At 56.4% G+C, this 137,359-nt stretch overlaps 5 protein-coding genes across 7 annotated transcripts; 2 read left to right on the forward strand and 3 right to left on the reverse strand.

Moving 5' to 3' along the window:
- Positions 1-5,916: 5,916 nt before the first annotated feature.
- SLC35A4 (solute carrier family 35 member A4) lies at positions 5,917-7,707 on the reverse strand. The gene has a single exon (XM_032197216.1). It carries the CDS (start codon positions 7,689-7,691, stop codon positions 6,723-6,725), a length of 969 nt encoding a protein of 322 aa, XP_032053107.1. The 5' UTR covers positions 7,692-7,707; the 3' UTR covers positions 5,917-6,722.
- Positions 7,708-8,212: 505 nt separating this feature from the next.
- Positions 8,213-8,718, reverse strand: LOC116495034 (SLC35A4 upstream open reading frame protein). The gene is made up of 3 exons (XM_032197217.1): positions 8,674-8,718; positions 8,504-8,602; positions 8,213-8,429 (listed from the first exon to the last, which is right to left on the reverse strand). Exons 1-3 carry the CDS (start codon positions 8,686-8,688, stop codon positions 8,232-8,234), a joined length of 312 nt encoding a protein of 103 aa, XP_032053108.1. The 5' UTR covers positions 8,689-8,718; the 3' UTR covers positions 8,213-8,231.
- Positions 8,719-17,798: 9,080 nt separating this feature from the next.
- Positions 17,799-21,777, reverse strand: STING1 (stimulator of interferon response cGAMP interactor 1). The gene is made up of 6 exons (XM_032197245.1): positions 21,533-21,777; positions 20,895-21,069; positions 20,247-20,355; positions 19,894-20,132; positions 18,739-18,925; positions 17,799-17,992 (listed from the first exon to the last, which is right to left on the reverse strand). Exons 1-6 carry the CDS (start codon positions 21,775-21,777, stop codon positions 17,799-17,801), a joined length of 1,149 nt encoding a protein of 382 aa, XP_032053136.1.
- A 9,791-nt stretch (positions 21,778-31,568) lies between these two features.
- Positions 31,569-61,828, forward strand: UBE2D2 (ubiquitin conjugating enzyme E2 D2). Its single transcript, XM_032196705.1, has 7 exons — positions 31,569-31,645; positions 41,149-41,212; positions 45,562-45,593; positions 45,684-45,761; positions 45,850-45,955; positions 57,421-57,514; positions 59,335-61,828. Exons 1-7 carry the CDS (start codon positions 31,622-31,624, stop codon positions 59,378-59,380), a joined length of 444 nt encoding a protein of 147 aa, XP_032052596.1. The 5' UTR covers positions 31,569-31,621; the 3' UTR covers positions 59,381-61,828.
- A 34,084-nt stretch (positions 61,829-95,912) lies between these two features.
- CXXC5 (CXXC finger protein 5) lies at positions 95,913-130,511 on the forward strand. Of its 3 annotated transcripts, none has more exons than XM_032197054.1 (3): positions 95,913-95,941; positions 124,604-125,615; positions 129,496-130,511. In XM_032197054.1, the coding sequence occupies exons 2-3, from the start codon at positions 124,830-124,832 to the stop codon at positions 129,538-129,540; spliced, it is 831 nt and encodes a 276-aa protein (XP_032052945.1). In that variant the 5' UTR covers positions 95,913-95,941; positions 124,604-124,829; the 3' UTR covers positions 129,541-130,511. The 3 variants fall into 3 exon arrangements, with proteins under 3 accessions (XP_032052945.1, XP_032052946.1, XP_032052947.1); XM_032197055.1 differs by lacking the exon at positions 95,913-95,941 and adding an exon at positions 96,215-96,288; XM_032197056.1 differs by lacking the exon at positions 95,913-95,941 and adding an exon at positions 124,462-124,480.
- The last annotated feature ends 6,848 nt before the right edge of the window (positions 130,512-137,359 follow it).

Raw genomic sequence — 137,359 nt, forward strand, 5'->3', positions numbered from 1 at the left:
GCTATTCAGCACCAGAGGAAAAAAAAGCCCAAGGGACAGGGAAAAAAACAAGCAAAAAAACAAACAAACAAACAAAAAAACAAACAAACAACAACAACAACAACAACAAAACAACACCAAATTAAACATCTCTACATGCAAACCCTAATGAGCAGGAGATGACAAAGACAGCAACAAAGACCTCTCAAAGTGCTCTTAGGGCACTGCTGGATGAACTCCTCAAGTGTGGCCTCAAAGAGGTTCAGCCAGAACCTTTGTAACCGATCAGGAAATTGGTTTATTCTGGGTTATCAGAAAACACCTCACAGGAAAGAGCAAACTGGCTATGGGATGCCGAGGGAAACTGGGGGACTGCAGAAAAAAATAAAAATAAAAAAAAAATAAAAGAGTGCACGGGAGGGGGTCGTGGTGGGCAGCTGTGGAAAGAACGAGTGTGGGGGAATGGGGAGGATGGGGAAGGAAGGGACTGGCTGTGGGTAAGCAGTGCTTGTACCCCAGATCTGCCCTGCCTTCTCATTAAAATCTGTTCCTGGGTATTTCTGGTGTCGCTTTCACTGTGTTGTGTGTATGATCTGCCAGCAAACGCAGACTGGGCGAGGCAGTGAGCAGGAAATGAGTGTGGTGATGCTGGAGGCCGGCATGGAGCAGGGCGCAGGGTGCTGGAGCAAGTGGCAGGCTCCCCAGCCTCAGCATTTCCTTTTTTGCTTTCTTGGTATGACCGATCTCCAGCAAGAGTGAGCCTGTGGTTTGTGGTTGCTTCTTGTGCCTAGATAACCTTCCTAACTGAAGTTCCCTCATCTCCTGTCCCTGGTTTGCAAAGACTGGAGAGAGCCAGGAGCACGCTGAGGCTGAGTGGGTCCAGTGCTGGCCTCCCACGGCCCCAATGGGCTCGTGGAGCTGGGAGCAATTTCTGGGTAGCTGACCCGCAGGGTGTGTGGGGAGCTGGCACCCCAGGGCAGATTGCCAGCCTGGTGCCAAAAACTCACAGTGCTGGGGCACTGCTGCCCCACAGCATGGCACCGGAGGGCTGGCAGCATCCTGGGGGCACCCCTTGGTGAACAGCCCCACGGCAAACGATCTCCAAGGCTGAAAGAGCTCAGCCCCCAGAACATGGTGCCTCCAGGCCGGGCTCAGCCCCTGCCTGGCTCTGCCCACACAGCTGTGCCTGATACCCATCAATAATGCACGGGAACGTGATCGCCCTGCATAACCCCATCCCCTGCCCTGGCAGCTCGGTGCTGAGCTAGCCATGGATGCCGGGGAGGTGAGTGGGGCACATCACCGGGGGGCTGGGGGGTGGCCGCCTCCTGTTTTCTGCGTGGTGTGGCCCCAGGGGCACATCCAGGTCCTGGTGGGTGCTCGGGGCAGGACCCTGCTTATTGCCCCTCTGCTGTGTGTCCCCGCAGGCCGAGCAGGAGGTGTGTGTGCGAGCAGCCGTGGGACTCCACCAGGCTGCAGGTAGGGCTGGGGCCGGGACTGCCAGCCGTGCTGGTGGGGAGAGGGCACCCACAGCACCCTGGTGGCTCTGAGCACCGTGGTCACAGTGGAAGGGCTTGGGGACAACGTGAAGCCCAGGCCCTGGCCCTCAGCTGTTGGAGTTTTGGGGAAGGGGGGGGCAGAACCAGGGCAGGCAGGATGACCACACTCCACACTCCGTTTCAGGGCCAGGAGGGAGCTGGGGGGCTGGCAGCAAAGACCCCCGGCAGCTACTTCTTGCAGAGAAGGAGATCCAGGTGAGAGTGGCAGGGACGGGGGCATCAAGGGGCGAGGGACCCTGGTGGCTCAGATGGGAGCAGGGAGCCTCATCCCAGCCACTTGCCCAGCAGATGCCTGCCCAGGCATCATCCAGGGGGAAGGATGAAGGCGGGCTCCTGGGGATCACCAGGAGAAGGGACGGGGGGCTCCCCCCACCCTCTGTGCCGCCCTCACCATCTCCAGCCCCGTGTGCTCAGTGCTTCCTTTACCCCGTGCTGGTCATACTGGGATGGCAGGGAGGCTGAACGTTATCGCCCTCACTCCATGCCAGGAGAGCTGCTTGACCGTCGATGGCATCTTTCACTTGGATGCAGGACAGGTACCGTGTGCCCCATGTCCTTCTGCACCCCTGTTCCCAGCCAGGGGAACCAGGGGCACACCTGCAGCCCACCGGGAGGTGCTGAGCACCTCAGGCATGCTTGGGCCCTGGGTCTTTTCCTACACGTGGCTCTGCTGGTGTTTCTCACCCCTTCCCTGTTTCCTCCTGGGTGCTGGAATGTGGCTGCTGTGCTGTGATACGTTACCTGTGCCGTGCCCTCCGTGCTGTGCTGTGCTATCTCATCTGTGATCCGTGCTATCTGGTCTGATGCCCCCCGTACTGGGCCATCCACGCTGCCCCAGTTTGCCACGCCACCCATGCTCTGCTGTCCACATCTCTCCTGCCAGGAGAAGGTCTTGGAGCTGGCAAGACCCCAGCTGGCCCTGGTGCCCCTTGGCTACAGTGTGTCCCTGCTGCTGTGGGACCCCCATGGTCCCAGGACCCAGCTGCCGCTCCAAGGCATCGTCTGGCAGGTGAGGGTACGGGGCTGGTTGTGGAGAGGTGACAGAACATCCAGTGGGCGACTGGGTCGCAGGATCAGCCAACTGACCCCAATCCTGCTGGTACGTGTGAGAACCAGCCACGGGTGCCAAGAGCCAACGGGTCCCAGCTTGACCAGCTTGTTCCCAGGTGATCGAAGCTGTTTTCCAAGAGCTGGAGGCCTCAGGGAGTGACACACAGGGCCTGCAAACAGTCAGCCTGGTCCAGGTACGGTGGAAGCAGGGCTGGGCAGGACGGGGTGCTCTGAGCTGGGGGCCCTGTACCTCTGCCACTGGCCGGACCCCGTATTGCTGCAGTCCTGGTGCCCGGTCCTGCATGCAGGACCAGAGAGCTTTACACCTCAGGCTTTTCCCAGGCGTGGGAAGCCTCGGTGTGAGCCCTACACAGGTCTTGGGGGGGTTCCCAAGGCTTTGGCCTTCCAGCCCCTTGTCCCATGCACGGACACGGGGCCCTGGTGGGTGCCAGCAGCCCCCTTTTTCTGCCCCATGTCTAACACAGCCCTGTTCCAGGTCAGTGCCGAGGGCAAAGCCAGGGACCTGCTCCGTCCTGATGGCCGAGCCCTGCAAGCGATGGACATCGCACCCCTGGGCCTGTAGGTACCTGGTGCCCCGTGGTGCCAGCTGGGGGCTGGTACCCCAACACCCAGCGTGGGGCTGCCCAGTGCTGTCCCCCGAGCGACCTGGGCACGCAGAGGCCGGAGGCTCCCTCCTTGTTTGCTCACATCTCTGCTTCCAGGATGGTGGAGGAGGCAATGGAGGTCGCTGTGCCCGATGCCCAAGCTGCCATCAGTGTCTACACGTGGGGGCTGGGGGCTGCCCCGGCACCAGTCCCACAGTCCCCAGCAGACGGGCACTCGGCTGCACCGGGGTGAGGGCCCGGCCGATGCAGGGCCTGAGGCAGGGGCTGGTCCAGGCACCGCTCACCGCGGCCTCTCCCCAGGGCCTGCAGCCTCTTCACCCTCACCGTGGAGCGGCAGCTGGAGGGCGGCAGGCACCAGCGCTCAGCTCTCCGCATCCTGGCCTTCCCAGGACCCCGTCCCGAGCCGTACGTATGGAGCTGGGGCTCTACCTGGTCCTGCTACCGCGTGCCCGGCTCCATGCCCCATCCCTCTCCCATGGGGGGGTCTCTCAGCAGGGCTCCCCATCCCACGATCCTGACACCGGGCACCCCCGGGGCTCTGCCATGGGTGGTGGAGCAGCTGCTGGAGGGGAACAGCCTCACCTTCCTGCTGCTGGGCGTGACGCTGCCAGGTAGCACCGGGACTGCACCGCGGTGCCCTCCTCCTCCTCCTCCTCCTCCTCCTCTGCCAGCCACCAGCTCACCCCCGCCAGCCCGGGGACATCCCCGTGCCCATGAACACGTCCCCAGTCTGGGCACCCAGGACTTGCCGCTCCCGCAGACACCCCCGGGGAGGAGATCCTGGCAGCCCTGGCGCTGGCCGAGCGGGTGAAGGGGGCGGCCAAGGCGGTGTCACCCACCCTCTGGGACCCCCAGCGAGAGGTGGCGGCGCGGCGGGAGGAGATCCGAGGGCTGCGGACGGAGCTGCTGGCTGCAGCTGGTGGCCCCGAGCAGGAGAGAGCCGTGGCCCAGCTGCACAGAGCCCTGCGTGAGCTGCAGGTGGGGGAGCCCCCCTGGATACCCTACGGCCTGGCCAGGACCAGGATTGTGCTGATCCTCTGGTGTCCCAGGGCTTCGTCTAGCACTGAGGGCAACCTGATGGGGTGAAAGATGGTTTGGGTGGGGTGTGTCTGGAAGTCTCCAGCACCCCCAGCTCCTTTTTTCCAGGTACTGAAAAGCCAAAGGTGGGAGAAGAAGCAGGCAGCAACCAAGGTGTTTGGGACAAACCAGGCGCATCAGCCCAGTGCCAAGGTGGGCGCAGCCCAGGCCATGACCACCTCCCCCTGGGACAACCTGGGCACAGGAGAAGTTTTGAGGTCTGCTGGTGTACCCATAATATCTCCTCTTGTTTCCACAGGACCTGATCTCTGCAGGGACCGCAGCACCAGCCCAACAGCCTGGGACCCAGACATCCCCAGACGGTGCCAGCCTGGAGGCAGCAGGAGGTCGGGAGCAGGGGATGGGCACGTGCCCCATGCCTGGGGGGCTGCCGTGGCAGGAGTCAGTGCTCACATTACCTCGTTCTCCCCAAAAAGCACCAGGGGTCAGTGAGAGCTGCCAGGGAAGGCCCAGCCGAGCCCCAGGGAGCGCTGGACAAGGCCTGCTGGAGGAGCAGCAGGCACCGACCGGGGGCCACGTGGTGAGCGAGACCCCACCAGGTGCCCCCACATTCGGCACCTCACAGCGTGCCCCATGGCCCTGCTTTTGCCAGGCAGGGAGCCGCTGCTGGCCGTGCCCGTCCCTGGAGGTTGGATACTCCACGGCCAAGGCCCAGAGGCAGCGGCTGCAGGCTCAGCACCAGCTGCTCCTCCAGCGGGAGCTCGGGGATGGGGCAGCACCGGGCCAGGAGGTGAGCACAGGAGAGCCCCAGGCAGAATGAGGTGTAAGAGGTGGACTCAGAGGGCTCCAGGCTCTCCCAGAGATCCATCCCTGTCCTTGTCCCCGTCCTCGCAGTGGGACACAGCTCGCTGGCAGCAGGAGGTGGCCATGCTGCGCCTGAGCCTGGAGGCAGCGCGAAGGGAGCGTGAGGCGGCTGAACAAGACCTGGAGGCCCTGCTGCAGAGCCACCGGCAGGAGATGCAGGCCTGGAGACAGCTCCTGCAGCAGGTGGGCAGGGAGGGCTGGGCACCAAGCCCAGGCTGCTGGCACCACCCAGCTCGTGGGGGCCAGGAGGGTGCCATGGGGCTCTGGGTGTCCCCGCAGGTGCTTCAGGAGCAGCGGCGCCAGGCGGAGGAGCGGGCGGAGGCACTGGAGCACCGGCACCGGGCGCTGCTGCAGGAGGTGCTGCGGGATGTCGTGGAGCTTTCTGCACACAACCAGCGGCTGCGGGAAGCCAAAAGGCACGGCTCAGCTGATGCCACCACGCAGGCACCCTGAGACAGCGCCCCTGAACTGGGGGCACAGCCACTGTGACAGCAAGGACAGCATGGCCACACCTCAACCCCTGCTGCCAGGGGACACAGTGACAACTGCCACCTAGGACAAAGCCTTTGGTCCAGCCTCTGCTGGCTTCTCGACAGCACAGGCAGGGCCCCAGGCAGACACGGACATGAGACTGAAGGACACACCGTGGGAGGGCTCATGGCTGCGGGCGTGCAGCCACACACAATAAAGCAGGTGCCCCCTCACCAAGGAGTGTCCAGATCAGATGTGTCCCCAAACGGGGCAGAGCAAGGCTCTGAAGTGACAGAGATGCCTTCCTGCAGGGAGGACAAACACGCACACACTGTTGAAACACAGCTTTAATAACCGTGCCGGAGCCAGCAGTGACTTCTGCCCACCAGGAATTCACTAGCCACAGCATTTGTACAAATTCAGGTGCTGTCTCCCCATTGAAAAGCAGGCAAAACAGTTCCCTCATACTGTCCAGAGAGGTGGGTAGTAACGCCGTGCCCAGGACTGGCAAATGAAGCCCAGTGCCCACCAGATCTTCAGCTAGGGGCTGGGTCAAGGGTTAGGCTGGAAAACTGCAGAGAAGGTGGGAGCAATGCCCCCAGCCACAGTGCGGGGGCTCTCCAGGCAGCAGCGCGCTGCTCCACGCAGAAGGCTGGTGCCTCTGGCAGGGATCATGCAGCAGGGCTGGCCGCATGCACGTGAGAAGCACACCAGAGCTAACCCTGCAACAGCATTTACTGGCACAGGGGATGGGTGTGTGCTTCAGTGTGTGCTTTGGTGTGCAGAAGACGGGGGAAGCAGCTTGACTGTGATGTCCTGCACACCAAGGGGCTCAGGATTTGCTCTAGAGCCTGGGCCCACCTGAGCAAGTGGGAGCCTCATGGCATGGAGCCCTGGCCAGGCTGGAGCAGAGCACAGGCAGGGCACTATCCCTGCTTCCTGGGCATGTACACACTGAGCAGTGCCCTCACGTGCACTTGCTTTAGGCCAACAGTAACACATTCAGGCACCTCTCGCCCATGAGAAGGTGAAGAGGCACCACCATGCTTCTAACGCCAGCCCCAGCGCAAGCAATGAACACCCCTGAGTAACAAATAAAAGCTGCCCTGGCGCATGCAGGGCAGGAAGGCAACAGCTATGTGACCCCATAGTACAAGTGAACAGCAAGGCCGATGCACAGGACAGCAACGAAGAAGAGGAGGGTGAGCTGCAGGTTGAAGAGCATGACAGACAGTACGGCATTGACCAGGATAGAGCAGGAGATCACAAAGAGCCTGGTGATGTTACTGCTGTGCTTCATGACCACAGACATGATCAAGCCATTCAAGGCCTGGCTGACCACAATCACCAACACCCAGGAGGAAAAGCCCTCCAAGAAACCTCTCTCTGTGCTGCTCCAGAAATGGCCGATCAAGTTGAGCAGGACCCCAAAGAAGTAAAGGAAGAGGTTCTGAAGGCTGAGAGGCAGAGCCTGGGTTTTCAGGATAGCTTCTGTGTAGACAGCTGACAAACCTGATATCAGGCAGTACACTGAAATCAGCAACAAGCCCACGAGCGTGATGTGCAGCTGCATCCTGGAGGGGCTGCTAGAGTCCTGTGGGTCCTGCAAGCCTCCAAGGCTGTAGCTCACCCCAGCAGCCATCAGGAGGAAGAGTGCCAGCCACTTGCGCATGCAGAGTCTTTGACGCAGGAAGAGGCTGTAGAGGAGCGCAGTGCTGACAATCTTTAAGTTACTCAGGACCTGGTAGGTGCTGGGATCCATGAAGAGCTGCATGTGAACCACCAGATTGTTGTTTGCAGCATAGAGCAGGGCAGAAAGGGCAAAGGGAACGACGTGGTGCCAGGACACAGCAACTCCCAGCAGCTGCCGGTCCCAGGTCAGCAGGAAGAAGAGGGAGAGCACCAGCTTTGTCAGCTCGACGAGAACCACGACGGATGAAGAGCTGAATGGGATTGTGCCATCCACCTTGCACAGGGTCAGGAGGGGAGCGTGGGAGCCATACACAGCCACAGACAAGAGCAGCATCAGTCCCCACAGCCCCCGCTGTGGCACCCTGGGCGCAGGGCTAAGCAGAGCGCCAGTGGCTTTACCAAACGTACCCATTTCCAGGTAGCAGCCAGCAAGGATGAGCTGCTACCAGCGGGGAGAGGCCAGATAGACTCACACCCCGGCACATTCAAGAAGAAAGCGAATACCATGAATTTAATGAGCCTGATTAAAACAGGATGTTACCTGTTACATTACTGATACAGAGAAAGGGAATGGCTTTGTTTCTCATTAAGGGGAGAAACAGAAGTCTCCCCAGGAAACCGCACAAAGCACACTCCTAGGGCAGGGCGCCCGCTCAGTGGAAGGGCACGGGGGCAGTGACAGCGGTTTGGGGGCTGCAGGGAGAGGGGCCAAGGGAGCAGGCAGCCGGCACCCAGCTGGCTGCCGACACGTCCAAGCTGCTGGGGGTGACGGCACGGTTGCCCCTCACCGTCACCGGTTACCGACACCCCATAACCAAACCGGGGGGCATCTCACAATGATCGGTGGGTGCGAAGCCCTCGTCCAAAGGGGCAGGAGCAAAACGCGGGGACGCAGGAGCCTCCTGCCCCAGCAGTGCCACTGACACAGCCGCTGCCGGCCGGGTTCCCCTGGCTAGTCCCCACCTTTCCTCAGGGAGCTCAGGTAGTCCCGGACCGTCTTCTCCACGTTGGGCACGGCGTAGTTCTGCGCTGCGTAGACGCCCGTGCAGGTCCCCACCACAAAACCCAGGACCGCCGAGAAGCGGAGTTTCGCTACGAGGTAGCCGGCCAGGAAGCCCTTGAGGAAAGGAGAAGCCAGCAGGGAGCCATTCTGCGGGGACAGAGAGGAGTGAGGCTGCGGGACGGGACGGGGCGGCAGAGCCGGCCGGCCCCAGCCCTCCTTACCTGCCCCACACCGGCGTGCACCTCGTCCTCCACCCGCCGCTGCAGGCTCTCCAGCTGCCCCTTCAGGAAGGCGAGGTCCTTCAGCTTGGGCAGCGGGTCCTAGGGAAACACACAGGCTGCAGCTCCATGCCCGCGGCGCCGTGCCGGGCCTGCCCGGCCTCCCCACTCACCTTATCGTCCGCCATGCTGCCGCAGGCGCCGCCCCGCCTGAGGGCGGTGGGAGAGCCCGGCCCCGACCGCCGCCATTTTGAGGCGGGGCGGCGCGGAGCCGGCCGGGCGCCATCTTGAGGCGGGGCGGCCCCGCTGTGCTGTGATGGCGGCGGGAAGGGAAGGGAAGGGAAGGGAAGGGAAGGGAAGGGAAGGGAAGGGAAGGGAAGGGAAGGGAAGGGAAGGGAAGGGAAGGGAAGGGAAGCACTGGGCTGTGAGAGTGGCTTGGCAGACCCCAGCACCAGAGTCCTGAACAACACTGATGAGGAAACGAGAATGACTCCCCAAAATTAAAGCCTTGAACTTCCTAACTGCCTAGCTGCCATGGCTCTGGAGCAGTCACGGTGGTTCCTCTGCGGGGCTCTGCTCCCACCACAGCAGGTTGCTCAGGGTGAAGCAATTAGACAAAACCCCCCAGCTCCCTTCACATGTCTCAGCACATTTCCTTGCCCGCTTTCTGGCTGCTGAAGCAAGGTTACTCGTGTTGCTTTGCCTTCTCAGCAGCTGAGTAGATGTGTTTTGCTGGCAGAAACCAGTAACCCTGGAAGCCCTGTGGCAAGGCAGAGCAGGGCCCCAGCAACACAGCACCTGCAGCCCAAGCACACTGCTGCTAATGCTGTCTCCTTCCAAAGCAAGATGGCCCCAAGAAAACGTCTCCGCTTGGTGCCCCAGGGCCACGGTGATATGCTCTGGCTTTGGTCTGATGTATTTACTGTAGCACATCCAGGAGTAAAAATGGCCTCAGTTCCTCCTTTGCCCTGGAGCAAGCACAGGGACAGGGTGTGTATCTTCCTCTCACCTGCTGTGGGATGGAAAAAGCGCCTCTTGCTCTGCCTGGCTGCCTTTCCAGCTCTCATGTTTTGTTTTCCTGAAGAGGGGGATGAATCATCAGCTGCTACCATCCTGTGAGAAGACTTCAGGAATGGGGAAGCTCTTTAACAGCAAAGGAGAGACTGCATCCAAGTGACCTAGTTGACAGCTGCATCTCTGCCAAGTTACCAAGTGTACCTGCAGTTTCCAAACAATAAAAGCACAGCAGGGTTCAGCATGGCCTCCAGGGACTCAGCTCTCCTTCAGCAGCCACTACACCAGTGACTGGGGCATTTGGCTCCACTTGATTGGTTTGGGAGTCAAAATGCGAGGTTTGGTGTCAGTCTTTGGGGAAACCACAGGCAGGATGCTTGCTTGGGTGCTACAGAAAGCGGAATCTCTCTTCAGATGCTAATAGCTACGAACAGGCAATACAGGAAGCTGATTCATGTGCTGATAGAGTTTCCAGGGTAAAGGCTACTTTTTTTCCCACCCAGGGAACAGGAGTAGACAGGGTCTTCTACTTCCAATATATATGTATTCGTATTTAAACCATGATATTAGTATTGATTTATGAGTGTTTTATAGCCCCGTGAATGGAACATATCAATGCAAGTAGCCGAGATTGTGCTTTCGATACAGTTTGTAAGAGGAAGGGAAAGAGCAAGGTGGGACAAAGGAAGTGTGTGTAAAGAGGCAGCGAAAGAAAAGAACCCGAGGAGAATGCTGCCTTCCCCACTGAGGCTCACTGCAGGGAGAAAAGTGGGCAGAGAGCAGCAGAGATGTGGACATGGCTTTTGGCTGACCTCTCCCAGCTGCAGCAGCATTGCCCAAGAGCTCAGCACAAAGAGGAGCTGGAGTTGTGTACTCCTTCTGCAAATTAGGTCTGTTGCCATGGATTAAATGCACGAAGAACTGCTTTGTCTCAGTTGTGGCCATCCAGATTTTGTTCCCAGGAGTGGAAATGATGTGGCATGTTGCTCTTGTGTGGTTCCTGCTCAGCTTTTCCTGTGGTAGCTCCACAGCAAAGGATGCCCAAGCTGCTGGGAGCAGTGCAAACTGATGGGCTCAAATGCACTTGCAGGCCTGCCAGCTTCCCTTTTTCTACCTTATTTTGTCCGTGGATTAATGAAAGCAAAACCTAGTTACTGCTCCATCTGTGGAGTTGTCTGGAAAACAAACAAACAAACAAACAAAAAGTGGCCAAAGCCTTGAGGAATAAAGCTTCTTTTTCAGTGAGGGGCAGTCAAGGGGACACCTCATCCCCTGCACATACAAACAGTGATCTGTCAGTGCTTGACTCAGCATCCTGCTGCCACACTTTGTTCCTTGGTATTTGGGCTGGTTCACCACAAATGTGATGTTGTCTTCCAACCTGTGCTGTGCTGGTTTGTGGCTTCCTCCAGGAGGCTTCATACCTGGCATCTGCTCCCAGTTTCTTTTCAGTGTGAGCACGTTCGTTCTGAGAAGAGGCTGGTGTCACAGGGATGCACCTCTGGAGGGAGGATGGCTGGGATGTGGCTCTGTTCCTGCACCCAGTGCAAAAAACACTCCGGTGAGCTGTCTGGGAGGAGACCACCGACCAGGCCAGGCTCTCAGCCTGCTGCTCAGAGGGACCTGGGCTGGAAGCTCTGTAGAGGGGTCCTTGGGACCTCTGCACTCTGCCCAGCCTGGCAGTGCCCCTCACCCAATGCTGTGAGCCGTGGGTGGCACTGCAGCCCCCATGGGGGTGCCTGTGGTGGCCCTGAAGCCCCCTGTGGCAAATCCATGTGGTGGCTCTGCAGACCCCATGACAATTCCATGGGTGATCCCATAGTTTGTTGGGAACAGAGAGCTGGTGAGCTGCCCTTTGGGACGTGAAGATTGAACTTACCAATGAATTCAGGGACTCACCTCCTCACTGGGCTGCAAGGATTAGATGAGCCCAGGTGTTTGGTAAGGCAGATCCTTTTATATAGATCCTTTTATATTGCTTTGAGGGGAAAAAAGTCAACAGCTTCCACTGCATCTCACTGGAGGGAAAAAAGCACTCTTCAGGTAAGGTGCTATGTGCCCCCTGCCCATCACGCAGAAATAACCCTTTTCCCCTACGTGAGCTTTGCACTTATTTTTGCCTTTCTTTGTGTACTTTTCTGTGAGAACCAAGTCATGCTGGGGACCTTACTCAGTCTAACCCAGCCACTAATGCTACCTGCTAAACATAAGTGACAGCACTAACAGCTTGGGAAATAGGAACTACAGAAGTAAACCTGACTAATTGAAAGAAATTAATATTTTGGATGCTTGGCTAACAATTTAATTGAAAACAGATACATTTAATTAATGTATCTGTTAACCCCATGCACAGTACACCAGGATTAAAGGCTCAGGTGTGAGCTTGCAGTTACAGCATGCAAGAGCATCGAGTCAGCCCCACGAAGGTTTCTGGGCTGTCTTACTGGTGGCTCTCAAATTTAGTTTATACCCATTCACCACATGTATTACACTTCTCCCCCTGAATTGCTGGGAAGAATAAATGAAAGGGACTACAAAGTCACCACGACACCGGGGCAGGTAAGGAACAGCCAGTTTAAGCCCCAGAGATGTGTGAGTGTCTGAGAGCTGAAGCGCTGAGCTGCTGTTTTCCTTGCTTTGCAGGATGCCAAACTTTAACCACAGAGAGGAGTGAACTTGGTCAACACGCTGTTTAACTCAGTCACTTCAGATAAGCCCACTTTTCAAGCAGGAAGTTTCCTACGTAAAAGGTAAAATAATCAGCGTGATTGCAAGGGCCTTTCTTGAAGCACAACCACCAAACTTTAAAAGCACGAACTGCAGGCTTTGCAGATTTGACTATCGCTAAAAAAAAAACACTTGAGGGCAGCAGAGCACCGCTGCACAGCCGCTGCTGCTCACCTCCTCTGGCTGGTTCCTCGTGGGACGTTCACCAAGTGCCAGCCTTGCGAGCACCTTTCTGCAGAAGAATGTTTTTCTCCAGCAGCACATGGAGCTCCCTGACTGCACGCACACGAATTTGCCAATAATTTGTTTTATTCCAGCCTCACAAAGTGAACACCATTGCAAAGCTGACTGTAAAACATCATCATTCACAAAGCCTTCTTTGCTTGGGAATTGCACAGTTATCCACCAAATTGACCTGCTCGTTAGAAATTATATGGGTGTAAGACCTATGGACACAAATAAAAGCAGGTCCTGCTGAATATTTTTAGCTATTCTCAGGCTTCAGGAATAACCTTTGACATTTTCTCCCCTCCTGCCTCAGATACAGGAGCATCCTGCATTTGCAAGGATCCAGAATTTGGCCTTTAAAAAAACCGAGCAAGTTTCTGCCCAAATGCTCCAGGGCCCAAGCGGCAGGATGTGTTTGTTAGGTGGGTGGGAGCACAAATGAAGCTGAGAACCCTTCTTGCCTCAGCACCAGAGGTCAGGTTTGGGGGTCTTATAGAAGACCTGTGTTGTTAATGCCAACATGTATATTCAAACCACGTAAAACTTTCAAAGCTTCAAAATTCACCGTGGCTCCTAGAGAAACATTACAGCCAAGGTACATACTTGGCACATGATCTCAAGACACAGCAGACAGTAGTTCCCAGGAATGTAAACAAAAATGGGAAACCTCAATACATTTTCCATGATCCAGTCACTCACCAGTGAGAGCAAGGGGGAGAAAACCGACATGCGGATCAGGTGCTCAGCTTCACAAATGTTAGTGATAGAATAGCCAAGAGCAAGGAACCCTGCATCTGTTTTTTTTTTTCTTCCTTTAAGCCACGTGTCTTTCCTTACTCTGCTGCTAATGGTATGTGAGTACATAAGCATTTTGTACAGCACTTTATCAATTCCAGTTCCCACCACAAACTGAATGAACTTAAATGACTCAACGAGTTCTTCTGATTTCGAGCCAAGCAGTGATTTATGCACTGTCTGGGGGCCAGAGAAATTGCACAGAGGCTTAAATCTACAAACAAAAAGGGTCATTTCCCAATGGCTAGTAGCAGTGGTCCCCAAATCCCTTTTTGGATGCCAAGGGATTGATACCTAGACATGTTTGAGAGGATTTAAAAAAAGTCATTGCTGAAGACAGCCAAAAAGAGTTGCCAGATTGAAGGAACCAGTTCACAATAAGGGCCACATTTTGGTGTTGATGAGCAACACAAGTTATCTTTTTAAAAGTTTTCTTGCTGCTCATCACTGCAGCAGGAGCAACCACAACCTGTCCGAGGTGCCACCATCCGTTACAGGCCAAAAAAAAAGTGGACAAGGTTTCCCAGAAGAGCTGGATGATGTTTCCAGCTCCCAAACCTCAGTCCTTTACAGGAACAGACTCTAGAGGGCCATATCGGTGCTGACCTCTTAACCCCCAACCCAGAAGTAAAACAGAAGAGGAACTCTCCTCTCTAGCCTTAAACCCAGAGTCACAGCGATATCAATGTCAGCTGAGAATTGTATGCAAAACCAGTAGGAGTTACAAAATCTCAAAGGACACCTGGGGAAGGCAGCTCTGGGCAATGTGCTGTCCCTCCCAAAGGCTCCTGTTTGCCTGATGCAGGGCTGGGGAGGAGTGCCCAGAGCTCCTGCTGTCTTCTGGCACCCACCGGTGCCATGTGGGTTGGAGCTGGCTCCTGAGGCAAAAACGCTTCTTGTCCTAAACCTAAGTCAGCTCTCAGATGCTTTAAACGTTGATCCATATAGAGAGAGTCAGCCTTAAAGTTCCTGGGACTTTCAGTGTAGTGATCTTTAATACACGTCCCTCCAGAGAAAAAAAAATAGAGTCCAGAGATGTTTTAGGCAGTAAAAAGCAACCTCTAAAAATAAATCCTGAATTCACCATATCTAAACAAAAAGGCAAGATTTAGGGAGCACTCTGCCTCCATTCTCCCCATCCCTCTGTCCCAGGCATCCCAGGCTGTGCTGGTGGTTTCTCATCCATCGCAAGGAAGACACACAAAGCAGGAGAAAAGACACTTGTAATCGGCACGTGCATCTCCAGCAGAAAAACAGAAGGCCGGATTTCATAAATTCATTATAAAATTCATCTGCTTTGCAGTGAGTCTTTGAGACAATTCATGCATCAGACCCCCTAAGGTCAGAAAAGGAGCCTCTGCTCCATGGCACAGGACTGGCTCCTTCCAGGCAGCTAACAGTCGAATTTCTGGTCACCCACAAGGAGAGAAGACCAAAGCGTGCCTCAGAAAGAACTGCCAACCTGGCAAACTCCACGGTTCTGAACAAACAGGAGCTGGGTTTGTTTATATCCAAATGGCACTAACAAAACCAGATGGGATGCGAGGAAGAGCTGTTCGAAGCCTTGCCTTTGCCTTGAGCGTCCAAGCTCAACCCCTGGCCCCAGTCCTGGCTGAGCCAGACTGTGCCTGGCCGAGCCTTCCTCCCCTGCACCCTGACTGTGACCGTACCTCCCTGCTCACCCCCAGGCCCGTCCCATCACCCCTGTAAGCAGGAGACCCCAAAGAGGGGCTTCCTGGCTTGCCTGCCTGTGGTTGTTCTACAACCTGCTGGGCAGCCAAGCTCCCCCACAACCCCTCTCTCTCTCCCCCTCCTCGGAGGAAGAGAGGGGAGGAAGCAAGGATGCTGGAAAAAAAAACAAAAAACAAAAAACAAAAAACAAAAAACAAGGCTTATGGATTGAGATAAGGGTAATTTAATTAAAGGGAAAAGGAAAGAAAAAAAAAAAAAAAAGGAAAAAGAAAAGCACAGAGAGAAGGAAAGAAATATTCTCTACTTCCCATCAACAAGCAATGTCTGGCCATCTCCTGGGATGCAGGGCCTCGATACTGCTCAGGGCAGGTGTCTTCATAAGGAGAGCCCTCCCTCTCCTTCCCCTCTCCCAGATTTGTTGCTGAGTGTGACCCCATACGGCACGGGGTGTCCCTTTGGTTGGTTTAGGTCAGCTGCCCTGGCCACGTCCCCTCCCCACCTCTTGCCCACCCCAGCCTGCTGGCCCCGGGGGGCTTGGAGAGAGTCCTGGTGCTGTGCCAGCACTGCTCAGCAGTAGACAAAGCATCGGTGTGACACGATGCTGTATGGGCCACTGCAGGAAAACTTAACTCCATCCCAGCTGGGGCTCGCAGCACAGTGCCAGGCACCTCTCCCGGCCGTGCTTCTGGCCCCCAGGGCTTGTGCTCAGGTTTAGGATTTTGTGCCCCATACACAGACCTAACTCCTGCTGGCAGTCAGGGTGCTGTGGCATGGGTATTGCTGAAGCATGGCTGTGCCCAGGCCCCAGGGGATGCCCAGGGATATTGGGGGCTTTTGTCCCCTCCTGCCAGCAGGCACACTGGTGACAACAGCTGCTGGGGGTGCCACCACTTTGCCAGTGCCAGCCAGCAGCAGGCCAGGCTGTGCTGCTGACACCCTGCAGCACCTTTACCCACCCACAAGCTGGGCAACCCTGGGTCAGGGCTGACAGAGAAAGCTGCAATTAGTGCAAAAACTTGGGCAATTAGTGCTGTTAGGGAGGCTGAGGGAAAACCATCCCTAACGGCTGTCCCTAATGGCTATCTTCTGCTTGCCAGCTTGGGCAGCGAGCTTCCCCTTCCTTCTGGGGCTTGCTGTTCCTGCCTCTGTCAGCCCTGCCTGCCATGCTCTGCCAGCGAAGGCTGTCACCTTGCCATTTATTTGCTTGGCCCTGGTTTGCTCTTGAGCAGTGTCAGGAGCACTGGGACCAGACCCCTCGGTCCAGGACTCTCTGCACGAGGAGTGTGTGCTCCCGCTGCCCTTGAGGGGTCCCTCACCTTTCATCTGTCACTTCTGGTTTTTCTGCAGATGCAATACCCAGAGATTAGGCTTCGGATTAAGGTTTACCAAATCCTGCAGTGGGTTCCAATTCGAAATCCCAGCGGGACCGATGTGCAGACAGATCTCTTCTGTAAGCTTGCTGGAGCTGGGGAGAAGCATTTCCCATCTTGTCCTTCCTGGTGCATGACAGATGGAGCTCTCTCGTTTGCCTGGGCTGCTTTGCTGAGAGGCAGCTGCTAGCCACGAGCAGCTTTGTCCTGGGAAGGAAAGCTGAGGTGAGGCAGAATGAGCAGGAGCTATTTCTTAACTGGCTTTAGGTGGGAAAGGAGCAAGCTGCACCTGATCCCTTAAAGAGGGGGTCACCCTTGGGGTGCGGAAGGTGTCACCACATTGTGCTCATCAGGTCGGGAGAGTGGTCCCAGAGGCTTCACAGGGTGGTTAGGTGCTAGGTTATGGGCTTTCTGTGCCTCGGTTTGCACCCAGGCTTTTCTCCCTGCGCTCAGAGGGGGGCACGGGGTGGCACGGAGGCGAGTCCAATGCTGCCTCTGCGGAGCAGACAAGGCTGAAGCAGCGCCGTCGTGCTGGAGCCCTTCACGCTGCAGCGCTGGAACAGTGCAGCAAGGCTGCTCCTCAGCCCCTCTGCTGTGCCACGTTGCCCTCTGGAGCTGCCTTCGTGCCCGCTGGGAGCCCCAGCCATCACCAAAGCTGTTCCCCCATGTGCCTGAGGAAGCAGAGACATCCACGTCCAGCCACGTAGTTTTTCTGTCAGGACCACTGAAGCACGGGGCCTGGGGCCTGGCAGGGCACCTGTATTCCTGCTGAAATGCTGCCACGGCCATTCCCAGCCCCGTGAGCTGCGAGCTATCCCGGGCTGTCTGCACGTCTTCCTTTGGGAGCCGTGGGCTGAGTGAGGTGCATCCAGCATCTCTGGGATGGGAGCTGCAAAAAGGAGCCGGGCAGGTGAGGGCCAGGAACAGGGCACAGGCTGAGCCCCTGCCTGGGGCCAGCAGGAAAACCCAAAGCCAGCCCCTTAAAAAGCCAGGATTGCTTGGGCCCAGCGCACAGCACACCTACATGTGCGGGGCTGGGATGTCAGCCCTGCAGGGTGCCCGAGGGCAGGCTGTGTGCCATTCCCAGGGTTTGTGATCACCAACTTGTCCCAGAGAAAAGGGCTTAATATGATAAAAATTGAAGCAGATTAAAAAATAAAAACAATAAAATAATAATGTGTATTCAGGGAAGTGGTGGAGTCACCATCCCTGGAGGTCTTTAAAAGATGTTTAGATGTAGAGCTCGGTGATATGCTTTAGTGGAGGACTGGTTAGTGTTAGGTGAGAGGTTGGACTGGGCGATCTTGGAGGTCTCTTCCAACCTAGATGATTCTGTGATTCCGATTCTCTATATAATATACCAGAAATATACAACGAAACAAAGGAAATGGAACAGGGCTGTGGTTTGGGTCAGCTGTAAATGTGAAGCATGGGAGCTCCGGGTGCAGGGCTCCTGCTGCAGGACGGGGGCCTCAGGGGTGGTCACTCCGCAGGGGCTGGGGCAGGTCGGAGGCACTGATCTGGAGGCTGAGATCTGTTGAGCCCAGGGCCGTGGCCAGGGTGCGCGGGGGGCTCCCCTCGTACACCGTGAACTCCTCCTGCTGCTGCTGCCGCAGGTGCCAGAGGATCTCTCTGGACAAGAAGTGGGGCTTGGCTTCTATCAGCTCTGGAAGAGAAGAAAGATGAAAGCATCCTTCATGGTCTGGCCTGAGGCAGGGGTCTGGGCAGGGAGCCATCTGTGAGAGATGCCCCAAAAGATGCAGAATTTCCTGAAAAGTCAGATTATGGCTCCCACTTCCCTTTTCCTCACACCAGAACAAATAAAATAAAACACAAAGCGCAGGAAGGAGAGTAAAGCACAGGCACCATGTGCTGGATTCCCAGTAGTGCCTACTGTGGTAGAAACTACCTTGCTGGATGGAAACGCTGCTCCCAGACAGGGAGAGCACTGAATTTCTCTGAAAAAAAAAAATAATGACGAGAATTTTCTTGTTTCGGCAAGAAGCAGCAAGCTGTTGTCAAGCCCCGCTGTCCTGGCAGAGGTGGAGAAATGGGAAATGAAAGGGTGAAGGGGAAGGCTCACGCCCTGGGGAGTGCCGTGGAGCTTCACACTTGCTGCTGGGGGGCTGGATGGCCCCAGACACTTCTCCCAGCAAAATCAGCAGTGACAGCGCCTGCTCCTTCCCCTGGAAGGCTGATGTAATATCTAATGTTTGCGGGAGCATCTTGCTGCCACAGCCAAAGACTGCTCAACTCAGGGGCCTGGGGGGACTTGAGCAGGGACCAGTATCCTACCAGATCTGCAGAGATCCTGCAGATTTCCCCTTGCCTGCCCCGATCCAACAACACACAAGGCTGGAGAGCACGGCCACCGTGCTGGGCACCCCCTGCCCTCATCCCCCGCTCGCTCACCCTCGTACGCAATGAGCCGGTAGGTTCCTGCGCACTCCCTGGAGCCTCTCAGGATCTCCTCCAAGGTCCTGTAGAAAAGCTTGGCCTGCTCCAGGCGGTCGTCCCGGCTGAAGGCAGCGCACTCGTCCTGAGACATGGCATAGAGCGTCTGCAGCGGCGTGGCGAACTCCACCGCACAGTGCCTGGCCTGTGGGGCGGGAGGCGAGGGCTGCGGCCGCTGGCGTCCCCCAGTCCTGCTGCATGGGGAGGGAGCGAGCGGCCAGGCAGGGACCTGGCAGTGCCATGTCCCAAGTTTTAGGGCTCGTAGAGCTGCTGGGGGGCTGCAGACAGTTTGGTGAGGCACAGCCTGGGGGCAGTTTCCCCCTGGAGGTTGGGTCCCCACGGAGATGCCCCTTGTTTGCGTGCCATGGTGCCCTCTTGGGGGCTCCTCTGCTAGAGATGTCTGAGCACCCTGATGGAGAGCAGGGACACGGGAGGAGGATAGATATTGGCAAGGTGAGTGTACAGCTAGGAGGAGGGTGGTCAACAACACAGCTTAGGAGAGATTCAAGGCGCTGCCACCATCAGAAGGCAAAGGAGAAACACCCCCGTGGGAAGCACGGCTGTGCCCGTGCCTCCATCCCCAGATGTGTCGGCAGGACCGAGGTGCAGCCTGTGCCGAGGGTGCCTGGGGAAGTGGAAGGAGATGAAGGCACTGCAGGGGGCTGAGGGATCACCAGCCTGGAAAAGGGGTTCCCAGGGGAAATCACATGGGCATTTTCAGGCACCTTTTCTTAACAGAAGGAAATATTCCTCCATCCCATGGGAAGAGGGGAAGTGATGCTGCAGACCTGACATCCACTCCTTGTTTTATTTGTTTTGTTTCTTTCTGTTCAGCTCTCTGCAGTTTTCTGGACTCCAATCAACTCCAGGAGGGGGTAAGCCAGCCCCAGATGCCTGCAGGGCTGAGATGGGGAGCGTGCAGCCAGGAGGAAGGGGCCAGGAGGGAGGGGCATGGGCAGGACATCCCCATCTGATGGGAGACTGCTGGAAGCTGGGTGTTTCTAACAGAGCAGGGTCTCTGTCCTGCCCTTACAGCTCCTTTTGGTCTGGGATCTGAGGCCACAAAGACCTTTGGGCGTGCTGAGTGCTGCAGTGGGGCTGCCCCTGGCATACCTGGTTGTCCCCATCCCTGATTGCATAGAGGCTGTGCTTGTAGACCCTTTTTTTGATGCCACCTCGGGTCAGGGTGGTTTCTGTGAGGTCTGTCAGGTACTGGATATTGCTGTCAGCTTTCTCCAGGTCATCCCAGACGTTACAGCTCAACGGGATCAAGATGTGGAGCTTCCAGGTCTCCCTGCATGCCCACACGTTGAGGTTGGCTCTGCTGATTTCCTCCATAGACTCCTTTATGCCTGGGGGGAGAGAGCATGGGACAAGGGTGCCTGCGTGAGGAAAGCTGCTTTGGAGCCTGCTCCCTGCTGCTCTTCTCTAGGCTTATCTGATAACGCCGGGGAACAGCCACGTACGTGGCAGAACTATTTTCAGGTACCCCACATAGTAAGACCAGGCAAGCCCGTGAGCGACGTTCTGCTGGGACCTCTCGGTCATCTCAGAGATCTCCACCGCCGAGGGCTTCTGCAGAGGCAAGGAGAGAAAGATGTGAGAAGAAGGCGGAGGAGAGGAAGTGGCAGCAGAGTGCCCGGCTCTCCGGCAGCACCCGGCTCTCAGCGGGGACCCCTGGGTGGCCTGTGGGGTCCCCTATCTGCACCACCACCGCAGAGGGACCTGGAGCTCAGCACTCACTGTGTTCTGGTGATGAGTCAAGCCTTTGCAGACCTCATGGGCTGCCCTTTCCACCAAGAACTGCATTAATTAACAGACGTAAGCCCCGTTTGTCATCCCTGCAGGGCCCTGGCTGTGCGGGGCCGGTGCCCGTGCCACGGGGCGGCTGCTTTCACTGACCGCAGGGGCACGGGGCCCTCCGGATGGACGCCTGGCAGGGTGCTGCCCAGGGCATCATCTCTGCAGGGCTGAGCCAAAACAGGCAGAATTTGTCCCTCCCGCAGCAGGGCAGCGTGCGGGCGGCTGTACTGCAGGTACAGAGCCAGGCACCCCGCACCGTGTGCTGAGCATCCCCGGGGAGCGCGGGCAGGCGCAGGGTGCCGGTGCCTTACCTGGAGCCCCAGGGCGAGGGCGAGGAGGTGGCACAAGCAGGTCAGGGCAAGGTGGGGGCTGAGCCTCTCTCCCTGCTGCAGGTCCAGGTAGGCTGAGCCACCGACGAGCAGCAGGGCCAGGTGCCAGCGTGGTGGGAAGCAGGCGCTCAGGGCCCTCCAGAAGCTGCCGCGGTATCTGGGTGGGAGAGGGAGGGCGCGAGGAGGGTGGACACCTTGTGGGGTGTCCAGCAAGGGCTGCTCCCACCTCCCCGCCAGGCCTCCTGGAGCAGCACAGAGCCCTGCAGCCCCTGGTCAGGAAGGACGTTGAGTCTCCAGCAGCGCTCGTGGGCCTGGAGGGGAGCAGTGTGGGGCTGGACGCCAAGGGGGGATGATCCCCCAAATTCCCATGCACCCCAGAAGCTGATGGTGGGGGAAAGCTGGGGCTGTGATTTCTGCCCCAGGGAAAAGGGACAGCAGCGAGTGTCCATGGATAGGTCCACAGAGGCACGGGGAAGGGCAGGAGGAGAAGAGGTGGACGGGAGAGTCGGGAGCAGCGAGGATGACAGCGAGCAGCTGTGGGGGCACCCGTGGGGACGGAAACAAGCAGCAAATTTCCCCGCAGTGCTCCGCGGCCTTGTGGTGTCCCCGAGGTGCCTCACCTGGACTGGAGGTGGAAGATCTCCTCTGCCAGGCAGCAGCAGCCCTTGAGCAGGGCCCCGATCTGCAGGGCGGCCAGGTGAGCGGACAGGCGGTGGGCAGCGGGGGACAGGGGCTCCCCAGCCAGGCACAGCGCCGCGGTGCAGGTGGCCAGGAGGACGTACACCGCACGCTGCGCCCGCCCTTCCCGGGGCTTGGGGATGAGCAGGGCAGCGGGGCTGCTCCGGCACTGCGGTTCCTGAGACATCTACAGCACATGGGGGGGGGGGTCAGCAGCAGCTGCGGCCCCCAGGACCCACGTCGGCACGGTGGTGAGGAGCGAACGCGCACATGCAGAGCTCAGCCGGCACCCCGAGGCTTGCAACAAAGCTTCCAGGTCCTTCGTGTGCATCTGGGGAGGTTCCTCCACGCCCCGAGTGCCCAAATGGGCTGGCAAGACAGAGCCTTGCCGGCCACCCCGCTCCCCTCACCAAAGCCAAGCCCCAGCTCTGCGCCCAGGGGCTCCCGTTGTGCACTCACCGGAGCGAGCAGGGCCAGGACACCAGGAGCTGCCCGGGCTTCGTGCGCTGTGTGTGGTGCCCAGCCTGGAAAAACACCTCCTCTGGCTCCCTTCTGAGGCTGCTGCTGCTGCAGGCAGTGCCTGGGCTCGCTGCCGGGGCTGAGGGCAGAGCTGCATAGTTCCCCAAAACCTGGTGAGGAGCGAAGTGAAAATGAAAGGAGCTATGGCAGCCGCAGGCAGTGGGTGAAGATGTGGGTGGCCTCCCTCACTGAGCATCCAGGAGGTTCCCTGGACCCAAGAATCTGGCCCTGGGCGGCACAGGGGGATGCCGCAGGTTGCGACATCTGGGAATTTACACCTCTGGAAAGCCCCAGCATCTCCACCAGCTCATGGAGTGGCTGAGCCAGGCTGGAATGAGGAAGGAAACCAAAACAAGGTTAATTTTGTTAAGTGCAGTATGTCAGGGGTGAGCTGAACTGGGTCCAGTGAACAGGACCCAGTGGGATGCACTCGAGGGTGCTGAGGGAGCTGGCCCATGCCATGTCTCTCTGGACAACAGTAGCGATCGGGGAGGTTCCTGAAGAGTGGGACAGGGTGAGCATCACACCCAACGTGGGGCAGGGTGAGAAGGAGAGCTTGGGGAGCTACAGCCTGCCCAGCCACCCCTCTGTCCCTGGGGAGCTGAGGGAACAAATCCTCCTGGAAGCCACTTTGCAGAGCCACAGGCCCCTTGCCAGGGGTCTCTGGGGGCTGCACGCCCAAGGTCCTTGATTGAGGCATGCCCACAGCCACATCCAGTTCAAACATTTGCAAAAGTAAGAGGGTGGGAAGAAGGAACAGCTGCACAGAGAGCTGGTGAGCTACCTGTGCTTGTCTCCAGGTTGGTGGTTTGTTGTCTGTAGAAACCCCAGCAAACCTGCTTTGCAGGATGTTTGACCTGCTTTCCAGCCTGGGGAGGGCTTGTGGGTATAGACAAAGTGCTGTTTGCCTCTCCTACATGAAGGCTGGCTAAAACATCGAGCAAATGGCTTCCTCCTGTGCCGGGCCAGCTCTGCCTGCTTCCCCGGCCACCTCAGGAGGCTCCAGCTGGACCAGCTGCCCCCTTCCCCACCTCCCTCCTTCCCCAGCAGCCGGCTGGCTGTCCTGCCCGTGGTGGAGCCCAGCCGCTCTCCTTCCATCCCCCCAGCACCCAGGCACCCTATTTCTGTCCCTTTCACTTCTGCTTCTAGCCAACCTCTGCCCCACAGCCTTAGCCCGTAGCTGTTGCTAATTGGAATAACGAAGCAGCGTGGAAGAACCATGTCATCTGCACAGGAGGTGAGGACCGGAGCAAAGAGACATCACGGCTGGCTGCAGACGCTTTGTCCTCCACGGCCTCTTGCTGTGAGCGACAATTCGTGTTCCCAGCTTGTGCCTTGGCTGGTGGCAAGCTGCAGGCAGGCTGCTCTCTGCTTGGATTGCCTTTCCTGAGGGCGGTGGTTGTGGTTCCCCTCACTGCGTGCTGTTACGCACCCAAGGCAAGGGCCCAGGGCGGTGTGCATTGCGCCAGAAGGTTTGGGGTGCTAAAAAAAACACCAAAAGGACCTCCCCAAACCACTGTCGTGGCACTGCCAAGTGGGCTGGTGGTGATAACGTCTGGTTGAGATTTAGCTGGGCAAGGGAATCAGCTCCGTGTAAAGCACCCAGGCTGTGGCCCCCGGCGAGGACGGTGGTGTCTCACCCTGGAGGCTTCCAAAATACTGAGGTGCAGGCGGTGTGCCCCCGGGCAGCACGTGCCATGGCCTTTGACTAACCACGGTGCCAGAGCTCACGGAAAGCCCCACGCATGGCACTGGTGGGCGAGGGGCATCCAGAAGAGCTGACCTGGTGCAGCACAAACTAATTTAGGGAGGGCCTTGGTGCAGTGGTTGGAGCAGTGGAAGGGCTCAGCCTTCCCTGAGGTCTCAGCACCCATGGGCTGAGCAGATGGCTGCAGCCAGGGCTTGGCTTAACCAGTGAAGGGTCTTGGTTAAACGTTCAAGAAGTTGTAATAACCTGGACAAGGCTAAGGAAGTCCCACAGCGATAGGAGGTGAAGGTAGAGGAATGCTGTGAACATGCCTGGAGCCTCTCCTGATCTCTGCCAGGTTCTTGGTGTGAGAAACTAAGTTGTATTTTTGCAGTAGAAAATTACTTTTCTGTATGCCAAGGTAGTTGTGCAGTCATAATAAGGAGAAACGCTAAATAGGTAAGTGGGCAGTAGAAGGCATCGCTGTTCCAAAATAAGGTGAAAGCTTGAGAAAAGCAGGATGAGCAGTGTGAGAACAGTAAAACAAAGATCACAGGTTCTCAAAATGTAAGAAAGGGGGGAAAAAAAAAAAGAGGAAAAGAAAGAAATTAAAGGGTTAAAAAAATAAAAAATGTACATATATGGTATAGAGGAGCAAGGAGTAGCTTGTGAAGCTGCAGTACTCGGCCAGTGAGGAAACAGGGAGGTGGTCAGGCATCGGGTACACAGGTGTCCCAGCCAAAGGATTTGGCAGTTGCCTCCTCTGTCCCCATACTACGCAGTGCCACATGGAGATGGGCTTTCTAGGGATGCGTCCAGCTCAGGAGGTGCTTTGCCTCGCCCTGACCCCAGGCTGAGCTCACCCAGCAGCAATGAGTTTTAAACAGTGGTGGCCCATCCCTTCATCTTGGGATCATGGAGCCACCCTGCCTGTCCCATGTCAATTAAGGTTCTTACACCCTTTGGGGCAGTAAATCCTCCTCCCTAAGGGCTTTTTATCCATGTAATAACCATCAGTGGATAAACCTGTGATTTATCAATCTTCTTTTGATCCGCTGTAAACCATCAGCACCTGCAGTGTCCCGTAGCAATCAGTCCCCTGCCACAGGTGAGGTGGAGAAGCCCTTTTTGCTTTTTCTGAAGCTGTCTCAGGCTGGCGTTGTTTGGGCTGCCCCTCTTCTTGTGCTGGGGGTGACAGGAGCCCCTGGTCCTCTGCCCATCCCCAGGTCACCAATGGCTTCAGACCTCAGCCCTCCCTTGCCTCCCTCCGGTCTGAAGCACCCCAGCTTCTCCATTACTCAAAAAGCAGCTGCTTTGTGCTTGGTTGTGCTCCTCAACAGGCTCTGAATGGTTCTCCCAGCTCTCTTCCAGCTCACAGGTGTTAAACCACCAGGATCACAGCATGGGCCTCCTGCTGGGACCCCCACCCACCTGCCCTCCATCTAGCAGCCCCCTGCTCTCCTGCCCTTAGCCATCACTCAGCCCTGTGCTGGCACCTAGAAAAGGGAAACACCTAGAAAAGGGTGTCTGGGAGCCTTCTCTGGCCTCCCACCATGTGTCCTGTGGGTACCCGGCCAGACCAAGCTGAGATTGAGTGAAATTACATCAGAACACAGTAGCTGTGCGTTTCTATGCCTTCCAGTCACTTCTGCTGTTGATGTTTTGGGAGGTTTCATCCAGCCTGCAAGTCAGGCAGAGCTGGCCTTGGGGATGGAGCCGCCAGAAGCTTGGTGTTGGCCAGTCAGTTCGGCAGCCCCAGGGACCCCTGGAAAGCTGCCCCTGCCATTGCTCCTCTCTGCAGCAAGGAGGACACGGTGTCTGCAAGGACAGGATCCCTCGTTGGACCTACAGGAGCCAGCAGGGCATTGTCAGACCTGGAAGTGAGACCTCAATGAAGCAGCAGTCCTTGCCTGAAGCTGTTTTTCATGCCTACGCAGCCACCCTTCTCCTCCACAGCTGGATTGTCCTGTGCGAGAGGGCAGCACAGAAGCCCCAGCTGAGGCCAGATCCTACCGGGGCAGTGCTATAAAGGCACAGTAGAGGATCTAGAAGCTGATCCTGGAAGACTGCGATTCATACAGCTGAGGTGGATGAAATGGGGATAAAATGGGATGAACAAGCAGGTAGGCATGTGGTGAGGCAGGAGACTGTAGCTCCGAAAAAAAGACTTTAGGGAAATGAAAGCGCAGCACAGGAGGATCCCAAATGTGACTGCCTGGGGTTGCTAGGCTTTAAAATAAAGCCATGCCAACAGCTGTAATCACACCTGTGGATATCGTCTTTCTTTCCTTGTTCCTCCTCTCTCACCCACTTGCAGGAAAATTGTTATTGCCTTCTGGGTCAGGACTTGCATACGAAGGAGGTTCGTTGGCTCTCATGGCAAGAGAGGAGAGATTCACAGAAGCCCATCCCTGTGGCACAGGGCCCAGGCCTCCAACGTGCTGTGCTGATGCCAGGTGCTGGTTCCACCACCCATGGACCCACTGCCCCTGAGGTTTCTGGCAGGGAACGAACAACTCAGGGTCTTCCTGCAACTGGCAGCACCACCTGGGTTTCTGCCCCAAAGCCTCCCGCTCTGTCCCCATTTAACCGTTCAGTCACTGCCCTGTGGGGTCCTCAATGTCCTGTGGGGACCTCGTAAATGCAGCCTCCCAGCCCGGGCTGAGCTCTGGGTCTTCCCCTGCTTCTTCATTTGCCTTCCCCTGACACCAGTCCCAGCCTCCTGCTGAGATCAACACGGCCACAAGCTCCAAGGGCAGCGTGACCCTGTCACCTTCTGTTCCGGGAAAAATGAGTGCTCCAGGAGCTGGGCTGGAGAGGGTGAGTCTGACCCTGCGTGACAGGGAAGCTCTCAGTGGTCTTGTGTGAGTGACATTTTTGGGCTCAGATCTGTCTCCTGCATCTCACGTGGTGGCAGCGGTTGGCCAGGGTCCCCGCCGTGTGCCTCCTTGCCCACCATGGCTGCCCGTGGGGCAGTGCTGTGAGCTTCCTTCTGGTTTGTGCCAAAACCAGAAAAAGCTTGCAAAGCAGACAAACAAACAGAATGATTTGGGGAGAAGAGAGGGGTAGTAAGTATCAGAAATGAAAACCACAGCAGCAAAATAGCGAGATAAGCTTTTGGAATCTGTAAGACTTCACAATACTTTTTTTTTTTTTTTTTTTCTTCAGGTTTGGTTCATTGTGCACTGCAATTTCCATTAACACTTTTTTCTCTTCTCTTGTAGAAAAACCCATTGTTTGAAAACAAACAAACAAAATTCCAACCCATGCTTTACTGAATGAAGAAAAATCTCAGATTCTTGTACTAATTTGGTTTTAAACACATTTAACCGAGGACAAGAGCAAGTAGCTTTGGAAGTTACTTCTATTAGGCTTTAAAAATATGACAATTCTGGATTTGAGTCATTCAGCTCAGGACGAAAGACTCTGGAAATGGAAAATCGCTGTGGAGCAGGGGCACGTAGCACTGCGGGGTTGTCTGAAGACCTTTCAGCTCACTGGTCTGTGCTGGGCTTCTGCTGCAGGTCCCATGCGCCCACCTCCCCTCCGCATGCATCCATGACAGAGCGCACTGCTGGGGCACAGGGAGATGCTGAGGTGGGACCAGGACCATTTACCCTTTTCCTTCTTTCCCTTCTCTTTGTCACCATGAAGTGCCCAGACATGAGGATACAGACACAGGTGTGTGCTCTTTTTCCTGATTCTGTTGGTCTTGAGTGAAATGCCATCACTGCTGCCAGTGAGAGAGCTGGGTTTGCCCTCTCCTGGGCTGCTTCCTCCAGGCAGCTTCCTTGTCCTGGCACAAGCAGTCTTGGAGAGAACCAGCCCAGCTCACAGCCCTAGGTGCTCAGTGATCCTGGAGGAAGCTAGAAGTTCCTTCTGGGTGAGATGATCCACATTAAGTACAACTGCGTGCCAGAGAACAGCCAGATATTTGCTGGGACTTGCAGAGACACAGTTCCCACAGCCTGAATGCTGTCCTGTGGAGGGAAAAAATAATAAAAAAATAACTAAATCTCTGAACCTTGCTTGCTTTCACTGTCTTTTGTGCATCATGGAAAGATGACAAATGCTGTGCTGTCCCTTTGGCATCAATGAAAGTGCCGCTGAGGTTTATCGGTAAGATAACTTTAGCCCAAATCAATGCTGGAAGTTTTCCTGTGGACGAGGTAAGCAGGTGGTGGTGGTGACTTGTGGATTCTGCTTTGGGTCGTCTCAGTTTGTTTTTTGCCTTTCTCTGGAGTTTAACATTCCAGGTTGCTCTGCAGCAGGATGCTAGGCTGGATTACGTGCCACAAGATACCTGATGCTCTATGTTCCTACAGGCTGCAATCCTCTGGTCATGTTCTGAGGGTCAAACTGACACCCGTGTTCATGCCTAGGGCAGCTTGTGCCTGGGGACAGAGCAGCAGAGCCCTCGCTGCCCTGTTAGGAGGTGATGGGGGGCACACCTGCTGGGCTCAGGTGGCCAGCTTCACCTCCTCGCCATGAACCAGGCCAAACCCGGGGCTCCTTGCCCTTTCCTTAGCTTCTAGTTTCAGCTTTGACTTGGAGAACTACCCTGAAAGGGGTCCAATCGCTGTAGGGCAAGGATTGTCTCTGGATTTCAAACCTCCTGGCTGGGATCCCCCCTGCTCCGCTGACAAACACCCGGACACATGTTCCACAGGATGGTTATATGACTAAAACAAGCATCTCTAGAGCTCCTCATCTGGGAGAAAAAGGGGAAAAAAAACACCAACAATCAACAAAAAAAACACAGAATCAGCTCCTTGATAACTGTTGCTGTGGATACTGATCCACCTCGTCTCTTGACAGGGAGGACAATGGGGGAACAACGCTGCAGCTGCACTGCAGGTTTCCCTGGCACCTACAGACAGCCCAGCCTAGGATCTGCAGCAGGAGAGGGAAGAAAGGGTGTTTCATGAGGCGAGCGTCCCCATGTGATGTGTACATATACACGGAAGTTCACTCTGGAAGTTTTTTAAAAACGCTTGGACCTGGGATGCTGCAGAATTCCCCCAGACTGCGGGGCTCTCCACCACCCAGGCCAGCAGACGGGACTTTGGAGGCTTCTGGAGGAAACGCTGATGAGCAGCAGGGAAAAAAAGTGGCCTCTGCCTATGTTTTCAAAGGCACAAATGTTTTAGAAGCTGCAGAGGCACGTAATTCCCCTCAGTTGGTGGTTATGAAGGAATGCAGGTCCTTGCTGCTCGCCCAAGGGCCAGAAGTGGAGCTTCCTCCTCCCTCACCCTTCGCTCTCCCCACTGCCTCAGGTCCATTTTCTGGGATTTTTCTTTGCAGCTTGCCCACTGTTCACGTGCCCAACCTTGGTGAAATGTGGGGGGTTTCCTTTTCTGATCATCTCATGTCCTTTAGTTATCTTTTCTCACCTCCTAACTTTTGCTAGGCTGTGATTTTTGTTCTTCAACTTTTTGTGCCTCTGCCTAAGCATGTTGATTTTTCTTCCTAATACAGTGCTGCAACCTGACCACGCTGAGCAGAGCAGGAGGTGGCAAGGGGCCTGCTTGGTGCCAGACCCTGTGCAGGCAATGTTGGGAGGCGCTGGCAGATGCCCCAGCGCAGTGAGACCACCAACCCTGCCTGCAGGTCTGCAGGGACAGCTCCCCTGCAGCAGAGAGAAGGCAGAAAGCTGCAGGTGAAACATCTGAAACGCAGCAGGAGGATGCTGCATGGCCAGCAGCAACCTGCCAGCCCGGTGGGTGATGTCTGCAGCAGGGGCTGATGTGGGTACGGAGCATTCGAGGGTTTTCAGAGCAGATGCAGCACCTGATACAGGGAAATGCAGGTGTGTGTGAGCTGATCCCACTGTCCTTATGTTTGAGCAGGGGTGGAAAGAGACCAAAACCTGCGGGACTCCTGTGAAAGCAGCACTTGAGGTGGAAAAACAAGGTGGGAGCAGGTGGTGGAGGAGAAGTGAGGGTGACAGGCTGCAGGTAGGGTAAGGGAGCTGTAAGGGAAAGCAGACCTCGGGAGAAAGCAGGGAGACAGGCAGCAAGAACGTCTGTTGTCACATCAGGCAAATATCTAACTGTAAATCCCGAGGAAAATGTCTTTCTGGATAAAACATGGCCCGGTCTACAGCGAGTTAACATCTATCTGTGTAAAGGTTTAGGCCAACTCTCAGAAACTGAAACCGAGATCTGCTTTTCAGCACATCGAAGTGGAGTGACCTGGGGAGTAACAACTCTGAAAATGACTCTGCTACTTTCATTTTTATCTCTTGGAGAAATTCGGATCCGTCTGGTAAGAAATCATAGCTACTGCTGGTACTAAAGTGACAACAACAAAAGTATTTTACAGTTTTTTATTATTATTATTTTCAAAACTGTTGATTTTTCTGGATTGTGCTTTACAGTGCTGTACCACTCAGAGAAGACTTCTTTTTTTCAAAGCTTGGCAAGGGAAAAATAGCAACCTTTCTGTTGCATTGCAAGCCCAAATTAATTTTCTACTTTGGGGACAAAATCCAGTACTTTTTATGAGAATACTGGGAAGAGCCAGCTTCAACCCAGAGCTCTGAAAAGTGAAGGCCTCAGAGGATGTGAGATGAAGGCGTTTTGAAAATTTAGGGCAGGGAGAGCTTGGGGTTAGCATCCCAGCAGCTGCAGCTCCCCGTGCTGGCGGAGGCTGGTTCCCAGCCTGGGGCTGGGGGTGGCAGAGCTGCCGATTGCTTTTCCACAGCCGAGGGGTGTCTGGCGACCCTACAGGCGACAGGAAGGAGGGGAGAGAGCAAAAAGCTGCAAACTGAACAAAAACAGTTGAAAAACAAAATAATAATAATAATACAAAAATAAATAAAAATAAAAACCACCACCCAAACCAACAGATTTCTGACCAAATCGGGGTCTCAGGGGAAACCAAATGCGGGTCTCAGGGGGAAACGGTAACTGAGGGGAGGGGAGGGGGGGGGGGGGGGGGGGGTGTCTGAGGGCCTCTCCCAGAGCCTGCAGGTCCCCCCTGCCGCCCCCCGGGGCGCCGTGCCCCGGACTGCCGGGCGCGCTGCCTGCCGGGCGGGCTGACGGCCCCGAGGCCCCGCCCCCTTCCCCACGCCCCGCCCCTCCCGGTGCCCGGCCGGGGCCGCGCCTCCGCCTCGCGCTTTCTCGCGAGACCTCAGCGTCACTCACCCCCCCCCCCCTTTCCACTCCGCCGTATCCTTCCGCGCTCTCCCCCTCCCCCTTCTGGAGAGTTCTGCGCGCCCGGCGCGCGGCAAATAGTCCCCGCGCCGCCCTCCCTTCCCCCCTCTATCCAAACCATTCCCTTCCCCACACCCCCGCAACCCCCCTTAAATCCCCCCTCGCTCCCCGCCCTGCGCCTGCATCCCGCTAGCGGGGAGCAGAGAGCAGGGTGCGGGGGGGGGGGGGGGGGAAACAAGGCGAGCGCGGCGGAGTGATACGCGGCGGAGGGCGCTGTGAGGGCGTGAGGCCGGCGGGCGCCAGCGCATAAAGCGCGCGCGGAGGGATGCGGTAGCGCTGCGGCTCCAGGCTCCGCCGGGCAGCGCGCGCCAGGCCCGCGGCCCCCTGCCCGCCTCCGCCGCCGCCTCCCCCCGCAACGGGGGCCGCCTCCCCCCTTCCCTCATCCCCCCCCTTTTCCCTTTTTTTTTTTTTTTTTTTTTTTTTTTTCCTTTCCACTCCCGTCCCTCCTCCCCTTCCCGGTCCGGCCCCGCGCTGCTGCCGCCGCCTCCGCTCCGCTCCTCCTCCTCCTCCTCCTCCTCCTCCCCTCCCCTCCCCCTCGGAAAATAGTCCCCGCGGGCCGCCCCCTCCCCGCCCGCCCGCGCGCCCCTCCTCGCCGCCTCGCGCACACAATGGCGCTGAAGAGAATCCACAAGGTAAGGCCCGGCCGCCGCCGTCCTCGCCGCCGCCTCCTTTTACGTAACCCGGCCGCCCCGCCGGGGCTGCGGGGGGCAGCGGGGCGGGGGCGGCTCCGTGCGGGGCCGGGGGAGGCCCAGCGGGGCCTGCGCCCCCCCCCACACCCCCCCCTTCCTCACCGCCTCCCCCCCCACCCCCGGGGCTGGGCCCTCTGAGGAGCCGCCGCTTCCCACCCCCCCCCCCCCTTCACTCCCGGCCTCCTCCTCCTCGGCCCGGCCCCACCGCGGCAACGTGGCCCCGGGGAGCCCGGGCCGGGCCTGGAGGGGCCGCTAGGGGGCGTGGGGCCGGCCCCGGGCCTCCCCCCACAACCCCCCCCCCCCCCCCCAAAGGGGCCGCGACCGAGGCCGGGCACCGGCAGCGCCCCGCTGGGGGAGGCCGGAGGGGCCCTGCGGGGCCTGGAAGCAAAGGGGGGGGCTCCCGGGGCCGGGCAGAGCTCGGTGTGGGGCTGTGGGGTTGTGCCCGGGCTGATCTCCGCGGTGAGGCACCGGGGCCGCTGTCAGGAAGCGCCCCGAGGAGCCTTCCCCTGCCTGGGCTCGCCTCACGAAGGCTGCACCATCACTGCCTTGTAAAGCTGGGCCTCTGCATGCTTCATCCTCAAAAATATCAGAGCTGGGAGTTCGGGACCCGCACGCAGGGTTCGGATCTGGAAGCCGGTCCTCCCACAGGGCTGCTGGTCTGAATTACGGACTGGATCTAATGCGTGTTTAGAGCCAGATGTGAAGCTGCTACCTGCTATTGGAGCTCGGCTTGCCTGTTCTGATAAGTGGCATCAGGCCTGGACTGCGTTTTAATGTCTTTGTTCTGATCGTAGGTTGTCTTGAAGTTCTTGGGAAGCTTCATGGGTCGTACTGGTCAATTTAAACCTAGGATGAAGAGGAAAGCTGAAGAGTTTGAAGGATTGCATGTGCTTGTGGAATGGGCAGGCCTTGAAGGAGAAGGCCTCGGAGTGTAATTTTAGTTACTGAAACTTCCAGATCAGCACACAGTACCGTGTTACATAAGCAGGCTGTTTTCTCCTTTAGGATCAATTGTACACAAGATTTAGTCACTGATTTTGTTGGTGCTTAATTCGGATCAGTTTTCACGCTGTGTTATTTCGGTAGCACATCTGTGGACATGCAGGTACCCCGGAAGACCGCCCCTCTTTGGGAGCGGGTTATTTGCCTGCCAGCAGCGTGTGCCTGGGGGACACCGGTGAATGCTAGGACAATAAAGGTGATGGCTGGGGTTGGAGGGGACACCCACAATGCAGGGCTCCTGTGGGGACGCTGCATCTTCTGCAGGATAATTTGTAAAGCAGGCAAAGCTACTTTCTCTTTCACGTTTGCTTTGGTTCAGGTTTCTCAGAGTTCTGTTTCTAGCAGAAGAGAAACTGCACGTGTTGGGCCTTGGGTAACTCATGGCTTGACTGTTACTCACTGGTTACTCATGGGCTGATTGTTCGTGCTGCTTCTCAGAGGTGAAGAATCCTGAGGCATGATGGGGACTGCGTTAGGGCACAGGATGCTGCAAAGCCTTGGGAAGTGGCGTGGTGTGGAGGGATTGCTGGAGCAGCAGCATGTATGGAGCTCAACAAAGTACTGAGCGCTCCAGCAGAGGAAGGACGGTGGCTGTGGAGCAGAGTGGGGCTGATAGGGCTGTAGGCAAGAATCTCCAGCAAAGCGTGCGAAGGGATATAAAGCCCCTCATTCCATCCGTCCAGGTGCTTTGAAAGTTATATGGGAATTCAGGTGCAGATGGGAAAGCAATCCTTTAATTGGAGTTACTGGGGCTGTCTCCCGCAGTTCTGTCAGTGATAAGCACTGGTGGTTTGCACCTCAGCTGTTTTAAACCCTGTGGAGGGTGTTTGTATCACCTGGCTTTTGTTCTGGGCTCTGGGAAAAGTGGAGGTGTTCCCTGTGGGCTGACCATCCCTGTCAGGACGACCAGGGGAGCAGCAAACTGCTGACCTTTGCTGTACCTTGTGGCAGGACCAAAAGGCTGCAGAGTGTGGGTTGAGTAGAAATAATCCCAGTGGGCTTGAGTACAAAGGAGCAATGGAAGGGGAAGCTGCTGCTTAGGCATTTTGGGGAGGGTATTATCAGCCTTGGTGTATCAGTGTTCAGCTCTTATCCTGCTGCTGGCTTTTGTGCTTGGCGACTTGGCTTCATTGGGTTTATTGTCCACCATGGGCTGTGAGGTTTTCTCCAAAGTTCTTGTGTCCCTGGATAACGTCAGCTTCAAAAACGAGCAGGAAACCCCAGGACTAAACCTCTGGCACGGTGTGAACGATGTTACCTGAAGCGGTGTCCTGCGCCTTGAGCTCCTCTGGGCTGGAGGAGGCAGCACCAAAAGCTGCCTCCAGGCTTGTTCCCCCTTGGGAAGTGGTGCAAGAACCCCCACGGCCAGTGCCAGCTGGGGCTCTGGGGCTGTTCTTGGGGTTGTTTGGGGACTCGAGCTGGCGTAGCGCCTCTGCATGAGGAAGCAGGTGCTGTTTTTGGAGCAGATGCTCCTGAGGAACTCACACTTGGACAGCCCCCTGTCAAATTGTGGTGTTCGCTGCGGTCTCGCAGGCAGCAGCGCTCTGAATTTTCACTTAGGTGCATGCTGGCCTGTGGATCTGAAACTTGAACTCCTGCCTTGGGAGAACCCTTCAGCTTTGGACGGGTCGGGCTGCTTGCAGCCACGCTGCCCAGAGTGGCCCTGAAGCCTGGGGATAACAATTGCCTGCAACAACTTCATCGCTATTTTTAGATCTATAACAATGATGAATTTTATCATTGTTATCTCTTAGAAGAAATACAGTGTGAAGACATGCAGAGGCAGGGTAGGAGTGATACTGGGTGGCTGCATGAATGGCTTTGATTTTAAGGCTTGAACCAAAGCACTTTGGGTTCAGCCATAGCAGCATCTGCGGTGCTTATCTGGGAAATACTGATCTATCCCTGAGGAAGTGGGGTGCTGTTTGGAATTGCTTGGAAGGGGAAGGCAAGTAAAAGGTTATTTTTTTTGTAGTTTATGGATTCCCTCATATGAACTGCTCGATAGACCTCACGGTGAGGGAGAAGAGGGAACCAGAAGCTGTGCTTGAGCTCCGCTGAGGTATTTTCTTGTAAGGAGCGGTGGCTTCCTGCCTGTTCTGTGGGGCTCTCCATGTAAACCGTGCTGCTCTGTGGGGCACAGCCCTGCTCCGCAGTGATGCCCCTGAGACAGCGGGCTTCCCACGGCCCGGAGCTGCTGGAACTCTTAAAACGTTGCAGTGTAACTTCTGCCAAAATGAGTGTCGCTGGTGGAGGAGTTGCTGTAGGTTTACTGGATAACCAAACAATGTTAGCGTGCGTACAGCTGGGTTAGCGCTACCTGTGTTGAGCAGAGCTCCTTATTTCTGTGCTACAGAAACAGTGAAAGCAGCTCGTGGTGAACGCCTTGCTCCTTCTCTTGGAGCTTCTTGCTGTGTGCATGGATCTGCCAGTGCAGCCCATCTGTCCGGCACACGCTGGTTGAGCTGCTAGCTGGGCTTTTTTGGTGTTTGGTTTCCACAGCAGGAGGAAGCCGTACGTTGCTTCGGTTTCCTTGCTGCCCAGGCTTTAGAAAACAAAGATGAAAGGTGGCTGATGGTTATACCAGAACTTGTTCGTAACATCTATCGTGGCTAACTCTGTGTATTCCATTAAATTTGGCTGTTCTTATGCCACTCAGTTAACTGCTTGTCTTCCAATGCTTGAGTCCTGTAAGAAGTCAAAAAGGTCAACGGATCTAGGCTGTGTCAAGCACTGGAGAAGCAGATTCTGTCCAATGGAAAGGATGAGAATCCTTCTGAAGGTTAAAATGTTTCTGTTACTGGGGGGGAGTAGCCTTAGACTGGCAGAGATTCTGGAATCACAACGGTCTCACAGAAGAGAACACCTGTGGAATCCGTGACGTGACCTTGGTGCGTGCACGTGAGCGCCGCCTCGTACAGCGGCCCCGCTTGGCGAGCACCGACTGGAGTTGTGTGAAGTGCCGTGGTGTGGGCTTTTAGACCTTTGTGTTAGGCAAACGGGGGGCCTGCTGGCCTGAGGAGCGTGCAGCAGGCTTGGGGGAGACTTGCAGACATCAGGAGCTGTGCAGGTAGCTGGCGGCTGGGCTCCTGCTGCTCCTGCTCTTGAGGTAAGGCAGAGTGCTATCGATTTGTCACTGGCCCTGCTGATGTGTTCCTTGGCAGTGCTCTATTGAAAGCTGCTAACAACTCATGGCAAAGTGGTTCAAAGTTAGTTTTTGGTTAGATAAATCCCCATTTCACAGCGCAGTCCTGGGCTGCCTGTCACAGAAGGATTCAGGGGCTTCCGGTGAAGAATCTCGCTGAAGTCAGATTAAAAGCTTATTTTACTGTCAGCTTGCTGCTGTAAGTGAAAGCAAGGCTTATAATCAAACTAATGATGTGGTCTCTGAGTAAATGAGAGTTTTTGAAAACAGCTCAAACTGGAGTAAAGGGGAAGGACCGGGGAGCACAAGCCATAAGGGCTTTGGTTAATCTTTGACTGCTTGTGGTCATTTCTAACGCGTTGGAGTGTATCTGGGGAATTGTACCCCGTGTTAAGGCTTATTACAATTTCTGGAACTAACTGCCACGGGACAGTGGTTTTCTTCTCCCTTGGATGGCTTCTTGGTGTCGCTGGTTCTGTTGGTTATTCTTCTTGGAGACTCTTATCAGCAGTAGCTTCAAATCCTTTAAACCAGTCTCGTCTTCGGGCCGGAGCCTCTTTGGCCAAGCACCCAGCGGATGAGGGTCCAGGGAGTGTGGGGCTCGCTGTCTGGAGCAGTGAATCGGAATGCCTGTAGCAAATGTCTCTGGAGTTTAAAATGAAAACTTAAAACCAGTGTGGGGTTAAACTCGAAGACCAAAACTGAAAAGTTTTCTGTTTTGATAGCTTGTTGAAAAACTTGGTGTGCTGTTTGTGGAGTCCTTGGTCAAGCTGCAGCTGAAATGCAGTGCACCAGCTGCTGGGAGATGGACTAACAGCAGGAGGGGGGCAGCAGCGACTCTGGGGATCTGAGGGGGACTTGTGGCACTGCTTTCCAGTGTGTCCTGAGTCCTTGTTGGCAGCTGCTGCTCTTCAGCAGCACAGCAAGGGAGTGCAGCTAAAACGTGCTGCATCTTCTCTAAAATACATTCCTGGAACCCCGACGTGGGGTTACGCTTTTGGGGAACTTAAAATGAGCTGCGTGAATGTCAGTGAGTTTTGTAGCTTGATTGGGATTCCTGGTTCGCAGATGTAGTTTATACGACTTGGCCTTTGGGAAAGTTACCTCGAGCCTTGCTTTGCATTGCACCATGCCTCCAATTCCTCCCCCTTGCCAAGGAAGCAATTAATACTTTTAAGATGGATCACGGTAATGGCAGGATCCTCAGCAATGGGCCTGGCTCCCGGGGCCCTCTCCTGAAGGGAGATGCGAGCTCTGTGAGCTCGCTTTGCTCTTAGTGAGGCAGCCTCCTGGGAGCTGGAAACCTCCACTGAAACTTCATCTAAAGGCTGCCTCATTCCTTGCTTTTAAGTTCCCAAAGCAAAACCTTCTGCGTGAGCTTAAGGACAAGGCAATGTGTTGGCTGGTAAACAGCTCCAGCTTTCTTCAGATGCAGGTTTAAAATCAGTGCTGTCAAGGTCAGGCTTGATCCCTGCCTAAAAGCCTTCCTGGGTTACTGGGAAGCAGACCAGGCCTTGCAGCTTGGAGTCTGCTATATGATAATGTTTGGCCTGGAGATGATACCAGGCCAACTGGATCCTACGTGTGTTAAGAGTTGGTTTTACGTGGGCTCCAGGGTTGTTTGTGCTGAGTTAAGCCAGCCGTTCCTCAGTCTCCTCTGGTAACACCTAGAAACAAAGCCTTCAGTGGGCCTGGTGCTAGCAGCAGCTCAGGAACAGCCCAAAAAACTTGGAAAGGCAGAGGAACCTCAGGGCTGGGTGCAGAAGCGTGGCGGTGCGGCAGTGCACGCCTGCCACTTGTATGTGTGTGAGTGCAGCTGGGTGCAGCTCCTGTTCTTACACCTGGCTCTGAATGTTGGGTTAGTGATCAGTGGAAGCCGGCTGGTGAGCAGGCAGCTGGGGAGAACGGCGTGTTAAAGGGGGCAGGGACAGGCCCACACGGACATCAGGAGGCTCAGCAAGGCCAAGGGTGAGGTGCTGCTCCTGGACTGGGGCAGCCCAAGCCGCAGGTGGAGGGATGCTGGCCGGAGAGGGGCCCTGCAGGGACGGGTGTGGGGATCCCACTGGGTGGAAAGCTGGGTGTGGGTCAGGAGTGGGTGCTCGAGGCCTGAAAGCTGCCCGTGTGCTGGGCTGCATCAACAGCAGGGAGAGGACGGGGACTGTTCTGCTCTGCACCTCTCCTCAGCTCCCACAGCATGAGGGGTGGTTTTAAACTACAGGAGGGTGGGTTTAGGTTAGATCCAAGGAGGAAATTCTTTGCTCTGAGGATGATGAGGCACTGGCACAGGCTGCCCAGAGAAGCTGTGGATGCCCCATCCCTGGAGGTGCTCAAGGCCAGGCTGGATGGGGTTTGAGCAGCCTGGGCTGGGGGAGGTGTCCCTGCTCATGGCAAGGGGTTTAGAGCTGGATTTTCTTTAAGGTCCCTTCCAACCCAAACCGTTCTAACCTCCTCGGTGTTGAGAGGCATCTGGCTATATGATCTGTGAAGCTTGTCTGAGTTTGTAGGGTGGAATATGAAGTGCTGCTTTAGGTGAAAGCTGCATCACTGATGCAAACGGTAGGAGTAGTCACCGTGAGCTTCCTGTTCCCAGCGTGGTGCTGTACACAGCTTCAAAACCCAAAGTATTCCTTCTACCTGGAACTGCAGGTCGAGGTGAAAGAGGTGGCATTTTGGTGAGAAAGAAGGCTACTGCTAACTGAACTTTGTGTTCTGCATCACTTGTGAGACTTTCCTTCAGTGATGGCACGTGAGGTGTGCTGTTACACCGCTGTGTTGGGGTGGTGCTGCTGGTGTAGGGTGTGGGGTGGGCATCAGAGCACTGCTGCCTGGTGAATTCCACCAGCCAGCAGGTGGACGCTCAAGCTCCAGCTTCTGCAGCTTTTTCCCCTGCCCCAGAGGGGAAAGTGTGTGCTAGGCTCTGAAACATAATCACTGGTGGACTGATCCTGCATGACAGACGTGCACTCCTGCAGTGGTATTTCTTCTAAACGTGGTATTGTTGCGTTGTATTTATGCATGAAATGGGAGTGAAGAGGATGAAGACCAGTGTGGAGAGGATCAGGAGTTTTCTGATGGACGTGTTTGGAGTTCTGAGTAGTAGAGCACTGAGTTGTCTTCTATGGGAGATGAGAGTTGAGAGCATTGGGAAGAGGGCTGTACTCTGCAGGCAGTGCAGTGTAGGTGTATTCCTGTCTTCTGAGTTCCTCTGCCCGTACTGCTGAACTTGTGCATGCAGAGAGCCACTTCCCTCTGGTAGCAGTGATGAGACTGATGAGTGTGTGTGCCCTGTATGTGCCCAGGGAGGTGTCAAGCTGTAACTGGCTGCCCAGAGTGACTGCTTAATAATGTTGAAGCAGAGCACAGCACAGCTCACTGTTCTGAGGGGCACTGCATTTTTAAGACCACTTCTACCTGCAATAGTTCGTTGTCCTGCACGCAGTTCTGTAGGAGGAATGGGGTTCTGTGGCTTGTGGTGGTGCTCAGCATCTGCAGTGCCCCGGACTTCAGGCAGGTGCCCAGTGGGTGGTGTGAAGCGTGGTGATGGGGAACGAGTGCCTTGCTGATGCTCACAGGAAGCAAGGAGGGAACCCTCACCGGACTAAAACTGGTTGCTCCAAGCTGACTTGTGTGACTGGCAGCTTGGAAGAGGAAAGCCCTTCAGCAGCTGGTGTTTGGAGATGCTCTGCACCTTCAGGAGTGGAGCAGCTCAGTGTCTTTTCCTGTGCAAGTCCACGTGGAGCCATGAGGTGAGAGAGCAACCTTTGCTTAGGTCAGTTGTCTGTGGTGTCAGGTCAGGAGGCTTTCAGCTGGGCTTTGTGTAACCTGGGAGACACAGAAAACCAAACTCATGTTCTTTACAGCAGCTGTAATGCGTGAAGCTTTGCATCTCGGCTCTGAGGCCTCTGGGGGCTCGCACACTGAGGGGAAGATCCCAGAGGTTCACTTGTTTGGTGAAAGGCAACTTTCTCCTCCTGTAGCAAAAGATTTGATTAGTGGTGGACTCCAAGTTCAGGGGCAACAGGAGCTGGAACTCCAGGACATCATCAGTTTGATACTCAGAGCCAGTCTAAGTCCTTTTTCTGCAATTGGTTTGCCTTGATCAGTGTCCTTAAGAGTTTTGTCTGTCCAGAGATTCAGGTAAATAGCTACCTGAGTGCACGGTGGAGAAGTGATGCAGACTGCTGGTCTGCAGGCTGTGAGGTGAAAAGCTGAGCGCACAGCAGGCCAGGGATAGCACGGGAGTGTTTCCTGAATGCTGGGTTTAGTTCCCATAATAGTTGTCTGGTGCTTATTTTTAGCTTTTTACACTGAAGTTTGTTTCTGTGCTGGCTAGCAGGCTCAGGACCATCATGCTGCCCTTTCACAGTCCCAGGGATCAAGTTAGTGACTGAGGTGGAAACAGGCAAGTTTGATTTCAGGGTTTTACTCTACTTCTACTTGCTGCTACATGTCTACTTCCTGAGCAGCTTGCTCGTGTGAGTTACTGGTGGCAGCATGGACTCTCTGATCTCAGCTGAAATTCGGCTTTAAGCTGAAGTTTGGTATAGTTCAGAACAGAGGCGTTTTACTTGTTCACACAGCCAGAGATTGAGACTCAGGATAGTCAAATCTTCCTCTGAAGAAATCCTGACACGGGCACATTAAAAAAAAAAAAAAAAAGTTCATTTCCATTCATAGGCTAAAACTGTTTACCAGAGGTCGTGTTTTATTGTTTAACCACCCCTATCCGCTGGTGTGTGGACTTTGAGGTGAAACAACCAGGTTGTTCAAGTTTTGTATGCTGCAAAAGCTACTTTAGGCTTGAAAAGGTAAACTAGATCACTAGAGCTGGATCAGCTTGGGAGCTGTTACAGTATAAGCCCTAAAATAGGGCTGGTACTGAGAGTTACTGGGTTGGAGCCACCTCGTCTCTGACCTAGACACAGTGGAAAACATTATTCCTTGGTAATGTTTAGGGTTTCTTATGCTTTCTTCTCAATGAAGACAAAGCCAACCTGATAAGCCACGTGATTTAATAAGCATTGCTGTGACTGTGAGTGTGTGGAAACCTAGGAGAGGTGATGGGTGCATGTGCCAGGTATTTTATTTTAAATAAAATTGGCTATCTGGGCCACTGGCTCTGAGTTCAGTGAGGTTACCACTCCTGTTGTCTCAGAAAACTCAGTGATGTGAGCATCATGTTCATGAGCAGGACTCTGTGAAGAGCATGACTGATAGCCAAAGTGCTACTAGCAGCTTGTTTTAGCCATAACATGATTGCTTTTGAAATTAAATGAAACAAACTGTTCCTGTTTTTTAGGAGTTGAATGATCTGGCACGTGATCCTCCAGCACAGTGTTCAGCAGGGCCGGTTGGTGATGACAGTAAGTATGCTGCTGTTTGGCAAACACTCGCAGTCTCTACCTTTTTTTTGCTTTTTCTTCTAAAGCAGGTTGTCTAAAGCAAGGAGAACTTGTCTGTGTTCTTGGTTTGAGTACCGAAGGCTACTCCGTGTACTGATCTCCCATTTGTTGCTGTTTTGTAATGCCTTGTGAATCGCTGGAGGTCTGTGGCTTCTGTTGGATTGGGCAGCTCTGTGTACTTAAGACATGAAGCTGTTTGCCTTCCAAAGTAACTGTGCTGGCATCCTCACCCTGCATGCTGTCTGCAAAAGGTGGGGAACTTCAGTTGCCGTCTGGCCAACCCAGCAAGCAGCCTCATACAGCTATCTGGACTTGTTTGGTACCTAAATTTTATCTGGTGTAGTCACGTGGGCCTGTGGAAGTGCAGAATCTGCTCCTAATGGTGGGACATCAGGTTCGGAGTTAACAGTATCTTACACGGGAGTTAAAGTAACCACTGCCTTTCTAGAGAGGGTAACACACAGTCCTTGAAGGTAACAAGGTAAAATGTGAATGGAAGGAAAACTGGTGAATTACAGCTTGGATCATGAGGTATTGTTAGATGGGAAAAGCTGCTTGTTCTGTAATTGTTTTGTGCTGTTACAGAGTGCAACAAAGTGTAAGAAATGAAAAACAAGTTTGGCTCCTCATTTTTAGGCAGGACTTTGCTCAGTCTGGTGTGCTACTTCAGGACTTCTGGATAAGCAGAACCAGAATGTACAAACCCTGCTGCAGTGACAGTTTTTGCCACTGGATTTGGATGTAGGTGTTTAGGCTTAAGATGAGAGGTAGAGTCTCATCAGGTACAGGTAGAGCATTCTTAAATCACACAGTACTGCTGTGTTTAAAACCTTCACTGGAATCAGTTGGCTCTGCCAGGTTCCCTATAGGGGATAGCATACCGGAGGGGACAGTCTAGGACTTCTTTGGCCCATGTGTCAGCCGGTCATCTTCCCTGTGCTAGGTTGGTCTCTTGGCGTGTCATCTGGACATCTTTTTTATGTCCTCTTTGAAGCCCAGAGAGCTGTGTGAAAGCAGAAGACAGTCAGTGTTTGAAATCCGACTCTGTGTTTTTGTTCGTAGTGAGAAGGTCTCCTCTTATCTTGCTTGTGGGATTTTACTAGAGGAAGGCAAGCTCTGTCATGTGACTTGGGGTAAGGTTATGTATAAAAACTCCTCTTGTAGTTCCCAGTGATATTCCCCAGTCTGCTTCGGATAGCTGTGAATGAGGTAGCGTAAGTGTTGGCCCCTACTGCACAGTGTTTTTTTTTTGTAAGAGGCCTTTGCTTCTAAACTGAAGTGGTTTCACAAGTTGCTCAGGCTCCTCTATGTTAACTAGGGCTTCTGTACTTTATGGTAAGCTCCTTTTTTATAGCAGCATTAAGCTCTTGGTCATAACTTGGGTAGACAAGATTAATAGGCTGTCTGATTACAGGAACACTTCCATAAATTCACTTTTTGCTTTATAACTTTACCGTAGGCGCTGGGGTGAATTCAGGTACTTACTTGCATTATGAATTAGATGCCTGATTGTTTAATGCATGGAATGCCTGAGATGAGGAAAGGTGCTCCTGCTTTCCTGTAGCAGTTCTGCCATGTCCAAAAGGCTACATAGGAACACTTCAGTGGGCATCCCAGTGGAAACTGTGTTCAAGTGGCATTCCACTGCAACACAGTATCTCTGCATGGCTGCTGTTCAGCATAGCATCCAAGCTCAGGGAGTATTTAGGTAGGGAACCCCAGTCTGTGTTCTGGGAACTCTAAGCTTAGGTGTTCTTTCTAAAGAAACATTAGCTGCTAGAAACTTTTATTCATATAGAAGTCTAAGACTAGGTTAAAAAAAAAAAAAAAAAAAAAGGAATGCTAAACAGTAACATCTCCACTGATTTTAGTGTTTTCATTCTTGAATGAATACTGCATTTTGTTTTGAGGGTTTTTAGCAATACTATCGAACTTTGAGTTACTCCATAGCTTTCCTGTTGTTGAAGTGGTATTTCAAAGAAACTTGGAGTTGCCTGGAAGGGCAGTTACGGAGATGTAGGGCCAGTTTGAGGGTTTTTTTCCCATAAACCTCCAAGCTTGATTTGTGCCATCATAATCATTTTGTTGTTTCCAAAGTTTATCAAAAGCTCTTCAGACTGTCTGGAGGAGGTGGTAACATAATGTTTATGATCGAAAGCTTCTTTAAACCTTTCTGTATTTGGCAGTAATGCTCAGTTCTCTTCATGGTGCCTTTCTGATAGACCTCTGAAGGCCTCTCACTGTTGAGAGCTAACCCTTTGGATGTGCATAACTGAAAAGCAGTGACAGCAACGGACATGTGCCTTCTCTGATAGTGATCCCCATGTTCTAGGTCTGCCTTGGGTTGCCCTGTTAGAGTGATGTTTCTCAGGGTTCAGACTTGTGCTGTGCTTTCAAAGCAGTGTTTATGGCTAGGCCAGCTGATACAAACTGTCCCCATGTGTCAGTGGCTCATCATAAACTCTGGAAGAGAAAAAGCTGCTTCTACCTCCTTAACTATAGGGACAGTCTTCTTTGTCTTGGTGAGGTAGCTTTTGTCCTCTTACCTCACATCCAGCTTCTGTTCTAGGAATCTGGTTGGCATTATATTACCAAATATTAGTATACTTCCAGAGTACTCTGCAGTGGTTTAGTTTACTTCCATCCAAACACGTACCTGTGCTTAGCTACTGAAAGTCAGCAATGCTAGGAGTCAGTGTAAAAGCATTTTTTCTGTATTCTCTTGGGTTCAAGATGACTGGTTATATCAGCTTATGTTTTCAGTGTGCAGAGGCATTCAGGTTAACATCCAGTGTTACATGTACATGTGTATTGCAGTACGGTTGTAGTGAATCTTAACCATTGCTTACAGATGCATGTGAAATTCTTGATTTCTTTCATAAGCTGTACTGCTCCTCACTGGCTTTTTGCCACCCCTCTGTCCTCTTGTTACATGTTTCTCCCAGTCCAGGTACAGGTGATATGGGCTTGCTGTGAGCCTTTTAAAATGGGTGAACATCACATTTGGACTCATGAGGCATTATCTTGAGCTTCTGACTCTACACTGAATCTCTTTCCATGCTAGTTGGTGTTACCAGTGGTAATACCCTTTGTTACAAAACCTGCTGCTTGAATCAACTGCATTTGTACTTCAGGCTTGGCAGGGCTGTTTCTGCTCTGCTTCCTTCTGTTCTTCCTATGAGATCATAGCCAGTGGTATTGTCTGTACAGCGTGTAATTAAAAACTGCTCATGCTAGAGGAGAACATGAAGTGTCACTGTGGGTCAAAGCTACGTTTTGGCCTAGGTAGTCATGAAAGCTGTTGACACCAGTTGAAAGTTCAGTTCACAGCCACAGATGGCTTCAGCTTCTGCACCTAAAAGACTTGCCTTGTAACAGCTGGAGTTTCATGTACAGCTCCTGACTTTTAAAGATCTGATGTAGTGATCTCCGTGCAGAGGGAAGTTTCCCATAGTACAAATCTGTTAAGCTGGTGTGTTGCAAACAGGCTAGCGTTAGAGCCTTAGGAGAAAGCAGGACCCATGAGGCACATATTAGGAAATTGTTGTACAGATTAACAGCATTGATTGTTTCCTTATGTTCTGCAGCATAAAGACGTTCTTCACAAGTCTTCTGTATTACCAGATTAAGATGTTCTCTTGGACAGATGCATATGAGTGAGACTCAATTTTTTTTCCGTTTAACCTAAAGTATACTAGCATATTACAGCCTCAAGTATTTAGCAGACTACTTCTTGTAAGACTGTTACTGCTTTCTGCTGTTGCAATGAAACTTTCAGGTTTCTGTGGAAGATGAATATTCATCAAGATACTGCTGCCCGTAGGTTACTTCTTTACATGTGGTATATACAAAGCTTAGGCTTACCCTTTGTTCAACTAACAAGCAGTGCAGGAAAGATCCTGTTGAAGAAACGGATGGGCTTATTCTGCACGTTTGCTGTAGCTCAGTCTGAAAAAGGGTATTGCAGTTGTTGGAGACTAGGCTTTGAGTCAGATGATGGTAGAACCTCCTGGGAAACTATGAAATTGAATGCACAAATTTGGGTCTGAAGCATTGAATATAACTGGATTTTTATTGTAACAGGATTTATTGTAACTGTGTGCCTCCACAACAATCTCAAAGTGCGGACAAAGTGTATATGAAGTGCTGAGTACTTCACTCTGTCTCTGTTCAGCTCTTTGGCTTGTTTCCCTGCAGCTTTTTGGAAGGTTTTGTTTTTAAAATAGGCTTTTCTGTACTGCTTTGTCTTGACGTAAGTAGCTCATTATCTGAGCTTCTCCAAACTGAAGTAAATCTCTCTCTTTTTTCAGTGTTCCATTGGCAAGCTACAATAATGGGACCAGTAAGTATGAGTGCATTGATGTTTGTAGTTTTTATGACCAATCGTCTTACAAAAACTTCTCAAACTGCAATGATTCTTTTTCATTAACAGAATGACAGTCCCTATCAAGGTGGAGTATTTTTCTTGACAATTCACTTCCCAACAGATTATCCCTTCAAACCACCTAAGGTGAGTGGCTTGTATCATACATCTGTTCATTACCATGTGGTGTAATGTACATTTGTGAGCCTACACTGAAATTTTCCTTCTTCTGCAGGTTGCATTTACAACAAGAATCTATCATCCAAATATTAACAGTAATGGCAGCATTTGTCTTGATATTCTACGATCACAGTGGTCCCCAGCACTAACTATTTCAAAAGGTACCTACAATGCTCACTTAATATTTCTCTGCTCAAGTGAATGACTTATTTAGATTTAGAATGTGAAAGTGCTGTGTTCTTACTATTAACTGCTTCTGTGGTCACAACTTCAGTCGTGTGGTCCCGTGTCCAGCTTGTAACAGCTTCTTCACAAGTGGATGCTCTGTCCATCCAATTTCTCTGACCACAGGGAGACTGTTTAGTTTTGCTAGTAGATCAGATAAATCTTTCTGCTTTAAGTGCTTAGTCTTGCAGCTCTCCTCAGGAGATTGTACTTTAGGCTAAACACTTGAACTATTTAAAAAAAAAAAAAAAAAAAAAAAAAGTAGTACATGACAAAGGAAGGCTTTGAAAATGCAAACCAAGTTAGATATATAAGAAAACAGCTGTGGCCTTTAAAGGCTAACAAAAACATGTAGTTCTTATCTCCAACTACATGTGATGTTCCCAGGCGTTTTCTAGTTCAAACAGATGACTCTTGTTGCCTCTCTTGCATATCATAACTGTCTGCCTTTTACTGAACTCACGAAAATTCCTACCTTCTCTGTGCAGCTAAAGACATCTGCATTTGTAGAAAGAGATGAAAAGGCAAAACAGTATTTTGTCTCTTGCCAGAAGTGAATCTGCTAGTGCATGAAGCTGAAAGTCCTCACTGTGAGTTGAAAACTGAAGGAATGGTGTCAGTAAAGGGCAAATGACTGCCAGGTTGCCACAGCTTTCCTTATGAATGCTTTTAGTCAAGTACTAGCTACTGTTAGAAGTACTAAGTTAGCATTAAGTACTAACATTCAGGGACTTAATCAAAACATAACAGCTGGTTATGCTAGAATTCTACAGTTGCAGAGCATGTAATGTGGCCTGGTCTGTTATCTGCCTTTGTCATAGGGATTCTGAAGTGAGCATATGCAATGGGGATGATAAATAGCATGTGTGGAGATACTGGGGAAAAATACTAGAATTATGACAGAAAGATGGGGCAATGTTCTAGAGGCTAGTTGAGGGCATCTGTGGACTTCGTGTTAGTGGCTGTCAGAGCTTTAATCACTCATGAAATAGTTTATAACATGGAATTAATTTTGAAACCTAAATACACTTGCAGTATGCTTCTAATTTCTCCCCAGCTCCATTTGTTCTGCTCTGCCTTGAACTGCTTTCCCTTACCCTCTTAAAACTGCATCCTCGTGGCTTAACTAAAATAAGCCATGGGATCAGTGTGGCCATCCTGTGTTACCTAGTCCCTTCTATCACCATCTCCTCTCCTAGAGTATGCTTCCTGAGATTAGGTGCGTTTACTACGCTTGTCACTCACTGCAAAAGAGTTCATATGAACACACAAACTCCTTCATATAGCACAAAATGCATACAGATATAACTGGTGAGAAAAGACCTATCAGAGTTCCCTTGGTGGTCATTTTATGGAGGAGTTGAAGGCCAAAAATAATCCTGATGTATGGACTTCAAAGAAATTAAGAATCCTTCTGTCAGAAATAGCAGAGATGTCTTGTCAGAAGGCAGAATAACTTAAGGGGCAAGAGTTGACACGATGAAGCATTCTTGCCTTGAACAAGTACAAATAAATTCCATACAGGCAACTTCTGCTTTCTGGGGTGGATAATCTTGTTTATGGTCAGGCTAGAAGAGTGCCTTTTACAGACTTTGGGGCTATTGTAGCTCTCTGGTAACTTCTTGGGTAGCAGAGTAAATTCTTTTGCTGGTAGGAAAAGCTGTTGGGTTAGGTAACTTAAGTGGATAACAGGACTTAAGACATCAGTTATTCAGCATGAAGCTTCTGTCCCTTCAAAAGCAACAATGGTGGGCATGAGGGAAGGTGTGCTTTCTCTACTGATACAGAACTCAGGAAAGATTAGAAGCAGTTCTAGGAAATAGCTTGTCAGGTGCAGCTTCTTCCTTCTGGGGCATCCGGTAGATCATCAGCAGTTTGTGAACTAGATGCTGCAATTAGTATGTAGTAGCCCAGATTTTGTGCTGCTGCTCGTGTTCCCTGCAAGGGGAAAATGCAGTGACTTCATTTTAACCTATAACGTCACTTTCTGGTGGAAATGCTGACAATCGTGTCAGTCCTGCCTGAATAGGATATTGTAATTGGTAAAGGTATGGGTCTTGGCTCCTCACACTCTGGAGGATGGCAGGCTGTTACAGAGGGCAGTCCGAGCATCTGGTTTAGGAGCCTACATCTGCAAAGTAAAACAGTGCCAAAGCTCAGGCATTAGCTATCAGCACACCTCTACTTCAGACTGCAAAATGAGCAAGGAAGTTTCTCTACAGGTAGTAGAAGTAACTAGCATCTTGGATTTGCATTCAGCCTTTGAGTGGTTACCGTTCTGCCTTTGAGCATTTTCTACTCCTAGACTGTGAAAATGGATCCTGAAGGACAGGGAGGACAACACTGAACATCTCATGAAATAGAGTAACTTTCTTGTGTTAGTCATGTTGGAGTAAATGCTCATTGAAGAGTACATATTGTAGGACATGAGGCATCTCAAAATGTAATCTTAAATACACCTTGGTGGCTACCTTAATGCCAAAGCTTAAGCAGAATGCATAGGCTTAAATTAAAAATGTTCTTCGTGATAATTGTGATAAGAATCCCTGCTGTCTGGAGCAGTGGAATCAAGTGTCTTCACTTGCTTTTAACTGTTATCAGCCATTTTTGGAGAAAAACACTACTTTCTCTTGAAAATGGCAAATAGTGTGCGAGAGTTGAGTGTTTAACTGAAGTACTTCAATAAAGGTCAGGCTAACTTAGGTCTCATTCTACTTTTCTCCACTGTGTGTTAAGGGTTTTATAATTAATGCACCATGGAGCTTGTACTCAGTGCATTGGAAGATTGTCTAGTGAGTAACTTGTCTCACTCACTTGAGAATTTATCTTGTGCTGTTCAGACTCTTCCATGCCCAGTGCAGTGAGTTTTCTGTGGTGCTGCTCTTACAGATGTTTTAAAACTGATTTACTAAGACTTTGGGAATTCCCAACTACCCTGCAAACTAAATTAACTTTATCTTCAGAGTGCAGGTTTCAAAATGGGGAAGTTTCTGATCATCTTTTTTGGCTTTTGTCTATTACAATGCTTACCCAAATGACTGGCAGGGGAGCAGGACTTTGTCACGTAATGCTGATCTGTAACAATGTGCTGAGCTAGGGTTGTGTGGGAAACTTTTCTTAGCATTTCCAGCTCTCTTGCAATTCTACTGTATTTACTTTGGCAACTTCCCAGATGTTGCCCTTGCAGCAAAGAAGACTAATGGTGTCCTGGGATGCATTAGTCCACGCATTGCCTGCGGGTTGAGGGAGGTGATCCTTCTCCTCTGCTCAGCACTGCTGAGGCCATTCCCGGAGTGCTGGGTCCAGTTCTGGGCTCCCCAGTACAAGAGGGACATGGAGCTACTGGAGAGAGGCCAACAAGGGGCCAGGAAGGTGATGAAGGGACTGGAACATCTCTTCCATGAGGAATGGCTGAGAGAGCAGGACCCTTCAGCCTGGAGAAGAGGAGGCTCGGGGGATCTTGCCCAGTGTATGTGAAGGGAGGGTGTGAAGAAAAGAGCTAGGCCTTCCTCTGTGGTGTCCAGTGACAGGACAGGAGGCAACGGGCGCAAACTGAAACACAAGAGGCTCACTCTGAACATCAGGAAGCTGTTTTTTATTGATGGGGTGACCAAGCATTGGCATGGGTTGCCCGGAGATGTGGAGATGATCAGGAGTCATCTGGACATGGTCAGACCCCCTTAGCTTTGAGTGGCCCTCCCTGAGCAAGGGGTTAGACAGATGACCTCCAGAGGGGGGAGGCTGCTTGAGGGTCTCTGCAACCTCAGGCAATACACCAGGCAAAATTTATTTTTTCTTCTCAATAACCCATAAATTGCTGAACTGACTTACCAGGGATTTAAATTGCTTTGAAGCAAGAAGTTTAAACTGCTTGTATTTAAAGGTGTATTTCCTGTGAGGCTGGGTAAGATTGCTGAAAGTTTAAAATGGGATTGTGTAGTTAAGAAATAGGGTTTAACTTGAGCAGGGTTGCTTTTGTTTTTCCAGGTGCATCTTGTCTTTTCCAGATGCATCTTGTCCATTCACAAGTAGAAGCCATTCATTCGGAAGCTACAACTTGAAGCTGTTTGACACTGTTCTCACTGGTAGAAGCTTACTGTTTGTCAGAGCTGATGTTAGCTTCAGAAAACTCTTAACTCAAAAGTTTTGAAGGGTCTGAAACTCAAATGTAGCAATTCTATAGGCAAAATCTTCCTGCAGGAGTTGGCTTTCTGACCACTTGGACTATTTTTGATTCAGTATTAACAGGATTTTCTAACCTCAGCAGACTTCATGTTCAGTTTCTGTCTATGAGAAAACATGAAGTGACATGTTCTAGGGCACTTGGCAATTTGATAAATTCTCAGCTATAATGAGACTAAAGTAATAAAAGAAAAATAAGAATATAAAGCTGAATTCTGTAATCTGCTTGATAGCACAGAGAAAGCTGGATGTTAGAAACACTGTCAGCAGTCAAATACTTCAATATCTTCCAAAATACACTCTCTGAGCTTTTTTTTCGCTTGTTCACTCACATTATAGTATGCTATTTGGCTGTCTGTGCTGTACGCAAGGATGGACATCAAGCTTCTGCTTTGATACCTGCAGTAGCCCTGTGAGCTCTGTCCACTCGAAGCGTAGAGCATAAAGCTAAAAGCTGGATGTTCCTTAAAACCATCGCACGCGTGCCCTGTGCGTGTTCTTGGAAGAAAGCCCCTCAGTCTTCAGTGTCTTGATTCCCCAGACGTATCCCTTAGCAGCAGCAGAAAGCTTCCAACAGACCGAAGTAGCACGAACCTAGACACGGAGGTTTTTAGCTGTCAGGTTGGTGGTTAGGAAGGGAGGAACCTTAGCTAGTACGAGAAGTAGGATAGCTGGATTAAAGCCTCTGAAGTGGAGTTACAAATTCCTGAGCTGTGGTAGGTGTCCAAAGCTCAAACTTATGCTGGCAGAGGTTTCGTAATCCCCAGAGAAACAGGCTGAACTAAACCTGAGCTGATGAACTTTCTTAGTTGCATATTCAAAAACGTGCATTTGCCTACATGAGCCAGATTAAAAAGCAAAACAGTCTGGCAGAGCCTGCGAGCTGTCCTCTAGAAGGATGGCAAATGGCAAATCGCTTTCTGTAGCAAGAACTTACTGGCAGAGTGTCTGTTACTCACCTGGAGCAGAGCAGGCAAGGATGGGCTCGTGATACTGGCATGGTGTACAACAGTTGCTACCTTCCTATTTTTATCTTACTGCTCCATGTCACTATGCAAGCTTTTTGATTATACAGCAAGCTTAGGACAACTGTGTGACTTCAGTCAGGACTGGGAAATGGCTGTGTATCATCCTGCTGTCCTGGCAACCTGATGTACAAAGTAATTGTCATCACTTTCCCCGTACTTTAACAAACTTTGGTGCAGATTTGCTTACTTAGTTCCTTAGAAATGGACCTTACTTTAGTGGGAGAAGGCTGGCTTGGTCTGTTGAGGCCTTGTGCCCTGTGCAGGAGGTGACTACAGGAATAACTTCCCTTTTGAAAAGGCAGCCGGTCTGTTCTCAATCCAGTGATTTAACTGTGTGCTCTTTGCTTTTAACATAGGAGTGAATCTTAACGGGTGTTGGTGGAGAGAGCTAAGGCTGTCACTGTTCAGTTTCTGATCTAAGCAGTGTTGGTGCCCAAGAAACATCTTACTCCTAGATAACTTCAGATTGACTTGGCTTTGTAGAGCAGTAATAGCACCAAACAGCTGTTGAATCAGAACACCAGTTAAGAAGCTTCTTTCAGGTAGCTCATTACCTTGGAGTCGGTACTTGCTTTTTAATCTCCTTTCTGTGATTCAGCTGGAGATTCCATTGCTCCTCACTTGCTGCTTCTCCATAAATGGTCTATGGATATGTGCTTTCTGTAGCAAGTTTTATTTGTAATTTCAGCTAGATCTTAGCCTCAGTAGTAGTAGTATAGAGGCTAGTACCCTATATTAAGGGAACAGCTGGAAGTAATGGTTATGAGACCTATTCTGGCTTGTTCACAATGTGAATGCTTTGAATTCTGACTTTGGAAGATGACTTCTGTGCTGATACAGCGAAGACAATCATCGGCTGTTCTCAGTGATCTTTGGGAAGCCTGTGTCTTACAGGTCAGGTTTCGGGCTTCTGCATCAAAAGCATCTACACTTCCTGATTAACCAGGATCACTGTCTCAGTACAGAACGATAGGACAGAGCTGGTACTAGCCTTTTTCTAGTGCTGTGTCTAGAGAAACCAGAAGGTGTGGCTCTAGAGTCTCATGTTGTGCTCTAACAAGGCTTAAATAGAGGCTTTCGGTGGTGGCTTTACTGTTTTAGACCTGGCCATTGTCTCGAACGTTAACACGATGTGTGTAAAGGGTTGTACAGCTGCTTCTGATTCCTGACAACCACTGTCAGCAGCTGCTGCGTGCCCATGCAGAGGTGTGTCATAACTGCATGATGCTCTTGATTATAAAAGTCATCCATGCCATCAACAGAAGTCAGTTTTGTATAAACTAATGGGTACCTCTGCCTTCCCTCTCCTCCTGAGGCTCTGGGAAAGACATCTTTCTGGCTGTGTAGCTACTCCCTCCAGCTGGAGCTGAGGGCCCATGGCTTGTAAAGGAGTCTGTCTACCTCTGTATTGTAGGAGCTCAATGTGTCTCTCAGAGTTGTGTGGGCCAGCAGCGTGTTCCAGTGGGCAGATGGTGGTTTTGTTTTCCATATTGCTCATTTGGCGAGTGCTGGAAGGATCTGTGGAGAGCCTGCGTGATGAATTCTGTCCTGACTAATGACTGAGCTGCTTCATGGCAGAAGAACCGTAACCATGGAGTTTACATATGGGATTTGCATCTACCTGCAATTTCCATCTGAGGTTTGGCAGAGCAGGAAAGATAAAGTACTTAATGCAGACTGTTGTCGGTGATGCAAGAGCCCACTGCAGAAGCCTCCTGAGAAGATGAGGTGAATCTCCCAGCAGTAACCTGTAGCTAGGCTTGCTGACAAGCTGCAAATGACAGGATTCTCTGCACATTGAAGCTGCCTTGAGAGACTACCCCTGAATTTTGGAGCATTTTATACACTTTAGGGGAAGTCTTGCAGTGGAAACTTGGAATAGCATTGTGCAACATGATGTTGGTAGACCTCAGTTGGCCTCAAAGAGTGTTGAGTAAACAGTTGGCTTGAGATAATAAATTTTTATCAATGCTCTAGGTATAAGGAAGCTAAGACCATTAACATTTTATGTTAACAGTCTTTCTCCTTGATTAGTTCTGTTCTTCCCCTTCCTTATTTAGTTGTTGTGAAGTACTTGCTCCATGCTAGTTCATAGCAGTAAGAATCCCTCTGAAGGATAAGCTGTTTTCTGTTGTCTGCAGTACATAGGTGGGAGATGATAAATCCTGTATTATTCAGGGGGTCCAAACCCCTTAACTATCTTGTGTAGTTCTTCAACTTAATTCTGTTGTCACAAGACTTGTTTTTGTGAACATGTACTGTCTTGTGCTAATCTTGATGTTTACCAGTCAAATGACTACATAAACATCAAGGCTTTACTACAAAATTAATTGCAATAATACTCAGCTGCACTACAGAGAAGGTCTGCTGATTCTGTTGTGGTGTTATCTTAATTACTGTAATGCATCAAAGAACTTGTATATATACATAGCTGAAGCTCTAAGGGCTAAGGATTATTTTCCTCTTCCCACTTGCACTTGGGTCCTTAAATTTTGTGCAAAGGTATTTTTTTAGGGGTATTAGTGGTGGTCTAGAGGCCACTTAACATTGATTGGTCTAAAGCATGTGCATTTGTGCCATGTTCTGATGGAAAACCTCAGAAAACTCTGAATGATTTTGTACAAATAGCTGGGTTCAGCAGGCTATTAAAATTAAACCACTTCAATTCCAGTTAAAAAAAAAACTTCTGCTTGCTGAAGCTATACAGATCAAAGACTTGAAGCTGCAAGAAGCCAGGGCAAGCATAATGGACAATAGTTTTTAAGTCTTCATTAATCAAAAGACAGCTGAATATGGCAGTGCAACTTGAAACTAAACGATCTAGACTATTTATTAAAGTTCTGGATTGAAACTTCGTATAATACAAATGAACTACTGCAGAATGAAATCCAGGAATTATTTTTGAAGTTAGTAAATTGCCAGAACTCACTGAAAGCACTTAGGTAGTGATTGAGTCCTAATAAAGGGCAACCTCCTCTAGTAAAGGGTATTAATGTTGTTTTTAATGGCCAGCAAGTAACTCATGCCAACAGTTCATAAGCAGAGAACTAAAGCTCCTAGACTTGGGACACTGATGAACTCTCCCTTTGCTTTCAGGAAAGGAAATGCCATTGAAGGCAGACTTGAGTCTTACCAAACAAAACTGCCTTAATGTGCAGCCCTGGGGGGATTGCTGTAGGTCTGAAGGTCACAAAGCAACACCCTGGTTTTCCCATGCTGACCAACAGCTGAACACCACCTTTGTGGCCTGGTGTGAGAGCAAGGTTGATGTGAGGTGTGGGTGAGGAGCTCCCACTCAGTACCATGGGTGTCGAGTGGGGGAGCATTAGGGTGGCTGGGGAAGGCAGGCAGAGTGGGCTGACCTGGCTTGTAGCTGGGCTCTGCTGGTGAGGGGTGAGCCATCGTGTTCGAAAAAAGTGCTTGGCAATTAAAGGACTGGTAAAAGAAGACCTCCTAGAAAATCCTAAGTTAGAAGGGACATGTAAGGAATGGAGTCCAACTACTGGCTCTACACAAGACTACCTGAAAATGAAACCGTATTTCTGAGAGTGTCGTCCAGGTGCTTCTTGTGCTGTGACCAGTGCCATGGGGAGCCTGTTCCAGTGAGCCCTGCCTAGGGGAGGAGCAGGTAGAGTACTTGACCAGGAAACTGTGACTGGTTTTCCTCCCGCTTCTGTTAAAGGGAGGGGACAGGTGTTAGCTTTTTTTACTCATCCTACCACCTGAAGAAGCTTCAGTGACCAGTGGATTATCAGTGGAGTCTGACAAGTACAAAGAAATGGGCCACAGAAAAAGCTGGAGATACTGCCATGTTCAAGCGACACTGACCAGCAGCAGGTGGGTGTAAGGTGGTAGAGATCGCTGTTTCTTAACACTAATGTGAGTCTTGCTCAGTATTCTTGGGGGAAAAACAAAGCTGAAACTGGTGGAAAACACTACAGGTAATAAACCTGCTGTGTATATTACAGCATTGTCTGCCTTATGCTTCAGCCTTTGTTAAAGGAGAGCAAGCAGTTCAGGACTAGTGGTTTCTACACGCCTCCACCATGCAACTAAAATCTTTATGCTATGATGCTGTGTTCAGTGAGGTATTTGAATTAATGGTCTGAGTGGCAATTGATTGTAGGGAATAAATCCTCTCCACAATGTTTTATTACAAGAGGACAGTAGAAAATCACAAGTGCAGAAAGAAACTGGAAAGAGTTAATTTAAAACTTAAATTCCAGTTGTTCCATGAGCAGTTGGTTTATGGAACTTGCTGCTGAAAGAGGTGGCTTGCATCAAAGTATTTGAGACCTGAAAGGAGTGGATCCTTTAAAGAAAGCCATTTGTAGATGCAGGTTTGTGTCTGTAGATGGCACTTCTGATGGTGAGCTGTTGAGCTGTTTTCAGAAATATTCAGAAATACTAAGTGTAAAGCTGCCCTTTGTTATAAGGTTACTTCCAGTAGAGGCTGCATGGTCCAAATGCTGTCAGGGTACTAAGACAACCAGTTGAGAGGATTGAGTACTTCCATATTGAGTTAAATATCTAAGACTGACTAATTAGTGTGTCAAAGCCGTTCTTGTAATTTGACAGTCGTATTGGTTCTTAATATCACATGTAATGTACAATATCACCTATAAGAATAAGTTGCTTGTCTAGTTGGAGATGGTCAACTGTTTCCAGTTTATGGTGCTATTCTGACTCAAAGTGGAGCAAGATGCTGGAGGAAGACGTAGTTTTTTACTCTAGACCAGGAAATATGTTTACTTAAATTGAGAACAGAGCTTATTAATGTCTTCTGGAAGCTTTTAACTTGAAATTCATGATTTTCTAGTGAAGGGTTAGAGAAACATGCAGAAAAACTGACCTGGGTGTTCTTAGCACTGAGTAGCTGGACCAGCTAAGACCTGGCTTTCACTCTTGTCGCAGTTCGAGAATCTTCCCCAGTTTACACAAATCAGACCTGTTCTCCCCTTTCTCTGGCTACATCTAGCCAATCTTTGTTTTGTGGCCTCTCTTCTAAGCTATCTCTATTTTAAAAAGTGAGTTGTAGAATGCATGCTGTTCTTTCTTTCACTTCTCATCTGGTATTTCAGCACCCTGGTTCTGTCTCCTCTGTTCCATGTCACAGTAGCAACTGACGGAAGCTCTAACAGATTGGTGTTCAGTGCCTTCAAACCTAAAGCTGCTGTCATTTCCAACTTGCTTGGAGGATGTCTTGTGACGACTCTGCTGTTATTGATGAAGGGACATACGGAGTGGCATTGTTTGTAGCACTTTCAGCCAGTTCTAATCAAGGGAATGTTTGGCGTTTCTTAGAGGGCAAGAAGTCCTTGACGTTCTTCATGTAGCATTGTCCCAAAATGTTTTGCTTATAACTTACTGCTTTCTCATCTCTTCAGCTTTGTTGTGAATGTGGGAACGTGCACATGCTATCTGTAGGTTTGCAGACAGTCTCCTGACTCCTTATATGGATGAAGGTTGATGCTACTCTAAGCAGCATCGTATGGGCGGGATGTGGCTGCTGGAGTATATACAATAGATATTTATAGTGAAACTTGAAAGTTCAGGGCTTTGTGGTTGGCCTGAATGCAGTAAGCAGTGCTTTCTTGATTCGTGTTGAATACTACTCTCGAATAAATTTTATTTCAACTTACATTATGCTGAGGAAATAATTGGATAAAGTCTTCTAATTCTCAGCAAAGCCAGCATTATTTTAAACATCGAGTAAGGCTTTGTGAGCAGCTCGTACTTCCTTCATCTCAGCTGGATCTCTGCCTTTTGACTTCTGGTTAGTGCTTCTGTAAGTCATCCACAATAAAGTCACTTTTTTAAGGCAAAAACTGAGTTTCAAGTGTAGTAAGAGGTTTATGTTCTGAGGGGCATTCAGGTTCTGTTTCAAATAGAATACTTGTGCCTTGTGATTGTAAGGCTGTAACCAGGTACTCTTCCCTAGAAAGTTCCTGGGTGTGGTGGTAATATCAAAAAAAAAAAAAAAAAAAAAAAAAAGCTTGTGGTCATGCACAGTTCATTAGTTAAACCAGTTTTCTTCAGATTGTTTTGACTGAAGTATGTGGGATTACTGCTGCTTAGCATTTTTAAAAATGATGCTAATTCTAATGTCTTGAGGGGTAGCAAGTAGGCTGGCTGAATTCTACAGGTGTCTTCAGTACTCTAATGCAGTATTTCTTTTTTTTTCTCCCTAGTACTTTTGTCCATCTGTTCTCTGTTGTGTGATCCCAATCCAGATGATCCTTTAGTGCCTGAGATTGCACGGATCTACAAAACAGATAGAGAAAAGTAAGTATGGAAGCCAAAAATGTAACATAAGCGGAATCCATGCTTAATTAGTAAAGGGGAACTGAAAAGACCTGTTTCTTGGAAAAGTGTGAAGTGTTCTGCTGTTCTCACTCAGTATCTGTGGTAGTCTGAGACTTTCCTGGGTTGTGTAATACAGCCATCTTCACAGCTTTTCTTTGCTGTAGGAAAAAGACACACTTGCCAGTGGAAGTGAAGTAAGCAGAGGCCTTGTGCTTCTATTGGTTTGTTGTTCCATTTTCATTCTAGACAATAGCTTTTCATTAGTGTTGTAGCTGTTAATTACAGGTTTGCTTAATTTAATGAAAATGTGAACAAAGCAAATGTTTCATATGAAACCAAGCTGAATGTGAACAGATTTTAATAGCCTTCACTGTGTGCTTTAATCTTAAATAGCCAGCAGAGGGAGAACAAGTTACTTTAGCGCAGGAATGTTTCAATGCTATCACTTGGTGATGGAGTCATGCGAGCAAGGCAATAACAAAAAAATGTTCATCTTCATTTGACTCAAGGAAAGAACAAGTGGTATAGAGGTGGGGTGAGAGGACTCGGGCTCTTTCTGAAGAAAAGTTAAGATACTGAGAGAACTTTATTAATGAGAAGACCTGAATTGATTTGTTTAAAAGCAATAGCTTAATTGTGTAAAGTTTCTTATACGTCGCTGTTCCATCTTATCAGTGGTGTTAACTTGTGAAGCTATATTGTCATCTAATGAGAACAAGATAGGAAGGGAAAGTGATCCATCAACTTGCATGTTTGAGGAAGTGTTAGGAAGTCCATGGATCATTTCTAATCAGAGTTGCAAGATTAACAGTACATACTTCCAGCCACAGCTAAGTGACTGACTACACTTGCATACTTACTGTATGTAGGGCACTTTTGCAAGATTAAGAAACTTTTGTGCTTAAACATAACTGGCCTTGCCCTTGAATAGTCCCAGAAAAGTAAAATAATAGTTGCTTTCCCATGTTCATGAGTGCTTTATCTAATTTCTTAAGCTAAAGAACCTTGTCTACAGACTAAATTCCATTACAAAATCTTAGTCAATATAAATAACTAGAAAACTTCTTGATGTGTGCTTTCTGCAAACTGTAGAACAAGAACAGCTTGAATTCTGTTGTGAGAAACGCAGCTGTTATCAGTATTGTAAATGACAATGACTGCTTTGTGACATAACTAACCTGAGCTTCCTCTAGATAGGTCACTGGCTATAAAGGGTAGTTTAGTTCAAAAGCTACAGGTGGCTGGGAAGAAGGAGCATATTGTACCTTAAGAATAAAAAACTTCTGGTGGACAAGTCTTTGTGTCCTGATAGTCATCAGAATATCTAAATTCAGTGCGTAGCATGGAACAAGCCTGTCAGGGTTTGGGAGCCTAGTAAATACTGAGTACTAGGCTTAATTTCGTAAGGGAAGAATGATGTGGGAGGGAAACATCCTTTTTTATGGAATGCAGATTTTTAATTTTGGCAATAGTAATTTCCCTGGGGATATAATGCTTGGGGGCTGTGAGAGGAGTAGGTAAAAACTTACAGAAAGTACTTCTCAAACGTGCTCTAGTTCTGTTTTGTGGCTTGAATCAGAAAAGCCTTGTATACCTCTTGTAAATGTGGCAAGCTTCTTATCCATGAAGTACTGTGTTTTTTTTCCCCATTTGCCTAATACTTTGGTTTGCTTTGTAATTTTACAAATTAATGATACTACTGCAGAGAGTGCAATTTCATGTCATGTGTAGACTAGACTGCTGGAGTTGAAGTACTGTTCAGATGTTATGTTAAGTAAATCCTCTTTTTATACATACAGGTACAACAGAATAGCTCGGGAATGGACTCAGAAGTATGCGATGTAATTAAAGAAATTATTGGATAACCTCTACAAATAAAGATAGGGGAACTCTGAAAGAGAAAGTCCTTTTGATTTCCATTTGACTGCTTTCTATGAGCCCACGCCTCATCTTCCCCTGTGCACATGTTTACCTGATACAGCAGTGCTGCGTGTTGTACATACTTGGAACAACAAAATAGAAATACTGTATTTCCCCGTACCAACATTGACTCCTAGCAGAGAAGTGTGTGTGTGAAAAGCTAGTTCTTCAGTCATAACTTTGTGAGCCTAAAAGCATTCCTTGTTGGTTTAAATTGGGTAATAAAATGTGAATGGGAGACTTATGGTGGATTTCATATTTCTAGGGACAGTGTTGCTGATCCATGAAGGATTTTAAGTGGAATCCTTTTAAACTCATAACAGTTATGAAAGGCCAGGTGAAGAACTTGAAGCTGTTTCTGTATTCATTTTATTCTGAAGGACCGACACCTTAGGTAAATGTTATGACCAATGAGAGAAACTGTACCCACATCCTGTGTTCAAGGTCTAAGTTTAACCGGTCAACATTTAAATGGATTGGAGCTATTAGTGCATCAAGTGATGTTGATTTGTTTCAACTCTCTCCCCTCCTTCATACTCTTTTTGGTTTTTATGTGGTTTCTCAGTTAATACATAGCTAATAGCTCTTATTTTTCTTAAGTTTTTTAACTGCTTAGGTCTTTCTGGATGTAAGGGTAAAAAATCCATTTGACAGAAAACTTGTGTATATTTAAAGACCCAACTGCTCCCCTGGAGCTTGTACGTTCAAGAATGATTAATCTGTGTAATAAACTGATTACTACAGTCATTACATATAACTTTGTGTGAATAGGCTTTTAATTATTAAGAGCAGTTTGTTACAGGCTAAAACTAATGGTGGATTTCTCTAGAACTTTTGCATTCACAAATGGTTGCATTTGAAAATCATGAAGTGGTTTGGTTTGCATCACACAAGGCTATGCACCTGAACAAGACAACCATAAGCTTAAGCACTTACATGAAATCAGGATGTGTAGTGTGCCAGGAACTTGACTGTTAAAACCAAATAAGCAGTTTACTAAATGAATGACATTTTACAAAGCCTAATGGTATTATTCCCACTTGCATGGGACCTAACACAATGCATATGTACTGTAGGTAAGTGAAACCTTATGTAACTAAAATAATGGATGTAAAAGGGTATTAAAAACAAACTACCAAACACATCAGCACAAACTTTCATAAAATGTAGCTTTTACATAATTACTTTGCACTAAACATTTGCAAATGTTCATACACTTTTAAATTGTACTTGTATGTGTCTTTTTTGAACAAAGTCTTCACTTGAATCTAGTGAAAAATGTAGTTTGAAATTTTTCTTTGTATACAAAGTGTATTTGCCAGCATCATTCGTGTGAAATAGGTGAGTCTGCAAGTTTCTCCTCTTAGTACAATTGTAAACAAAGCCATCAACTATAAAGGAGAGGCTGTGGCCTCCAGCTTTCCAGCCACAGGGGTGTGTCCCATCCATTTTCAAATGCATCTTTACACTCTTGCACAAATGAGGAATAAATGTCCACTGCCTTTGGTCTAAATCTGTTCTACTTGTCTCATCTCTCAATGTCCTTGTGTGCAACTCTAGCTGTAAATGTGAGCAGTGTTATCGGAGTCCTCTGTACAGCAAGCTGTAGGTGAAACTTAAATACATGTGTGTCTCCAGCTGGCTTGAAGACTACTGCGTTAGCCATGTGATGAAATTACTGCCTTTGAACTGTTGTTGGGGGGACAGGGCAGTGCCTTCTGATGGAGGCAGCTACAAAGCAATAGAGCAGAGCTTTGCTCAGAAGAATGAGGAGCACAGAGCTGTGGTTCCCGGCCAGGTGACAGAGCTACAGGCAAGGGGGAGAGAAATGGTGCGCAAGGATAAGTAAGAACTGGCTGCTCTCGATGCCCCTATGTTAATGCCACAAGGCCTCCTCTGCTTTAAAAAGCAGTGAGTGGCCTATTGCTCAAATGTGGCCCTGGGTAAAAACGTGTTGCATTGTCAAAACTAGAATGCGAGCCAGTGGCTGCACACCTGCCTGAAGTATCTTGGTTTTGTTTGTCTTCAACTGTCTGGCCTTACCTTTTACTAAACTTCTAACATGCAAGCTAATGCTCCTGTTAGACCCTTTGTGACAGAGGGAGAGAGCGTGCTCCACCTTTGGTGGAACCATCCTCATGTTCTTGTAGTAAGTACATGGCAAACCCTCCCCCCTGCTTGGAGAAGATGAGGAGAGCGGTGTAGAGTTATTGCAAACCTAGCAATGGGCAAGACTTGGGATTTCCTTTAGCTGCTTTGCCAGTGAGCTGCCCAAGAATGACTTCTTGTGACAGATTTGTCTGGTTTTTGACTCCAGCAATTACTGGAAGAGGCCAACAGGCATGTACAGAAGAGCTGTAAGTAGGAGAGAAAGAAGTAACAAGTGTAGAAATCACAAACGATGGTTTTGCTTCCTGTGATGGGGCGGATGTCACATATGCTAGGTGGCAAGGAATTAACACAGCCATGTAGGAATTGAAACAGTTGAGTCCTGGATGTTGAAACAGCCTTAGCTTAGATGCAACACCTCTGCCTGTGTTAAGGTGGTGGCCTCATTTGAAATGAATTCTTCAGGTGGTTCAGAACTCCGCACCGATAGCATGATGGAAGTCATGGTTTAGTAAAGGCCAGCTGAAGTAAGCAATGCTTCTTACGGATGGAGTTCCCCATGGGCTGGCCGTTTGTACTGTGAAGTGGAGGAGGAAGCCTTTCTTCCAGGATTTAGTTAAAAACCTGCTCTAGTTTATAGCCTTGTGGGACTAGAAACTTGCTCTTTTGAAATTCTGTGTGGTCTAATGTAGTGAAGCAGGACAAGAAGCCATGGGCCCTGGTTGTTGCCTTTCTAGAAACTCTGATCTTGTCGCATGATTAATTTCAGTCCCTGTCCAATTTTTTACTTGATTTAGTATTTTAAGTTAACTGCTTTGTTTTGCATGGCTTTTTTTTTTTAATTATTATTTTTTGCACTGGAACTTCCATGGTGTAGATTGTACATACATGCTTGTTCAGCTTCCTTATTTTTTTCTTGTCATGTGCTAAGCAAATCTGTTTTATTTATTAAAAAAAAATGGTGTTGGATTGCTTAGTTTCCTCTAACTCTGGCAGTGCTGTAAAGCTGAACCTCTGTGACTGGACATTGCTTATGTTCATCAGTACCCATCCCCTGCAAGAGTACACCAGAGGCCAGATGACTCCAAGTGCAGCGAGCGGTGCTGCATTATAACACACACAACCTCTATCTTCTAGCACCGTTGCTTCCTTGAAGCAGCTGGCATTATTTGGCAGTACACACACCTCCTTGTAACGTGTGCTGTCTGTAACTTTGCAGGGGCTGTTTGTGTCCATGTATGGTACTTACCTACAAAATAACGTAATCCCATGTATTTCAGAAACTTCTCTAGCTCAGTGCTAAGTGCCCGCTATTCAATATGCAGGAATCGCCAGTTAGCTTAAACAGGTAATGTGTGCTGGACTCTAAGCCAAGGCAACACTGACCTACTGACCAAGGTGGCACTCGCTGTAGGCACTGCTTGAGGCCTGAGGACTTGATATCTGCAAATTGTCCGTGGGTAGGATGTGCTGTTGAATTTCTTGAGCAGCCTTTTGTCAGTGCAAGCACAAAGTTTTGCAGTGAGGTTGCTTTCCTATACAAGTGCTTACTGAAGTTTTTTTCTGTTCCACCTGGACACATCAAATGCTATCAGGAAGTGGAATGAGGATGCAGTCCTGTGTCCCTAGCAGGCTCAGTAAAGTGGCCTGTCCCCTGCCACTGGAGGCTGTGGCTTTCCTAGCTCTTGGTAGCTGCAGCTCCTGATGGAAACGTCTGGCTTCATTTTCTAACAATCCTCATCATCCTCTTGCTGCTTGCAGCAGTAAAAGGGCTCTAGAGCTGTTCTCCATGTTCCCTGTGCTGAAGTACAGTAGAATATCAGAAGCCTAAAGGAAAGGCAATGGGAATTGCTTTGCTCAGCTGAAGTCGGCATTCCTCGTGGGCCCTGAGCAGCTCTTGCTGGGAGAGAGAACCTGGCAGCCACGTGGGAGGTGCAGAGGACAACTGGCCTGCTCCAAGTGGTTCAAATCTGTTGATGTGTCACCTTGCTCTAAAGGACCAGAGTAATGTAACATAACGCATCTCTTGAACAGACCCAGTGCTTCGCTCCAGGATGAGGAGTGCTTTGGCTTAGGTTCCAGGCATGCTCGCTTGCCCAGGCGGATTTTGGAAGCCTTCTGCAAGAAGAAACCCCCCTAGGGATATCAGAGGAGAAGGAAGGCCATCCTTTCCCTCACAACCAATCCTTAAAGAACCTTGGAGCAATTTTGCTCTCGTCCCTTCAGCATTAGGGAAGCCTACCTCTGTCTCCTACAACTACCTAGAAAAGTTTCCTTTTCCTTCCTCACCCATTAACTGTTGTTCCCTTCCATTCCTTGGCTCCCGTGTGTAGGCTTGTAACAAGCCTGTGATCAGAGTGGCAATCTGTAGCTGTTTTGGGGTTTGGCAGAAGCTGTTTCCTACAGGGAATACACAGGGACGAGAAGTGCTTTGAGGGTGCCTGATGGAAGATTAAAAACAGGAGGAAAGCTTGCTGTCCAGCTTTCTGGATGTGCGGAGACCAGCCCCTGCATGCGTGACAGCCATCAGAGGCGTTAGGAGTTCCTACAGCGTCACCTCGCTGCCCCTCCCCTGCCCTCCCCTGGAACGTGTGTGTGACTAGAGCTATTCTAACACTACCTGTACTGTTGTAATGTGTTGCAATTTGATCGCCATTAAATGATTCCGTTAAACTCACTGTGGCTTGATTGCTTTTTTGCTTTAACTGTGCCTTTTGCCTGTTTTTCAGCTTGCCTTCGCTCATTTTTTTTTTTCTTTCCTCTTGTGATGAGTTTTTCGTTCTCCCTGACGATCCAGTTCTGCGCTGTCTCTGCTCAGCCATCTCCAGCCGCCTTCCTCTTGGCCTTCTGGCTCCTGTTGGGTCTGGTGTGCTCTCTGAAAACAGCCTGGGCAGCACTGAGGGGCCTTGGTGGTCTTCTGCCTGCTCCTTGGCCTAGAACCGCATCACTCTCAGCAAGCCCTTTGCTGTCTCCTTCCTATAGAAGGAACAAGTCTGAGAAGTTGGCTCTGATTTAAAAGCAAGCCAGTGCTAAAGCCTGTGCCCTCGATTTGGTGGGCTCTGTTCTGTAAGGCTGGAATCAACTCTGCTACAACAGCACGAGGCAGCTGGGGCATCAGAGGGAACCAGAGCCTTCTGGCTGTTCAGGGGCTCGCACAACTGAAGTGGCTTATCCCAGTGGCTTACTGTTCTTCCTTCTATTCCAGTTGTTTTATTCTCATGTTTCCCCTTTCCTTCTGTGTGTGAGAATTTAGCCCTTACAGCTGTATAGTCAGGGCACAGCTTCCTGAGGTGAGTGGGGATCCGATTTATTTGCAATTCTTGCCCTTCCACGGCCAAATGTATTTCTGCTCAATATTGTTATATGGATAAATGTCTCGCCAAGTTGCTCATGTGGCTGTAAACATTTCTTCACCTCCAGCTATGGGGAAAAGTCAGTCCACTCCCATGAACAGAGCTGATCTCTTGCTGATCTGGCTCCTTACAGAGAGCAGGTGTATAGGCAGTGGGTGTACTGAGCCTGCAGAGCGGGTTCAGGATGGAATTGCGAATGGTGGGGTTGAAAGATGAAGTCACGGAGCATAAGTGTGCAGCTCGGCACTTCAAATTATCTGGGGTCTTGTGTTCATTTGGTCGCTAACCACTAGTGGCAGTTCTCAGCCTCTGCACTGCTCACTGTAAAGGAAGTCGCGTTTATCAGCACTGGGAGTCCAGCTAGACCGTATTTTTCTGAGAGTGGCCTGTGTAAGAAGGCAAGAACAGGACGAGCAGCTGTGGTGCTTTTCTACACTTGCTTCAAGAGCTTCCTGAAGAGAAGTGCAGGTTCTATCACCTCTTGCTATCTCGAACTGATTTCTATGTGTGTTTCCTCTCTGTCCTTAAGTTTGTGTAATCTTGAATTGTTTATCCATGTTTGTTCTTGTCAATCAAAAGTAGTTTAGTGGCACTGATGGCGATCTCAGGGCTCGGGGCAAGCAGGGCTCCTCACAGCCAGGAACAGTCAGAGACACTTCGCTTTGACTTAAAATGGCATCACCACTTACAGCTGGTATTAAAACATCTTTTTTTTTAATTGCTCTTAGACTTCAGCCCCAGAAAGCTCTTTGCTCATGTATGATGCCCACAATAGAAATGTTTTTCATTAAATATCTCTATATATTAACAGGAGATAAGAGATCGGCTTCCAAAGCCTGACTGAGGGCAGCCTGTACCCATGGTGCCTATGGACATACTGATCTCCACCTCCTTTTTGGTTTTTGGTCTTGACAGGAGTGGATTTATGCAGTCTGCAAACACTGGAGATTTTTCAGGGCTTTTTCCTTGCCTTCCTTTCAGAAGACAACCTATTATTAGTATTTTAATATTGAGGCATGCAACATCCTTCATAAGCTGGTGCTGGTAGGAGGACCCAAGTGAGCAAGGGAAGCTGTCATTTGGACACGTGGACCTGTGCAGACTCAGGTTGTTGTGACAAGCTCAACGCGTTAAGCATCACACTGGTGAGAGGAATTAGGGAACAGCTACCTCCAAAAGCAAAGGTTGGAAGGCAGCGTGGGGCGGGGTAACTCGGACTGCATTGTGGGACTGGCACCCACCGCTGAGCGTCCCAAATTCCTAAACCTGGACCAGCTCACGCAGGAAGGGAAAGAGGTGAGTGCTGAGCTGGTTAGGGGTCGCTCAGCATGGGCTGCTGGGCAGTGTAAGCTCTCCTCCAAGTTCCTCTGTCAGGACTGGTGTCCTGTGCCATGAGCTCTCGTTTCCCTCTTACCACACGTGGTCTCAGTGCAGCTGAACCAGCACAGTCCTTCCCTGCAGAGCTGGCAGTGGGGTCAGGAGATGACGCCAGCTACGGCCACAGGCAGCTCCTCGTGTGTGCACCACGGAGCTGGTGGGGCTGAGCACACTGCAGCAGAGGGAGAAGCCAACGCTGGGCTGGTCCGGGGGGCTGCAAGGTGTGGAAAAGTGCCAGTAAGGCTGTGCTAGGTGCTGGGGGGATAAATCCTGAATTACGTGGTCTGAAGGAGCAAAGGTGAGGCTGGATTTACTGTTGGAAAGGATTCCGCCTCCCTTTCCTTACATATGCACACAAAAAGCTGGTGTTTTGTGTAAATCCTCTCCTCGTTCACCTCTTGAGGCACTGTCGGTAGCTCTGATGGGGTGGTTTGATTTTGATTCCTCGTGTCTGCTATTGAGCCAGTTTTTAGCACGTTATATTAAAACTCATACAGCTTGGGAGTATGGTTTTCTTAATCTTGACCTAGAGCCTTGTGAGTGGATGCAGTGCTGCCGGTGCAGTGACTGCTGGTGGGGTCTGTTCAGCACGGTTCGGTGATTCTGCATTTGTGCAGAGGGTCACGCGCACCCCTGCCTCTGCTCTCTGGTCCTGCTGTGACTCACGCGGAGCATACGAATGACCCGGTGTCACCAGAGCTTCAAGGAAAAATGACTGCTGCTTGTGCCTTTGCCTTGATGCCAGCTTCAGCTGTGGCATGGCTTCCTTGCGTTGACCTGGCTCCTGCACAGCTGTCTGGATGAAGAGGTGCCCTGAGGTGTCTGATCTGCCGTCCTCCTGTTAATTCTGCGCTTGGCTTCCCTGACTTTCCTTTTATTATTTTCCCTTGGCCAGCACCTTACAGGGTAGCAGCTCCGGTTTTCAGGAAAACAAAAGGAATTAAGCAGAGCAGTTGGCGAAGATGTGCCAGCACGGTGATGCAGGATTGTGTTGTGACAGCCTGCCCGTGGATGTGCTCGGACTGTTTGCTGTAACTAAGCAGGTGCAAGAGACAACTTGGCTACAGAGATAAAGCTGTGTGCATAGCCCATACGTGGCACCGTGGTCCGTGGTGAGCTGTCAGCACCATGTGCTTGCCGAGTTAGTGACTGGGATTGACCCCGCTGATTTATCACTGCTGTATAAAGCTGCAACGTGTAAGTTTTTTTCTGTTGTAACCCTAAATACCAACATGAAGTACTCAGAGTTTCAACTTGTGATCCCTTCTTGGAAAATGCTGGTGGCAGAGCTGTAGGAACTTCCCCTGGTCCGTGCTGGATGCCTCACAGGACGGGCTTTTGCCAAGCAGCCGTTCCTGGGTTCGTTGAGGGGTAATGAACCACAAAGCACTGTAGTTGGAGATGGCATATGAAAGGTAAGCATGGACACTCCGCTGGCTCTTCCATATTAACTGCTCAAGTCAAATCTTGCCCCGGTTGGGTAACTCAAGCCACCCATGAGGTGCTGGCTGCTGCAAGTCACCAGGCGGGACATCACTGCGGCTCGTCTCGGCATATCAGAGACCCCTACCCTCACCAGCACCTGCCCTGGTGGTTGCGAGAGGCTGGGACCTGGGTCCTGTCCTGCCAGCAGTACCCAGAGAGGGGACCTGGGGCCTGCTGGGGGCCCTGGCCCAGAGCTGAGGGGACTTGGCCCTGACAAACACAGGATTTGGGTTTCGCCTGCTTAGCCCTGTTCCTGCTGTGAGGTGGCCACGCGGTGCTGCCCTTCAGCAGCGAGCAGCGGGCACAGAACCCTCCAGGCTGCTCCTTATTTCCCCCTATTTCCCCCTATTTCCCCTTATTTCCCCCTATTTCCCCCTATTTCCCCCTATTTCCCCTTATTTCCCCTTATTTCCCCTTATTTCTCCCTATTTCTCCCTATTTCTCCTTATTTCTCCAGCTTTCCTCCTCCTCCAAGCAAGCCCTGAGCCTTCGCCACCGGGGGGGGCCTGGTCCCGGCCCTCTCCCAGGGGCACTGGGGGGGGTCCTGGCCCCCTCCCCGGACCCCCCCGGGCACTTGCAGCGGGGTCGCAGAGCCCGGGCTGCCCGCGGCCAGGCCCCCCCCGGCCCCGCCGCCGCCGCCTCTCGGCGGCCAGGGGGGGGCAGCAGAGGCCCAGGGAAGCGGCGCTGCCCGCGGCCCCCCCCGGGCCTGAGCGGGGCTCTGCGCGGAGAGGGGGCTCGGGGAAGGCTTTCGGTGGGAGCAAACCTGCTTTGTTTTGGCTTGTTTGGCGTTGTTTTGATTTGTTTCACTTAGTTTCACTTCATTTCATTTCATTTCATTGCTTTTCTTTCTTCTTCTTCTTTTTTTTTTTTTTTTAAATATTTTCCTTTCCTTTCCTTTCCTTTCCTTTCCTTTCCTTTCCTTTCCTTTCCTTTCCTTTCCTTTCCTTTCCTTTCCTTTCCTTTCCTTTCCTTTCCTTTCCTTTCCTTTCCTTTCCTTTCCTTTCCTTTCCTTTCCTTTCCTTTCCTTTCCTTTCCTTTCCTTTCCTTTCCTTTCCTTTCCTTTCCTTTCCTTTCCTTTCCTTTCCCCTTTTTGTTGTTCCATTTTCCCTCTTTTCTTTTTTCTTTTTAACGCATGGGTGGACGCACTCTGCAATGCTCCAGCGCCCCGAATGACCCCTGGGGTGTCTCCTTGACACGCAGAAGGCTGGACGTGCTGGGAGGAATGCAGCCACTCCTGGGGGAAAGAGCAGGAAACCCTCAGGGACAGCAGGAGGGGTGCTGTGGGGTGTCCCCAGGGACAGGGGACATAGGGACATTGCCACACTCCCCCCGCAGAGCCAGCACCACTATGGGGGTCCCTGCCCCCCCCAGCTCCCCAGGGCAGCCAGCGGTGCCGGCTGTCCCGCGGCCCCACGCCGCCCATCTGCCGGGCCCGCTGCTGGCAGGAGGCCCCAAGGCCCCGCAGCCGGGGCCTGCCACGGCCCTCGTGCCTCCGCCGAGCAGCTGCCGGCCCCGTGGGGCTGGCAGGGACAAACCCGGCCCTGCCCGTGCTGCGGGGCCAGCATCCTCCCCACGGGGCCAGGCAGTGCCCCACTCCTGCCCCTCAGCACCCGTTCCCCCCCCCCCGGGGCCTGGCTTGCGCCGTGTCCTGCCATCTTGCGCCCGTGAATAATTCACCGCCTCCGTCCCCCGTTGTTTCCTCGCAGGTATTTATAGCCCGCGCTCCTGTCTCCTTGGAGGCGGCGTGCTTCAAGGCGGTGTAAATTTAGCTCCCGCCGTCTCTCACGTGTCGCGCCCTCCAGCCCTTGCGGGCGCCCTTCCGCGCTTCTCCTGCCCGGCGGGCACCTCCACAGCCACACGGGCACCCCTGGCCCGCGGCATCGCCGCCTGCCCTCGCCCCCCCTGGGTGCAGCCCCCACGTCCTGGGGGCACGAACGGGCAGCGAGGTCGCAGCGGACCCCTTGGCCATGGGGGCTGGTGCCTGCCCCTTGCTGCTGTTGTGCTCCTGGCCTGCCCCTCGCGGCCCTCGTGCCGCGCCGTGCCAGCCACGTCCTCCTCCTGCCGCCCGGCCCCAGACACCAGGGCAGCGCCGTCGCCTCCGGCAGCTGCACGGGGCCGCCGAGCCGCTCAGCTGCTGCGGCACGGGGGCTGCTTTGAAATTCCTGGGCTGCCATCTGTGCTATGCAAATCCCCCAATCTGACGGCTGCGTGTGGACCCGCTTCCGGACTCGGCGGCAGGAGCTGTTATTATCTCGCTCCTCCTCCCTTCCAGCACCCAGCGGCGGATTCAGAGCAGCGGGGACATCGCCAGTTCTCATGCAAAGAAGCCAAAAATCCTCTGCAAAAAAAAGCTCTTTGCTCTGCCCCAGCTGGGCCGTGGAGTTGAGAGCACAATGGGTGGGACGTGGGGCCAGCGGTCACCTCGAGTCGCCGGTGGGTCTGTCGGGAGGACGGGGCTGGTGGCACCCCGTGGGTGTCCGTGCCCCACTGGGAGGGAGCTGGGGTCAAGGCTGGGGCCGGCAGCAGCGGGTTCGCCCATCACATCCCCAGCCAGGCAGGGGGTGGCTGTGGGGCTGTGCCCGTGCAGCACCCACGCATCCACTCCTCACCCCAGGGAGCCTGGGAGTCCCTAGCCTGGGGGTAGCGTGACACACAGCACAAACCGTGTCCAAACAGCAGAACCAAGGCTGCACCCTGCTTTCCCGTATGGAGTTGGTGTGCAACCCCCCCTGAGCAGCTCCTGCCTCAGTTCTCCACCGGTCCAGCACCGCGGGGCAGCGCTGGAGGGTGCGGGGATGGCAGCTCCGTGTCCCCACGGGTCACCTTGCCCCTGGCCAGCTGTGGGTAGGGGTGGATGGAGCGGTGCGTGCTCTTTAAATGCTAATCTGGTGGAAAAGCAGCAATTCCCCACCCTGCGCTGAAGCTGCAGCGGCTTACCGGGGTGGCGAGGGGAGGGGGCAGGTTTTGCAGCACGGAGGTAATTAGCGAGCATCCTGCTCTGCTCCCCGCTGCGCCTCCGTCCCCTGAGGACCAGCGGGCCGGGAGCACGGGCGCTGCGAGCTCCTGCTGGCTTTTGGGGCCATGGGACCTGGCGGCACAGGGCCTCGTTAATATTTTAGGAGTTCTTTGTCCGCAGGGGACAGGGAGGCTCTCTCGCAATCGCCTTTCATCTCTGGGAGGCCTCGGTGCAGGCTCCAGCCTCGCTCTTATCTGCTGCTTCCTCTTCGCTACAGCTACAACCGGCGTTTTGTGGGCTTTTTTTTTTTTTTTCCTGGGCAGGGCTGGAAAAAGCCTGGCGGCTCCTGGCCAAAGGGCATCTTCCACCCACACTGGCAGCAGCTGCTGGAGCATCCCTGCATGCTCCTGCTTGCACGCTGCTGCCCCGTAGCCACGTGCTGTGGGGCTGGCACCCATGGCCGAGGCATGGGGGGGTGCAGGGACATCCAGTGTGTGCCCACGTTTTGGGGGCAGGGGGGACGTGAGGCTCCTGTGTGGGACGCGTATGAGGACGTGGGTCACTGTCCTTGCCCCCCAGTGCTGCCGTGGTGCTCGTGACCTGCGCCGAGGTGCACACGTGGACTCTGTCCCCCACCGCTCACGCTGCTGTCCCCAGCTGCTTTGCATCTCCAGCCCCAGGCAGGAAGGTAAAGCAAACATGGTGGCACAAAGCCCTCTGCTCCTGGCCCCGTTCCCCACTGGTGAGCCCTGACCCTGCATTGGGTGCTTGGCGCTGAACCCAAATCTGTCCTTGACCCCTGGTCCCCAAAAAAGAGCCCCGGCCCGGCACTCACAGGCATCAGAGCCTGGCCACAGCCCCAGCTCCAGGGCAACACCGCCAGTGCCACCATCCCTTGGTGCTGGTCTCGTATGGCAGAGAGAGGTGGGGGCTGCTCTGGCCCTCGGGGACCCCAGCACAAACACCAGCTCTGATAGAGGCAGTGTCAGGTTTCTCCCACTGGCTCCATTGCGCCGAGCCTGGCCCCTGGATGGTTTTGCAAGGCCGTGCTGCACCCGGGGAGAAAACCAACTCTTGTGCTTGGCCATCCCTGAACGTGGGGAATGGCCCTGACCAGATGCTCCATCACTGCTGGTTGTTGGGGCAGCTGTAAGTGGCACCACACTCACTGCTGGGCACAGCTACGGGCATGGCATGAGCCTGGTGGTGGTGAGGGGAGCTGGAGGGGGATGGCCACGCGCAGGCGGTGCCCCCGGTGCCTGCTCACCCCCATTTCCAGGCCGGGCATGGGGTCCCAAGGATGAGCAAGCAGCGCCTGCGCCCAGCGAGGCTGTGAGCTCACGGGTTTGATTTTCTTGAGCTTAGCTGGGCTCTGACATGCGATCCTCGCCGCAGGAAGGACGAGGCAAACGCGCCGTCCCCCGGGGCTGGCCGCCTCGACCTTGTGGGGAGGAGGTAAGAGCACATCACGGCTTTTCCGCCCTCCTGGTGTTGCTTCCAACGGCAATTTAATATCTCCCTGATAGCCCAGGCCAAGTTTCAGGCACCATTAAAGAAAAAAGAAAAAAAAAAAAGGATCTGCTGACAAAGGCACACGGCCCCGCTGGGGTGTGCGGCCCCTGCTCGCTGCGGAGGGAAGCTCCCAGCGGAGGTGGCCGCGGTGTCCCCGGGGGGGCCCGGGTGCTGCCACCCCACAAATTATGGGGTCCCACGGCCTCGGCATCCAGCCCAGGGCACTCGGAGCCCCCGGGCTCTGTCCCCATGCTCGTCCCCTCGGCCTCCAGCACCCAGCTCTGGGGGCTCGGGGTGGCTGCCGGCTGGGCTCCCCGGCCAGCCCCGTGCCAGCAGAGGGCCTCCCTTACCAGACAGAGCACGGCGCGGAGACGAAATTATAAAACACATTATCTATTTGGCAAAACTTTGAGCAAGGACCAGGAAATGGGCTGGAGTTCATTCTCCTTCAGAAGACTGGAGCCAGCGTGTCCCGTCCTCCCCCCCCCCCCTCCAGCCTCCCCCGGCTCCTTTTTTTTTTTCTTTTTTTTTTTTTTTTTTTAATGCCAGCGCTTGAGACGCATTAAAGCAGCAGGAGCGTTCATCATTAAAATGGCAATTGCGACCCAGGCAATAAATTTTAACATCATAAAAGGCGCGGGGAGGGTCTCGCTCATCTGTTGCTCTTCAAAGAAAAGTGTTAGTTGCTTCCGAAAAAAAATTGGGAAGAAGCAGGTGAGAGGGAGAGGGGCGGAAGCCCCGGCTGCTGGGAGGCGGGGGGGGAGGCTCCGGGGCGCAGCGGCCGGGCTGTCCGTCCATCCATCCATCCGTCCGTCTGTCCTCCTGCGGGAGGAGGGGGAGGGCCAGGCTGTTACTTTTTACAGGTGAAGGAGAAGTGCGGCAATCTGCCGCTTTACAGCCTGGCATTTCTCCCCGCGGGTGTTGGTTTTTATTTTTTTTTTTTCCTTTTTTTTTTTTTTTTTTTCCTTTTTGTGTGCGCGTGTGGCGGGTTGGGGGGGGAGATTAGGGGGTTGGGGGGGGAGGAGGGAGGGATGGATGAGCGGAGGAGAGCGCGTTTGCTGTAAACATCCCTGCTCGGTGGGGTGGATCCGTCCTCCGCCCCGCCGAGCCGGGAACAAAAGGTGATTTGAAAACGCAGCGGCGGCGGCCGAAAATCAGCCGTGGACGCCCGCTCGTTAACCGCTGCCGTGCCGGGGCCGCGGGGAGAGGGCGGAGAGGGGAAGGGGGGGGGGCGTGGGGTGCTCACGGCAGCGGGCTGGGGGCCGTGAGCTGGCCAGAGCCGTGCCCGGTTCCCCCCCGGCCCCGCGGCGCCCGCCCGGCAGCGCCCGGCGCTCCGATAGCATCTCCCCGCGGCCGTCTGCCGCCGGAATTAGCCCTTGCTCTGGGACCGTTCGCTAAATAATTCAGGAGATTTTTTTTTTTTTTTTCAAGAAAGCTGTTTTCTTTTCTTTCTTTTTTTTTTTTTTTTTCTTTTTTTTTTTTTTTTTTTTTTTTTTCCAGCCTGTAGTATTTTCCAAGCTGGGTTTTTAAAGTGGGGAGGGCGGGGAGGGGAGGGGAGGGGAGGGGAGGGGAGGGGGGGGCACAGACACGCTCATGCAATACCGCCATGTGTTTACAGCTAAGCTCCCGGCGTTATTTAGGGATTGTAAAACCACAGCAGAGCTCTCTCTCCCTCGCTCGCTGCAGCCAATTTTTTTTTTTTTTTTTTTTTTTTTTTCCTCCATGCGGCTTTCATTGCAGCAGCAAAGGTCAGCCCTTCTCCTTTGAACGCAGCACCCCCCCCATCCTCCCACCCCCCCTCCCGTTATCAGATGAGGAAGCCGAGGGGGGGACCGCAGCTGAAAGGCGTGCACAGGGGTGCCGGGGTCAGCGCGGCGCAGCCAGCGCGACGGCACAGGGTGTGCTCGGGGTGGGGAGCGGAAAGAAAGGATGGAGGTGGCGGTGGTGGGAGGCTGGAGAGGGGAGAGGAGCCCCAGCGGCGCGGGGGAAGCGAGGGCCGACGGCAGAGAGCGTGTGAATAATGGGGGCAAATATAATATAGCTGATTACGTGCGGCTCTCGCGCCGAGTCCCCGAGCCTGTCTCTGGAGAGCTTTTATGCTGCGAGGACAAAAATCGCTGCCAGGGCGAGCCGAGCGAGGCTCCGCGTGCCTGAGCGCGTGGCCGTGGGGGTGGCCCCGTGGTGCTGAACTCCTGGGGGGAGTGGGAGCGGAGCCCCCCCCGTGGGGCAGCTCCCCCCGAGCCGTGCAGCGCCTGGCGGAGGCTCCTGCAGGGAGCCCTTCCCTGCTGGCCCTGTCATAGCCGAGGCACCGAGCACGCCTTCAGACTTTGCCAGCAAATGGTTTTTAATTAAAACCAGAAGACGTTCCTCCATGTCCTGGCTCTTCGGCGATGACCACCGCTTACATCCTCCGCTTTTGGTCTTCCTTTCTGCACAGCTTGAAGCGCAGAGATGAAAGTAACCCAAAAAGCCCCAGAAAAAAAAAAAAAAAAAAAAAAAAAAAGGCAGCCATAAAATCGCGCTGCCCAGACGTCCCCCTCTCCCTTCCCACCGGTGCTGCTGCCCCGGGGGGCTCCCACCGCCGAGCCCCTGCTCCAGGCACCGTGGGGATGTGGGCGCTGGCCCGTGGGCGCTGGGGCGAGATGCTGGCGAGTGCCACGGCCCCGCGAACACGAGCCTCGAGACGTGACCGGAGCCGAGCGGCCGGTGGCCGTTGCCTTCAGCCCTTCTAAAAATAACAGCCACGAGCACCACCAGCGCCATGCGTCTAACTGGAACCAGCTTTCGATACTCCCAGCTGGAAGCAGGTTTCGAAGTGTATGTGAGCCTTTCTGGGAAGGAGCAATTAAAAATAGCGAACAACTGAAAGCCGAGCCTCTGCCGCAGGTCCTGCACGTGCCCAGGGTGGCAATGGAGAGCCTGGTTTGTCAGAGCAGGCGTTTCTTGCTGCTCGTCGTGGGGAGGCTTACGACGAGGGCTGGAGGGGTGCTGTGGGCTGGGGCTGCCCCTCGCTGCCTCCTGTGTGCCCACAGCATGGTGCCCATCCCGGGGGCACGGGGACATGGTGATGAGATGGGTGGTGGTGGCGGCTCCCACGCCACAGCCCCGCCAGCAAGAGCCCACTCGGGTGGTTTATTCCAGCATTTTCCCCAGCTGGCTGCCAGCACATTTGGGCTGGAGCTGGCAGGCGGCGTGCAGAGAGCTGGGGCCACATCCAGGCTGGAGCACAGCAGGGCAAGGCCAGGCTGTTCCGGGGGGATTTGATGGAGCCACATCCTACGGGGTCAGGAAGGATAGCATGGGAAGTGCTCCAAGCATCCCGCGTGGGCTTCAGTCCGCTCCTCGTGGGTGCTCAGAGCAGAGGCAGGAGGACACGCGGTGCCCTGGCAGCAGCACCCCCAGCCCCTGCAGCCCTTGGGCAGCTCCAGGGGGCTGCTCTGTCCCCAGGCTGTGTGTCGCCTGCTGGCCTTGTCCCCAGCCTGCTCGCATCTCCTCCCACAGCCCTAACAAGAGCAACTGGGGCCACCGCAGAGTCCCTGGAGCTCCCCCGATGGCGGCTCCCTTGGCACTCGTTTCCTCTCCGCTGCGCTCGCGCTGCTATGTCCTAATTCCCTAACGAAGGGCCGCGCGAGAGGAAGTCTTGCGGAAGCCCATCCTGGCAGCAGCCTTCCTGCTACCAATCAGCTCATCAGCTCCTTCACAAAATGATTTCCTAGGGGCCGGACGAGATCCGTTTTCATGTATTTGGGCTGGCATAAAGCACAGACCTCTCCTTCCCCTCTCTACGCAATAGGTCCCCGGTTCTCCTCCCACCCGTTTTGTGCTTATCAAGGTCACAAACCAGGGTGTCCCATTCCCTCCTTTAAAGTGCTGGCAAAACGCTCAGCTTTTCCTGCACCATCAGCACGTGCTGGATCCCAAGGTGCCCCGAGCAACTCAAGTGCTCCCAGCGTGCTGAGCCCCGCACCAGTGCCTGAGGTCCTGCTGGTGCCCGTGAGGATGAAGGTGTCTTGTCATCCTCCTGGGGTACCTGCTGTCCTGTGTGAGTTGGGTTTCCAAACCCAAGTGGGAATGTCCATCACTGCTGCTTCTCCTCTTCTCACCAATGCTTGGCCCTTCCCTGGTGATGCCAGTGAACACAAATCCCTCTCCCTTTCCCATTTTGCTGCGGTCTGGAGGGGTCCTCCACCCCTTGTCACCCCTTAACCATTTTCTCTAGCACCTCCTGACTTTTCTCCCTCACAGCCTGGTAGCAACCTTCGAACACATGAGGAACGTGATGTGATGGGCTGTGCGCGGAGCCCCCCAGCCACGCAGCGAGGCCAGCCTCGGCACGCAGCCTCCCAAGGACACGGGAAGGCTGCAGTGCCGGAGCAGCCCCGGGGCTGCGCAGGAGCTGGGGAGCAGACAGATGAACTGACACGGCCAAGGCTGTGCGGTTGGTTGGGAATAGATCTGCCATCGCCTGGCGTGTGCTCAGCCCGGCTGCCTGTTATCCATCTTGCAAGCTGCCAGTTTTAACAATGGACATGCTGTCAATTCTCCATAATAAAATCCTTCCTCCACATACATATATGCACAATCAGAGGCTTTTAGTGGGGCTTTTCATTTTCTTTTTTTGCGCCAGCCGCATCCACGCAACAGCCAGCCAACGACACGGGCAACGCTGGGCAGAAAGAGCCACGCGAGCAAAGCCGGGGCGAGGCGGGTGTCTGCAGCCCTGCAGTGGGGTCCCAGCAGGGCCAGCAGTGCCTGTGAGCACACGGAATTGGTTTGGGTGTGGGTGGTGCATTTAATGCAAACCTCCCTTTGGGCTGCGGAGGTGCTCGTGGGTGTTGTGAACCTGGCGAGCGGGCAGGAGGAGGGCGAGGGCTCCCCGTGAGGATGCGGGGTGGGGGCTGAGCAGAGAGCAAGGGACCACAGGGGGCTGCAGGGGGCTGCAGCCGGGACACAGGGACATGGCCTCAACTGCCCTGTTCAGTGCTGCCACCCCTGCACCCTGTGGGAGAGCAGGACGGGGTCTTGCAGGCAGAGCACGCTACGGAGCCTCTCCAGGATCAAGCAGGAGACTGGGAGCCCCAGCCTCTCTGGTGGCAGCCTCAGCGGGGATGTGGGGGCTGCACAGGAGGAACAAGCCGGGGTGGGGGGCAGCTGGTGTGTAGGCCCACGCAGAGGCTGTGCAGAGGAAGGAGAGAAGGGAAAACGGCTTCTTCAGAGCTCTGGACGCTGGGGAGGCAGGAGGGAGCCTCCTGAGAGGGAGAGGCTGTGCTGGAGAGGCCAGGAGGCTGGGAGGCCCGGGAGATGGGATGGGATGGGATGGGGTGGGATGGGATGGGATGGGATGGGGTGGGATGGGATGTGATGTGATGGGATGGGATGGGATGGGATGGGATGGGATGGGATGGGATGGGATGGGATGGGATGGGAGCCCAGCAGGAGCTGGGCTGGGGTGGGCAGCACCACGGCAAGTGGCTGGAGGGAGCTGGAGCTGGAGCTAAGCCCCACTGGTGAGCTGGGGGGGAGAACCAAGGGCAGTGCCAGCGCCGCTCCCAGATAGCAGCAGGGCTCTGCCAGGAGCCCCGAACCCTGCGGAAGCTTGGCCAAACCCCTGCACCCCACAGGCAGGAGACCTTTCTCTTGGAGCCTGTCTGGGGGACTGTGTCCCCACCCCAGCATCTCACATGTTTTGGGCTTGTATCTTGGATCTGACCAGGTGGGGCAGAGCTCTAGCACTGCAGGAGAGCTCTTCCAGACTATTGGGTACATACTGGGGTGGTTTGTGCACAGTTCAGGCACGTTGCTGATAGCTGCTCCATGTGTCTCCCTGTCCATGCTCTCCCTCCTGATTAGCAGTTGTCTGTCTGATGGAAGGTGACAGCCCGTGGTAGACTCCTCTGCCCAAGGAGCACCTCCGTGGCAGCCTTGAGAGCAAAACCAGAAGCTTGGGGAAACCTTGGTCCCCCATCACTGTGAGATGGTGGCCAGCTGCTGGAGCTGGCCCTGCAGTAGCCCAGTGGCTTGCGTTTGCACTGAGGAGCCACCCAGTGCTTGGGACACCGACAAGTTCCCTGCACAAGCTGAATACTCAGCAACACTTTTATGTCCATACCACCAGCGCTGCCAGACTCCTTAAGCATGTCACCACTTCTGCCTTGCTTCACAGGCTTCCCCTCTCGTCCCACTGCAGGCAGGGGGCAGGAGCCTGCCAGCTCCCCCTGCACCACTTGTGCCCCCACGGGGCCCCCGCAGCCACCCCAGGAGCTGCTGCAATGCCATGGGTGCGGCCACGATGGACACGGGCAAATACTTCTTGGGGAGGCATCTCCTGGGGCAGCGGAGGCAGGGATGAGACCAAATGGTGAGCTGGGCTCAGCTGAAGCTCACGTGTGGCTTCTGTGAGGTGTGGAGGAAAAAGAACCGGGTGGGAGCACCCAGACCAAAGGTGACCGCAAGAGAGGGCTGCGGAAAGGCACTGGGGAGGGATGAGGTGCCACGCATGGCAGGGGGAGCCCCTGTTGGTGGGAGGCTGGTGGGGTGAAGGTGCTGCTGGGCCTGTTTAATTAACTGGATCACTCCAGCAGCACGGTGCAGTTTCTCCCAGCTGTGCTTGTCTGCAATACAGCCATCCCTGCTTCCCCAAAATACTTGGGAGGGCTGGAGTAGGCCAACTCCACCACCCTCATCGATGCTGCAGGGAGCCTATTTTAAGCCTTGCTAACGTAGGAGGATTAAATTTGGCTGGCTGAGACACGTCCTGCTCCCAGCTGTCCCCCCAGCCTCCCCTGAGGTTGGCAGCTCTGCGGCAGGCACGTCTCGTGATGCAGGAGGCTGCCCTGACCCTCCAGGGTCGCCTGCCCTAGTGCAAGGGGAAACCAAAACCAGGGCATTTTCCATCTGCGCTACGCATCTCAGGTTCGCAGCAAAAGCTCTTCCAGGGGCAGGAATCAACGGGTTGAAACGTGGAGTCTGTACGCTCTGGGGCCAAACCTGGTCGAGGTTGGCTTCGAGGTCCCCCAGCCCCACAACTGCTCCAGCCCCTCTGCGAGGAGCAGTGCCAGGCTCTCACACTGCACCCAGCCAGCGCTGCAGCAGCACGGGGGCCTGCGGCTTTTCTCCCTGGCAGCACGCTGCTGGGGGAGGTGGAAGCCAGCAGCAGCACGGGGCTGCCCCTGCCCTCCCACCGGAGGATGCAGGTGTTTGGGCAGCCCTGCCAAGACCGCCGTGGTGCTTCGCCATCGCGCTCCCTGTGGGGTGCGTGGTCCTGTAGTTTGCCCTCACTGCTCTGGATTCCCCGTGCGTTATACGCTCCCGGTCAGTCATGTATTTTTATTAATTTATTGCCTGATTTATTCTTGGAGCACTTGCCAGAGAGCCCTGTGGAAAGCTGCATCTCGCCTGCACAGATTTATCTGCCTGGAGCCAGCGGTGTAGGTATCGAGGAGGACATCACACCAGCCATCGCTGGCTGAGTTACCAACCAAATTTCCAGCTGGAGGAAATGAGGCAAGCGGTGGAGGGGACGGCGCTGATTTACACCCAGCCCACGGCCTCCTCCCGAGCACTGAGCTGGCCTCCGTCACTGATTACCGCTGCCATGGGGAGCGTCGCTCGATGGCTCTTCCTCAGTTTGCTCGTTTGGAAGATGGGGGTAATAATACCCATCACCTATTTGCCATGCTGTTGTGAATTTTCATGAGCTACCATCTGAACAGGGCTTTGAGCAGGAAAACTGCTGTATCAGCTCTAGGCAATGATAAACAATACTCAGCATTTACATATTCAAAGCACTTTGATTAACTCTTGGGGTTTAAGGACTTGATTCAATTCCCACCGAACTGCGATGGCAGCTGGACGGGGTTATCGGCAGCGCGGGGCGGCCGGGGCTGGGGGTGCTGGGGCCTCACCCCCCGCCTGCAGCCGCTTTGCGGAGGGGAAAAGCCCTTGGCGAAGTCCCGCAGAGCACCTCGCGCCTTAAACCGCTGCCGAATAAAGGAGGAAGGATGAGAAAGGAATAACGCTCATCCCCGCCTCGGTAAGCGGCGAGATCCTGTGATGCAAAGTGGGTGCAGAGCACGGAGCATCATCAGTTCTGCTGCAGACGCTGTAACCAGGTGTTAAATAGCTGTGAAATTCTAACTTGATTCATGCAGAAGCTGCCAAATAAAGGGATTTTTCTTTTCCTTTAAAAAAAAAAAGACAGAAGGAAAGGAGATGGGCCGATGCCTCCTGTAATGCAAAGCGCTGTGGATCCAGAGTGGCCTCCCCCAGCCCGCCTGCGAATGCCAAGGGGGCAAATGCAGAGGAAACCAAGCCCAGGAGCTCACTTCATAATTTTATGCAGCGGATTTTTTTTTTTCTCTTTTCCTTTCAAGTCTTTTCAGCCCCATGATTTTAAATGGCCCCCCTCTGTCCAGCTGGAGATAAGTATCCCCTGGGGTGCCTCGTGTAAGAGGATCCTCCGGCATTATTATGAAGATCACCGGAAAACAAGAGCAAAACCTGGGGAAACTTTGGTCCCACCGTGACCCATTGACTTCAGATCCTCCGGGGGCTGGGGGTGCCGGGGAAGGGCCATCCGTGGGGAACACAACAGGAGCTGCCAGCTCGCAGGCTGAACCCCCCCCAGGCTCCCCGGCCGCTGCTGAGCCCCCGGGCAGCCCCCTCGGCTCCTTCTGCCACTAATTAAAGGCGCTGTGTGAGAAAGCGAGCGCGCTCTGCTCCAGCGCGGGGGCACAGCCGTGACCCTGCACGGCTGATTTTTGTCGCGTCTCCCAGGGCACCGTGGCGTGGGGAGATGCTGAGGTGCCCAGCAGGCTCCCGGTGCTCCGGGCCCTGAAAAAAAAAATAAAAATCTGTCTCTGGCTGGGGAAGGTGGGCTGCGGAGACCCGCGCATCCCTTCCCAGCGCTGGGAAGCGGTGAGCAGGGCTGTGCCGGCTGCTGTGCATGTGCGCTGCTTTTTTTTTTTTTTTACAGCACGCCCAAAAAGATTTCCCTGCCGGCAGGAGGAAACTTTGGGCAGCGTCCCCCCTCGCAGAGCGCATCCGGGAGCAGCGCCCGGAGCAAACCCCAAACCCTCGGCACCCCGGGCGACAGCAGAGCCCGGGGCTGGCCGCGGGTCCCCGCGGGGGTCCCTTGGGTGCTCTGGGGACCCCACACCGGGGACACCCGCGGGGACAAACCCCGGGAGCGGGGCTCCGAGTGGGGGGCACACCGGGAGGCTCGGGGTGCGCGTGTGCTGGGGCTGTTGGATAGGGGCTGTCCGGTGTCCCCCGTCCCCGCTGCCCACCGGGGGTGCGCGGGGCTGGCTTGTCCGGAGGGGGGGACACGGAGAAAAGGGGGGAGGGGGGGCGGCTCCGGCGTCCCGGGAGCCGGCGTGGGGCCGCGCCGCAACCCGCGCCGCGATCGATCCGCATCGACCGTCCCCGCCGCGCTGCTCCACTTTCCAGCCAATGTCAGGCGGCGGCGGCGGCGGCCCGGGGAGCCCCGCCGGTGGCACCGCACACCCCGCCTGGCGCACCGCCCGCGCCGCGCTGCCCCGAAGAGCCGGCCTGGACCGCAAAGCCGAGGAGCCGCGGAGCCGCCGAGCAGCGCCCCGCTTCCTCTCCCCCCTCCCTTGCTCCTGCAGAGGGGCCCCGAGCCGCCGGAGCCCCGCTGCGGGAGGAGGAGGAGGAGAGGGAAGGGAGATGGGTGCTGCGCGGTGCCCCGCACCTGCACCCGCAGCTGGGCACGCAGCTGCACCTACATGCACGCGTGTGTGCACACCTACATCTACACACACACACACATGCACAACTGCACCAACACACCTACATGCACACCTACACCTACAGCTACACCTACATGCACACCTACACCCCCACCCGCACCTGCACCTACACCTGCACGTACAGCTACACCTACATGCACACCTATGTACACTCAACCCTACACCCACACGCACACCTACCCCCACATCCACATGCACATGCACACCTACACCCGTACCTCCACCTGTACCTACAGCCATACCTACACCTGTACCTACACCTACACCCACACTCATCCTCACACACCTACACCTACACTTGCACCTGCTCCTGCAGCCATACCTACCGTCACATGCACACCCACACCTACACCTACAGCCATACCTACACCTACACCCACACCTACACCTGCACCCATACCTACACCTGCACCACACCTACACCTGCACCCACACCTACCCCCACAGTCACACCCACACCAAATCCACCCGGTGCAGCACCCTGCCGCACCCCACCGCCACCCTACCACCCTGCAGGGCCCCTTGGCACCACCCTGCTCCTCACCCCGAGCCCACCCCACAGCCCCGTCCTGCAGCCCGAAGTGGCGCCGTGCCGGGTTTGTGCTCCGCTGCTACCCTTCGCATGCTGCCTGCACTGGGAGGCCCCTGGGAAGGAGCGTGTCTGTCCCCAGGACACCCACACCACAGCCCTGTCCCCTCCATGTCCAGCCTCGTCCCCTCCTTAGCACCCACTGGGGACTGCTCCTACCTAAGCCCAGCCCTACAGCTGTGCCAGCCACCCCTCGCCTGCCCCAAGGGTGCAAGTGCCACGCACAGCCCATGGTGAAGGGGATAGGACAGCAACAGGTCCACCCGTTTGTCCCTTGCTGTCCCTCGACTGTTGCTCAGGACGCCTTGCCAGATGGCCTCCACTGCCACTGATGCCTTCGGGGCTTTGGAAAGGGAAAAAGCCCGGAGAGCTGGGGCTGGGTCCGAGCTGTGCCATGCCCCGTCCCCACAGCACCCCTGTGTGCCAGGGCCATGGGGCCGAGGGCAGCGGCGGGCACGGGGGGCTGGGTTATTCCCCGTTAGCACGGCGATGTGACCAAACACTGGCTCCATTATCTCCTGCTCGGGCTTGCTGCGTAAGCGCGAGGGTGACCCGCGCATGTTTTTAAATGCAGCCTTTGCACTAGGTACACAGAGCAGCGACTTTTACTTACCACGGAAACGCTCTCCCCAGACTTTAATAGAACAGCTTTTGATGGCGTGGATAACGCTTCAAAACCTGTCTCGGTGCCTGCTCTCACCTCGGCCGCCTCGCAGCCAGCAGCACAAACAGTTTGGAAACAAGGCTGTCCTGAGCGTGGGTTTGAAACGAGCCCGTAATAATGCCCCGGCGAGAGCCTGCCGGAGGAGCAGCGCCGAGCCCAAACGCTCACAAGCAACGCATTTTTCAAGGCGTCCTTTGTGGCAAAGCAGGGCAGGGGGGCTGGGAGGGAGGGGGGTGATTTTTAAGTATCTGATCGCCACGCCGCCGGCAGCAGTGACTTCAGAGGAAGAGGCGGATGGTTTTAATGTGGGGCGAAGCTGTCGAGCAGCGAGCTGCTGGCAGGCAGAGGGAGGGCGAGCTGCGGGCCCCTGGACTGCACCTGCAGCGGGGCCGGGCACGGTTTGGGTGCCCAGCACCGCGTCCCCCTGGGACCACCCCAGCACCTCTGGGCCCTGCGGTCTGCGCTGAGTGTGTGGTCACCGCCAGGGCAGGCAAAGCCAGGCCCTGGGAGCAGCCTTGGCAGAAGCTCCGTGACTCAGTTTCCCCTTCTGAGGCCGTCAGGGGGACATTGTCCCCTCCGGCTCGCGGGGGGTGGCGGTGGCCGTCGGGCTGCCAGGCGGGCGGCTGCGGAGGCTTCCTGTTTCTGCAGGCTCCGGCTGGCATTGTGCCGCACAGCGAGGGGGGCAGAGCCTCTTCTTGCACCTGCCCAGAGCATCTGCTAGGGAGAAAATCTCCATGGCAACTCTGCCGGCTCCTCCATCGCTGCTCCACCAGGGACAGGGGGCTCTTCCTCTGCTTCCCCCCACCGAGCCTGGACGTCCCTAGGGCCACCGGTGCCCCAGGAGCTCGTCGTCTGGAAGAGGAGGAGGAAGGCTTCGCTGCCACCAACGCCTGCTGCCCTTCTGTGTCCCCCCCATGCTGGGTGGGAGGCGATGCCATCCTCCTCTGATCCCTCCCCATGGGTGCTCCAGGTCCCAGGCCACCGGGAGATGAGATGGCAGCGGCACCAAATTTCGGGGCAGATGGCATCCCACTGTCCCAGCCACCTCCAGGCAGGACATACTGCCTGGACAGCCCTCTGCCATGGCCGGAGGGGAAAGCTCTGCAGTTTTGGGGGTGCCACCTGAGGTCCAACACACACAAGCAGGCGGCAGCAAGCACAGCTGCACGGCGCACGGCCCCTGCTGCTTGTCTGGGCATCCTGCCCCAGCAGTCCCGTGGGGGGGATGCTGGCAGCACAGCAGAGCCCTGGCGGGTCCCCATCGCCTCGTGCAGGGGCAGGGGCAGGGAGCTGGGGTGCTCCCTTGGGCTGCGGGTCCTTGCCTGTTGGGTGTCCCAGGAAGCAGGGAAGCAGAGCGGGGCGGGTGGCACAACCCCAGCAGCAGCCATCGTGCCCTGCCCATGCTCCAAGGGAGCTCCACGGGCTCCAGGTGCTGGAAGAGCCATGGGAAAGGTGGAAGAGATGTTTCCCAGCTGAGAGCAGGGTGGAAATGGAGGGAAATGGAAGTAGAAGCTGAGTTCCTGAGGGCCATGGAAACTGTCATCAAATCATCTAGCCCTGGCGTTCATTAAGGCACAGATGCAAGGAGGGGAATGCTGGATTTGAAGGGCTGGAGGGGCTCAGCTCCTTGCAAACTCTCTCCTGGCTGCAGAAGTGACTGGGGTACTGGGGGAAGGTCCCAGCTCCATGTAGGTCCTCAATGCCACCAGGACCCCTCTGTGGCTTCCAGCCCCTGGGCACCTGTCCCCCCCAGCCCCAGCCTGGCTCTCTGTGGCTTCTCTCCTCCCTGCCCTCCAGCCAAGCCGTTGTTCTCCTTGACAGATCAAGGTCCCCCCGAGGTGACAAACCTGCCTCAGGGAACTGGCCTTCTGGCACCTCCACGAGCCCTTTCCCCAGCCGGGATGGAGGTTTGGGACACTGCTGGGTTTAGGATACATGCCGAACCACGCTCAGAGGCTGGCTGGGAGCAGCAGAGGTTCTGGGACAGCTGACACCAGGGGACACCCCCTGACTCCTTCACCTCCTCCCTGAGCTGCAGCCCCTCTCCTGTGCCAGAGCATTTGGTCAAACCTCAGCTGCTGGACCCCCGAGCGATGCCCCCGTGCTCGTGTTTTCACACGGGGAAGGCAGGGCAGTTCCGCAGCGCAAACAAGTAATTTAAGGAGGGGAGCCCGGCCCTTGTTCAGGGTGAGGACAGGTCCATTTTTCAAGTGCAGACAGATTACAGTGCTACAGCACGATGCTTGAAGGTTTCATTTTTCCAGCCAAGATGAAGGCAGTCCCCACAAGGAGAGGCCGTCTCTGCCCCGGAGAGTTTACAAAGGGAGGATAAAGCATGCGACAGATAAAGGAGCAGCCTCTCTGCTTTGTGCAGGGCAAAACGGAGGCACAGCGTGATTGGGGGACTCGGTTAAGTCCTGCGGGACATCAGCAGTAGCTGATGGCGAATGCAGATGGCCCAAATCCCAGGCTTTTGTCTGAACTGCTGCTGAATTCTCCCGAGGCAAAAATAGCGATTTCGATTGCCTCTGAAGCACCCATCGAGGTGCCGAGCCCTCGGGGAGGGGGAGCAGCAGCGGCACTGGAGCAAAGTCCCCGGGGACACCACGTGGGGCGATGGCTCCGGCAGGGCAACGGGACACAGAGGGGGTGTCTGGGGCCACGACAAGGCTGTTTGGGACCCAGAGGCCTGACCCCCAGCCACGGCATTCCCCGAGGATTTCTAACTCCGGGCAACGTTTGTCCCTGCCCGGGGACCTTGGTGGCAGGGCTGACACGTGGGCTCAGGAGGACGGTGCCCCTTCTCCGGGCAGCTTGCAGGACACGGGCTTTGCCCTGTCCCCACTTAACGTGCCAGGCGGTGGAAGAGCTCAGCCTTTGCTGTGGGCATAGCAGAGCGCTGGTTGGAAACTGCCCATGTGTGAAGATAAAATGACGGGAACGTCACGTCCTGCAGCCGCCGTCTCTGGGAGCTGCCGGGATTGGAGCTGCCAGCATGAGGCTCTGCACCGGTCTGGGGCTCCTCGTTTCACCCTCTTATGGATGTGGCCTGAGGGCTTTGCCCGCAGCAAAAGCAGGAGGCACCGAGCCCCAGGAGGTGCAGCCACCCCATGAATGCCACCGGGAGGGAGGGGACAGGAGCTGGGATGCTTGGAACCTGGGCAAGGTCTGGACAAAATGTGCTCATCACCCTGATTTGGACCGGAATCTGCTATTTCAGTAGCTGTGACCTAATGCTCTGTAGGTGCCTTTGAAAATAGCCCAGAGCGCGTTAGCAGAGGCTGGGTTTCAGCAGGGCTCTACCCCGAGCTGCCATGGAGCAGCTCTGGCCGTGCTCCCCTGGTCCAGCAAAGCAGGGCAGCTCCATGGAGAAGTCCTGAGGAGTTTTCATGGTGAATGACAGTGTTTGGTCCAGAAAATGCCCTGGGTCGTGGCAGCACACGAGGACAGGGAGAGCCAACAGAGCGCAAGGAGCAGTGCTGAAAGCCCTCGTTAAAAGTAGTACCAAACCCAAGCTTTTTCCCGTGAAATCATCTGGCTGGAATTAAATTATTTTTTTCCCGACGGCAGCCAGCTCCTGCAGGGGTTAACTGCAGCCCCGTCTGTAAAACGCGTTTCCGAAATGTTTCCACTGCCCGTTGTTTTTACGGCCAGGAAAGGCAGGGCAGGCCCGGGCAGGAGGCGGCCGCGGGCGGAGGCTGAGGGTGGAAGGCTCGGGGTGGAGGCTGGGTGTGGGGGGAGGCTGCAGGGAGCCCCCGTCACCGTCACCCACAGGGCGGCTGCTTTCCAGCAGGGTTACAGAGAAGCTGGCGTCCCGGCTCCATCACCATGACCCGGGCTGGGACACGAGGGCTGAGAGAGGCAGAGGGTGGGCACCGGCTGCCTGGGCACCCCAAATCTTCCTCTCGTGCTTTGCTCTGGCACAAACCAGGAGGTTCTCCCAGGCTGAGCCCTCTCCTGCCACCCCCACCCCTCCCTGCAGAGCCCCCAGCGCTGCCCTGGCTCCCTCCTGCTCCTTTTCACAAGCCCTGGCTCCCGGCATCCTCCAGCGCTTTCAGACCAGAGAGGCTTCCAAGTGCTTTATACTTAGCTCAGGCACAGAAATCAGTGTCCAGGCTGCGGCAGAGCAGAGGCAGCCAAGTTTGATTTGGGCAAAAAAAAAAGTATATTGAATTCCCTGACCTGCCTAAAATGAGGAGGTGAAGCGGGAAGGCGGCCGAGGAGCCACTGCTGCAAAGCGACGTCTGCGTGCACACGGGGGAGCAGAGCAGGGCAGGGCTTTAACCCCAGGCTGAAGGATAAATGAAGAAAATGTGAGGTTTTAGGAGCAGCAGAAGCGCAGAGCTGAGGTTTCTGCAGACGTGTGCCTCCAGGCTGGGGGCCAGCTCGCAGCCGGGCAAGCAAGCAGCCGATGGATGCAGGCGTTCGGTGGCCAGGCTCGGACCAGCTGGGTGGAGGTGAAGGGCTGGGGAAATTTTTATTTTCGCTTTGTGCCTTTCCTCGCTCTCAGACGTAATGAAATGCAGGAGCCAGCATTAATGCTCCATTAAGACTGCAAATTTCAGCACGCAGCCATCGGGAAATGCAAATACCCGGGTCCGCTGTCAGCTCCACCTCTGCTGTGACAGCAGAGGAAGGGGCTGGCGCGGGGCTGACCTTTGCCACCACCACCAAATCCTCGGCGGCTCTCGGCTTGTGGCTCTCGCCCCCCTTGCTGAGCCCGGGGCTCCTCTCCCAGCAGCTCTGGGGCTCGGGGGCGACCCTCGCCGGGCCACCAGGGACGGCAGCCGGAGCCAGGGAGCGAGGAGGGCTGGGAGCGGGGGAGGCTGAAAGGAGCCCTTTTAGCAGCCGGCGAGCACCGTCTGTTCCACCTTGCAATTGTACTGTGCTTCGCTGGCAGGGACCTGCTTTTCCATAAATTTGGGTGGAAGGGAGAGCTTGGCAGAGCCCTGGGCTGCAGGGAAGGATTTACTGCCGCTCTGGCTGCTCCGCGCTCTCCTCGCAGGGCTGGGGCTCCTGCGTGAGTGCTCGGAGGCGGCGATGGTGGAGGAGGAGGAGGAGGAGGATGGAGCCTGACCAGGGTCTCTTCCCCCTGCTCCCACAGAGGGTCTGAATCCATCCCTAGGCTGCGAGGAGCAGCGCTCGCGGGGGCACGCTGCCGTGGCCGTACCTTATGAAAAGAGGAACCGGGTGGGTTTTGTCTTCTCGCCCTTCAACTGTGAGCTGCCGGGATGACAAGGCAGCTGCCACGGTGCCTGCGTTGGGATGCTCTGCCTCGTGGCGACTTTCTATTTATTCTTCCCTTCTCTCCCGCTTGCTCTCTTTAAGTTGAAACAAGAGTCAACCGAGGGGGGAAGCGCACCTCAGACGTCCGTCCTCTCTCCTCTGCAGCGAGCACAAAATAGGCATTGGCCGTGTTTCCTGACGGAAAAGTGAGGTCTGGGAATGGATGAAGGCTTTTCCAAGGCTTTGGAGCAAGGTGTGGACAGCGCTGAGAATAGCATCTCGAAATCTCAACTGCCAAGCCCTTAGCCTAACCAGAAGGTTATTCTTCTTCCCTTATGCTCATACATATCCATTAGGATGAGACCATATGTGTGAGATGTAGATGAATTTCTTTCCTCTTGACAAGTCCAGTTGGTCTTCCTAGGTAAGGAAATGGTGATCTGTTCCCATCCAACTCTGGGCTGGCTCTCTGCCGCGCTTTCTTGAGTTGTGTTTGCCCCGGAAGAAATGGAGCTTCGACTCTCATGGTGCCCAAAGCAGCTTCGGGCCCAGCTCCACATCACCCTCAGGGGCTCTCGGTGACAGAGGTTTTGGGGGAGCTGCAGAGGTTTCCCCCCTGGGCACAGGAAACCTTTGGTGGGAGGGAGCAGCGAGGTGAGGTGGGGTGGTGGGGAGCTGGTCCTGGTGACAAGCCGTGTTCCTGGACAAGCTGCGGAGAGCTCTTGGTGAGGAGGTGCCTCCCAGGCAGCAGGAGCAGCAAGGTGAGTGCACCCCACTGCTGCTGCTCCTGGGGAGGCTGCACAAGGGCCTGCGACCCCTCAGAAGACCCAGATGGGCCCCTTGCACTTCTCTGTTTGCCTGAGAGTTTGTTGCCACCCTTTCAGTCAAGCTCTGCTATTGAAGGGTCCCTTGAAGATGAAGCAAGGAGAGATGACTTCAAGGTGTCTGAGGAGGTTGAGGAGCAAGCCTGTGATGCAAGAGATGCGTGGTTGTTGCTCAGCCCCTATCTCCCTTCCTGGAGGAGGACATATCTGGACTGAGTGGGTCCTTCTGACATCTCCCAATCCATTACAGGCTGCGGATCAGCGCGGGGTGGCATCAGCCCGCATGATGGATAGCATTTAAGAGCTCGGGGGGGGACAGGTTCCTCTCCCCATACAGCCAGATCTGTCAGATCCTTTCAATAGCATTGATCGCAAGTTGCTGCTGATGTCCTTACGGCCAGCGTACGGGAGCACAGAGGAGTGCCCTGGGCTTGGGGCATTTTCCAGCACGTAAATGCAAGGGTGGTTGCTGCCTAGGACAGTGGATCTGGGCAAAGGAGCCCAACCCCAGAGGGGAAGGCGCTCCAGTGGCAGCAGCAGTGGCCAGGGCGCTGCTGGAAAGAGGGGTTGTGAAATGGGAAACGTGTCCGGTGGGCTCTCACAGCATCACAGGGCTGTCACAGGGCTCTGCACCCAGGCCTGCCCAGCTGGGGCAGCAGCTCCCCAGCCCTGGGCCTGCCCCGGGGTTTCCCTGCTGGGTGGGGAAGGTTCCTCACAGAGGCAGCCCAGACACCACCTTCCTCCTGTGCCCATCGCTGGCCACTGGCCTGTGCACACAGGAGTGCCCGGAGGGATGCTGCTGTGAGCCAGGGCTTGCTTTGAGAGCTTGCCTCCAGGTCATTGCTTCTCCGTGGTCCCCAATAAAACAAAAGCGTGCCCAGATGACACCGTGGTTCTCGGGGACTCACACCCCTGAGATCTCCTTCAGCACGGGGCCGTGAGGTGCCAAGGCTGCCCTTTCCCAAGGGCTGTCCCCGCTGCTGGCTGCCTGTGGGCAAGCTGCCTGGCCAAGACCTCAGGGCAGGCAGCAGGGAGGTAGATGTGCTGGGGGAAGGTGGTGCCCCGACTGCCATCCTGGTGAGGGGGAGGCCAGCACGGCTTCTGTGGTTGTTCCTCCACAGCTCCTGACTCAAGCGTGCCCAAATTAGCTCTTGCCATAAGTAACTTCTGATATTTCCCGAGGAAATCATTTCACTTACATATCTTTCTCTAAAATTGCAGTTGCCTTCAACCATCGGTGTTTGCTCGGAGTGCTGCTGCAGGCAGGAGCGATTCAGAATCTGTGCCTGCAGTCCCTGCTGTGGGGGCCCCCCGAGCAGGGAGCCTTTCCTCACCCTTCCCAGGTGCCAGGGCTGAGGGGTGCAGTCCTGCCACGGGAACGGTGCTGAATTTCACGGTGTGAGGGATGGAAAAAGGGCTGGCCAGGAGAAGAAGTGTGAAAGGATACCAGGGGAAGAGCTTTTCTTCTCTCTGGCTTGTTCTGGATTTCAGCTTCCACCTCGGTCTGAGAACAGACGCTTTTGTGTCGCTGGTGTCCTCCCAGACTTGGCTGCGGAGTGGACGCCTGGGAGAGCCAAAAAAGCTGCAGGCACTGGCAGAGCTGTGCTGCTGTGTCCCAGGACGAGCGTCCCCGTCCTGCCTGAGGGTCACGGGGCTTGCTGCTCCCTTTTGGCCGGCAGGGCTGGGGCACCGGCCTCCGGCCACGTGCAGCGGGAGCCACCAGGAAGGGACCCGGCCGCGTCCCAGCCTGCGCAGGCAGATGGCTTTTGCAGGGCGCTCCGGATGCTGGAGCGAGGCTATTTTGGACCACGTGGGCGTCTGAATTCCAGGCGAATCCCTGCTCTAAAAAACGCCTGCCAGGGTCCCCGGAGGTGGGAACGCTGCGGCTCGAGTGTCCTCGCGGCTCCTCCGCTGCCACGCCGTGGGCGTGCTGGCAGCACCGCCCGCTCACCGTGCACCGGTCCCACGCACCGTTGGGCGCTGCGGAAGCACAGCACATGCTTTTACCCTTCTCCTCCATCCCCATGGTACCCTGGTGCCCCCACGGGCTCCCAGCCCCATGGCACTGCCTCAAGCAGCCGCTCAGCCCACGGAAAACCCTGCGTGGTGCTGGTGGGGGAGGGAGGGAGCTCCTGTCTTGACCCCCCGCTGCGGACCCACGTTGGCCACCAGGCTGCCAGCTCCATCCACCTTCCCAGCGGCAGGGAAAGGGCACGGAGCCACCGGCCGCTGCCCTCGCCCCGCAGCGCGGGGCCGAGCCGCTCCGCCACCATGCCGCGCACGGCGGGGCGCACGCAGCCGCGCGGGGATGGGAGAGGGCAGAGGGAAGGCGGCTTCCTGCCCTTCTCCCAACTGCCGCCGCGCGTGTTTGCTTTGAGGCCCGGGTCCCTCCTGCCAGGACATTCCCGGGCAACGGCTGCTGCAGTTTGCAAGGAGCCGTGGGACAGCCCCGACCGCAGCCGCCCCGTTCCCGGCTGCGCCGGCCAGCCCTGCGCGCCTGCCCCCAGCTGTGTCCCCCCCCCCAGCCCCGCGCTGGGTCCCACGGAGGGGGGGGGATCCGGCCAGGGCCATGCTGAGGGAGTTTGTGTCCCCCCACCCCCAGGCCCTTTCCGGGATGGGGTGGCCGGACCCAGCACGTCCCTGGGAGCAGGGGCCAGGACGAGCCGCTGCGGCGAGTGCCCGCCATGTGGGAGACAGCTGGGGTTAAAAATTAACACAGACAGAGCCTCAATTAATGCGCGGCGCGGCTGGCCGAGGGCTACGTGCTGCTCCGGGCATGCAGCTCCGGGGGCCTGAAGCTTCTGCGCCCTGAAAGCCTAGTGCTGGCCTGGGGGACCTGTGGGCTGGGGGCCTCTGGGCATGGAGGGGCTCGCTCTGACCCGCAGGTTAACACCCAGAGCCCGCTGGCCGCTTGCTGCCCCATTTTCCTGCAGCACCACGGAGCAAGCTGCTTTCTCCAAAGATGACGGGCTCGCAGCAGCCAGCTGGGGAGGGGGCTCCCCCGGCGCTGCATCCAGAGCAGCTTTGCAGCACTGCATCCCCCTGAGCGCCCCGGTGCTGGGTGCTTTCGGGCAGGGACCCATCTCAACAGGCACCAGTGGCTGGAGAAATGCAGGCCCCCACCTCAGGGGTGTTGCCAAGGGGCTCCCGGAGAGGCGCTGGCGTCCGCGTCTGTCCGGATTTGGGTCCCCGCAGCCCTGCACCCGCGCTGGGTGGTGGCACGGGGGAGGCGGTGAGCGGGTGCCAGCTCTGTAACCCACTTGGATCACAGCGGCTGGGCTCGGGGTTTTCGGGTCGGGTTTTTTTTTGGAACGCGCTTGCGCGCGGGAGGTTGTTGGGACGCATCTTCTCACGCAGCCTTGGCAGCCCTCCAGCCGCTGGAGCCCCGCATCCCGCTGGCATCCCGGGGCCGCTGTACCTGCACCGTCCCCGCCGTCCCCTCCCTGCCTGCCCCCTGGCTCGCTGCCCACCCGGCTCCGTCTGCGGCGCTCGGGTGCCGGCCTCGGCTCCTCGCTGTTATGCCAGCAATGCTGCGGCTGCCCGGCCCCGGGCCTCCTCCTGGAGCCACGCAGAGGTCCTGGATTTGCTCAGCAGCCGGGGAGAGGAGACAGCACAGGGCCTCGCCGCGGGAGCCACGTGCCCTGCGTGGCGGGGCAGGGTTTGGCACCGCTTCTGGCACACACAGGCTGGAGGCAGCGCCGCTGCTTGCACGCCTGCTTTCCGCCCTGTCCCCTCATCCTCCGTCCACTTTTGTCGCCGCCCTCACCCGTGTGCCCTCCAGCCCCATCCCCCTCAGCCCCCACCCCCACGCTCCTCACCTTCCACCCCCATCCCCCTCCTCGCCCTCTGTCCCGTAGCCCCGGGGGTCACCGTTCCCACCGCCCCTGGCAGGCTGTAGGAGAAGGTCTGGGGGCAGGGAGGAGGCCCAGGGGCTGCCTGTGCCCAGGGCTCAGAGCCCCAACCTCCTTTCTGCTGTATGGGAAGGCCGGGAATTTCTGCAGAGCAAAGGCAGGTCCGTGTGGATTTAATGGGGTTGTGTGGGGAGCAGCTGCTGGTGCTCAGGACCTGCCTGGCACATCCCCTGCTCTCACAGCGGGATGTGGGGCAGTGGGTACCAGCACCAGGGATGCTTGGAAGCCCGTGGAGGTGCTGTGCTGCAGTCCTGGCTTTGCTCTCTGCCTCCTACGTGGTGCTGAGCAGCTCACGACTCCGCTGCGTGCCTCAGTTTCCCCTCTGGGGGTTGGTCCCGGTGGGCTGGGCTCCCCCTGTGGCACCCCACGGGCACCGAGCGCCTTCAGGCAGCCCAGCACGCTTGGAATGACTTCAGCCCCCAGCACAGGTACTTCCCATCGGCTCGAGCTTTCCAAATAAGCCGAGGGTGAGATCATGCTACGGTGTGTGCAAAACCCAGGCGCAGCTGCTGCGGGCCCTGCCACCACCCTGCCTTTGCGAGGGGGACGTCGGCTCCACGGCGGCACTGGAAGGTTAGGACGAACTCAGGTCCATAAAAATGGGGGAAAAAAAGGGTGAAATAAATGCAACAAAGCCCCAGGAAGCCCACGGCAGCATAGTGGGTGGACGTGTCACCGTGGCCATTGCAAAGTGTCCACCTGCTGAGTGGCTGTGGGGTTTTGCGGGCTTTGTAGGTCACTGCTCAGGGTGAGGACGGGGGGACCTGCCCCTCTCCTGTGCCACCAGTGCCACCAGTGCCACCAGCATCCACCAGCCTGGTGTGAGAACTGGAGCATGGGAGAGTCTCCAAGAGCCTGTGAAGACTGGGGTGAGGAGTGGGACGGGGGGCACTGGTCCCTCATGGGGTCCTTCAGCTGTGGGGCTGGCCCCACAGCGGCACTCGCCCCACGGCTCCTGCTCTCCCCGCTGCAGCACTGGAGAGAGGTTTTTTTTTTAATTTTTTTTTTATTTTGGAAGTGCCCGCGCGGGGCTCGAGGCACTCGTGGGGAAGCGAGAGCATCGTCACACCAGCAGCAACCGCATTTGAAAATCCCAGTTGCTAAATATGTGAAACTTGCATAATTAACAAGACGTGTATCAAATACAAACAACGCATTCACAGCGCCTTCACGTTATGGTTCCTACCCCCCGCACCCCCTCGTTGCACCGTCTACATTTTTGTTTCATTTAGAGACTCAGGCGGGGTGGGAAGTGATTTTGTATTCCTGTGAAAAAAAAAAAAAATCAACGGCAACAAAAACGAGTTTCATTTTTGTCAGTGTTTTCTTTTGGAAGGTTTCGGATATTTGCTGGCAACCAAAAAGGCTGCAGGACTGAGGGCTTGTTGCTGTTTGTCCCTGGAAAGCTGCAGTGCTCTCTGCTGAAGAGCGAGTTTTAATGAATTTTTAGCTCCAATTTTTCATTTCCCACCACTCAAAACTGGAAAAGAAATCCCCCAAACTCCGGGCTGCCTGCGTTTCAGCGGAGGCTTGGTACTCAGCCTCGCTCGAGCGGAGCGGGGACTCATCCTGCAGCCAGCTCCGCCGTGCCAGGGGAAAGAAAAATGATGCAAAAAAAAAAAAAAGAAAAAAAAAAAAAAAAAGTTTTGCAGAAAACTTCTCAGCAGGGTCCAAAGCGGGGAGGTGTTTGTCCCCTCCCTCGAGGTGAGGCATCATTTTTGAAGCCTCGATGCTGGGCGTTCGGGGGAATTTCCAAAGCGTGACCAGCAGTGACTGCGCTGGGGGAATCAGTGGGGCCGGGGGGGCCCGGTGCCCCCCAGGGATTGCCGATGTGCTGTGGGGAGGAGTGGGGTGTCCCAGCCCCTCGTCCCCATGGGCTGGGGGAGGTGGCACCCTTGGGGGCGCTGGGCTGGGGGTCCCAAGCACTGGCCCTGCAAGCAGCAGGGGTGTTGGGGGCGCTCAGCCCCAAGGGGGGCTGTGCCAGTGGGGGGGGGGGGGGGCGGGATGGGGCACAGCAGGGTGAAATATCACGGGGTGGGGGACAGGGGAGCACCCTGGGGTGGCGGTGGCACAGGGTGGGGTGACACCCGTGGGGAGGGATGGGGGGACAGGGCGGGCGGAGGGGCAGGACGGGGAATGAGGGGTGGGGGAGCGCGGTTGGGGGGCACCTTTGGGGCAGATGGGGGTGGGGGCGACACCCCAGGGATGCGGGTGGGACACAGCACGGGGACACCCGTGGCGCGACGCGCCGGGTGGGTGGCAGCGCGGTGACACCCCGCAGGCGTGGATGGGACACGAGGGACACTGGGTGGGGGGGGACACCCGCGGGGGTCGCGGGGGACACGGACACGAGGGGGGGGGAGACAAGGGGACACCACACTCACGTCGGGGACCCCCGTGGGGGCGGGCAGCGCTCGGTGCCCAGCGGCGGCGTCGAACCCCGGGGTGCTGGTGGGTGTGTGAGGTGTGTGAGGTGTGTGAGGTGGGTGAGGTGGGTGGGTATTTTTTTTTTTTTTTTTTTTTTTTGGGGGGGGGGGGGGGGGGTCTCCGGGCGGCGCGCGCGCGGGGCGGCGGGGGGCGCGCGCGTCTCGGCGCGGCGCGGGGCGGTCCGGTCCGGTCCGGGTTTTGCCGGCAGCCGCGGGCAGCGGCCGCGGCAGCGCCGTGCAGCGCGTTTCGGGGGCTGTGCACTCCCAGAGCGAGCGGCGATGTGGAGGTGGGTGTGCGGCGGCGGCGAGGCACCGTGCCCGCCTCGGCTCCCCTCTCGTGCCCCCCCCCCCCGCCCCCCCACCCCCCTCCTTCCCTCCTTTTTCCTCCCTTTCCTTCCCTCTCGGCACCACCGGGCAGGTGCTGAGCCCCCCCCCCCCCCCCTCCTCTCCAGCAGCCCCGGGCGGCGCGCCCCGGTGTGTGCCCCCCCCCCCCCTCCTCTCACCCCGTCCCTTTTCCCTTTTTTCCCTTCTTTTCCCTTTTTTTTTTCCCCTTTTTCCCTTCCCTTTCCCCGTTGCTGCCCGGAGCAGCGGCTCCGTGCGCCCCAGCCGCGGCTCTCCCCGCGCCCAGCTCCCGGTAGGTGCCGGCCCCCCCCCCACCTCCCCGAGGTGAGGAGACGGGGAGGAGGAGGAGGAGGAGGAAGGAGGAGGAAGGAGGGGGGGGGGGTGCAGCAGCCCCGACGGGCGGCGGCGGCGGAGTTGGGGGAAAAAGTCTCGGGAAAAAAGTTTGGCGGGGGGCGGCGGGGCCGGGGGGCGGCGCGGCTGCTGCGCCTCTCCCCGCACGGCTCCGCAGCGCTCGGTGCCGCGGTGGGGCGCGGGGCTGGCCGCCTGCCCGCACCGGGGCGGGGGGGGGGGGGCCGCCGGTGGCTGCGGCCGCTGCTGCTCGAGCGGCGCCCGGGCGGCCCCGCCGCCCTCCCCGGGCTTCCCCGGCGGCCGCTTCGTAACGAGCAAAGTTTGTGCCGGCTCGGCCGAGCCTCTCTCTGCCTGTTTTCCCCCCCCCTCCCTTAATCACACACACCCCTCCCCGGCCCGCCCGGGATGCGCTACCGGGCGGCGCTGCCCCGGTGCCGGCTGGCGGCGAGGCCGCCGGAGACGGGGCCGGGGGTGGGAGCGGGGGCGGAGGACGAGGAAGAGGAGGAGGAGGAGGAAGAAGAAACCGGAGGAAGGAGGGAGGGAAGGAGGAGGAGGAGGAGGGAGATGGGGGGGGGGGAGCCCTCCCCGCCGCCCCAAGCATCGCCTCCGCGGCGTGCCCGGCGCGGCCGCCGGTGGTTTCCCGGGTGACAATGGTGGCGGCGGCGGGGCCGGCCGGGGGCGGCGGGGGCGGCGGGCAGCGGGGGGGCGCCCGCTAGCGCCGAGCCGGCTCGGGGCCGCGGCGCCGTCCGCCCGCACCGGGCGCTGGGCACCGAGCGGGGCGCCGGGACCGGGAGCCGGCGGCGGCGGCGGTGGCGGTGCTCGGGGTCCCCCCGCGGCGGGGGTGGAGGTCCGGGGGTGGGGGACACCGGGAGAAGGAGAGGAGAGGGAAGGGTGAGGGGGGGGGGAGGCGGCGGAGCCTCCGCGCTCGGCTCCCGGTCCGCCGGGGGCTCGGTGCCGCCTGGGCGGCGGGGGCAGCTCCCGGCGGCCGTGGGAGCGGTGCCGCGCGGTGCGGCGGAGCCGTGTGTAACAAGTAACCGAAGTTTTTTTTTTTATTATTATTATTATTTTATTATTTTTTTTTTCTTCTTCTTCCCCTCGCAAAGTAAAAACAAAAAAAATTTTTTTTTCTTCTTTTTTTTTTTTCCCACTTCGCTGCCGGATCTGTAATATGCAATTCATAAAGCTCCGCTCCCCCTGCGTTTGATGTGAGGGCACTGAACATACACTAAGAATAAAAGATTAAATGGAAGCAGACGAATCGCAGTGTACAATGTGTAATATATCTAATACGCATCCAGAGCGGGTGCTGCCAGCTGTAAAGCGATAGTGGATTTTGTGAATGATGACTGAATGTTGTGATTATTGTACGAAACTCCGCTGAGTCGGAGCCAGGCAGGCCCCACGGGTGAACTGCTGCTTTTTTTTTTTTTTTTCTCCCCTTTTATTTTGATTATTACTATTTTTTTTTTTCTTATCCTCGCAGCGAGGTTGCATCCAGCCCGTCGGAGACGTCCTTCTTATTGCGGGGCCCTTGTTTGGTTTGGGTCATTTCGTTCTTTGCTCAGATGATTGATCGGGAGAAGAGGGCAGGGAGTGGAGGGCTGGGGGGGGGGGGGGTGTTGAGCAGCCCCTCCCGGCCGGCGTCCCGCACATAAACAAAGCTGCGCACACATCCTGCGATAAGGGATCACATGTGTGCCGCGCCGCGCCGGGCCTGACCCTGGCCTGCCAACCTTTACTCCCGGGTCAGCTCCCTCGCAGCCGACGAGGGGCTCACGTGCCCAGGCGGCCCCAAGCAGGCGGGGGGCTGCGGTCCCGTGCCTGCCCCCCCTAACCCCTTAGGGGTGCCGTCCATCCGTCCGTCCGGCTGTGGATACCTGGGGCCGTGTCCTCCCCGGCCCTGCGTGGCGGAAGTTTTGCTTCTCGGGAAGCGGGCCCTGCTGTGTCAGCAGCCCCTTTGTGGCGGCTTTGTCCGCTCCTCCGGCCCCAGCGCGTCGCGGCCGCCAGCCCCGGCTGCACCTGGGCCTTGCTCATGCGGCCGCCGGCCTGCCCCGGGGGTGTCGCGGGTCCTTGGCACGGCGCCTCGTGGCTGGGGGTGCCGGGAGCAGCCACCAGCAGCGTCCCCAGCGCCGTCCCCTTGGGCCCCAGTGGTGCCCAAGGGGGTTTCGGGGCCTTTCCTGCCAGCCCTGGCTGTGCTTGCTGCCATTGCTTGTTGGCACGGAGCAGGGGGCAGTGGGGCAGGCCGAGGTGCTCGCCCCACTGGGGTGCTGGTCAGCAGGAGGGCAGGGCTGGCTCTCCTCGCCGGGCCGGGTTGGCAGGCGTGGGAGCCCTTCCCCATCCGCTCCTCCATCTGTGGGAACCCTCTTCTTAAAAATTTCCTCCCTGAGCAACTTGCCACATACACCCCGCACCCCCGAGGAACGGCAAAAACACGGCATGAAGCCCCAAACTGGGTGGCCAAGAGCTCCTGCCCACAGTGCCGGATTCAAGCATGTCATGGCACTGTGTGGCACGAGCCTGGGCCATGAGCAGCTGCCACCACCTCCCCTTCCAGCCGTGCCCCACGCCGGGCCGGGCAGCCCCACGGGCGCGCTGGGGACACGGGGGCTGGCGCTGGGTGGCGCGGGGAGGGCCGGCAGCTGCCGTGCCCTGACCTCGGGGCGGGCGTCGGGGGGGGGACGCGCCGGCGGGTGACAACAAAAGCAAAGTAACAAAGGGCCTGCCGGCCGCGCGCACAACTTCGTCCCGGCCTCCTGGCCTCCCGCGGCGGGTGCTGGAGCCTCGCAGGGCCGTCCGGGCAGAGCGGGGCAGCGCTTGGGGGGCTTCTCCTCATGGCATGAGGGGGTCGGGGGGGCTCTGTCCCAGCTGGTTGACGCTGGCAGGGTGCTCGTGGCTTGACGCCGTGGCTCGGTGAGGGCCGTGGGGCTGCGTTGTGGGCGCCTCGCCAGTGGGGTTACACTGCCTTGGTGGGGAAAAAATGCAGGAGGTGTCCGAGGCGTTGAGCCGAGTCGTCCTTGATGTGGATTTTGTGGCAGGGCGAGTGTGGTGCTGCCGTGGGCATCCCGTTGTGCTTGCCCAGCTGGGGGGCTCGGGGGGCCGCTGCTCCCCAAGGTGTGAAGTGGGTCAGCGGAAGAGGGGTTCGTGGGCGCCGTGCTCCGAAATTCAGCCTCCCTAACAAAGGAGGGGAGAAGCAGCGGGGCCGAAGGGGTGCGGGTATGGTGTGAGGGGCAGGGCCGTGCCCGCTGCCCACCTGGCCCCGAGGCTGCGTTTGGGGCCCGCCGGGGCTGTGGGCAGGTGCGGGCAGCGCAGGTGCCGCTCGCTGTTGTCCTGGGCCACGGGGACGTTGCACAACTTCCGTCAGCCTGCCCTCCCCAGACGTGTCCGCTCGCCCTCCCTCCCACCCCAGCTCCTGTTTCGGGGGCAGGAGGGAGATGGTTGTGCAAGGGGCTGGCTCCGGGGCTGCCGCTCCTTGCAGCCACCGTGTGCTGCCCTCGTGGCTCCTGCTCGTGGGCAGCCCTGGGCTCCTTGCTGCTCACCGGTGCGGGCTGCCCCGTCCTGGCTGCCTGCCTGCCATCCCGCGCGGAGCAGCCGCGGCTGGGCGGTTGCTGCTGGGGCCGGATCCGGCCCCGTTTGTCCCAATCCTGCGCCCCCCTCCATGGAGACACCCCCAGGGAGCTTCTCAGCAGGGCTGCTCCAGCCCCGTCTCCCACTGCAGCTGCTCCTCTCTTGCCCCGGTGGCACGTTTGTTTTCCTAAACTCTGGGTGTAGGAACAACCTCTTGATTAAGTGTATTAATAGTTAAACTTTCAGCTCATAGCTTAAACTCACCAGACCACGAAAAGCCTCCGTCCTTTACTCATGCTCTGTTGCTCAACTAAAATATTGCACTCAAAGGGTTTTTTTTTTTTTTTCTTTCCTTTTCCCCTGACTCAACTTTGTCTCCTGGGAACGTGGGGGCCGTTCAGGGGCTCCTCAACGCCCTGGCCAGGGGTGGTCCCAGCTGCCCCCCATGTCCCGTGCTGTTTGCTGCACCAGGTGCAGAGCTCTGCCCCGAGTGCTTGCCATGTGCGCCCTTGGCCGTGGGAGGTGGCCTGGTGTCACCCTGGGCTGGAGCTGTTCTCCTGGGGATGTGTGTCCGGCTGTGCCCTACACGGAGGGCAGAACGCGCCGGGTGTGGGTTGGCACAGGTTGGGCTGTGTTGGGTGGGGAAGGGGGTGAAGGGGAGGCTGTGGGGCAACGGGGGCACAAGGTGGGAGGTCAGGCGTGTGCCCTGGGAGAGCTGCAGAGGGGGTCAGGCAGCTGGACGGGGTGACCCAGCCCCAAATACGTGTGTTTCACCCTGGCCAATGAGCCTCAGGTGTCTGAAGATGGAGTTGGAGTTCATGTCCATCAGCATCTGCGGTGTGGATGTGGCACAGAGCAGGCCCTCGCTCTGCCCCATGTTCCCTCCTTTTGGGATGCCACAGGGCTGGGGATGTGCCGCAGTGCTTTGGTTTGGGGTGGTTTCCTCCTGCCTTCTTTCTCCTGGTGGCTTGGAAGCAGGTGGAGGGCACCGCACGGTCTGGGATGACACTCGTTGCCGTGCATGGGTGGCAGCCTGTTATTAGAGGAATAAAAGGAATTTTAAGGTCACGGGTTTTTCAACAGGCAGGATAAAGGCGGGAGAATCCCTGTGTTTTGTAGGAGTGCTGGGCTCGAATGCTGTTGTCTGCTGGCCACGCTCAGTGGCCACACTCGGTGTGTGCGGGCCCCCAGCCGGCTCTGCCACCCTGGCTGCTGCTGGGTCACTCCCAGCCCGGTGTGCCACGGACCAGCAGCCGACACGACCCCGCAGGCTCCTGCTCCTGGTGTCCCTGGCATGCTTCTGCCCGCTGGTGTGGGCTGATGTGACTCCCTCGAGGAGCTCAGCCATCTGCTTGGTGGCCTCTCCTGTCCTGCTCCCCCAGTGAGGTGTCACCAGCCCCATCCTCTGTGCAGAACCAGCCCTGGGGGCACCCACCCCATCACGGAATGGGAAAGGGATGTGGGTAATGGCCCTGCTGGATCCACCTTACAAGGCTTGGCTTGCAGTCCGTGCTCCTGCCTTGGGATTTGAGGATCTGGCTCTCTCTCCTCTTGCTCAAATGGTTTTGCTTGTACCAGAGGATCTTCCACAGCCTAACTTGGGCATCCGTTGTGCCGGCAGGACGCAGACCTTCACAGAGTGATGCCTGTGGAGAGCTGGCCCAGCCATGGGACGGTTTGTGTTGGCCTTGTCCCTACAGCTGATGGCAAAGAAAGGAGGTGCCATCTCCTGACTTCCCAGGCGGGATGCGCTTGGTGCCCCGGCTCGGAGAGCTGAGAGCTGGGGAAGGGCTTGGCTTGTTGGCTCTCTCCATCGTCAAAAGCACGACACAGGTCTTCAATGGGAGCATGGTGTGGGTGATAACCATGCCCTGTGCTGTGTCGTAAACTTGGTCTTTCACTTCGGGGTTGCCAGATCAGGTTCCTTCCGCGGGCCTGACAGCCACCTGTAGGGCACTGGGTCCTGCGGGTACCAGGAGGGGCTCCAGGAGCGGCTCCTCGCCTGCTCTGCAGCCAGGTTGGAGCCAAGGCCCAGGAGAAAGCTCTGTCCTGGCTCTGCCCTGTGCTGCTCTCGGGGTGGTTTTGGGGCTCAGGGCACACGGGGCAGTCGTGGCTGCCGGGCCCAGTGGGGCCCATAAGACCCATCCGATGCCGGTGTGAGTTTGCTCGGCACTGTCTGTGTTCTGGGGATGGATCAGGCCTGAGCAAGGTGTGGATTTGTGCCTCAGGAGCATGAGGCTGGGGATGCTGGCCTCCAGCTTCCTTTGCCTCTGCTGCCTTTGGTCATCTCTTGATTTCCTGGCGTCTGCCTGCAGCGTGAGGGCAGCCCTGGTCTCGCCCAGCACCGGGACGTGATGGATGTCTCATTTTTGCCTTTGCAGTCCCGCCTTGAGTTCTTGTCTCCACTCCAGCTCTTTGTAGGGATGTCTGGGCAATATCCATCTCCCACAGTCTTCCTTTCGAGAGTCCGTCTGCGCCCAAATGAGCAACACAGCTCCATCCATTCTGACCCCAGGTGGTCTCTTGGCATCCTGTGGGCCTCGGGGTCATTAATTCTCACTTGTTTTTTTGCCGGGACCTGCTCTTGTGGCTTTTGTGCCTCTTTCTCTTCCTCAGAACTCCATGAGAAAAGCTGTTTGCAGTCCAGAGCCCGGAGCCTGTCACTTGAGCATCTCAAAGGCCGTGGCTCTGGATGATCCTGAACATCGGCTCTCGTTTCCACCGCCCACGGGGGCCGAGTGTCCCTCAGGCTGTCCCCGTGCTCTCCAGGCTCTTCATCCCTCAGCCCACTTGCTGGTCAGAGGCAGGCTCTGGAGCTGGATGGCGGCTACCGAGGGGCTCGAGACCCTCTGACAGCGGTGCAAAGCGTGGGGCAGGCCCATGGGAGCCCCCCACAGCAGTGCAGGGCTCTCTCTTTCTGCTCTGCTGGAGATTTGAGTCCACGGCGAGGGCGAGTGCCAGAGCTGTGCCCTCAGGTGTCGCGTGGGGGTTGCGTGTGGCCTTGTCTCCTCTCCAGCTTCAGCAGCTGCCCAGCAGGCAGAGCCCTTGCCTGTGCCACCCCTTTGCCCCCGTACACCTCGTCCTCCTCGGGCTGTGCCGCTCTGTGCCGCCTGCCAGCTGGGACCTGGCACGGTGCTGTCCCCCCCCCCCAGCCACTCTGTGCCACCAGTGCTGTCACCCCTGCTGCTGGCCCCGCTGCACCTCCCGTCCCCGTGTCCCCGTGCCGTGCCTGGCTCCCCCGTGCCGCTGCCGGAGACTTTTCCCCCAGTTTCTGTAACCCCTGCGAGCGAGCGGCCGAGGATCGCTGACTCCGGGGAGCGCTCGTCTTGCCCTCTGCTTTACCTTCTTCATCTCCCTAATCTGATGACCGGAGGTATGCGAAGCATTTCAAATATGGCCTCGTTCACTGGCTCCGGACAGAGCACGCAAGAGGCGTTTCTTCACACTCCTATTCCAGCCTGCTCTGCCGCTCCTGTTCCCTCCTCCCCTGGGCATCCCGCTGCGGCGTGCCCGTGCCGTGGGGCACGCCGTGGGGCCCGGCGGGGCTGGTGGCCGTGGGGCCCATCGCGTGCGCCTGGCTCGGGGTGGGGGGGCCGCCGGACCCCTGCGTGCTTTACAGGTCGGATTTGGGGTGTGCCGGAGGCTGTGGGCAGAGGCACGCCAGCACCCGGCTCTCCGCGAGCATCCTTTGCCGCGTGGGCGTGCGGTGAGCGCGTACCGACCGTGGGGACCAGGACGTCCCCGCTGCCCACAGCCCTGGCACGCGCCCAGGTCCCCTGCAGCGCTCCGGTGCAGTGGAAGGGCCGGGAAGGACATTGTGGGTTGAGCAGGGCTCAAACCAGCAAGGTGTCTGGGGGATGGGGGCTCTGAGCAGCGCTGTGGCAGCCTCAGGTGGGGCTGGGGCCCGTCCTCCACCCACCTCAGTGGGGGTGATGAGGCCACGGAGCACAGACACAGCTCAGGGTGGGAGGTTTGGGTGTGCTTGGGTGCTGCTGCCAGCCTGGCACCCCTTGGCACGGGCTGGCACGGAGCTGTGGGGTGAGGGACGGGGGTGCTGGCCACGGGGGGAGCACGCAGCTTGAGGAGTCCACCAGGTGCCCCCGGGAGCCCCGAGAGGAGGCAGTGACCCCTGAGAAGTTGGTGTGGGTCCTGCACCTCCCGGCCCTGCGAGGAGCTGTGGGTGCACGGCTGAATCGAGGCGCCCCTGCTCACCTCGGTGGCTCCCATCAGATTGGTTTGGGTGTGTGCAGGGCGCTTGCCCCTTTCTGAAAGTGTTGATTAAATCACTGCTCGGCCAGAAAGAGGATGCAGGGAGGACGCTTTTCCTCCCACAGGCAGGGGAAGTGACCCGGGAGGTGGGGGGCAGAAGGGGGACAAGGGCAGCTGGGGCACGGGGGCCCTGCAGAAAGTGTCTCCGGTGGGGTTTTGCAATCTGTCCAGGCTCTGCCTTGCTGTGGGAGGGGGAGAGGTGCTGGGGAGGGGGCTGTGTGTCACGGGGAGGTCCTGAGGGCCTGGGAGGGGGGCGCGGGGAGGTCAGCTGTGCCGAGCTGTGCTGTGCCAAGCTGTGCCGAGCCGAGCCGAGCCGCGGGAGGAGGCAGTGGGAGTCTGTCAGCGGCTCCCAGCTCAGCTGAAGTTGCTATTTAAAGCTGGGGCAGGAAAATAAATGCAGAAGATGAGAAGGGGGAGGTTTGGGGAAGGGCCCTGCGTCCCTCTCTGCCTGTGGGAGCGCCGGGGCGCGGGCGGGCTCCGGCCGACCCCAACCTCCCCGCGCCCCACGGCCCTTGGGGACAGCTGCTGGAGCCTCGTCCCCGAGGGGTAGGGGCTGGTGTGACACTGTGGGGGGAGGTCTGGGAGCAGCGCGAGGCGTTGGTGCCGTAATGCATCAGGACAGCTCGCAAATTCCAGCAAGGTGCTGTCTGCGGCCGAGCGTGCGCTGCCTCGCGTCCGAGAGGGCCACGCTGCCACAACAAGTTAGGTCACGGGGAAGGGGGGGGGGACACCCTGCTGCCTGCCCTGTGCTGCCGATCCCAAAGGGCTCCAGGAGCCGGTGCCTGCGGTGCCCTGGGCTTGGAGCCCCCCAACACCTTGTCCCCGAGCTCAGCTCCTGTCCCCGTGGCCGGGTAACATCTGGCTGCCGCCGACGGCTCCGCTCCCCTCCGGCGCTGCTGAGCTTCCCGGCGCGGAGCTCCCCATCTCGGGGCGTGCTGGTCCCCGGCAGGACTGCGCTAGCTCGCTGCCAGACTGACACCGTTTGGCTCGGGAGAAGCTGTGTGTTCGCACATGGGCGCTTCCAAAGCGAGCAGCTGGGTATGTGTGCGGAGGAGGAAGGAAGGAAAGGGGGAAAGCCAGCCGTCAGGGCGTTTCTATTGATGAGTTTGTTTTATCACGTAGGTGTCGAAATACTTTGCAAAGAGAGCAACTGAGCAATGTTTGGGCCTGGCCTTTAGCAGAGGCGTGCCGGGAGGGGAGGGAAGGGGCCGGGGCTGGGCTGCGGCGTGGCCCAGGGGCAGCACGGAGCAGGGCACGAGGCTATGGGGGGAAGGTGCCGGCTGAGGAGCAGAGCACGGTGCTGGGCAGGGCGCTCCCGGGGGTCCCAGGGACCCCACCTCGAAACCCTTGATCCCCCAAGGGCTGAGGGGAGGGCTGTAGGTTTTCCTTCCATCCATCGGGGGTGTCCAGATCAGCCTCGCGCCGCTCGGCTTCTCCCCTTGCCAGCGTCGGGTTTTGTTTCCTTAAATAAAGAGCTCTTAAAAAACGCTCATTAGCCGTCTTAATGGGAAAACCGGAGTCACCTTGAATGCAAAAGCAGCGGCGCGGTCGCTCCCTGCGCCGGGCTGCGGGTGCTGGACGCCGGCTCCCTCCCCGGTGCCCGGCCCTGCAGGCAGCAGCAGCACCTCCCCGAGGCGCCCAGCCCCTGCGAGGACAGGACGGGGCCTTTTTATTTGCAAAGGCGTCAGGGGATTAGTGGGAGGATTAGTAAATATGACCCCAGGTAAAGATTAAGACAAAAAAAAAAAAAAAAAAAGATGTTTTTTTTTTTCCCCCCCCCCGTGCTGATGCAGCGTGAAGATTAAAATGGGATGGAGTCGCGCGGTTGGTGTACTGGTGGAGGGGGGATTTTGGCAGGAGGGACGGCGGGGGCAGGTGACTGGGGGTGCTGGTGGCAGCGCCAAGCTCCCCCCTGGGGTCTGGGGGTGCTGGGTGTGAGCTGGGAGGGGGTCTGGGCTCCCACGGGATGGAGGAGCAGGGGCCACGGGGAGCGTTTTCGGCTCTCGTGCCCTCACCTGCACCCGCGCCGAGTGCCCCAGTAATTGCAAGCAGCCGAACGCTGGCAATACCTGACACTGCTGCGAGGCTGCGGCTCCGGCAGCTAATGTGAAAGGACGTTCGCTCGACAGGGAAGGCTCGAAAACACTCAGAGCATCTGGGGAGGCAGGAGCAAATCAGCTCCCCCAGCCCACAGCCCTCCCCTGCCCGCGCAGGAGCACTCTCTGCTGCCCGTCGGGCACTCTCCTCTGTCCCTGGCATCCCGCAGATGGGCCTGGGGCTCCCCGCCGAGCGGCGAGCTCTGGGGATTAGCTGGGGACTTGGGATTTCGGCTGCACGCTGAATTGGTTGGGCAGATGAGGCTCCTCTTTGGCCGGGCCCCGGGGTGGCCGGGGAGAGGCTGCTGGGCTCCGCAGCCCGCCTCAGCGCCGTGCTCCTGATTTATGCCAGCGCCTGCAGGAGCTGATTGGGAGCGGGAGGTGCTTGGTTGCACTCAGCTCCAGGCCTTAAATTTTGTCACTGCTCGTGTCTCAGGCGGCGCACGGTGGGAGTGGGACCGGCTGCCCTGGGCTGGAGCCCAACCCCGATCCCGCTGGTGCCCGGGGGGGCGATGCTCGGAAAGGGGGGCGAGGGAGGTCCTGCTGTGCGCAGAGGGGGACAGGACCCTGCCGGGTGCCTTTTGGGAGGACGCTGGAGCAGCCCTGGGGGCGTGGATGGGTCCTCTGGTGCGGGATGGGAAATGGCGAGGGCTCTGAGCTGTGCCCAGAGCAACAAGAGGGTCCAGATGGTGTCTCTGCTGCATCCTCCTCCTCCTCCTCCTCCTCCTTTCTCCTCCCATCGGACGTTTGCATTTCTGGCTCAGGGCTGTCTGCCTGCTGGGGGGAAATCCTCCCCTGGATTTGGGACCCTCTCGGCAGTTTTTAGAAAGCACAAGGGTGGATCTGCTGCTGCCAGCTCAGGACTGGGATGGAGCTGGGACCTCCTGCCCCCTCCTCCAAGCACCTGGTGGGCCAACACGCCTGGCCGTGCTGCTGGCGAGCCCTTTCCGTGCAAGGGCAGGGTGGGGTGAATGTGGCAGCCCCTGTGCTCCGGTCTCCTCCTGTTTCTGCTGGCATCGTGCTGCTTTCCTGCCCCCTCTGTTCTCTCCGTCCCCGATGTGTCACCGAAACTGGAAGCCTCAAAGCTGGGGTCCCTGAGGTCGCACACGGCCGTGTCCCAGCCCCTCCTGCCCCCGTTTCTGGGTGCATTTGCAGGTGCCCACCCCTGGTGCTAATGCATGGGAGGTGCATGGCAGGGGGCACCAGCCCCTTTGATCTGTGCTGCTGCTGTCGGAGGGGGGGATATGGGGTTCCCTTTTCTGGGGGCGAGGCTCTTCCCTGCCCAGAGCCTTTTCCCTGCCAGCCAGGGGCGGAACAGGCGTTGCTGCAGCAAGTGGAAAGTTGGAGGGGTGAAGCACGGCCATTTCCCCTCTGAGCCACCTCTCGTGGCGGTGTTTTTGGGCTGTTTTCTGCAGGGACCCTGCGGGCTGGCACCAGGGACCCAGCTTGCCAAGGTGGGTGGCGTTACGGACGAGCCCTGTGTGTTCCCCAGCCCCGTGGCAGAGGGGGGCACGCGCCCGCTTTTTGGTCTGTGGGTCACCTTTCATCCTGCCGGTCAAGGCCATCCTAGGGACCCATCTGTCACCCTGCTTCTCACGACAGCTCGTGGGAGCGGAGCAGCTGAACTCTCCCTGCTGGCCTCGAGGGAGACGAGAGGACAAGGGCAGGATTTTTTTCCTGGTGCCAGGGCTGTGCTGTGCCATCCCTACAGCAGCACCGGCTTGGTTGGGGTGCCCAAGGCATCTGGGTGCCGTGCTGTGTCCTCGACGTGGGGCTTGCCCGGGCTGTATCCCTGCGGGACGTGGTGAGGACGGGGAGCAGAGGGGCACTGGGAGATGCTGGAACAAACCCCGGGGCCGTTCTGCTCCACCTGCATGGAGATCTCACGTCCTGTGTCTGGGTGGCGTGGGTCTGCTGTGATGTGAGGGGGTCAGGCACCCTGCTCCCCAGCAGAGGTGGAAGGGTCCCTGGGTCGGAGCAGGAGCTGCGATGCCTTCCAGGGGCTCAGGTCCCAGCCTTGCCAAGTCCCGTGCTGCAGGACCAGGTGCTGCTGTTCCCCTCCCGGGCTGCCTTTGTGCTGCACCCAGTGCCAAGCTGGCTGCGGCCCCGTGCTGAGCGCTGCACCGTGCCGGGGAGCATCCCGGCACCTGGAGGACACCCAGGGCTTGCTGGGCCCTTGTCCCCACGTTGCTCCACCAGCAGATGTGGCCTCGGAGATGGCTCTGAGCACCGATCCCTGTCCCTCCGTCCTGAGCTCCCCAGTGCACGGGTGCCCCCGAGGGAGGAGTAGCTCCAGGGTCACAGCCTGTCCCTGCCCTGCATCGTGCTGGGGCTGTGGCTCCTCGTGGATGGAGCATGGGCAGGATGAGACCAACGTTTCTGCTGGGTGCAGTGGAGCCCCGGCGTGCTCCCTGCTACAGCAGTTGGGGGCTGTTGGGGGCTGTGTGTGGGGCTCAGCACAGCCTTAGTACTCCCCCAGGGGGGCCTGGCTTTGCTTCGGTTTGGGAAGAAATCCCCCCAAGGGCAGGAGGAGAAAGAGGCTTCGATTTTTGTCAGCAAAAATGTTCGCCCGTGAGAAAGACAGTGCTGTGGTCTAAATTAAGTTTAATGATTTTAACAAATCTCCGTGACCCCTCAAGCCCCCCAGCCACCATCGGGCGAGCTTTGGCCCGGGGTGTGCGAGGGCAGCAAAGAGCCACGGGGATGGGCAGCGGGACGAGGAGGGCCTGGGGTGGAGAGGATGCTGAGTTCCCCTGCTTTTGGGGCTGGGAGTGCCCCAGACTCGGTTTGCTGGTGGATACAGCCTCCCCCCGCTGCAGGGCCAGGTTGGTGCCTGGCTTTCCTGGCACCCTCCTGCTTCGGCCCGGGCAGCGGCTGCATCCCCGGCGTGCGGGTGCTGGCGCCGGCGTGGGGCACAGGCAGCGGTGAGGCTGTGGCTAGGCTGGGGCTCGTGCTGTGGGGCTGTGCTCCAGCCAGGGAGAGAGGTGGTATTTGGAACAAGGGCTGCGACTCATAGGAAATCACGTGGCTCGGAGACCTGGGGCTTTACGGGAAGAGAGATTAGAGAGGAGAGGGGGCGAGCGCGCAGGGGCTGGTGCCTGGGGCTGCAGCCCGCAGCGGGGAGCTGGCTCGCGCGCTCCCTGCTCGCACGCAGCTCTGCCACGGCTGGGGGAGCTCGGTGGGTGCTGAGTATGGTGAAACCCCCGGGGGCTCAGCCCCGCTCCGTGCCCACCCTGTGCCCCGCTGCCGGCCAGCAGCAGCAGGCGGCTCACACAGGGAGAGAAGGCGCAGGGCAGGTGGGCAGCAAGCCCTCCCTCCCCAAAGCAGATGGTCCCTCCGAAGCGAGCTGCCCCTTCCACATCGATTACCCGGGCTGGATGGTTAACGATTGCTTTCCAGGGTTAATTAAACTCTCCTCGTCAGGGCTGCTGCACCGTGGGGGAGGAGCGTTCCCTACCTGCGCTCGCGCTGCTGCCTCCGACTGCAGCCCTTGGGAGGGAGCGAGCCTGTGGCTGGAGCTGGGATTTGCTTCCAGGCCAGCACTCGCCCTCAATATAAATCCAGGAGCATGGCAGTTGTGCGGGGAGGATCTCTGCGATGGTCGGCTCTTCTCTCTAGGGCATCTGAAGCACGGCGTTTGTCAAGGTCAGCCGTGGAACCGCGAGTTAACCAGCTCACCGCGGCCTTGGATGCCGGAGAAGAGGCTGGCGGGTGTCTTCTCCCCCGTCTGTCGTTATTTTTTTTTGAAACCAGCCTGGTCCCTCCTCCCGCTACCTTGTTCCTTTAGGTCTAGGCTGCAAACACGTCTCTATTTCCAATTATTTTTAAAGCCGTCAAATATTTGGCAGCTGGACAGTCATTGTAAAGTAGCGTGTTTTGCAGAGCGGGTCACCAGCCATGCAATTGTTCAGAGTTTCTGATTCTTGCATATATAAATACGCCCTTTCATCAGGAGCTCTCAGTCGAAACTGCCATCTTTTGCCTCATTGTCAACATCGGCGAGGTTACGCATCGTTTGCTGACTCACAGCCTCCTGCTCTAATTACTCGGCTAAACTCCCTCTGCGGAGCTCGAGGCCGGTCCAAGCCCCTCGCTTTCCCTCTCCCTGACCCAGTGGCCACTGAGCACTGCCTGCGGGGCTGCGTCCCCGTCCCGGTGCTCGCCACGACCCCCCTGCCCCTTCCTTGCCCGCTGGGCTGGTGGAGTGGCCGCGGGGAGCCGGTGGCACTGCTTGGAGCGCTGAGCGCAGCCGAAAGCTTGCTCGTGCCCAGGAGGTCTTGGGGAATCCTCTGTGGTTCTTGCGCTGCCGGGGTCTTGTGCTCCTTCCAGGATTTGGGGCAGGGGGTGGCCAGCATGGTGAGTGTGCTGCCCCGCTGGGAGTGCATGTGGCGTTGTTCCAGCCCGTTGCCCAGGCACCGAGCACAAAGCAGGGTGCCCTGTCCCTTTTCCAGACATCTCCCACCAAGGGACACTGCTCCGGTGCCGCCGGAGCGCCGGGACCCTGGTGAGGTGATCGTCGGTGCCTGGACCCCTGGGGTCAGCCGGAGTCTCCTCTCCTCCCTCTGCGGCAGCACCAACTCAGACAAGCTGTGCACTAAACCTGTTAGCTTATCCTCTTTTATCCCAGTCTGATATGATCATCCGCACTGTAAGCTTTCATCCAGGCCCAGCGTGATTTCCAGCGTTGGAGTGATTTGAACAGACGCCGCAATTACTGCAGGCTTGGTCTCACCCCACTCCTCCGCACCGGCTTGGGCTCCTCCGGAGGGCTCCCGTCCCCACGTAGGTGCCCAGAAGCAAAGCTGCAGAGGATGGCACAGGCTCTGGTGTTAATTATTTGCGTTATTTCTTAAATACCCCTCATCCCGTGCTTGCTGGCCTGGTGGTGTGCCAGCAGTGCCATCGGGAAGCGCTCCCCACGCGCGGGGACCTCACTTCTGGGGGCTTGTGCCTTCCCCTTCCCGAGGGGGACCCCAGCCTGCACCCCGCACCTGCTCCCCCGTCCCAGCCAGCCCGGCCAGATTTCTGCAGGGCTCGATCTGGCTTTAAGGCACTGTTTTTATCTTCCCATGTGGTCGGTGGTAATATCGTGGTGGAAACAATGCCCCTGCAAATCCCGCTTGCTCGCAGAGGTGAAACCCAGCCTCGTAATCCAGCGGTAACAGCAGCGCGCCAAGCCCGGTAACGCAGCACTGCTTGCTTTGGAAGAGCAGATATTTTATTTATTTATATATATATATATAAACATATATGTGTTTGCACAGGCTTCTGTCTGTCACAGAATGGTACAACCACGCATCTTATCTTGTAAAGCCATATTTTGGCCCTTTTTTCAAAAGAAAGTGAATTTTAAGCACAGGAGACAGTGATGGTTTCTTTGGAGCTGTTACGATCTGCCATGTACAATAAATCCGTCTTAGTTTGTGGATTATTGGCCCAATAGACCGTAACAGCTCTGTCAGCCCCTCCTGGCATGCTGTGTCCAGTGAGCTCAATGTTGTGTGGGTTTTCCTTTTCTTTCCTTTTTTTTTTTTTTAACAGAAATTTCCTAAGGATTTTTCCATGCCGTGTGCATGTACGGCAGCTGATATGGAAATCACAGGAGCTCAGTTGTGTGCCCAGTTTTTTTTTTTTTTTTTTTTAAATATTTCCCCTCTGAAAATACCCAAAGGCACAAATCTAGATGATGGAGTCCAAGCCCCCAAATTATGTTAAAGCATAAAGGCAGAGCTGTCACTCTTCCGGAGAGCGGCAGGATGGCACGGAGCTGTGCCTGAAGAGCAGGTCGGTGGTTTTGGGGAGGGTTTTGCTGGTTTGGAGCGGGGCTTCCCCTGGACTGCCCCAGTTCCATTCCTGCTGACCGCTTCTTCCTAGGTCCTGCGTGCCCTAGGTCCTGGCATGCAGGGTGCAGCTCCCCAGCTGCTCTGTGGAGCAGGAGCCGGGCGTCCCAGGGGGCTGGTGGCATCCCCAGGGAGCCCGTGGCGGGGGGATTAGCACCGGGGCAGCTGGTGGGGGGAGACACATCCCTCTTTGTCCTCGAGGCTGAGCGCTGTGGGGGAACACTCAGGGCTGGGACAGAGGTTTGGGGGGCTTGGGGCACGCCAAATGCTCCGGGCTGCCACGCTGCGCCTGGGTGGGCTCGTGCCGGTGGTGCCACGGGGCCTGCCTGGTGGCGCCTTTAAGGCCCCCAGCCCCGGTGCTGGGGGAGCTGCTTGGGTCGGAGCAGCTCTGTAAGCCCATTAAGAGCTCAGCGAGCCTTACGCCTCGGGGGTCTTGCAGTGGGGACTTGCACTAGTCCAACCTAAACCTCTCGAGCTGCTGCGGTGGGGGCGTGGGGATGGTGCTGGGTGCGTGGTGCCGGCAGCCCCAGCTCCCAGCACGAGGCCGGTGGTCAGGGGCTGCAGCTCAGGTCCCCGGGGAGGCAGTGGGGGCGAGGAGCGTGGGCTCGTCCCCAGGCAGCACCGCCGTGGTTTTCCCAGTGCCTCTTTCGCTGTGGGTCCTGAGGGGGGGTCTTCTCTGTCCTGGGCTTGTGCCACGTGGAGGAAAGGTGCTGGGAGGGTGCGTGGGGCCCGGGCAGCTGGGTGGCCGTGCCAGGGGGGTTGAAGCAGGAGGAGAGGGCCACTGGGCCTCGTGGAGAATGCTTCCTACCCTTCACCTGGATGTGCCAGATGTCAGACCAGTCAAAAACAAACAAAGGAGGAAAAAAATTAGGGTGAGCCTTTGTGGAGCCCTTGGGATGGAAACGTGCCTTCTGCTGTTTCGCCTGTGCAGTGCTCTTCACAAACTTTCCCTTAATCACGCCCTGGGTTTGCCAGCAGCCCACCACAAGACCAGTGGGGTCATCCCGGGTGTTTCCCAAATTGCCGGCGCCCATCCTGCCTGTGGCAGTGGGTTTCGTTTTGCCTGTTTCCCCGCTCCCCAGGCTGAAGACTGAATTCCCCCAGCGCTCCCCATGCCTGTGGGACGGGATGGTCACGGCCAGCAGGAGCAGGCGCGGGGGTGGCAGCAGCAGCTTGTGACTGGGAAGGGGCGAGGGGCTCTGAACCCACCCAGGGGTGGTTGGGGCAGGGGTAGGCAGCAGTGCAGCAGGCGCTGGTGGTGGCAAACACATCCAGCCACACCTCGTTCCTCAGCCACTGGGGAAGTGAGAAAGGGCAGGGACGTTTATGCCGAGCTCTAGTTTTAGCTGCAAACCACCATGGGAGCCAGCTTGTTCCCGGCTGCTCTTTGTGGTGCTGCCTGCAAAGCAACCCCCTGGGCTCTGTGCTGGGGATGCTGCAGCCCCTTTGCTGCCTCGTCCTGGCTCGTGCCATGCCTGGTGGTGGTGGTGGCCCCTCGCTCCTTCCCAGCTCCACTTTTGGGCAGTTGTGGTTGGTTTTCTGGGGTTTGCTGCTGCGCAACCCATCCCAGTGGTGTTTTTTTTTGGTGAGGCAGCGCTGCTGATGCAGGAACGCTGCCCCGTGGCTGCGTGCAAGACCCCGGTGGAGGTCTGTGTGCCCTGCAGTGATCCAGTTGCTTTCTGTCACCAAACTTGTCATCCGATCAAAGGACACCGGGGCTCTCCCCGCGGTGCCACCGTGCCCTGGTGGCACTGCCCTGTGTCCAGCCGTTCTCTGGGAACTGTTCTCCTGCCAGTTCTGCCATCCTCCTGCCTAGGACTGCTGTTTTTCTGTGCAGTTCTGGTAAGCTACAGAGAAGGAAGTCCTTCCCCTTGGGCTGAGGAAGCATCAGGAACCAGCAGAGAGCCGGGCACGGGGCCCAGTGTCCATGCAGAGCATGGCGTGGTGTTGGGGCAGGATTCCCCCCGTGGTCCTGCTGCTGTGTGGGGACGGAAGAACAGAGGGTGGAGGGACAGAGGTGGTTGTGGCCAGGGGCTCTTTGTGGCCTGAGTCTCCCTCCCTGTGGGCTGGTGGCAGAATTTCTCTCGTGACATCACAGACGGTCGCTGCTGGAACCAGTGTCACAGCAGCGATGCCCCCACTTCTTCCCCCTTCTCTTTCCCCCGCTGTCCCCGGAGCCCAGCCGCGGGCTGCCAGGAGCTGGCTGCTGTCCCCCGAGCCCTGGCGTCTCCGAGCGCTGGGTGTCACCGCTCGTGGCCGGACTGCAAAACCCCCGTGGCTCTGCTCCCCAAGGGACGAGGAGCTGGGCGCTCCGTCTGCAGCAGGTACGGAGGGAGGAGGGTTCTGGGCAGTGGCGTTCCCTTGCCCTCCTCCTGCTTGCGACAGGACCTTCTGCATCTTCTGCCTGGTGCAGAAGAGTGAGCCCAGGTCTCTCCTCCTCACCCTTCTGTGCCCTGGACTCCCCGATGCGTGCGGCCAGGCTGGTGGCATGGGGACACGGTGGCTGCTTGGGTCAGGCAGTGCTGTCCTGCGGTGCCGTGCCCCAGGGTCTCCAGTTTCCACCACCCCCAGCCCCAGCAAGATGCTGGGCAGCCCTGTGAGCGCACACAGCAGGGTGGGAGCTCCTGGGCCCGAGCGATCGTTCGGTGCCCGGCCGGGAGTGCCGGGGTTTGATCTGTATTATTGTAGATTTAAAAAAAAAAAAAAAAAAGAAAAAAAAAGTGATTGCTCTTTCCCAGTTCTTGTGTTTCCTGAGAGCGGTCTAGTTTCTCGCTTATCTTCAGACAGCCTCAGGGGTATTCCCTTGGAGTTTGGGAGTTTAATCAGGCATTGCTGGGGCATGTGAACTCTGCGTATAGCGGCTGTTCCCATGGAGGGGAGAGCCTCTCGCAGATATTTAGGTTGGCGTGCCTGTGCTGGGGGCTGGGCCTGGCTGGGAATGCGCGGCTCCTTTGCCCAGGGAGGGGACGGGGAAAACGCCGGGCGGCGACCTGCTGGGCACGGGGTGGCTCCTGGGCAGGGCACTGGCAGCGGGCACGGGGGGCGTCCAGCGGGCAGCCCCCCTGCAGCGGGGCTCTCAGGAGGCAGCGGCGGCGCTTGGCTCCTTGGCGGTCTGTGCATCTCGGCCCCTCCAGCCCCGGCTCTGACACCTGCGTCCTTTTTTCCCAGCCGCTGAGTTTTTTGTCCTAGCATCCTGGGTGGGGCCCCAGGGGTCCCCGGCAGCCATCCCGACCCTGTCTGCACCATCACCCTCCTCCCAGCCCTCCCGCAGCCCCGGCCCCGCCGGCCCTAGCCCAGCTCCTCTGCTCCTTTTGTTTCGGGGGGGGGGGGGTTTAATTCTGCCACCGAGCAGACAATTGGGACCTGCGTGGAAATGACCGATAGGCGAGATGCTGGGCTTTGCTTTGCTGGTGAAATCGAGGGCTTTTGTTGCTGGCTGTTTAGCAGGCAGTATTTCTTTTTGGGCTGGATATATTCCTGGCAAGAAAAATGATGGATGCTCTGTTTCGTTTCCAGTGGCAGTGTTTCAGATTCCTTGCTCCAGGGCAGAAGCTGAGCTAACTCCGATTCCGGAGCAGCTCTGGTACCTTGGCAGCTTAAAGGCCACGGGGTTGCTTGAATGACAAGTGGCACCGAGCGCAGGGAAGGCTCGGGAGAGTCGGTTTTGTGCAGCGTGCCCTCGATCTCTTGCAGGAAGCGGGGCGGGAGGAGTGAGAGCCCGCTGAGCGGGGAGGGAGCCTTTCATTGTCTTAGTGCTTTGCAGGCAGAACGTGTGGCGTTAGAAAGCAAGCCCGACGCACAAAGGACCGGGGCGCCGTGCCTGCCCGGCGAGTGGGGACGCGCTGCGAGTCACTGCCGGGGGTGGCTGGGTAGGTGGTGAGAAGCACAAAGTCTTGGGGCACCGCTTGAATTCCTCTGCCCCGGGAGCTCCTGGGCTCCCCTCGCCCCCTTTTTCTGCCCTGACCCCTCCCGTTATGCTCAGATGGAGGGGGGCTGGGTGCGGATCCTGGCCACTGGCTGTGCTGAGAGCGGTGTCTGGTGGTGCTGGGAACCTCTGGGGAGCCCCAGAGGCACCAGCGGGGCTCGGCTGCTGCCCGGGGAGCACAGGACGGGGTCCAAGGCTGGGGGACGAGGCAGGTCTGGGGTTTGTTCCCACCTGTGGGGAGCTGTGGGTCCAGAGCTCCTGCAGTGAGCACTGCTCCTTACCAGTCCCTTGGGGCTCCTGGAGGCACGGGGCAGCTCCTGCGTTGAGCTGGGGCTGTGCCCAAAGTGGCCACGGGCTGTGGGGTGCTGCTGGGGGCTCTCTGCCACGGCACAGAGCAGTGCCCTGCCCACCCCCAGCCCCGGCCATCCAGCCTTCCTCCTTTTCTCCCTCTTCTTCTTCCTATTTTTCTCCTGCACGCATGGCCAAGTAAAACATGGTGCTGACCAGAAATAACAACCGCCAGCAGATCCAGACAATGGATAAGCCCCCAGTGAGGGCAAGGGCGACCCGAATCCTCCCAGAGGAAGATGGGATTATTCTGCGTCCTATTAGACATCTGTCAATAGCTGCCATTTGTGGACCCCGGCTGCTTCCTGATGGCACAGCCACCTTCCTGGTGTTAAAATGACTCCTGCAGCAGCAGCAGCAGCCCGTGCATGCTGGATGAGGGCCCTCTTCGGGTGCTCAGGGCCCTGGGCTGGTTTGCATGTGTGCTATCAGCGCAGCAGCCTTGCCCTCGGGGGTGTTTTTGGTGTTGTGGGAGGCTGAGGTGCTACCAGGTCCTCTCAAATACATCTTCAGCCGGCAGAGGGCTGACGGGCTGGTCCACAGCCATCCGCTTGGCCCCTCGCCCCGCTGCCCGTGGGGGTCCTGAGCATCCCCTGGGGGTGTGCTCTGCCACCGCGTTGCCTCCAGAACCTTCTGGAGGTTCGTGGGGGTTGAGAGAGCTGGGAGGAAGAGGGGCCTCGGTGCTGGGGCTGCTCTTGGACGTGGCACTGATGGATTTGGGGCTCTTCATCAACAACTACTCCCATGCTGCCGTGCCTACAACTTTGCTTTTAATTAACTTCGAGAAGCTTTGCTGATGCTGATCAGTCTCTCTGTGACCTGGTTATCAGTTATACCCCAAGTAATTTATGCTTTAATCGGCCCATCTGTTAGCTGTGGCGATTCACACGTCTTAGGCCTCGTAGCTCTGGAGGGCTGGGGGGGGGTCTCCCCGGGCGCAGGCTGCCTGGGGTCCCTCTGCAGCACTCGGTGCTCCTGCCGGGGTGCCCAGGGCCGTGGCGAGGCGGCTCGGTGGGAGGGCTCCCCGCAGCTCTCTTGGCTCGAGGGAGAGCAGCGTGTCTCTGCCAAAACCTCTTTCAGTTCCCTTTTATGTCCCCTCCCACTCGGAGGGCTTGGGTTCCTTTCCTTTGAGACACTCTCTCCGTTTTGCTCTCGCCCCCCGGGGTAGGGCAGTGCTCGGGTAGTGGTGCCGGCTGCGGTGCCGTGTTCCTGCCCCTGGATGCTGCAGCCACGGGCTCGGTGTCTCCTGGCTGCTGGCACGGGCAGCAAACGTCCCCAGTGCCCTTCCCATGGGGTTGGTCAGCCCCGGTCCCCTGAGCATCGCCGCCTTGAAATAATGTCGGTCCCCTCCCTCGGCAGCGTGATGGGGAGGCACTGGGGGGGCTCAGCTGCACCCTTCGTGCTGGAGGCTTCCCTCCAGGAAGGCCTGGGGGATTTGCAGGGTGGTTCTGGTGGGCTGGGACCACGTCTCACTTCCAGGGCGGACCAACGTCTCCTCGTCCCGCAGACCCCGTGCTGGCTTGCCGGCTAGCCTGGAGAGGACAGCACCTCGTGTTATCCTCTGGGATTTCATGGGTTTACTCCAGCGCTTGGCTCTTCAGCGCCCGTTTTGTGTCGTGCCTCCTCCTCCGGCCCTGGGCGTGGGACGGCGCTGGGGAGCTGACGCCGGGCCGGGAGTGGGCGAAGCATGGAAGCGCTCCCCAGCAGAGCCGTGCCACGGCGCGTGAATGTCAGATGCTGCTTGGCTGTGAGATCGGCTCCTGCGAACACAGATCTGTTCAATCCCATTTGGAGGGAGGTGGGGGAGGCGGCGGGGAGGAGGGGGGGGCTTCCCGAGTCTCAATCTGGTAGGTTTTAGTTACAGTCGTTTTCAGATTTGGGCAGCGAACGGCGCGGCTTTGGCACGGGGTGGGGGGACCGGGGGGGGGCTGAGTCGTGCAGGGAGAGCACCGGGGGAGGCGACGCTGCCAAGCCCCCCATTGTCCCCCCGGCTGCAGGGGCTGGCTGTGGCTGGGCTCTCCTTCGCCTGGGTCCCCGGGCAGCAGCTGTGTGAGCAGAGGAGGGGGAGGAGGAGGCGCCCGGAGTTGTCCACAGGGCAAATGGAGCCCTGAAACACTCGGATGGACGTTTCAAATCGCGTTATCTCCATAACCGCCCTGCTCTGGCCCTTCCAAGTGGCAGCGGAGATAAGTGGATTTCGAGGGAGCGCCTGGTCGTCTGACATTTAAGACTCCTTAATCCACAACCACCACCCCTCAAAGGCAGGACGGAGCCACGTTTCCCAGCTGGGTGCCGTGGGACACCCCAAGGGCCCGCGTGGGCTCAAGCAGTGGCTGGTGCCCGTGCTGGTGGCCGAGCACCGGGGCAGGTCGGGTGCCTTGAAAGCGTGGGGACAGCAGCTGCCTGGACTATGGCTGGGAGGAGATCGGGGTGCTGCTGGCAGCATGGGGTCGGCTTTTCCCTTTCCCCTCGGGCACAGAGGTGGCAATGTTGGTGGCATATCTGTGCGTGGCACAGCAGTCGTGCCCTCTGGGGAAGGCCAGGGCACTTTGCTGCTGGTCTGAGTGTATCTGTGCAAGGCAGGACCTGTTGGGGAGGTGGCATTTCTTTCTGCCCGCTGTTCTGGGCACACACAGGAGGGCGGCGTGGCCCCGCTGCTCGTCCCTGGTGGGCGCGTGAGCCGTGGGCAGCGTGGCACCGTGCGCCTGGCATTCGCTGCTCCGGCTGCCCCTGTGCCCAGAGCTGTTCTTGGGAGGCGCCGCAGGAGCGGTTGTCTGCGAAGAGGAGGCCGGTGGAAGCCACTCTGTGCACCATGATGATTTGCCATCTGCTTTCAGGGCTATTTCCAGATGCTGGATTTAATCTTCCATAGCCTTTTTAATTCAGGAGTTGGCTTCTTAGCGTCCCCCAGTGCCACCTCGGGAGCAGAGAGGAGCAGAGCGGCTGCCACAACCAGCCCTTCCTTGCCCACCCGGTGACCTGTCACACCTCTGCCCAGTTCACCTGCAAGTGCCCGGGGCGAGGCTTTGCATTTACAAGACTGCCCCCAAAAACCCCAAGCCTCCCCGTCCTCTCTGGACGTCCCGATGTGCGTGGGGGTAACTTTCTTTGCGCACCCAGGAGCCGATCTTCTGGCTGGACCAGTTTTGGGGAGGATGAATGGGAAGGGCAGAGCTTTGGGGCTGTTGGGTTGACGGAGATGAAGACTTGCAAACAGCGTAGGTGCAGGATGTCCTTGTCGTTCTCTAATGGTACCCCTGCCTGTTAACAGGTCCTGCTGAACGTGTGTCCTACAGGGACATTTCGCCTTGGGAGACTGCGGTGTGATTTCCCCCTTCCTACCTTGGTTCACCTCGGTTTCCCCACGTGTTTTTGGCTGTTCAGTGGCCACGATGCACCACGGGTGCCCTGGGACACCCCTCGCACCCCCACCACTGGCATCACGCCCATCGCCCATGCTGCAGGGGTCACGTCTGAGCCCCCCCAAAAAAAAATTTGGGTTGTGAGGGTGCCTCCAGGCCAGGGCAGCGGCAACGGTTAGGGCTGGCGGTGACGTGGTGGGTCTGTCTGTCTGCCTGTCTGCCTGTCTGTCTATCCCAGTGCTTTACTGGGAGGTGGGGGCCGTGCTGGGTGGCTGGCCGCTGCCTCGGCTGCACGGGGAGGGGCGAGGGGGGAGGAAGCAGGGACAAAAACCCCGCGGTGGACACAATTACAGCCACGTAGTGCCTCCTTTTTAGAGGCTGAAAAGACGCTGGTTTCCCTTCCGTCGTCCGTCTGCTCCACCTCTGCCGGCCAGACAATGGCGTGGCCCCAGTGCCCACCAAGCAGCGCACAATGGGGAGGGAGCCGCGCTCCCGGAATTTAAAAAGCTGAACTTTTATTTTCTCTCTTTGTCTCTTGAGCCTGGGAGCACCTCGGCTTCAGCTTTTCTTCTTCTTTTTTTTTTTTTTTTTTTTTTTTCTTCTCTCTCTTTACAGTCGTGTCTGTGCATGGCTGAACGAACAGTGGCTCTTACGGGAGGAGATTGATTTATTTAAAATTAAAGGAAAGCAGAAGTTATTTTTAAAGACAAGAGTTTTTACATCTGAAGGAGCTGATTACTTTCCAGTAATGCTGGGCAGTGGACAGTGAAATAATGCAGGGGGGCTGGAAAGCACCGTCCGTCATTTTTACAAGAAGCAAGGCGCCTCTCCCGCTCCTCTCCGAGGATAAACGGCTCCTGCAATCAGCCAGCCGCTGTGCGCACCGCTCGGTGATTGCTTCTGCAGGTGCTGGGCCGCGGGAGCTCCTCTTGCCACCTTTTTTTCAGAGTTGCCGGCACTCCTGTAGCGCTGGGCGGGCTGAGCTGAGCCCAGGGAAGGGGAGCAGCGGGGTGCGGCGCTCTGGAGGTTTTGGGTTCTTTTGGGTGAAGCCCTTGGAAAGGAGAAGCCTGGGGCTGGGATGGCAGGAGCCGCTGCTGGCTCTCCCAGGGAGCATCCAGGCTGGCATTCCTGGTCCCTGGGGCAGGGAGTTCCATGGAAGGGCAGCTCCAGGCTGGTTTCTGGGGCTACCCAGCCCTCTCCATAGGCTCCAGCTCTCTTGGAGCTCACTGGCAGCTCGAGCCCTTGGGTGTGCGCTGCCAGACCCGTCCTGAGGCTCAGTCCACGCTGGAGGGGATCCCGCAGGGATGGTGCTCAGGTCTCCGTAGGCTCAGGTCTCTGTAGCCGTCTCCAGAACAGCCCAGGACCTTGTGCATCGGGCCGGGGGCCACCGGGGCCGTCCTGGGGCCTCCTGACCTTGTTGGTGTCCCTTTGAACCCTGGCACGCCTCCAGCCTAAGCCGTGCGGTGCAAAGACCTGGGCGAGCAAGCGCATCACATGCTGCTTAATGCCGCGTCTGGAGCTAAGCACCTTCCGACAGGGACCCAGATGACGCCACCCGGCGCCTTCCCCAGGGAATGGGGGCCGCAAAAGGGGAGCAGGAACGGAGAGAGAGAGGGAAGGGGGGGCACCTCCGTCTTCACTCGGGTCAATCATAAAGACGGGATTAAGATAATTAATTCCTTCCCCCCCCACACACACACCCCAGTAATTAGCAACCTAGGCAGGGGCTGGGGAAGAGCGGCCAAGACGTGTGGGGGCGTGGGGTGGCCCCGGTGGTTAAGGGGGGGGGGGGGTCCCGTCTGTGCCCGCCGCAGCCGGGCACCCCGCGGCCTGGGCCCCGGGAGCCGGAGGCAGCGCCAGGCGGGTGCAGATGGCGGGGAGCTGGCGGCCGCGGAGCTGCAGCTGGGACAATGGCGGGATTGTGCGGCGGCGGGGCTGCTGGCTCGGCGCGGCTGCCCCTCTGCTCCGGCAGCTGGGTGCTTTCCAGGGCACCCGGCTGCGACGGCCGGCAGCGTGCTTGGGTGGAGAGGGTTACGCACGGTGGCGGCTCCGGGAGCCGTCGTCCCCCCGGGGGGTGGTGGGGAAAGGGGCTGCAGTGCGGGGGCCTCGTCCCGCTGGCGCCCAGCCTGGAGCGCAGCGCTGGCGGTTTAGGTTGCCGCGGGGTGCTGCGGGGGTGCCCGTGGGTCCTGCAGGTGGCCCGTGGGGACAACGAGCAGCGGGACCCACGCGTGCCCTGCCCGTGGCCACTCAGGGTGGGAGTCCCGTGGTCCTCGCTGTCCTTGGGGAAAGCCATTTACCGGCAGCACACAAAGCCCTTCCCCTCCTGGCAGGCTCTGCGCTGAGCAGCCCACGTCGGCGGAGGCTGCGGGGTTCGCTCAGCCCCAGCTCGGGGCTGTGTGTGTGTGTGTGGGGCGGTGTGGGGGGGGGCTCCAAGCTGCTGGGACCTGATTTACACAGCGGGGTGGGACCGGAGAGCAGGTTCCTGATACAGCCAGCTGGAGAGGGCTGGCCGTTACGGCCGACCGCGGGGGAAGATGTGCCCTTGGAAATAACTGATGGAGACGGAGACCGCAGCGTGCTGCTGTGCAGAGAGAGGCGTGGAGGTGCAGGGCTGCCAGGAGCACAGCCAGGAGGGAGCCGGGCAGCGGGGAGGGGGGGGCTTGGCGGCAGCAGCAGCAGCAGCAAGCTCCAGCTGGGACCGACGTCCTGCAGCCAGTGCCCTCCCTGCTTCAGTGCCCACGCAGCGGGGTGTCAAAGAAGGGGGTGCAACAAAGAGACCCAAAAAGTGTCTGAGTGGTATCAGTCAGCTCAGGCTCCGTCAGATTACGGGGAGGACAGAAGCGTGAGTTTGGCAGGCTGGTAAATCCAGGTCTGATCCAGCACCGTGCCCTGGGGCTGCAGATCCCTGCTCAGCGGCTGGGTCTGGCTGTGAGCTGCTGCCCGGGTGTGCGGGGCAGGGGCCGAAGTGGAGTGTCCCTGTGCAGCCGTGTGGCACTGGGGTGAGCCCTGCTGGGTGTTGCATGCTTGGCACTCACCCCCCGATCCGCACCCAGGTGGCCACGGCCCTTCCTTCACCTGGGCAGCGGCTCGGTGCCAGCTGCCCGGAGGCAGGAGCTGCCCGCCCAGGGGGGGAGCAGGGCTTTGCCCCGAGCGGCGGAAGAGGAGAAGGGCCGCAGGAAAGGCGGTCACAGGCGGGCGTGAGATAACGCCGCCGGGCTGCTTTATCTCACATCCTCCCGTTAGATGCTTTTCCTGCCGCGCTCCCCTCCTGGCCCCAGCGCCGCTGGCTTTTTGTCGTTAAGGTGTGACCCGGCCTAACGCCGCAGGAGCGAGCTGGGGATGGGGACGGGGCCCGCTGCTCCCGCTGCTCCCCGGCACCCCGCGGCCGCCCGGACGGAGCCACGTCCTGGCCTTGCTGCCGACCTCTCCCTGCCCGGCCCGGGGCTGGGCCACAGCACTGCACACGTGGCCGCCAGTCGGAAGGGCAGGCTGTCCTGCCGCTGCAGCCCTCCCTTCCCACGTGAATTGGAGAGCTCCAGGCTGGAACCCGAGTCCTGCATCGATCCACACTGCATCTTAAATCCCGCAGCAGCTGAAGCAAGCGGTTTTAGTGCAAGGGGTGGGGGTGTTTTTCTCCGCAGGCGAGCTGTCTCCTGTGTCGGGGTGAGATGGGCTCTCTTCCTGTTCCAGTAATGTGGTGTTTGGCACGGGGACCTTGCCCCCGTCAGCATCTAACGGCGGTGCTGTGAGGCAGCGCGCAGAGCTCTGCTGCCGGGCTGTGTCTGGAGGAAGCATCCTGGGCTCTAGCAGGGTGCAGGCACCATGAGGCCGGGCACGGGGGTCCCAGCAGAGCCTTCCGTGCGTGGCCATCTCCCTGCACAGCGAGGGGCTGCAGCCGAGGGGGACCTGTGGGACAGCGGGGCCGTAGGAATGCTGCCTGCGCGGGGGCTGCTGTGCGCAGCCTCCCCAGGGCAGCGTGGCAGGCGAGGGGCCCCCTCCGGCACTGCCCTCCCCCAGCTGCTGCTGGGGTGGGGACGTGGGTTCCTGCTCCGCTAAGCCCTGGAGCTTTTCTCCTCTAAAGCCTGATTACTCTGGCGGTGCCTGTGCGTGCGTGCATGCGTGCGTGCTCGGGAGGGGAGGAGGAGGAATTTCACAACAACAAGTGTTTGCAGCCACACTGGGCCCAGCTGCCCCCGACGCGCCCGAGGGGCTGCGGCGTTGCTGCTTCTGCAGGGAGGAACCGAGCCGAGAGGGCTCTCCCAGCACCTCTGCCGGAGCAGCAGTGCCCGTGGTGGCCGTGTGGGCAAAGCACTTGGGGACACGGCACCGGCGGGTGGCGAGGGGCTTGGAGCTGGATGCTGAGGCTGCCCTGGGGCTCCTGTCACCCATCCAGTGGTCTGGGTACGAGGGCGCAGGAAGAGGCTGAGGAGGGCAGCCTAACCGTGCTGGGCGAGCAGCATCCGCAGGGGGGGAGCCGTGGTGTGCCAGCTCCGGGGCAGCCTGTAGGCGCCTGCCCTGCCTTCCGCTGCGGGGCCGCACGCTGCTGGAGCAGAGCAGGAGAGGAGACCCGTGACTTCCCTGGGGTTTCAGTCCCTGGGGGAGGAGCGGCGGGCACAGAGAGCCCTTAAGCTGTGCGGTGACATTGCTGCCGGGCCAGGACTTCCTTTGTGCCCCCCGATTTCTGTCTGGATGGCGACCCTTTTAAAGAGCAGCGGAACGGATCTCCACCGAGGTCCGTTCCCTGGAGTTTCTTTGTTTGTGGCGCTGAGACTTTCATTGCAGGGGGAGGAAGAGATGCTTTGAAAAGCCTGTTTGCTCTTGCCAGTACTAACTCTCTTTTATTTTCTACTTCCAGAGCCGTATGTTTTGTATCAGAGCCGCAGAGTATGTCTTTGCACTGAAATTGTACTGAAGACCTTTGCAGCCGACCCTGGAGGATACGCCTCGTTCATGAGCGTTCCCGTTTAAGCTTTCTCCGGTGGCTGGTGTGCTGGTGCTACAAGAAGGGCTTTGGGGGTCTTCTGCTTTGGTTTTGGGGTGCTTTTTTTTTGGTTTGGTTTTGTTGTTCTGCTCCGTGCACCATGTCGAATTCGGGCTCCCATCAAGACACTGGGAACAAGCCAGAGACGGAAAAAAATAATCAAGATGACTCTCATCCCCCTGTCAACTCCGAAAGGAGGAACAAAAGTGGAATAATAAGTGAACCTTTGAACAAAAGTCTTAAGAAGTCCCGTCCACTCTCCCACTATTCCACCTTTGGTAGCAGCAGCTCGGTAAGCGAACATTCAGAGAAAGGCAACCCCTTAACTAATGGCAACGAAGCAACTGTGGAAAAAAGTAATTCTACCTCAAAGCACAAAAACATCTCTAGTATGCTGAGCAAATTAGACAGGGTGTCAGAAATCTCCTCAGAAGGACAGAACGCCCTACAACAGTTTGCTCAGTCGACAGAAATGCTCAAAAGAGTGGTACAGGAGCATATTCCTCTAGCAAGCGACCATGGGACTGGTATCTCTGATATGGAGGCAGTCTCAGCTGCAGAGACAATGAACAGCCCCTCTGATTTTCCTTACCTGGGGGCTTTTCCCATCAACCCAGGCCTTTTCATTATGACCCCTGCTGGCGTGTTTCTGGCAGAGAGCGCGCTCCATATGGCTGGCTTGGCAGAGTATCCAATGCAGAATGAATTGGCATCTGCCATCAATTCGGGGAAAAAGAAACGGAAAAGATGTGGCATGTGCCCGCCCTGCCGAAGACGGATAAACTGCGAGCAGTGCAGCAGTTGTAGGAATCGCAAAACTGGCCACCAGATTTGCAAATTCCGAAAATGTGAAGAACTCAAAAAGAAGCCTTCTGCAGCACTGGAGGTAACCGGCCCCTGTCAGGCACCCTAACCCTTCCTTGGGCTGCTCTCCTGGGTTCGGATCTTGCCCTAGATAATAAAACACCTGGTACTTCTTACTTTTTTTCTTTTCCATTAACAGTTCTCACCACGAATTGTGTGCTTTCCCAGTGCCCCTGTCCCTGCCCTTGCCCTTCCTTATGTACTGGGGTGAGCGCTAGGCTCCCTCCCCACCCCAGGGTGATGGTGGCCCTTGTGTTGGCATCTGCTTGAACGCCAGTGCCAGCATCCGTAGAGGGGTCACAGTGTCAGCTCTCCACAAGCCAGGGAGCAGTTTCTAACCCGGTGGCTGGCTCGAAGGATGGCAGAGGTGTCTTTCAGGGTAGAGCTTGTGAGCAGTAGTGGTGGCGAAGCCTGTGTTTGCGGTGCACTAGGAGCCCAGCCCTTCAGCATGCTCTTTGTTCCAAGAGGGAGCGAGGACGCCCGTGTTTTTGGGTGGGAAGTGGCTGCAGCACAAGTGTTGGGCAGGATGCAGGCGAAGGCACATTTGGCATGTGGGGCCGCTGCGTCTGTGCTGGGGCAATGTTTTTTATCCCCAGGGCAGAGTCTGGTGAGGTTCACTCAGGTGCATCCTTGACTCTGTGCATTGCCAGGAGTGGGTGAGTGCCAGGGGCAGCTGCTGTGCTGTGGGATGCAGCCCCTGGTCTGGTTGCCTGCTTTGGTGCCTTGTGGAGCATCCCCTCATGGCCCCTGCCTTGCTAAAACGGTCAGGGAAGGTGCATTGTTGGCATGGGGACTGCAGGAATGGTCAGGTGTCTGGAGTCATGGGATTCAAATTCACCCTGGGCCATGCATGCCTGGCATAGCACGTGGTCAGCCCTGGTGGGTGCAGTGTGGATGAAGGCTTGGGGTGCTGGGAAGCAGCTGTGCTGGGCTGAGAGCTGTCTGCAGGCTCCCCCATGTATCATGCCTAACCTGGGTGTGATTTCTGTGGGAGCACATCCAGATGTCAGCTGTGCCTCTGTGCTTCCTTGTCCTCCTCCTGCTGCTGAGCGCACCCACAAAGCTGGCAAAGGCTAGAAGTCACCCTGACATCAGCCGGATCATGCGTCCTGGCACGAGGGCATTGCCCGTGCACTGCTCTTCCCAAAGAGATAACCCACTGTTTCCCTAACCATGTTCTACGTTTTCAATTAGCATCAGCTCTGAATGAATAGTGAAGGGGAAAAAAAATCTATTTGGGCGGTGGGGATGAGGAGAGAGGGACTGTGTCTTTCAAAAACCGCTGTATTGCTAAATTATATTCTTGTTCTAATTTGCTGAGTCAGTGATCTGGAAAAAGGGAGAAAGGAAAAAAAAAAGTTCATCTCTTCCGAAGAGTCCTAAAACGGGTCAATAGAATCAGAGCTCGCATCAGCCGGAGGAGCTGCTTCCTTCTCCTGGCACAGTTCTGGTTTGGGGACGATAAATAGCTCGGGGAGACCAAGAAATGGTCACCCCCTTGATGGTTTTCCTGTTCCGCAGCTGGCTGGGAGTTTGGAGCTGCTCAATTTTGTAGCATTGAGGCCTGTCCTTCCTGGGTGCGGGATTGTTAAGGTTGAGGAAAAGTTGGTGATGCTTGAGCAGTCATAGGTTGCTCTGGGGCATTGGCATCTCTCTTTTGGAGCAGATCCTCCTGGAATGCCACCGTCAGGATATCAGCTTGTGCTGTGCATTGATCTTGGTAGGGCTGAACAAGATTGTGTCCCTGTGTGGCTGGGAGAGGGATCCTTGGGCTGATGTCCCAAGGTCAGCTGTGTCATTCGGTCTCAGCCCACATCATCCAGCATTGGTGGCTGCATTGCCTTAGGCCAGCCTCAGAGCAGACACCAGAGCCACTGCCATCTGAGTACCCTGGAGCCCTGCCTGGAGGTGGCGGTGGTTCTGGGGGGGCAGAGATGCTGATACCTGGGCAGCTCCATGGGCTGCTGGTCCCGCCTGGGCATCAGCACGTGGCGGTGCTGAAGTTGAGCTGAAAAATTCATAGGTTTTTTTGAAGCGTTGTCCCCCACCATGGGGGCCTGTGCTAGAGCTGACAGGGAGAAGAGCAGCCTGCAGTGACCCTGCTGGGCTGTGTCAGCCTGCCAGCCACACGTGTGGATAGCAGCATCCTCAGAGAGCCCGGGCAGGGGCCGCAGCTGTGATTAAACATTGATCTAAAATCAAGCAGTAAAAAAAAAATAGAATTAAACCTTTATGGCAACATAAAAATCAGGCTAAATCCCCATCCTGCCATTAAGCTTTATCTGCACGTCTAAAAAGCCTGAATAACCAGTCGCCACTGGTGTCCTGCTGTGGTGGCTGCGGGCTGAGGCTCTAGGGCCAGCGAGGCAGGTGGGACGCTTGGACAGCAAGAAAGGCTGATTCAGAAAACCCACTGGTTCCCTGCAGCTTCTCCTAACCAGGAAGAGTGAGCTCAGGATGGGCTGGGAAGAGGGATGGCCTCACCAAGCCTTGGTTCAGTGCCTGGGGTTGTTTTCCTTTGGTATCTTGTGCTCATTTGGATGTGGAGAAACTGAAGGAGGAAGCTTTCATGGGTGCCCTAGATTTTGGCTTGCTGTCCCATCTGAGGCGCATCCTCTTGGTGATCATGTTGCTGTGTTCTGGCTAACATCACTTGGCCTTGCTAACATCATGGTCCTTGCACAGGCCACCTGTGGTCTCATAAACTCTGGCTTCCCACTTCTATCCAGCAAAGAGGTGGGAAATGTCCCACCTCTTTCTGGGTAGCCAGGTCCTCCTCTCAGAGGAGCACAGGACTTCTCTTGGAGCCTTCTCCCCATGCCAGGTCTCTCCTCTTTCCTTTCCTGGAGGTGGCTTCAGAGAGGTGCTGTCTGGTGTCAGGCACTTTGTCCCGTGCAGGATTGAGCCTGGTCAGGGTTGGACCATGTTAGTGGCCAGCTTCATCCCTCTTCCCCCCCCCAATTTAGCGAGATGTTGAGAGGTGGTGCTGGGGCTGTGCAGCAAGAGCCCCAGGCTGCTCTTGCGAGGCATCATAGCCCTCTTTAGGTGCTGTGCAAGCCCAGCCAGCTTACCCCCTGCCTCAGTTTCCCTCCCCGTGCCCTCACACAGCTCTCTGCCAGCTGGGGTGGGCATTGAGGCGATGCAGTGCACTGCAGGATGTGGCTGGGCGCTCGGTTTCTCTGCCTGCTGTCTGTCTGTCCGTCCCTGACATGGGTGGGTGGCCAGGGCCCTCGTGGTGGGCAGGCTGCAGGAGACTGGAGGGGACAGGACACGAGGGGACAGAAGGGGACAGGATGAGCTGGCTGTGCCTGCCACGGCAGTGGCGGCTCGGCTCGGCCCAGCCATTGTGCTTGCTATCGGCCGGAGGGGAAGCCGGAGGCCATGCCATTGTGTCTGCGTGGTGCGGGGACAATCGGGGGGTGGCTTTTCCAGGTGCCCCCTGGGGAGCCCAAGGCTGGCCAGACCTTCCCCCCCACACCCTCAGAGGGGCTTGGGAAGGAGGGAAGTCAGGCTGGGTGGGTGCTACGGGGAGGGCCACGCAGGCCGGTGTCCGGCATGGAGGCCTCTGCCACTGCCCCTGCAGCAGCTCAGCTGCTGCCGGTGGCCCTGTGCAGAGCCTGCCGGGGGTGCTGGGCCTGGCCTCAGCGGGGCCAGGTGCCCGTGACAGCTGTGGACCAGTGTCCTGGGTGGGCTTTGCCATGCCTCGTGTGGGCTGCCAGCCCGTGTGGCGGAGTGGCCATCCCTGATGGCCTTGGTGCTGCTGTTGGGCACTTGCTGCCCCAGGAGCCGGGCCGGCGGCCCCCAGCAGCGGCTGCGCGTGGAGGTAGCTGAGCTGGCCCCAGCCTAACGCCTTGTCCCTTCTTTGTTCTGTTCCTCCCTCCCCTGTCTCTCTTCCTTTCCAGAAGGTGATGCTTCCTACAGGAGCCGCGTTCAGATGGTTTCAGTAGGAACGGGAATCCCAAAGCTCTGTCATCCAAGTGCAATGTCACTGCTTGCTTGTGTTGTCTCAGGCAAGGGATTTTTGGCTGAAATGAATGGATGCACCTGTGTCTCTTTAGAACCAAAAATATTTTCTCGCAAATTTCATTCCTGTTTTTATAATTTTTTTTTTTTTTTGCGTTTGTTTAACATCTTCGAGTCCTAGTCAGACATTTAACTGCTTTTCAAATAAAATAATTAAAAGAAAAAAACAATGGATCTGTAAAGTACCAAGACTTAATAGACAGAGTATGGACAATCAGTTTCTTTCTGTGTTTTGGTGTTGATGTTGTTTATGTGTGAAAGATGCAGTACTTGTGTAGGGAATGTAAATTTACAGTAACCTTTTAAAATCTAGTTACTAATAAGCACTACTGTAATTTAGCACAGTTGTTTAATTGCACCCTCATTTATACTTTTTATTTGATTATTTCCCATCATACAATAGAGTGGATAGTTTCTAGAATGCCTCAACTTCATGTTTATAAATGAGAATATGTTTAAAGCGATGTAGTATCCCTTCTCCTAGCCATTCACGTATGTAAGTTTAACCAGCAAGAGGTTTGGTATAAAAGATGGAAGAAAACAATTGCTACAAAAAATGGTGGTCTTTGAAAAAGGAAAAAAAGAATAAAAAAAAAAGAAAAAAATGTCATTGTTAGTTTATTAATATAGAACAAGAAATACTGCATACAGAAAAAATCCTAATTGCAATGGTTTACTTCTAGAAGTAATTTTTGTAAACTTACTGAAGTTAAAATCAAAATAAAAATAATATTGCAGGACCTGTGCTGAAGCAGTTATGAAAAGTGATATTTCTCTTCTGTTCAAATCCCCGTCTCTCCAGCTCTCTACATCATTAAATTGAAATGCTGTTTGTAATGTTTTAGCGATCCAGGCTGTTTTTGTGAATAAAATGAATGCATGTTTTGTGTCATGATTTACAGCTTTGTTATTTCTCTCCATCCCCGTTTCAAACAGTTCTGGCCCCCTCGTGCCCGCTGTGCTGCCTGCGCAGCGGCCGGCACCCATGGCCTCTGTGCGCTTGTTGCACCAGATGCACTCCTGTCCCTTTGCTCCTGGTGGTTCGTGGTGGGTCCCCAGCAAAGGCTGCACGGTGGCCATGCCGGGCGGTGGAGGATCCTCCCCTGGTACACGGGTGTGTGTGGTCACCCCCTTTCCTCGTGCCCTGGAGCGGCAGGGAGGGAATCGCCGCACTGTGGGCGTGCAGGGAGGGGAGATGCTGCGTCTCTGCGAGGGTACCCCGGGGATAGCCTACAGCTCCTGAGCTTGCCACTCCACGCCTTTCGTCATCTCCCACCCCTGGGATGGGCCCAGCCCCTTGGCAGGGGCTCACCGTGGACCCTGTGCCTGCCCAGGGCTGGGACACCAGGACATCTCAGCACCTCCCGTGGAGATGCACCGCTGCACCCAGCTGTACTCCAGTGTCTGCGAGCAACAGGGAGAGTGTCGGCACCATGGGGACCCCACCACATCCCGGCAAGGGAGACGCAGCATTGAAATGAAACGATAACCAAGGAACTGCACCGACGCCGAGATCTGCACGTTTCATCCCGGCAGTGGCTGGGTTAAGCCGTCCCTGTCTCCTCCCAGGTATATTTCACAGCCTGACCTGCCTGGAGTTTTGCCGTGGAGCGCATGCCATTTGTTTTTGTAAAACAATATAATTAACATGCCACAGATAACTGCATTGAGACTCGTTTTGTCAGGACAAGTACAAAACGAACCCGTAGAGAAAGGAACTCTTCAAGGTAAGGTGAGGTGGTGGCGGTGTTGGGGAAGCAGTTGTCCAGGTGTCCAGGCCAGTTTTGTGCAGGACCCTGGGTCAGCGGGACAGGGGACACTGGCTGTGGCACTGTTCCAGGCATCCGAAGGCTTGGGGTGCCGTGTCGTGCTCCCCATTGTGCCGGGGGGGGTGGAAACGAGTACTCCCTACCCCTAGGGAGAGGTGCCAGCTGCACGGGAGTATGAGGAGCATTGCCCCAACGAGGAGGCTGGTGTGCCGAGCCCTGGGATGTAGCTGAGCTTTGTCCCAGCTCCAGCATCTGCTGGCCAGATGTGCACCCTGAGGGAGGGAGGGCAACAGGGCAGCGACGGAAGGACGGTGCGTGGGCTCCTCGCCTGTGGGCAGCGACCTGCCCAGGACAGGCACTGCAGGAAGCGCCTCAGGGCGCCCAGGAGAATGTCCCCAGCCTCCATCTCCAGCAGCCTTCGACCTGGCTGCCCCCACGGCCGGCTGCTCCTGGAGGCAGGAGCGTGGGTGGGAGCTGGGCACTGCTATCCGCCGTGCCCCGTGCGCTGCTATCCCGTGCCCGGGATGGTGAGCTCGTGGGGATGGAGCCAAGCCAGGGCGGTGAGGGACAGATCTGCATGGCTGGTGTGGACAGACAGACCCTGCTCGTGCCCCGGGGCACGCATAGCCCTGCACCAGCGTGACACTAGCAAGGGTGTGTGGGGAGATGTTTCCCAGTTCGTGATGCTTGGGCAACAGCAGAAATCACTTAGTGGGAACATGTGTGGGGGTGCATTCTGGAGAAAAGGAGTCTGGCTGTGTTTTTATGACTGCGGCTAACATTTGGGACTGTGAATACTGGGGGGAGGGGGGAGAAGGGGGGTCAGCCCTTAACCCATGCTGAGAGAGCGTCCTGGGGAGGGGGCAGAAACAGAGAGTGACATGCAGAGCCCCGACCCCATGGGAGGCAGAGCAGGGAGCTGCTTCATCCCCCAGCAGCCATAGCCATGGGCTGCCCTGCAGGGCCAGACCCAGGTGTCCCCCTTCTCCTCCCAAGTCTGGGGGTCAGGTGTGGAGCTGGGGGGTCCTGACCATGTCACCCCCAACCAGCCTGTGCTTGGTGCTGTGTGTGCAGCCATGGGAACATGCTGCATGGGCACATGTCCCTCCTACCTCTACAGGCATCACCCCAATTTGGAGCTTTGTGGCAGCCCAAATGCTCCAGGGATCCCCTTGGGAGTGGAGGGAGATGTGAGCAGCACCCAACCCCTGTGGGCAGGGAGAGTTGGAGCAGGACAGCGAGGCAAAGAGTGGCTGTGGTGCCCTGCAGCTGGTGCATGGAGCCCGTATGGGTCTTTGGTCTGGGAGTGACTCCGCAGCCCCTGGCTTTGCTGCTGCTGCACTGAGCCCAGCCCTGCTGTATCTGCCTCCTTCTCACTGTGTGCTCTCCTCCAGCCGGTGCATGGAAGGGCTGTGGGTGCTGGCAGGGGATGTGAATGGGAGCAGGGCACATGGTTTTTGCAGGAAGATACGGGTTTTAGCAGGGGACATGCAGGGCAGGGCCTTCCCCAGGAAGGAAAACAGGACTGGGAGAAAGGAGCTGGGGAGCGGGTGGGAGGTGGGCAGGTGGGAGATGGGGTGCAGGGGCTCTGGGCTGGCCCTCCACATCTCCATGACGGGCTCCGTCTTCCCTTTCCTCACCAAACAGCCCCTCTGCTGTGCTGTGCCGGGTCTCCTGCCCACCCCGACGCTGCTGGGGGCTGCTCCCCAGGCTGGGCGGGCTGCGTGGCTGCGCCCAGCATCGCGGGGAGCAGGAGATGATAATAACGAGCTCAGCACATCGCTGAGGGAGCTGCTTGGGTGGTACCACAAGGGTTGGCATGGGGTCGCGCTTAATTAACATCCTCATTAAACTCTTGGAAGAGGAGCTACCGGAAGGCCAACCAAACTTGCCATTGGCCCTGCAAAGAGAGGGCATGGAGGTGAGTTTGCTTTGACTTCAGTGGCTTCACATGGGAAGGCACCAGCAAGCGATGCCCGGAAAGGATGGAGCCTGGCCTGGGGCTGCAGAGCAGCTCAGCTGGGGCACAGCAGCGATGCCAGCGGCGCTTTGCACCGGGAGGAGCCGAGCAGTGCCGGAGAGGCAGTGGGCTGCCGGCCACCTCGGCCCTGCCGGGCTGCAGGCTGCAATTAGCGGCCTGGCCCCGGGCTGACCCGTGCCCCCCCGCCCCGGCAGAGGGATGGGGGCAGGATGCAGGAAGCGCCGAACAAAATGTGCTTCAGCCGAGCCGGATGGCGGGCTTGCCGCGAGCACCACCGGCCAGGCGTGACCTCCTGCCAGCAGGAGGCTCGGGGCCGGGGAGGGCCGGAGGCTGGAGGTGGTGAGGGTCCCATGGCTCTGCCCCCCCGGCCCCGGTGGGCCACTGAGTTCTGCTGGTGGGCGAGCTGGACCCACGGCAGTGTTGCTGTCACGGGAAGGTGTCCAGGGCCCTGCAGCACCACCCACAGTCCCCAGCCACATCCAGCCCTAGCCCCTGCCTTGCCTGGAGCAGGGTGCCCATTTCCAGCATGGGGGAAGCCCGGGAGTAGGATCAGTCCAGGAGCCCAGGTGGGACTGTCAGCTGGGTGAGCTGAAGCAGAAGGGTGGCAGACCTCCCTCCTCCCCACCTCCCATCCCAGGGGTCAGGGGATGGGACAGCTCAGGCTCGTTCTGTAGGAACAGCACACAGCCTGGGAGCTGGCGGGGCCAGGACAGGATCTGCACAGCCTCCACACAGAGATGCTCCCCAGCCTGTCCTGGCGTGTGAGCTGCTGCTCCCCCTTTACTGGGGCTCCAGGGGGTCTGCTACAAGCTACTGTCCTGCACCGGGCATGGGGATCCTGACCTCTCTGCAGGTAGATGGCTTGTGCTGTTGTAGACTTCCCGATCATCTTCAAGGCTGTAGGAATATCAACCTAAACAGACCTCTCCAAGTTCAGTTTCCCCCAGCTTGCCCAGGGAACTTTGCCTGTCACAGAGCTCCTGGAAGATTTCTGGTCCAATTTCCATCTCTGGCTGAAATTTTCCTAAATAGGTGTTCATTTTTCAAATCTGGACTAAGATCCCTTGCCTCTTCGTAGCTTATCCACTGGGAGCCATCACTGTGTTGTCTTCTTTCCCCAGGAACTGCCTGTGCAGAGGTGTGTGATGGAGGAGCGGTCCCTGCCAGGACATAGTGCTGCCCACACCATTACCTCTGTACGAGAGCAAGCCTGAAGAAGGTTTTTTTCCAGGGAAGAGGATCCTGCACCACTTGAAGCCTGACATCCACATTATTCCACCTCTGGGATTTTCAACCTTCCTGACAACCCCCCCTCTCCCCCTGAGACCTCCGCGTGGCTGAGCTGTGCCAGGTGGATGTTTACAGGAAGGGTCCCTGGCAAGGAGCCCATGGGTAGGCACTGACACTCATTCCCACAAGGAATAACACAGGAAGCAGTCCTGCCATGCCGGGTGTGGAGCTCTCAGCCCTACTCCCTGCAACCTGAATGCTCAGGATGTGCTGGCTTTGTGTGCATGAAGGAGGGCATCTCTTGCCTCTCTGGCTTTGTCCTGCAGCACCCCGTGGCATGGAGCAGCCTGTGGGCAGCGAGGAGCGGGTGGCCAGGCTGAGCAGTGGTGTCCCTTTTTCTAATCACGAGTGTGGTCCGACTAATCCCGATGAGCATGTGGGGTCCCCAGCCTCGAGCCATGCTGCGGCGGCTCTGCTCTCCCAGCCGCGGTCTGCTGGCTGCAAAGTTCACACCAATCCTGCTTAATCGGGGCCTCGCTGCTATGCCAAGGCCAGTTTCAGCACTGCGTCAAGATGTTTTAAGGCCAGAGCAGTCAGGATTTGTGAGAAATAGGTCGGCCTGTGACAGCAGAAGGAGGCTACTAACCACAAGACGCCGTGTTAGCGGGGGGAAAAAAAAAAAGCTGGAGCCTCTGCACGGTGGGGAGGGGAGGGAGTGGCTGGCGTGGCTGCAGCCCTGGCATTAGTGTGAGGATGATGAGAGGGGAACGGCAGCAGCTGTGTGGGGATTAGTGGTGGCAATGGGGACCAGCTGGGGGTTCACGGCAGTGCCACTGGATCCGACAGGCCCAGCGAGGCCTCAGGTGGGATCACATCCAGGCTGCCCTGTCCCGTCCCCTCCGGCCAGTCCTGTACCCCCTTGGGAGGGATGTTGGGATCCTGAAGGGCAGGAGGGTTCCTGCCCTTCTCTGTTCTGCCTTTGAGGACCTTGGGCTGGTTTCTCCTGCCACTGGCCTGTCTGGGCACTGTGCCCCAGGCTTATCCCATCCTCCCGCCCCACCTCCCTGAGCCCACCCTTTTGGTGCTGGAGGAGCTGCTGGGCTGTGTCACGAGCAAACCCACAGGCCAACAAGTGCTTAGAGCGGGTGCTACCAAACCCACAAAGGGTACAAGAGCAGGGGTGAGACCTCCCAAATTATTCAGTCGCTTTTCCTCCAAGTACCAACGGGTCCCCAATACTTTCTGGCCTGGCCTGTTCGCCTCCTCCTGGTTGGTGAGGAATGGTGCCCAGGGCATCCCACAAGGCCACCTTCTGCCACAAGTGTCCCCCACGGACCAACAGGAGGAAAAAAATTCCCCCTTTCTCACCCACAAGTGCCATAATGCAACATCACTTTGTCCTGGCAAACTCCTGTGTGGCCCTGTGATTCTGCATCTCCCCACGTGCCCTTGCCATCGCTGAGCAAACCCACACTGCCCTTGGGGACACGTCCCTGTCCAGGAGAGCAATGTCACTGCCTGCTTGCCTTCCAGCTGCGCAGGCTGGGACTACAGCAGTGGCATGGCCATGAGCCTCCCCACATCCAGCAGATTGAGCTTTCTAGCTTCGGGATTTGGGGATTTTGGGGATTTTTGAGTTTGAAATTGGTGTCACCCATGAGGTACAGCCACAGTGATGCAACCCTTGGGCTGACAGCTTTCAAGGGCACCCACGAGCCCAGCGTGTGGTGGGAACGGGGTCAAAGCATGGGGCTGCGGGGCCTCGTGAGAGGGGCTCCCTGGGCTCTGGCAGTGGGTACGGGTACGGTCTGACGCTTTGCCCCAGGTTTCTCCTGCAGCCTGCACTCGTGCCCCCTGCTCTGGCAACGAGCCACAGCTCCTGCATGGTGAGGGACTCCCGGCGGCTGCACGATTCGCTGCCTCGCAGCGAGTCCTGACATTTCGACACAGCGACAGCCGCAGGGGGAGGTTTAAATTGGCTCTGCTGGCAGTACGTGCCTGTGCAACGGGGGCGGCAGGGTCTCCCCCCGCCAGCACCTGACCTCAGCGGTGGCCCTGGCCACCTCTGTGGGGGCCCAGCTTGGCCACGGTATGCTGTGGTGGGAGGGGGGTGTGGGATGGGAGCTCAGCCCCAGGGCAGAGCGGAGGTGGGAGAGGACGGGACTGGAGGGGGCAGAGGAAACGCTTGTCCTGTGGGCAGGGGGAAGCAAGAAAAGAGCAGGAGAAGAGGCAGGAGTACGTGGAAATGAGACACAGTGGGGATGGGAAACCCTGCAGCAAGTATGAAATACTGGGTACAGGGCATGGCTGTGCCCTTGGCGTCCTCATATCCCAGTCAAACCCATCATGAGATGGCTCCTCAGAGAGCCAGGCCGGGCCGGGGGGTCCTGGTGGGACCTGCTGGGCTCGCTGGGACACAGGACGTGGTCTCTGCCCGAGGCTGGGAGATGCGCATGGGAACCAGCTGGTGGTGGCAGCCTGCCTGCACCCCTAGGAGCGTCTGCAGCTCCTCGGCACAGCACGCAGCTGCAGGCTCTGTCCTCCCACCTCCATTTTCTTACGTTGCCAGCTAAAGTGACCATTTTCCGCTTTGATTTCAAGCTGTGCGCACAGCACTGCGCTCGCCCTTTCGGCTGGACACAGGGAAGAAGAGGAATGTAACCAGGCAGGTTTGTGCAAACACAGGCACTGCATGGTCCCCCTCGGTCTTTAGTCTGGTAAGCAAAATCAGCATCTAATCCAGATCAAACAGGACTTTAGCTC

The sequence above is a fragment of the Aythya fuligula genome, chromosome 14, assembly GCF_009819795.1.
Source record: "Aythya fuligula isolate bAytFul2 chromosome 14, bAytFul2.pri, whole genome shotgun sequence".
In the NCBI taxonomy this organism is placed as follows: Eukaryota; Metazoa; Chordata; class Aves; order Anseriformes; family Anatidae; genus Aythya; species Aythya fuligula.

Bases quoted from the DNA above. Each gene is read 5' to 3' on its own strand.
- SLC35A4 (XM_032197216.1), bottom strand. From the start codon at position 7,691: ATGGGTACGTTTGGTAAAGCCACTGGCGCTCTGCTTAGCCCTGCGCCC.
- LOC116495034 (XM_032197217.1), bottom strand. The intron at 8,430-8,503 runs GTAAGGAGGGCT...CTGTCCCCGCAG, and splicing joins TGCACGCCGGTGTGGGGCAG to AATGGCTCCCTGCTGGCTTC.
- STING1 (XM_032197245.1), bottom strand. From the start codon at position 21,777: ATGTCTCAGGAACCGCAGTGCCGGAGCAGCCCCGCTGCCCTGCTCATC. The intron at 21,070-21,532 runs GTGAGGCACCTC...TCTCCCACCCAG, and splicing joins ATCTTCCACCTCCAGTCCAG to ATACCGCGGCAGCTTCTGGA. The intron at 20,356-20,894 runs GTAAGGCACCGG...TTGCCTCTGCAG, and splicing joins CCCTCGCCCTGGGGCTCCAG to AAGCCCTCGGCGGTGGAGAT.
- UBE2D2 (XM_032196705.1), top strand. From the start codon at position 31,622: ATGGCGCTGAAGAGAATCCACAAG. The intron at 45,594-45,683 runs GTAAGTATGAGT...TTTCATTAACAG, and splicing joins AAGCTACAATAATGGGACCA to AATGACAGTCCCTATCAAGG. The intron at 57,515-59,334 runs GTAAGTATGGAA...TTATACATACAG, and splicing joins TACAAAACAGATAGAGAAAA to GTACAACAGAATAGCTCGGG.
- CXXC5 (XM_032197054.1), top strand. From the start codon at position 124,830: ATGTCGAATTCGGGCTCCCATCAAGACACTGGGAACAAGCCAGAGACG. The intron at 125,616-129,495 runs GTAACCGGCCCC...CTTCCTTTCCAG, and splicing joins AGCCTTCTGCAGCACTGGAG to AAGGTGATGCTTCCTACAGG.